The 121,896-nt window shown below is 41.2% G+C and overlaps 4 protein-coding genes, 4 non-coding genes and 1 gene segment (V, D, J or C); 7 read left to right on the top strand and 2 right to left on the bottom strand.

Moving 5' to 3' along the window:
• Nucleotides 1–18,379: 18,379 nt before the first annotated feature.
• Nucleotides 18,380–25,516, bottom strand: LOC133127965 (ribonuclease H1-like). The gene is made up of 8 exons (XM_061241119.1): nt 25,039–25,516; nt 24,825–24,949; nt 23,234–23,422; nt 21,726–21,825; nt 20,770–20,824; nt 20,570–20,654; nt 19,674–19,798; nt 18,380–19,079 (listed from the first exon to the last, which is right to left on the bottom strand). The coding sequence occupies exons 1-8, from the start codon at nt 25,161–25,163 to the stop codon at nt 18,993–18,995; spliced, it is 891 nt and encodes a 296-aa protein (XP_061097103.1). The 5' UTR covers nt 25,164–25,516; the 3' UTR covers nt 18,380–18,992.
• A 131-nt stretch (nt 25,517–25,647) lies between these two features.
• On the top strand, nt 25,648–30,578 carry rps7 (ribosomal protein S7). Its single transcript, XM_061241120.1, has 7 exons — nt 25,648–25,720; nt 26,515–26,598; nt 26,738–26,809; nt 27,323–27,466; nt 28,296–28,360; nt 29,913–30,063; nt 30,467–30,578. The coding sequence occupies exons 2-7, from the start codon at nt 26,524–26,526 to the stop codon at nt 30,542–30,544; spliced, it is 585 nt and encodes a 194-aa protein (XP_061097104.1). The 5' UTR covers nt 25,648–25,720; nt 26,515–26,523; the 3' UTR covers nt 30,545–30,578.
• On the top strand, nt 26,998–27,218 carry LOC133129861 (small nucleolar RNA SNORA73 family). The gene has a single exon (XR_009708862.1). It is a non-coding gene; the product is annotated as a small nucleolar RNA SNORA73 family (small nucleolar RNA).
• Nucleotides 27,689–27,909, top strand: LOC133129863 (small nucleolar RNA SNORA73 family). The gene has a single exon (XR_009708864.1). It is a non-coding gene; the product is annotated as a small nucleolar RNA SNORA73 family (small nucleolar RNA).
• Nucleotides 29,428–29,648, top strand: LOC133129862 (small nucleolar RNA SNORA73 family). The gene has a single exon (XR_009708863.1). It is a non-coding gene; the product is annotated as a small nucleolar RNA SNORA73 family (small nucleolar RNA).
• On the top strand, nt 30,109–30,329 carry LOC133129858 (small nucleolar RNA SNORA73 family). The gene has a single exon (XR_009708861.1). It is a non-coding gene; the product is annotated as a small nucleolar RNA SNORA73 family (small nucleolar RNA).
• Nucleotides 30,579–38,245: 7,667 nt separating the features above from the next.
• On the bottom strand, nt 38,246–43,713 carry LOC133127967 (ribonuclease H1-like). The gene is made up of 6 exons (XM_061241121.1): nt 43,484–43,713; nt 41,146–41,245; nt 40,180–40,234; nt 39,979–40,063; nt 39,145–39,269; nt 38,246–38,544 (listed from the first exon to the last, which is right to left on the bottom strand). Exons 1-6 carry the CDS (start codon nt 43,533–43,535, stop codon nt 38,422–38,424), a joined length of 540 nt encoding a protein of 179 aa, XP_061097105.1. The 5' UTR covers nt 43,536–43,713; the 3' UTR covers nt 38,246–38,421.
• A 12,876-nt stretch (nt 43,714–56,589) lies between these two features.
• LOC133128308 (Ig lambda chain C region-like) lies at nt 56,590–59,322 on the top strand. The segment is given in 3 exon segments: nt 56,590–56,635; nt 56,898–56,959; nt 58,640–59,322. Coding segments are annotated over 3 exon segments (533 nt in total).
• A 2,068-nt stretch (nt 59,323–61,390) lies between these two features.
• On the top strand, nt 61,391–70,015 carry allc (allantoicase). Its single transcript, XM_061243363.1, has 12 exons — nt 61,391–61,498; nt 61,685–61,811; nt 62,392–62,442; nt 62,559–62,646; nt 63,216–63,341; nt 64,116–64,195; nt 65,018–65,150; nt 66,631–66,786; nt 66,961–67,034; nt 67,123–67,231; nt 67,581–67,708; nt 68,833–70,015. Exons 2-12 carry the CDS (start codon nt 61,722–61,724, stop codon nt 69,004–69,006), a joined length of 1,209 nt encoding a protein of 402 aa, XP_061099347.1. The 5' UTR covers nt 61,391–61,498; nt 61,685–61,721; the 3' UTR covers nt 69,007–70,015.
• The last annotated feature ends 51,881 nt before the right edge of the window (nt 70,016–121,896 follow it).

The following is a 121,896-nucleotide window of genomic DNA, read 5'->3' as shown; positions in this document are numbered from 1 at the left end:
TGCTGTACGCTAATGGTCTTGAATCAGCATTACAGTTAATCGTAATTATTACACAAAGTTACATTATTTATTTGCGTGGCAGATGCCGTTATTCACAAAAAGGTACTGAATAACACAACCCTCTGGTCTGCCGCATGCAGTAGGTCTGCGATCTCTACGCGTTCCGTGAGACTGAATCCCTGCACTGAGGGCACCAGAGAGACAGGCCGAGGGACCTTTCCTCATGACAGGTGCAGCGAACCGCACACGCATCAGGGACAATTCCCCCCGTCAAAGAGCTGGTTAGTCCTTAACGCATAAACTAAATTCATAGAACGCAGCCAAGAAGAGGGGATATAATGCTATAGATATGCCAATTTTTTCATCGCATACAGTATCATACAGACCTTTTCCTTTGTAGGAATGAATTGTCTCGCTTCTCTGAATGCCCCAGATTATTCGGCAGACGTACTAACCAGTCCTTGTACATGGTCAAGTTAGTCGTTCTTTTTTCTAATTCCATTTGTTCAATGTTGTGTGTGTGTGTGTGTGTTTATGTGCGTGTGCGTCTGTGTGAGGAGACGGGGGATAGATAGCTCTAGAATGTGCGTGGGTGTTTCTGTGCATATGTCGGTGTCTCTGTGTGTGGAGATGGCGAGGGCGCGGGGAGAGAAAGCTCTGGAATGTGTGCGGGTGTTTCTGTGTGCAGAGACAGGGGGCATACGGGGATAGCGGGTGCATATTAGCATTCTCCTCAGCGCTCAACAGATCTCGCCATACCATAAGCCCATCCCAGCCCCGGCGAACACGTTTCTAATGGGCACAGCACCCCCAACAGGCAGAACCCACTTCAGGTTGAGAAGAAATTCTGGTCAGCAGAACTATCTCTTTAATTAGTCATTTCTAAAAGCTCCTTAATGGCTTTCAGCTGTGTTCCTATTGCTCTGACGTCACTGCTGGCCCAGTGGGGGCGTCTTCCTTAGGATTTTATCCAAGTCTGAAATAGCTTCGGTTCCCTTAGAAGGGACAGCATTTATTGAGGGTATAAATTCTGAGCTGATGGTGAGACAGGTTTTACTGCCCTTCCAAGGTGCTTGGTGTCACTGGCCTTAGCACTGTACTTCACTGCAGATCCATGCACACACAAGCAGGCGCACACACACACATATACATGCACACGTACATGCACACGCATAGGCACACACACACACTAGTACATACACACACACACATGCACACTGAACTCTAAATATCATAGGCTGCAGCTTACTGTATGGTTACAATGGTTTTTGTTTACTTGTTGCCAAAATGATGTTTGTTTCAGGCCGATTTCAGGAAATCGGCATATTTAAAATGTATATTTTTTACTGTACATTTCTTTCATTTGTCTTACATCATCACTAAAGGAAAAATGAGTATTTCATACTGACTCTGATCTTACTGTAGCCAAGTTCTGAAAAATAAATAAATAAATAAAAATCATCTCTAAAATACAGATCATTCTAAGCGGTGGGGAGAAGTGCAATCTAGATTTAATCATCGTTTTCAGATAAAATGCGTGAATTTCCACACGCGTCTTGAAGACGGACCGTCTGTCCCGCGGAGATTCGTCCGTCATTTGTATGAATATTGATTGACCTACATATAGCAGTCAGCCTCCTCTCCATCTTGGGTTCCCATCGATTCGCCTCTGTCCCCTCAGACGCATCGAGACTCCCCAGGCCCTTCTCAGCACTGTGTCTGAGACACTCTCTGTGACCTTGTCTTAATGGGAGATTATATGGCACTGTCTGGGCACACTACAGGTGCATCACAATACTCTCTCCCAGGGAGACTCCAGGACACTCCAAACCCGCTGAGCCAAGCTGGGCTCTGACCGCCGCTGATTTGTTTACCAGCAGACAGCGTTGGCCAGGGTCACTTCACTGCGCTTACCCTTTGACCACGTTGCCTTCTTATGTCACCGAATATTACGCTGTGGCAATTCCGGTTAAGCAGCAACTTGCCCACAGACGTGGCTGAGATGCCTTCTCGGGGGATTGAACCTCTGCCTTTTACGAATTTCCAGGCGGGCACTGCGTCATCGCAAACGTTGAGTCGCCGCTTGGTTTTCGGGCTCCCCTCTCTTCGAAGGCGTAAAAGTCTGGGGCATCTGTTCAGTTAGATGAAAAGTAAGAATGTTAATCATGCTTGACAGCGCTCTCATCGTTCCCAGAGGGGAGGGGAGGGAGGGGGCGAATGCCGGGGAGGGCTGCCGCAGTCGCTCCTGCGGAACGGGGGAAGCGCTCGCACCGTGTCGCGGCTCGGCTCGGAGTGCCAGATGTGTTCTTCATGCATTCGCTACCACCTCTTCCTCCGCCGCGGAAATGACCCCCTGTCTGCCAGTTTGTCCAAATGAGCGGGCGACAGCAGCCCGCCGGTTCCGTCTGATGAATACGATACATTAGCGCTCGAAGCTAAGCGCTTTTGTTTGCTATTATTTACACGCTGCCCTCTCGGACAAGACGGCTTTTGTGACACGCACCTTCTTTTATTAAACCGAATAGCCAAATTGCAGGATGTTTGGGAACAGTGATATGGACACTCACAGTTGAAGATGGGCGGAACGCGTATCGGTAACGGGAATGGGCTCCAGTGCCAGGTGCGAAAAGTGTCGGGAGAAGATTAGATGATGGAATGTTGATGCTGAAAACTTTTAGCCTGCAAACCCCTGCCGTTTAACAATGTTAAAATGTGGCTTGGCAGCCATTAATTCTCAACATTCTTATTTTCCTGCGGCTCCAATCCCTAAAAAATGGTCCACTGGTAAAACAGTGATGACAAAATTAAAGTGGTTAAAAACACGTTTTTTTTGTCAACACCTCTCACTGAAGAATGCCATCTGTGGAGGCAAGACACAGCTTGCAGGCTATCCAAACCAGGATGTGGAATGCAAAATCTTTGCTTGAGAAAGGCCAATGCTATGAACCCTGGTGTACCTTCTTGTAAATGAGCTAGCACAGGAGACATAAGGAGAGGGTAAGCCAGGGGAGGGGGGGCAGAGGAGAGCGGGTGAGAAAGAGAGAGCGAGGGTGGAAGGAAAGAGCAAGAAATAGACAGAGAAACAGAGGCGAGAGAAAATGAGAGGGAGAAGGTTTAAATCGATACCAGGCCACGTTGCCGTGGGCTCCGTTGTCAAGGTGACAGAGGAGCTCCAGGGTCTGTGGGCTGATTGATGGATGTTGGGAACATTCCGGACTGTTCCACGGGAGTCCTCCACAGTGCTGCAGGTGCTGTCACTTTACAGTACAGGGAGGTAACTGAAATAAATATATAAGCACCCAGTTCATTAAAACTGAAAACCAATTGAGATTAACCCTTTATCATCCAAAACCTTTTCAAATAATAGATTTTAAAATACTGGATACTGTATATGGAAATGAGAAGAAAAAAAAACTTACTTTGAAACATTATGCATTCACACTTGCAGTATTAATTTTGTTCTTTTGCAGGCTTTGTTAATGCTGTTTGTATTGCTTAGTCTCAAAAGCTGCTAATAGCAATGCAAACAGTCCTATTTTATAGAAATGTAAACAGCATACATCCATACCCAAAAGCAATGATACAGCTATATGTACATACTGTACATAGAACTTTCCAGATTAACTGCCGCAACTGTATGCTCCTTAACATTGTTATTAGTGAATTTCCACTCTCGTGTAGACAACAGTGTTTTCTCCCCCTAGAGGCCTTACAGATCATTGCATCCAGACACCAGTGTACAAACATTTTCAATGTAATACCAGTCGCGCTCTGTGCCAGATCCCTGGGTAAATTATGGGCAATCTTTATTTTATTTTTTTGCAACTGCTAAATAAGTGAGTGAGCTGCAATCCTTTTCCCTTTATTTTTCTGGTTTCCAACCAAACTCATATATCTGCCTGATTTCAGCTTGTGTGCTATATTTCCCCATTGTAGTGTCCTCACAAATAATGTAATTTCATAAATCTACTGTAGACCACTCATGCAAGTCTGTGGGGATAGAATAATGTGGGGGGATCTACGTCCAGAGGAGGTGTTTCTTTGTTTTACTGAAAATAAAGCCTACATTTTCCTCCACAACAGTAACCAAAGATTTACATAAACAGAATTACCCTAAAATGTTCTTGCAGGTTCAGAATTTTCTTACTGACTGGAATTGTATGCAGGTATCCAAACAACTGTACCGTATCACCGCCCTTTCTGTCTCCCATTTTTTGAATTCTCAATGGTATTCAGAGGCCCTTCTCCTAACAGCTACAGTATTTCCTACACCTATTCAGGAGAGCACAGGCAACCACATATGCTTCACTAAAGAACATTCTGGCAGCTGTTACTTCTGTTCACTTCACAGTACTGCAGCTACATAGTCAACATGTCACTGGCACAGATGGGCCTATAGAGGAGCCACTCTTGGGACTTCCCCCCTCTAGGGAACTACAACATTTTGATCCCTGATCTTAACACTATGCGTTTGTGTTCATGCTGTCACTCTAGATAAGAGTTTCTGTTAAATTCCAACAATGTAATATTTAAGCAATAACTCACGACAGGCAGTGGTATATAGACATTTTATCGCAGCTAAGGGGAGTTATCACAGCAGCCCCCGTAGCTGTGATAAAATGTCTATATACCACATCCTGGAGTGAGTTATTGCTTTTATAAAATGGTTACCAAACATAATCCCCTCCAAAAGTATTGGAACAGGAAGGTCAATTCCATTGTTTTTACTATATACTGAAGACTATTGAGGTCAAAAGATGTACATAAGATGACAGATCTGAATTTTAGCTTTTATTTCCTGGTAATTTTATCTAGATTTGTTAAACAAATTAGAACATATCATCTTTTGTATTAGACCACCAATTGTTTAGGTGAGCAAAAGTATTGGAACATTTGACTGACAGGTGTTTCTTGTTGCCCAGATGTGTCCTGTTAGATTTATTGGTTAAACAATAAATAGTTCTCAATGTCTACTCTTGGTTTTAGCCTTGGGTTTTGCCTGTGAAGACTGCATTTGTGTTACCAAAAGATAAACCAACATGAAGACCAGAGAGCTGTCCTTGGGAGAAAAGCAAGCCATTGTGAAGTTTAGAAAAGATGGGAAATCAATCAGAGCCATTGCACAAGCATTAGGGATAGCTTGTACAACAACTTGGAATGTCCTGAAAAAGAAAGAAACCGCTGGTGTACTGAGCAACAGACATCAAACAGGTCAAACAAGGAAAACAACAGCAGTTGATGACAGAAACATTGTCAGAGCTGTGAAGGAAACCCCCAAAACATCAGTCAGTGACCCAAACAGAGCAGCGGTGAAGGTATCTCAATCAACCGTTCAAAGAAGACTTAGAGAGCAATATAGAGGCTATACCACAAGATGCAAGCCACTCATCAGTAGTAAGAAGGCGAGATTACATGTACAGAGATGAGCCACAAAAGTTCTGGAAAGTTTTATGGACTGATGTGACCAAGATTAACCTCTACCACTAATCTTTATTGATAATGTAAATCATGATGGGAGCAGCACAATGAATTTTGAAGTCTACTAAAACATTCTGTCTGCCAATTTACCAAGCAATGCGTCCAAAGTAATTGAAACTAACTTCATCATGCAGCAGGACAATGTCCCAAAACACACTGCCAACACAACAAAGGACTTCATTAGAGAGAAAAAGTGAACGGTTTTAGACTGGCTGAGTCAATCACCAGAGCTTAACCAAATTGAGCATGCATTTCACCTCCTGAAGAGTGGATTGAAGGGAAAAAACCCTGAATCAACTGAAAGAGGCTGCAGTAAAACCCTGGAAAAGTATCACGAAAGAAGAATGCAACCATTTGGTGATGGCAAAGGGTCAATGGAACTCTTGTCTCATGCTCATCTTTTTATCTCAACCCCAACTGTACATTACATTACATTAATGGCATTTGGCAGACGTTCTTATCCAGAGCAACGTACAACAAAGTGCAAAGTGCATACCCATACATTACATTTACATTTTTGTCATTTGGCTTTCATGCGTTGAACTGTATTCAGTGTATTGCAAAAACAAAGGAACAAACCTTGCTATCCCAATACTTTTGGAGGGGACTGTACATATTATAGACACAATCCAATTAAAACAGTTTTTATTAACAATTTCATTCAAATAATAATTTACAAGAAATTAGTTCCCATATGCTACTAAGTAGTGCCAGGCAGTTGCTATGCAAAACAAACTATAACGTTGTTCTGACAAACTCGCTAGCTAGTAAGCTTGCATGCTACTGTGAGTGAGCTAACAAGAGTTTGTGCTTTGTTGATGTTTATTTGTACATTCCCATTGTGCAAGCACTGAAAAACTGTACAACATTAGTGGGATCACGCTGCATAGGTCTACTCATTTTATTATTTGGAGAAGCACTGCTCTGCTTTCTCCGGTCAACAAGTTTTGGTCACCCTAAAGCTCTCGCACTTCTACCTGCTTACAGACACAAATCTCTCTCCCAAATCAAGACCACATTGGATAGTTTCTGAATCACATGGAAACGGAGGTAGTGTGCAGCTCTGCGTCCCAGCTTGCTTGCAAATTCTGGACAACATTGTTGCAAGATGATTGACGTGAATCGGCTTTAATGGCTTTAATGGCTGCTTCGCTGCGGAGTGATACTTGAAATATAACTGTAAACAAGCATTAGAACTCATAGCAGTGGTATATTGTTATTTTATCACTGCTATTAACCAATCAGATTGTGAGATTCGTATTTGTATTATACAACAGTTAGTTCCGGTCAAGTAATTTAATTGGACCTCATAAACATCCGGAATCAATCCTCTATTAGCTACTGTAAAGCTGCTTTCACATGATCAGCTTCGAAACGCTCAACATGGCGTCAAGCCATTAGATTCCTATGGAGAGAGAGTCGAAGCCTGATTTGGCGGCAACACTAAGTCTGCCATAGCACACAGTTCAAAATAAAGTCAAGTTGAACACCATCAGGGTTCAAACCCTCCTACTATGTTAAGATTGTATGACTTTTAAGTTTGAGGTCTAATTGTAATATAAATGACTAGCCTTTTATCCAGAAATATGAAGAATCTGTGAGAAACATCTAATTTTAGAGCCTAAGGTACAGTAAGTGAAAGCTTGGCTCCTGTATGGGAAAGTGCCACCAGAATCATCCACAAAAGAAATATAAATGGTTGTATATTTTATTACATTTTATACAGTTACAGAGGGTCAAAAGAACCCCACACAACACATGCCAAATTGGTACAGAAGCATAGCAGTATGTTTATTGCATGTTTAGCATTTCATCCCACCAAATTGGAAAATTAGAAAAATCATACTGTGTTAATATGAAATGAGGTTAACTCATTTTTAAAAGATTACACTAAATGGGGTGAAATTGACCCCAAACATAATAGGAGGTTAAACTTTTCTTAGTGTGTCCAGTCACATCACAGCTTTGTATGAAAGCTACACTACCTAACAACACTGACAGAACTGTTTCACTGCTACATGCCTAACTGAGTTATCTTGGTTAGTTTCTTGATGTTTTGGGATAAATTCAATATTACTGGTTTCACAAAGCGAGTACAAAATTTAGACTTTCATAACCGCAGACAACCTACTACTATCATATATTTTTGCGGCCTGTTACAGTTTAACAAACCAACAGCTTCCTGGATGGATGACGACAAGTTTCAACAACTGCCAGCACTCAATTTTTCTCTTGTGTTTTCAACACCTTACTTGGCGTTGAACATAGAGTTTGACGCTGATCATGTGAAGGCAGCTTAACTGCCTTGTGTTGCTGGGCAAATCTAGAAACAAATGCGACGACAGACTAGCCAGCTAACTTTTTGATTATCTTTGGTACTCGGCCTGCAGCTTCGGACCTACGACTGAATCACAGCTGTGACGATATACAGCACAACAGCACTCCCTCTCGTGTGATACTGCTTAAATATCTTGAGCGATGAGCCAGGGACATACCCACCATCTGATAACCTCCCTCCCTGGGTGTTGGAGCTGAAAATCATTTGCTGCCCAGCGGGGCTCCTGGCGGACAGTGACACAGTCGAAACTGGCATGGTCTGGATTCAATAGCAGGCTGTGAGGACAGTTGCACACTCAAATCTATTGTTAATACCAGACGAGCCACCTGTCAGCCTCCAAATGTAACGATTTGAGGAAATCTGGGATGAATTACGAGTTACACTCTCTGATTTATCTCAACAGCCTGAAATTCTGTGACAAGGTTAGTGATTGCGAGCCGACGGACCGCGTGTTTGCGCTTGTTATATCTAAGTTAATTATTATGTAGAGGGTTGTCTTGCAGGCGAAAGCATTAGATATCAGTGAGTCAGCAAATATTGTAGGAAACTTACAGGAGTCTTGGGGGAATGGTATGTACAGAAAGCTGAGAGCACGCTGTTAGGTTCATTTTAATTGTAGGCAGTGACCTTTTGACCCTGCAGCCTTGCGCTTATTTTAAAATCACTTCCAGCCCACAGACAGATGTCACGTTGTACACAGTGTCCGCTGTCAGCTCCCACTGCAGACTGTGATACACACGCAATACAGTGGCATGGAAACAGGCTAAGTTAAGGTGGCTGTTGGCTGTGGCAGAGTGAGAGAGAGAGGGGGTGAGGGAGAGAGCGAGAAATAGAGAGAAAAGAATGCGTCAACATTTCAGTGCTCATCAGTCAGTAGAGGACAGTCATCACCGGTCATCACTGGACAGTATTTCATATTAATGCAAATCTCACGACACTTGTAGTCACATGTTAATCATTTTGTTTTAAATAAAACATGTACAGTGGGTGTACATTTTTTAGTCAACATCATTTTTTGAAGTATGTATGAATTTGAGGCCATAATCAAACCAGGACATTGGATGGTATCTTTAATCCTAAATAAAAAACTCTAATAATGTAAACGTCAGCTTTCAGTCGTATATCTGTGATTCTGTGCGCTGGGTATTCTGAACACCATTGTTCCAGCTCTACAGTGACAAAGTGCATTAAAATTGCTTTTAATGCACACTCTACATAATAGCAACTTTGACACCCATAAATGGAGGCTGAAATAAGTAACCTTGCAGTCTCTCTGGGGGATTGGTGGTGGGATGCGCGGGGAAATATTTTAATGCAACACGTATTGGAAATGTGCCTCGGGACCGGGAAGGTCTGGCGGAAGCCTGACGGCCGTTTCCCGTGGGCGTCATGGGGCACGGTGGGCACCGCTGTGCCCTCGCTCAGACCGAGGGCCGGCTCGCCATGTCAGAGGGGATTTCTGCTGAGTTGTGTAGGAGGAACCTATCACTCGTGCTGCCAGGGTCATGTGAGCAGCCCCACTCCCCCCTCCCACCTCGCCCATCCACTGCAAACACCCTCTGTGGCGCCTGTAATCAGAACCGCTTGGCATGAAAGACGGAGCGGATTTCAGACCCGGGGAAGCTTCGACAAATGTAACAGACACATACATCCATAATGAAACATACATGTACATAAGAAGATAGCAGTATATATGGCTGTATTTACCCTTGCTGGTGTGCTTTCTGGTGAAGCAGTGCTTGGTAAATAATACTTAAATGCCATCCTTCGTTGCATATTTCGTCGCTTATGTTAATGCGACTAGCCACTATGCTCAATATATGTTACTACGAGTGGATTTAAAACACAGGAAATCTTCAGCAAATGTAACAGATACATAAGAAGATAGCAGTGTCTCTACCCTCTCCATGTCTGCCGCCGTTCTAGAGCAGCCGCTCTGAAGTGCACAAACGGAGCCACGCGCTCCTGTAGGGAGTGGCTGCAAGATAGCAGACAGGCTGTCAGGAACACGGAGTTCCCTTCACCTCTCAGCTTCCACACGTTCCGGAAATGTGTGGCTAATTCGGTTTTAGCGCTTTTAATATGAAACAGAGCTGCCGTGTCTATGTGAAACGTTGCTATGTCCTGTATATACTGTATACAGTACTGTATATATACTGTATACAGTACTGTATATATACTGTTTCATTCTTTGTTGCATATTTTATCGCTTAAATGCAAATACACACAATGCACAATAGTGTACTACTACAGTATGGGCACAAGGACTGAAGTCAACATGAAGCCAAAATTTGTGCCGTCTTTCAGTGTATCCGCTTGTTTTCTGTTCCCAAATTCCCTCTGTGATCACCAGTGAACCAGTACTGTACAGTTACCAGTTAAGGTCCAGAGACCTGCTGATTGCTTGTGGACTCAATCAGAGAGCCACTGATTGCTTATGGTTCAGTTGTTGAGCCAATCACTGCGACACTGATTGGTGCAAACATTACGGGGAAGCGACCGCACTCCATCGGTAGAGTTGCGGTCGGAGCATGAGAACACATCGCCGCTAATCCATTGTGACAGCGAGGGTTCCTTTATTTTTATAAAGCGACGTGGAGGCGAGATCCCTTGGGGTTTCTTTCTTGCTGACTGACTCTCCGCAGTATTCAATTTGGAGTTAAGCACACGCTGAGAGACACGATATCATTCCGGGTGATTCCATCCAATTGGAATCTCTGTGGGACCTAATTAACTTGGCAGCAGGCTCTGCTGTCACGGATGGGGCACGGTCCACCTTACGCTTTGTCTGTCTGTCTGTCTGCTGTTGGCCATCTGCGGCCTTACCTGCATTTGGCAAAGCCCTTAGAAAATCTGAAACACATTTGTTCTGGAGTTATAGCTCACATTTCTGGGCACAGATTGTCTTTTCCCTGGCTGAGGACTGTGGTGACGGGCTATGTGGCAGACAGTGCCCATGCAGACTGTCTGCAGGTATGTAATCGACCAGCACAACGATGATGCGAGCACTACTGACTGCAGCCCTGCCTCCACCGGGGAAACCAGAAAATTTACATTTGACTTCTTGGCTGCAGACTGATCCGTCTTAATATTCAAAGTGGTTTGGTTGCTTCTTTCTCTGAACTTTCGATTTTCGGGGTATTAAGTAAAGTTATCTTTTGAAATATGAAGGAGCTTATTGCAGCACTGCCTGCTTTAAATGCATAATGCATCGGCCCTGTTTTGTAATGGTATATTTGCCACTCTCCTTACTGCTCGTGTTTCCTTAAGGAGTGTGTCTCATATTCAGTGGCAGGCTCACAATGGGGATAAATGAACAGCAACCCGGTAAAAGACTGGGGAAAAGAAACCCAGAAAAACACTACCGTAATTGGCCACAGGGGAGAGGCTTCCCTTTACAGTGTATTGTTTTTGTGGAGTTGGCTCCCCCTTCTGGCCGCAACATGCACCAGCACGCTGAGGTTCCTTATTGTCTGCCTGCCTGACTGCCTGTCGGAGCGCAAGGAGCGAGTTAGGACAAATCAAAGGCCTGACGGGCGGTCATCTGGGTTTTAATCAGCGGTTGCGCTCCCGCTTTGGCATTCCAATGAGCGAGGCTCTGCCGTGGTGTACAGTGATGCTGACGTGAGCTCGTAATGACGGTCTTTTCAGGTTGTCGCTCCGAGGCTGAGACCGCCCACTGCGTTCTCAGCGAGACGCGGTACATTGTGTCTCCTCCCGCGAAGGCAGACTGCAGCAGGGACTCCCCGTGCGACGGTGGCGATCTAGACCAGCTCGTTGTCAGGGAAGACAAAGTGTCACACGAGAGCTCTCTGTTCCAATCCCTCCCTGCATTCTGCATTACTTATAAAATCCTGCTTTCTCTATGAAACATGTACATTTAACCAAATATGGAAATATAGAGTTGATTTTAAACACGGACAAGGTACAATCCAGTAGTGTAAGGAGAATTAGGGCCCAATTAGATCTGTGTTTTTTTTTGGTTTTTTATGTGACTTCAATTTTTAGAATCGTTGGGGACCCTGGTACACCCTGGTTCATATGCATTTTATAAAAATAGATGGCTGTAAAATGGAGTTTAAACTACACAAACCAGGGATGAAAATAGTATCCCTGGTTTACAGAGCTGCATCTCTCTTTACTGAAATCCTAAATCAGAACTTTTATTTGTAAATATTCAAAATGTATATGATTATATTTATATTTATATTTTTAAATTGACCACAGTCCCTTCAACATGCTATTGTAGCTATAAGGTGGATGTGGGTATTTTGACAAGCTGATTCCATTTAGCATGCATATGTGGATTATGCAGTTTTTCAAAGTTTGTCCCTTCAAGCTAAACACATCTAAATTAAATACCAACCGTGCGCTGCTTTAAAGTAACTAAAGTAACTAATGTGTTTCAAGTAAAAAAAAAAGCAGAAAAACCTCTTTCCTTCTCGTTTTTAAATGGTGCTTCAAACTCTTCACTCTGGTGATCCCAATGTATAATCTATGGGAAACAATTCCAACTGAAAACAAATTAAACACTATTTTTTAAGAGTACTTGTACAATATCTACACATACAATATGCATTAGGCACACGCATTACACGCGATGGGGAAAGCGGTGTACATACGACATGGATGTTCGTATTTTTACAACACGCTAGGAAACCGGGGGTATTAAAAAGGCGGAATTGTCTGTTCATTGCCAGCAGCCGGTTCAATAAACCCTCCCCCACCAAAGCACACAATCAGTGGAGCAGCGCGGAGCAGAGGAGGTTCCGCCGCTGTAACGATGTCTCATGCTTGGTTGAGAACCCGCTGCCTGATTAAAGGCATCGCGGCTGATAAATGGCAGCGCTGCAGATTCGGTCCAGCCCAGACTGACCTTGTCATTAATACGGATGGGATGCCTGACTGAACCCGGCCGCGGACCAAGAAGCAGCTGTTGGTTTTAATGGGTTCATTTGTTCTTCACCTTGTCCTCTCTCTCTCTCTCTCTCTCTCTCTCTCTCTCTCTCTCTCTCTCTCTCTCTCTCTCTCTCTCTCCTCCCCCTCTCTCTTCCTCCCTCTCCCCCTCTCTCTCATTCTCTCTCATTCCCTCTCTCTTGCTCTCACTCTTTTTCTGTCTCTGTCGCTCTCTCTTCCTCCTCCTCTCTCCCTCTCTCTGTTGCTCTCTCTCTCTTCCTCCCTTCTCTCTCCCTCTGTTGCTCGCTCTTCCTCCTCCTCTCTGTCCCTCTCTCTGTTGCTCTCTCTCTTCCTCCCCCTCTCTCTGTCACTCTCTCTCTTCCTGCCCCTCTCTCTCCCTCTCTCTGTTGCTCTCTCTCTTCCTCCCCCCTCTCTCTCTTTCTCTCTCTCTCTCTGTCTCTCTCACTCTCTGTAACCAGAGCGCTCCAAACTGGAGGGTGGCGCCAGACCTGATTGGCAGGATGCCCACAGTATAAAGTCAAGGGCACGGGGGAGTGGCCACCTCACCAGCCAACCCATTGATTCCCTGCCGATAAGTGGGCGGGGCTCTCATAATTGCACATAAAACAAAAAAAGTAAATGACAGAAATACGGTGCAGTCCCAAAGAAATATGAACACGGCTCTGTACCCCAGGTCATTGGATTTGAAATTTAACAATGAGTACGCGGTTAAAGCGCAGACTGTCAGCTTTAATTTGAGAGTATTTACACCCAAATCGGGTGTTCCGTGTAGAAAATACCTGGCTTATTTTATAAATTCAGTATAAAAAGCATCCACTAAGCAGGTGGTGGGTTGCCTCCAAAACCTAGAGCCTCCAGTATATTTTAAGACAGTGTTGAGCAATAATTAATTCAAATGTGAAGAGGAATCCACTCAGTCAGGACCCTGACCTCTCCCCACAAAGGAATGGTAGTGTATTCCGCTGATCATTTTTCCGTGATTGCTGGAGTACACAACTTGCCCACGTATGCATGCAAGCATACAAAATAATCGACCTTCTTTCTGGAACATGGTGAAACTGCTATATGACAGTTAAATTCCCTATACACTCTCTCTCTCTCTCTCTCTCTCTCTCTCTCTCTCTCTCTCTCTCTCTCTCTCTCTCATCATCATTCCACCCCTGCTCATGGAAGACATTGCCAGTTTTCAGGAATTCTGCTCTGCCAGTGGCGTGCTCTGCACACAGCGTGTCACACGGCGAGATGCTGAGGTCTCGAGCCAATTAGAGCCACACTCACATGTGCTCTGAAAAGAGCATGGTGTGTGTGTGTGCGCGCGCGTGTGTCATATCCTGCCCCGTTTATATGAATTGTACTTTTTTTCCCACAATAATTAATTTTATTTTCTCTTTATGTCAATTTTTTTCAGACAGCACAGCCTACTGAGTTTTCAAGGTTATCTGGGCCTTGAAAACTCAATACATCTATCAGACATTACTCATATTGAACCTTCACGCAACACTATACAGGAGAATATAAAAGCATGCTTTGACTTATACTGCATGTGTTGACTCTTCCATTCATAGCTTTTTGTGGATTTGTGTATGCAGGATTTCGCCTATAACAAATAACAGTGAACGAAAGGGGACTTGTCATTGTTGTTGACACTACAGAAAGTGTCAATCATGCCCCAGGTGGACTCGCCTAGATGAACCCTGGTTCAGGTTTGTTGGAAAAAAGCATCTCACGAAATATGTACAATATGTACATCATGTACAATAGGTCGCTTGTTGAGCTAGTTTGTTTGTAAATTCTGAGTTAGGCCATACCTTAATGTAAACCGGTTGCATTAACTGATTTAGTTCTCACGTATGGTTAAGATACAACTTAAAATGTACACCTCCCTACTAGGTGTGAAGTGAGTCCTAAAACAGCCGTTGACATAGCGCATCGATTGGGAAGATTGGCAAACTTGTTGCAGGAGAAACTCATAAGTATGAATTATGCAACCAAACAAAGACACAACTTTAGTTTTAAACTAACTAGTTACAACAAAACTGCTCTACTGTGGACTGTACACCCTATCGTGCGATCAAACTTACGTTATACTGGTGTGACAGGCCGAAGGTCATTCTCCTAGCTCATGAAATGTGTTTGCACACGTGAATTGTGGAAGGATATGTGGCCTTCATCATGGACAAGATTTATAATAGACAGATATTTGTTTGGCACACAACACTTTTTAACAATGAGTTTAAAAAAACTTTTTTTCCTGGTTCTAGCACGCAGTATTATTTCTTTGAGCAATTGGAGGGGGTTTATCAGAACAACTTCAGTGACTCAAGAGGAAGTGTAAGTGAATAGACTATTCATTCACAAAAACGGGGCTGTGAGTTATGTTGACAATAAGGAAAAAGGCACACAATGCTTCAGCTTCTTTATTCATGCGCTATGAACAGCTCTACATGTTTCATTGAACAAAGGGTTTGCACACCTTTTGCAGATAATAAACTTTCAACAACAAAAAAAATAAAAAATAAAACCTCTAAATTATTTTGGCTTTCATGTCCAGCATAATGGTAAATGGTTGGCATTTATATAGTGCCTTTATCCAAAGTGCTGTACAATTGATGCTTCTCATGCGACCATTCACACGCACAATCACGCACTGACGGCGATTGGCTGCCATGTAAGGCACCGACCAGCTCGTCAGGAGCATTTGGGGGCTAGGTTTCTTGCTCAGGGACACTTGAGCAAGTGTGGGATCGAACCGGCAACCCTCTGACTGCTAGAGGACTCTTATCGCCTGAGCCAATGTCGCCTATAACAAATAACAGTGAACGAAAGGGGACTGGTTTTAGGGACACTGGAGAAACCATTTGATTGTATATATTTAATAACAGGCCGTATATACAAAAATTATGATTTGTATTGATAAAATGATTTCTTCCACAGAGATTTCCATTTTTGTAAAGTAAATCCACACCATTTCAGCAATCACAAGGCAGGGGAAACAACTGCATTGACATCTCAGTTGTCATGCTTTTATTTTGTAAAACATTTTGTTATCACACCATGCAGTCTTGGATGGTACATTAGCGACTAGTCATTGACTTTCACAGCACAACGCCTGTTGGTCATCCCTGTTAAAAAGAATCAGGGTTTTAGAGTTACCAATGCTCTGTTAGATCAATACATGTCTGAATCCCTATTGCTAAAGCAAATTTGTGGGGTTTTTTGGCAATAGCTATGATTATATCAGTGAACCTCAATACAGCAATAATCCATTTACTGTATTTGGGTAGAAAACATTTGTAGCGGTCCCTTCTTCAACATGCACAGTCTCCAATAGCAAATTATGAATTCACTCTCATTTATTTTATGTTAATCATTTTATACAGTGGGCTCCATAATTACTGGCACCCCTGACCGGTAATGCACAAAAAATACTTCATCAGCTTCACACCCCGGTTTCACTTAGTGACTGCTGTGGGTGAGTGTACATTAATTAGAAACCAAACAGATGATCGATGGGGCTGGTATGAAGCTAAGGTGATCAAATATTGGATTTCATATGAAGAGGATGGGGGCATGTGGGTGTTATAAACATAATACTCAGCATTGTTTATACTGTACACAGAAGAATGTTTAATATTAAATCAACTCTTACAGGTACATGTTGGGGTCATATGTACACTGTGTTGAATCTGCGTACTGAGTTGAATCAATACTGGACATTTTACTGTTTATGTGGTCTGGGGAACAAGCCTGTTCCACAAAGCAGGATTACTGAGTTAGCCAGATAACTGCACAAGCTACACCAAACATGAGCCAAAGCCCCATGAGCAGCAGGGTGTGATGCACAGTGTGTTGTGACACATTCCTCCCATAACCATCCTTAATATTCCATCTGAAAAAAAGATAAAATATCTGGGGGGAAAGTCTGGTCAGTCAAATCGAGGCTGTGTTTAGAATATTCACTTATGACTTCAAATGGCTTCTTCAGTAGTATTGCCACCTTGTGCCCCCAAGTTGTATCTCATGGCCAGCTGTACTGAACCTGTCAAAGCAGCATCATCTAAATTATTCCCATTTCTTCATAAATCAGGAAATGAACTCTCAGAAGCGCACAAGTATTTCCTAACCAGCTGGGTCTCAGATCCTCATGTCAAGTGTGGCCTTGGTCTGAGAGCTGGGCAATCAGTGACGGTGAGGGCCGGGAACTGGAGTGCTGTGGCCCACATGTTCTGGGTAAAGCTCACATTGTTCATTTGTGTCCCTGTAGATTATATTACCCACCATTCTCTTGCTGTTTAGGGCTGAGTTCAGAACAGCGAGACAGATGCTACCTGAGGGAAAGGGGAAAAGCCTTTTTGGTTCGGAACAAACTTGGTGTACAAGAGAGCACTTTATCTGAAACACAGTATGTAGAAATACACAGGGGCTATTTCACAGGTCCTGATTAGCCCTGGTCTACCACTGCACAAGAAGCCAATTGGCCACAATGGTGTGATTAAGTCCAACATGAGGTCTAATCAGAGTGTGAAATACCCCCAGGTTGCCTTTTCATTATAACTGCTACCTAAGCACACGGAAGGGTAGCATTTAGAAAGCCTCCTCCCTGATTCTCAGATACATTGTTTATTTATTAGTAGTTGCATTAAATGCTATGCTTATGAACCACAGCGAGGGACAGAACACCACAGCTCCTGTGCATGGAAAGGTGCCAGGGCTTATTGGGATTCTCCTGGTTTTTCAGAGCGGTGAGCAGCAGTGTCATCTACTGTTCGAGAGAGCAAGTTTTTTCTGAAACGAATTTTATTCTGGTTGTTTCTTTTCTCCCGGCATTCACAGGGGCCGACTTTTGACAATGAGTGCCTACAGTTCTGTGTCACTGCGCTGTCTGTCTGTTTTGTACACAGGTGGTGGATCAGGGAGCTATATAGATGACAACAGCATTGGATGTTTACCTGCTTAGTTTGAAACAACCATGTTTTCTTACAGTAATGTTAAACCACCAGACAACAGGAAAGAAAGCAACATAAGGAAAGCTTTACCATCATATACTGTAGTTAAAGCCGCAGATACTTCAAACTCTTTAAGAGTCTTAAACTCTGGATACTACACCCAAATTAAGAAAGGCTTTGAGATTCCATATATTTTATCAACGCCAGCTATGGCAGTAAGTTGGGGAGTTGAAGGCACATCAGCACTAGCTTTTTAGCAAAGTCACACTGTTTTTGTAGTTAGTTGATTAAGTGCTCCTTGTGAAAATGAGCACTATAAATATTAACTGTTGGGGCTATTGCAATATTGCAGTGCCTGTGGTTCTCCAGAAATAAAACTCATCTCTTGCGAGTCTCATTTTTTGAGAAAGAAAAAAGTGTATTGGTTTTTCTGAATGCAGAGAACATGCAATGCCTAAGCAAGAGCATCATTCCCAAATGAAAAATAGAAAGGATTTCACTGATCTTAGCATTTTAGTGATGTACATTGTAGCCCGCTAACAACACCCACTGAAAACCTGATGTTTAGCCAAGGGGGAAAGCAAGCCACTCCGCACAGGCTTTTGTATATGAAACATTTTTGCAAGAATCATTAGAAAAATATTTCAGGGGCATTCGTGAAACCAAAAAGGATTAATGAACACAGCAAAGAATTCACAGATTTCATTTTCCTGGACCTTTAATGAATATTCAATTTTATTTACAGATAAACAAGGCTATACAGCAAAAAAAGGGCTCTTAAATGCTTCACTTTTAAAGTTTTAACTTTTTAACCACGATTAACATTCATAAATCTCAAAAATACATTTTAATTAAAAATACAGACTCTCTTGGACACAGTTCAGATCCATTCTCCCACCATGGACGCATAAAGACCATGTTTTTCGTATGAGGCCAAGGTTAAATCCTGAAAATGACAGGTGACGAGCAAAACCAGCCCAAACCGCAAAATCAGCATTTCAATCCACTCACTGAATGGAGCTGACGGCCAGTCAAATTATTCTACGAAAAATTAAATAACTAAACATCGGATGGGAAAAGGCCTGCAGTGCAAGTCTAACCCTAGCATCCCTCAGTTACAAGCCAGCAATGGCAAACGCAGAAACCTTGAAGCCCCACTTGTTTATAGTTTATAGGTACAATAATCAGAAGTACAGTCAAGAGCATGAGTGTTAGATGCCGCCATGCCTTTCATTTTAATGACTGACAGATAACGGCTTCATTGCAGGGCATCGCGTCAGTGTGGGAATGGAAGCACATCCATTTCCTCTGGACTACTGTAATGGCTTTGACGCTCCCTCTCGCGACAACCGGTCCGCCTCTTCATTCCCTTTATAGCCGGCGTGGCCAGGAATGTGAAGCTGGAGGCAGAGCGAGGCGGGGGGAGGGGGTGGCGGGAGACAGAGAGGCAGACCGGAAGAAAGCAGAGCGATGGTGAATAACATTCTGCAGATTCTCAAAGTTGTACATGCACCGAGTGGCTCTCACAATCTGCAAATTATTCCAGAAGTCAGGGGCCACCAATCTTAGAAAGGGACTTTTGTTCCAACCAAGCAACCATTAGTTGTCGCTTCAACCTCAGACACACACATACAGAATGCCTGACTGACGCCATATTCACTAGTAATGTCCGTGATCAAAGAAAGTGGAATGATTTATGGCAGTTGCACACCAGACTCTACTCATCAACCACTGGAGTCCTTGCGAAGGACCTTGATTAGTAGATGTGTAACTGCCATAAGTTATTCCACTTTCCTTGATCAAGGACATTACTAGTGAGCATGGTGTCAGTATTCTGTATGTCTGTGTATGAGGCTGGAGCTCATTTAGACAGGCTACAACTTAAAAATAGACCAGCAAAGAGGTGTCGTTCCTCAGCACTTAGGGTTTTCTTTTTCCAACCCTCTCAAAGTACTGTTCCATTATTACAGTGTACAAAAACATAGATCACTTACCCATACAACATTCAACTCTTGATTTAATTTATCAAGTTTTTCAAAATCATCTTTGTTGATGATCTCCCCACCGGAAGCCCGCTTCCAGCCGTTAGCTTTCCAGCTCTTCACCCAACTTGTGATGCCTTTAAAATGATGAACATTTCAGACACTGTCCTCAATGGCTAAGCAATATGCACTCAATGACTAGTTTATTAGGCAGACCTGTACACCAGCTTGCTAATGCAAATATTTAAATCAGCCAATCATGTGGCAACAAAAGCATGCAGACATGGTCGAGAGGTTTCTTCAGACCAAATGTCAGAATGGGGAAGAAATGTGATCCAAGTGACCTTGACAGTGGAATGATTGTTAGTGCGAGAAAGAGTGGTTTGAGTATCTCAGAAATTGCTGACCCCCTCGGATTTTCACACACAGCAGTCTCTAGAGATTGCAGAGAATTGTGGGAAAAACAAACAAAATTCAGTGAGCAGCAGTTCTGTGGGCAAAAAACATTTTGCTAATGAGAGGTCAGAGGAGAGAGCCAGACAGGTTGAAGCTGACAGGAAGGTGACAGTGACGCAAATAACCACGCATTAGTGGTATGCAAAAGAGCAAATCTGAACACACAACATGTCAAACTTCTAAGTCGATATGCTACCGCAGCAGAAGACCAATAGGTAAAAAATGTTTTTTAAAGTATAATAAATACCGAATAAACTGCTCACTGACTGTATATTGGTGCCATTGCACGACGGCACATCCAACATATTAATGCTTACATTCACGTGAGAATGGAGACATCCATCACACTGAATAAAATGTAAATTGCGAATGGTTTTCACATTCAGACACGCAACTATGATGGATAAAACGTCCAAGTTCAAATTAAGAATTTGAAAAGGAAAAGCACAAACCATTGATGGTAAACTTGCTATCTGTATAGAGTACAAGCTTCTTAATGTTTTCATCTCTCGCTTGTTCCAGAGCTTTACAGGCAGCCTGTATCAGAAGGACAAAAGAACATAAGCAGGAAGGAGAAACTTATTAACACTCAAATACAAGTAAATGTAGCAAGTCAATGAGTACGTAGGAGCCCAGGGGGAAAAAGGTTCACCATCAATTCTGCCCTCTGGTTGCTTTGTCTTCCATGTAGCCGGTCACAAACGTTCCTGCGTTGATAAACAGAAAAGGTTCACTCAAAGTTTCATAACAAAACAGCTGGTAACACTTTACAATAAGGTTACATGAATTGGCATGAACTAATGGAGTTGTTAATTATCCAACTACTGAAACGTTAAGCTGTTCAGCTTTGTTTATGCATTTGTACATCATGAATACATGCCAACAAATACAGTCGTTCATTTCAATTCATATTGGAATGAGAAAACCATCAACAGATACATTTACTGGTAGTCTAATTTTAGTTACGAAATACATTACTTAAGCTATACATTAACTAATGAAAAGTGAATTTCATGCATTTGTAAATCACTAATTCATGTTAACTACATTCATTGGACCTTATTGTAAAGTGTTACCAAACAGTTTAACAAAACAATATCGGTTTAATGTTACATGTCAGTAGAGTGGCTTTAAGAAGATACTGCGCAATGTGCCCTCATTACTGCAGCAAAGGTCCAATTCAGTGAGTGTCTAGTAATGGACAGGGTTTGAGATCATGAGCTGAAATCTCCTTGTGCATGTGGGGAGGAGACACTACTATGAGGTGACTTTTAATCAGAGGTGAAAGATTCAGGTTCATTAAGTAAAAGTCCTGCCCAGTATTTGGTTTCAACCACCTGGATTAGCCAATTAGCACAATTCTTCAGCCAGGAGGTAAAACTAATTTGTGAAGTCACCTGGCTGAATTAATGGGTGGAAGACACGGATGGCAAGACTTTTACTTTCTGACCCCAGGTCTTTCCAACTCTGTATTTAATTATACATAGCTTCGGAAACTGTAAAAATCTATTTTAGTCCAAGGTACAGAAATGAAGCACTTTTTCCACAAGAATACATAAACACATATCAACCACCCGTGATCAATGACGAGCAGTCGAATGCACGTACATAGGGTGGTCTGGTCCCCAGTAGACTCCAATTCCAGCGCGTGCTCCATGATTCCCGTTATTTGAACAGCAACCGTCAGTGTAGACCACCACTGCATCACCTACAAATTAACCCTGGCACGTTAGACCACAGTGCACATCATATTATAGATACAAACAACAATCACCCCATTTACAGTGCTGTGCAAAAGTTTTAGGCAGGTGTGAAAATGCTGTAAAATAAGAATGCTTTCAAAAACAGAAGTTAATAGTTTATTTTTATCAATTAACAAAATGCATGAACAGAAGAAGTGAATGAACAGTGAAATCAAATCAGAGTTTGGCTGTTCCTCACCCAATTTTAACCCTCCTACACAGCTGTTTCTGTTTCAGTTAATGATTGTGTTTCAACCTGCATATTACATTGGTGATCATTAGCTCCTGTTTGGCATAACTGGTTAATCACACACCTGACTATATTTACAAAATCCCTGACTTTGTGCAAGTGTATCTAGAAGAATTGAAGGCAAAAGGGTGGTCACACCAAATATTGATTTAGATTTTATTCTGTTCACTCACTTTACAGCATTTTCACACCTGCCTACAGGGCGACATGGCTCAGGCAGTGAGAGCAGTCGTCTGGCAGTCGGAGGGTTGTCGGTTCGATCCCCCGCCCGGGCTGTGTCGAAGTGTCTCTGAGCAAGACACCTAACCCCCAAATGATCCTGACGAGCTGGTTGGTGCCTTACATCGCAGCCAATCACCAACATCAATTGTACAGCGCTTTGGATAAAGGCGCTATATAAATGCCAACCATTTACCTGCCTAAAACTTTTGCACAGTACAGTATATCGGTATGTTTTTTTTAACAATCACTGGCAGTAACCTCAAGTTTGTGCTCAATTTTTAAAACCTTAGACACAAGACTCAAAACGGTAAGCACTAGTAACACTGCCTGTTCACCTGTTCAAAACACGCATTGTTCATTGTTCATATCTTTGAAGAAATCTTGCACATGCAAACTCATTGGTTCAAGTAACTAATTCATGGCGAAATACTAGAGGAACAGTTGTTGATGCATTTTGTGAATTAAATAAACTGTTTGTCAACTACGAACTTATGTAATCCTTACATGAATATGTATGCATCATTAAACCTTGGGATACACTTATAATTAGTTAACCATGAAGTGTTTTTTTCATTCCATTATGAATTGTCATCAACTATAGTTAACATGAATTAATTATGTAAAAAACATTAAGAAAACTGTACAGATTAACTTCTCTGTCGTTACGTAGTCAGTTAACAGCTTTGTTAGTTGATGCCAATTCATGTAACATTTTTGTAAAGTGTTTTACCCCACACCCTTGAGCAGAAGCCTGTTGACACTTTGGGCAAGTTCATAATTTGATCACAGCCAGTAATGGCAGAGTGAGACCAAGGCTAAAGCCTGTAATCACGATGAGATGCCTGAACATTCAGAGACCGTAAAGCAGCATTATCAGACTTTATTTCAGGCCATTTACTTACCCATGTAGGTGAACCCATCACTGCTGGGTGGTGTTGAGCAGGCTTTCGACAGCGCTCCCACTGCGCATTTCAATCGCTTTCCATGGTCCACTTCATCTGGATCCACATGGGGCCGCTTACCTCCAATCGGAAATGCGGAAATGGCTTCAGGTGCAATTTTAAGGGCCTCTGGCACACAGCTGCCACCTTCTGGAAAAACCAATCAAATCATATTAACACACAAGCTAGTACTGTACCTGGCCAACTCACTCAAATCTGAGCTACTACAAGTCAAAGGATATGGTGACAGGTATGTTTTTACAGTGCCCTCCATAATGTTTTGGACAAAGACCCATCATTTATTTATTTGCCTCTGTACACCACAATGGGAGATTTGTAAAATAAAAATCACGTGGTTCAATTAGTATTTTGTTGCATATCCTTTGTATGCCATGACTTCCTGATGTCTGTGACCTCTTAACTAGGGCTGGCCGAGAGAGCCATCGCGGTATAACAGGTTTATTTTGTAAGCACAGTAACAACCATCTCCGGCATGCGGTGTTAGATTTCTTTCAATCTTTTTTATTTAATCATACCTGATGCAGTGGCACACCTCCAATTTTCTGAGCCAAAGTTAAATGCTTCCGGGGGAGGGGGGGAGGGAATATCACTTGTATCTTTTCAATGTTGATACGACAGCAACAGGGCCATGCCATTTCCAAGTAGAAGATAAAAACGTGATGACGAGAATAAAGAGTGAAAATATAAGCGATGTGTTTTTCAAAACTAATGGGCAAGTCAACCAACACAGAATAGATACAAGTGATATTTTCTCTCCGGAAGCATTTCACCGAAGTTTGAAGTGTTACCGTATCACGTATGATTAAAGACGAAAAGAAGGAACGAAACCTACCTAATAATTGCTTCTCCTGACAAATTTTCCTGTTGAACTCAACGGGAAAAAAAAGTTTTAGTATCGCTTGTAGGACAACCTGTGACCAGGTGACGTTGATAAGTCACAGACATCAGGAAGTCATGGCATGCTAAGGATATACAATAAAATACAAAAACATGACTCTGTTTATTCACATAACATTGCTGTGACCCAAACATTATGGTGCCCTGAAGTGGGGGGGAACCATGTATAAACACTGCTGTAATTTATATATGGCGAAACCAAAATATGTAAAAATGCCAAAATATATAAAATCTGACAATGTGCACTTTAACCATGTGTGATTTTTTTATTACAAATCTCAAATTGTAGACTACGGAGGCAAATAAATAAATGATGGGTCTTTGTCCCAAACAGTATGGAGGGCACTATATATTACAGTGCTCTTCACAGCAATATTTCAACATGTTAGACTAACCACGTGCAGTAATTATAGAGCTTCTACTGTTTGCTATGTAAACAGTACATTTATCATTTAACATTTACCATTACATTAATTTCACCGATGGTAATTCCTCAGGTCATAATGACTCCAACACCCATGTGTACTGTAATGTGGAAAGGGTCGCCAAACATGTAATGTGTTTGTTAAAGTAATTACCCGGGCTCCCTCCTTTTCATAAAAGTTAACAAATCTTGATTAGTGACTCCAAATACCTGCAGACGAAGCCAATGGTATTGCTGCTGGTTGGCTCTTTACGAAAGCCCAGGCATCTTCCTCTGAGGCAAATTTCTTGAAACTTGCGCAAGGGAACTTTTCAACTTGGCTTTTGCATTCATCCCTGGACCACATCAGAGATTAAAAGGCTAGATTCAATAAACGACTGTTATTTTATCAGCAGTGTGAAAAGAAGTTGAACTCAAAACCTACCAGGTATTGTAAACACCGGGCGTGAGACCTTTCCTCACGGCGTAGAAGAACTTCCCTTTGGCCATCTCTCCGGTACCAATGCAGAAAGCTCTACGTGCTATGCTGTAAAGACTCAATTTTAACATTAGCCCAGAAACAAGGTGTAAGCGGCTATCTGTTTATCCTTCAATTAACAGCAACTTTAGACATTTAAATATCACTATCTCTAGCTAGCTTTCTAATAAATAGTTAATTACAAACACAAGGAGTGGTAGCCTGGTAGCCTGGTAGCCAACAAGCTAACAAACTCTTGCTAACCTCTACAAATTACAAGGATTCAAAGTCCCGCATCGACATTAGCTAAATTAGCATTTTACTCAAGTAAATTATCCATCCAGCTATTCTCACATGTATGCACGTGGTACAGCTGCACAGAAATAACATTGATTGTAGACAGTATTCTTTCGATGCTAGCTAGTTTGCCACCATGGTATTTTAAAGGCACTACCTTGTAATAGAGGTTCCTGGTTTTCGTTTTTAATATCAGAAAGGAAAGATGTGCGCTCTCTGGTGGCTGGAAAGTAATTCGCGCGATTCATATAACTTTTTCCGTGTTTGACATTTCCCATGATCCTTCAGCAGAACGCGCTTTTACCAATCTCTCGCGATATTCCGGCCTCTTCCCAGGCCGACGTTGACTGAGGTTGGTAGTCCGTTTTGATACAGCCATTGGTTTTTCAGAAAAAATGTTGGAAATAGGGATTATATTTAAGATTTTTACTCACATACTCGCGGAAGAGTTGTGGATACATTAGATGTTAATCCTTTAAACGATGGATGGCTGTCGTAACTCTTTCGAATGCATTTGTATGGTTGCGGACATGGGTGATCTATCAAGGATACGGAAAGCCATTATGAGGCCCATGTGTGTACGGGTGCGAACAAGCCAATGTTTGCAGATGTAGTGTGCTCGAGTCATTCTGAATGCAGAAATGTTTTGTTTGAGTAACCTGGAGAATTGTTAGCTACACGTTGTCTACGGCATCTTCAGGATTTCGTGATTGTGGTAAGCTAGCACAAATGGCAGGACCAGCGGCAACCTCACTTAGTAACCTCAAGTAACTGTTAGGTAACGTTAACCAAGCGAACTTAGTTGTCTGGCCACGGCACAAGGAACCTGAAATTTTCTAGACTTGTTTAATTGACATTTGGAGGCACAATGATATCGTGATTTCTATAAAATGGATTGCAGCGACTGAATACGAATGCATTGCTGGTTGTGTGACGAGATATTGCGTGCGTAAGATTTGAAACCAGATTTATCTATTTTGGAGCATTTGTTTTCTTGGCTAAAACTGCAGTCGACACAAGTGCAAGTAACGCAATTTAGCTATGCGAGTCGGCTAAATGACGGCCACTTCCCGAGTTTGCATTTACCTGATTCGGTAAGTCATGACTTTCAACTGATAGTTTATATCTCTTGTTCCCAAAATTCAGACATTGGCCATGTTCAGTACCAGCGCCAAAATCGTGAAGCCCAACGGCGAAAAGCCTGATGAATTCGAATCTGGCATTTCCCAGGTAAGTGAACGTTTTCCCCTGTATTGGATATTCCGCAAGAGTCAAGCAAACCCCTCAATTGCCCTGTTATAACGTTTGTGGTCTCTGGATGGCTCATTTGACATTCCATAGGTGATAGATTGACTTTGTTCTGTTCTAGGCCCTCCTTGAGTTGGAGATGAACTCTGACTTGAAGGCTCAGCTGAGGGAGCTGAATATCACTGCGGCTAAGGTCAGTAACATGAACTGGCCTCTTGAGTAGAGAACATTGCCTCTAAGCTTATTCACACATTTCTGGTGAACATTTGTAAATGTCTACTGTAGTAAACTGTTTGCTGGGATCAATGATTTATTCAAGAGGGTTAATCATGTTCATGCAATGTAAATGTTAAGTTGTCAAACCCCCATCCCCCCACCCCCCCAATGTGGACATCCTGCGAGGTTGCTCTCGCGTGGCTCTGTCCGTGTGGCGTATGGGAGCGCAGCACTTCAGTGCCGTGACGTACAGTCCCGTTCCACGACGTTGGAGAACAAGCCTGTCCCCGGCTCTCGGGCTGGTGTGGGCAGCGTCCTGTATATTCCTACATCTTCCCAGAGCCTTTGGGCCGTTACTGGGGAGGTAAACCATGCAGTGCACATGTTTTTCCTGAAATGTCCCCAGATTCTGAGGCTTTGCGCTCCCCTAGGTGTCTGAGTGATTGGTTATTGTAGTTCTTTTGGTTAAAAGCGGCCTTGTCTTTCTCAGGAAATTGAGGTTGCTGGGAACAGAAAAGCCATCATCATCTTCGTGCCTGTGCCCCAGCTGAAGTCCTTCCAGAAGATCCAGGTCCGGCTCGTCCGTGAGTTGGAGAAGAAATTCAGTGGCAAGCATGTGGTCTTCATTGCACAGGTGAGATCGGGGTGCTTTGCCATCCCATGACCTCCGGCTTGTGTGTTGCCTATCCAGGCTTCTCTTGGTATTTGTGTGCTAGGTGGCAGATTTTTGTTGGATTCACAGTCCTTAGGTTTCTTCAACATAAAGGAGGAAATTTATCAAAGGCTTTAAAGAAACTTGTTCTGGGTTCTTTTCTGTGTGTATAATTGCTGCTACTACTTAAGTAGTTGTTGAAATCCAACGCGGACATCCTGCGAGGTTGCTCTCGCGTGGCTCTGTCCGTGTGGCGTATGGGAGCGCAGCACTTCAGTGCCGTGACGTACAGTCCCGTTCCACGACGTTGGAGAACAAACCTGTCCCCGGCTCTCGGGCTGGTGTGGGCAGCGTCCTGTATATTCCTACATCTTCCCAGAGCCTTCGGGCCGTTACTGGGGAGGTAAACCATGCAGTGCACATTACCCTTTCAACCTGCCATGTTGTTTGCGCTTTACTAAATTGCTGTGGTTAAGTGTCGGTCGTATGACTAAGTTGTGATGGCGAGACCGAACTTGTCCTTGAAAGCACACCGGGGTTCAGAGTTCTTATGGGAAATGATAATTTATTAATGTATTGTATTTATGCGGCAGCGTATGTCATCTCAGTGCTTTGCAGTGAAGGGGAGAATCTCCGCTCATCTTGCCCACCAATGTGTAGCACCCACCTGGGTGATGCATGGCAGGCAATGACTGCCATGTCAGCTGAGGTGGAGGGGGCTTGTAAATTCAGTTAATTTATGGATGATGGGTTGCCAGGCTGTGAAGGGCAAGGTTGGGATTTATCGCAATGTGAACGCCTTTTTCCACAGAGGAGAATTCTGCCCAAACCCACAAGGAAAAGCCGCACAAAGAACAAGCAGAAGCGTCCCAGGAGGTGAGGTTCTGTCAATTCCAAATTGCTCCACCACCCCCCCCCCCCGCATTTCAAATCCTCATGTTATGGAATAGGCAAAAGTGATATACACTACTGTTCAAAAGTGTGGGGTCACCTTGTCTTTTTCTTTTCCTGGTTTAATATTTTACTTTGTGTAATCAAATGTGGTCAAAGCCCAGACTTTGCATTTGAATGGATCTCTATAGGAATTGAGGGGTGGGTCTAGATTCCACTGTACATTATACCAATACAGTATGGAACATTTGTTGGCTAACTGGTTTTAAGTCATCAAGGGTCCAAAATATTAAATGAGCCTCACAACACTCTGCTGCTGTCAGATATACAGTAGATACGACAAGAATATTTTCTCCTGACTTTTTTTTTTCCCCCATTGAGTTCAACACGAACATTTGTCAGGAGTAACAGTTCTTGTAGTATCTACTGCATCTGGCAGCAGCATGGTGGTTTGAGGCTCATTTGATGTCTTGGACCCTTGATGAGTTAAAGCCATTTAGCCAACTAATGTTCCATTCTGTATTAGTGTAATTTACAACTGAATCTAGTCCCACCCCCCAATTTCAATAGAGATCCATTAAAATACAAAGAGTTTTAGTATCACTCGTAGGACAACCTGAAAATAAGATATCCAGACTGATGTTGATGGATCACAGACATCAGGATGTCACGGCATGCAAAGGATATGCAACCAAATAGAAAACATGACTTATTTGACAGTGTTTGTCTCAAACATTGAAATGGGGGACTACATATAAAAAGTTATGTAGATACTGCATGATAAAACCAAAATGTATAAAAATTCCCTTTAATAAAAGATGAGTGCACTTTGACCATGTATTGTTTGATCAGAGAAAGTAAAATTTAAGCAGAAAGGTGATTCCAATCTATTGGACAGTAGTTCAGGTTTGTTTTGGACCACATTGCTAATGGTGTTTGAATCTGGACCTCCCTCGAAATATAATATAGTAGGGTGCGAACACCACATTGTTAGTTTGCGTATGTTTTGCAATTGTAGACATTTTGCATCAATTGAGCATTTTTACTTTGATCCAACGCGGACATCCTGCGAGGTTGCTCTCGCGTGGCTCTGTCCGTGTGGCGTATGGGAGCGCAGCACTTCAGTGCCGTGACGTACAGTCCCGTTCCACGACGTTGGAGAACAAGCCTGTCCCCGGCTTTCGGGCTGGTGTGGGCAGCGTCCTGTATATTCCTACATCTTCCCAGAGCCTTCGGGCCGTTACTGGGGAGGTAAACCATGCAGTGCACATTTGTCCTTTACGACTTAATTGTCTGAATTCTTTGAGTAATGTCATTCAAAAGGGGTTTAAATGGAGTGAAAATGTCTAAAGTGTGTGTTTGGTAGCAGTTGGTTTATGTTGGTCTACATGCAGCAATTGCATCAGTGGGGCGCCAATTAAATGGGTCCAACTGCGCTGTTACTTTATGAATGGGTGTTTTGGACCTCTAGAATGTTGATGTAGGTTTCCAGAGCATATGTCGACGTGAGCTGAAATTGCAATCGTCTCTTCTCCAGTCGCACCCTGACTGCTGTGCACGACGCAATCCTTGAAGACCTGGTCTTCCCCAGCGAAATCGTCGGCAAGAGGATCCGTGTGAAACTGGACAGCAGTAGGCTCATCAAGGTCCACCTCGACAAGGCGCAACAAAACAATGTTGAACACAAAGTGAGTTTCCAACTTTTGCCTGTCTGTTTCTGACCCCCACCCCCCCCAACGTGGACATCCTGCGAGGTTGCTCTCGTGTGGCTCTGTCCGTGTGGCGTATGGGAGCGCAGCACTTCAGTGCCGTGACGTACAGTCCCGTTCCACGACGTTGGAGAACAAGCCTGTCCCCGGCTCTCGGGCTGGTGTGGGCAGCGTCCTGTATATTCCTACATCTTCCCAGAGCCTTCGGGCCGTTACTGGGGAGGTAAACCATGCAGTGCACATATTTTAAGTCTTCATATTTGCTTGTCATCTGCTTACTTGGAAATGTATCGGTTAATTTCACGTTTTGGTATGTGGTAGAAGAAACTTTGAACCTGTTGCCAGAGATAGCCTACTGATTGTCTGGTTGATTGTCTTTTAGGTCGAGACCTTCTCCGGTGTCTACAAGAAGCTAACAGGCAAAGATGTTGTATTTGAATTCCCGGAATTCCAGCTGTAAAGCGCAAATGACAAAATAAATTTGTTTACTGTCATTTTACGTTTAGCATGTTTTTGTTCTGTGAAAATGTAATTTCTTTTTGCCAGGATTGCAAAACACCCAGCCTTGAGTATGCGTTTAGATGTTCCTGATCCACCTGCTGAGAGAAATACTGTTTCAAACATCGAATTTCTGATGTTGGAGTTTCTTGCCTGAGTTGCACTTATTTTGTAGAAACGAGTCAAGTTGAACTAATTTGTAAAGGCTTTTCTAGCAAATCGGTCTCCTTTCAATTTGTGCTTTTCATTTTTCATCAGGCATTCAGACTGACCTGGTCAGTCCAACTCAGAATGACGTCCTTCAGCAGTGCAGGTGTCAGTAATGTGGTAGAACCTTCACATAGTCATTAAATCAGCGGTAAGAAGTGTGGAAGGATGCTACTCCAGAGCATTCAGACACGGCCTTGCTCTCTGGCCTGCAGCTCGCCACTTCATAAGGTTTATCAACATTAACAACATACCATTTCTGCTGTCCATACACAGGTTTATATATTTAATTATGAAACCACCCGTCTTCTATTTGGGGAGTGGCTGTGTTCAAGTTCACCATCTGCTGCTGTCGCATGTTGCTTATTTTCTGCCAGCGTCTGTTACATTTTGTATATTCTCAAAGAGCACATTATGAAATGTCCCATTGTGTGTTAAATGTAATGTGCTGCTGCCCTTTGAACGACCAGGAAAGAAGTTGGCATTTCAGAATAGTTTTAACACTTCAGCACATACTGTATCTGGCTAAGCATGCTGGAAGACCTGCTAAGGATTTAGTAATAGTTGTAAGGTTAATTTTACTCCCAAGTATGTGACCATGTGTGACCTTAGTCAGGCAGTTCAGTAGAAGTGTAATGTGACAGATGGTACCGGAATAATGGGATTCTGAATTTAAACTGGCATCCTGATAATGTTGAAAATATGAAGTTGTAATGTAAGTCATTATAGAACTCTGGTGTCCATGCTGTCAGAACTCCCATCCTGGGGGGCTGGTGTGTTTTCAGGTTTCCAGGGTGTTCTCGACAACGGTGTTACATTTTAGTTCATAATTAAAGAATCTGCATACCTTGGATTCTCAAGGCCATAACTGGCCGCTGTTTAAATTGAAACCGCCAAAAAAATCCACTGACATCCCCAGTAATTTTATTTTGCACCACTGCTGTAGAATGGCTGTTATGGTAGAAGCTTTTTTTTTTGCCACTAGATGGCACCGATTATAGTCCTTTAAATTATTTTCAAGTTAAGTCTCTTCCTATTTTTATGGTGGGCACCGTGTCTACAAAGAGGTAAGATTGTTGGAATTATTGACAGCCTGAAAATGGTACTTGGTGAAATGGGAGAGAAAAGTGGATTACATGCCATTTTAAATGAGCATTAGGAAAGGGCTTTAATGTTTTGTGGTGCACAGTAGCTCTCTAAAAAGTAATTTAATTATGCTCATTGAGCTGCTATACTTATTCTCAACATCTACTGCATCACATGAGCCTCCAAACAGTTATAGTTGTTAAAAGGCCTGGCTGGGCCCTATAGTTGATTCTCATCCGAGGGGCCTCATGCATAAATCGGTCGTGCTGCCAGATTTGACCCTAAATTGTGCCTATGCCGAAATCCACAACCACATCGAGATGCATTAACTTGAAATTATCCTGAAAATGTTTGTACCTTTACACATGCTCCAGACCATCTGTATGGCTCTTCTGATGAGATCTCATAACATTCTCCATCTGTCAACAGCCATGATATCTGAAGAGCATAAACGTGTAACCTAGAAACTGGGCAGTGTAAATGTATCAGTTTGGTTGTTTAACCCTAGAAGGCACGACATGTTGAATACCTCTGGAATGCACGACATTGGGTCAAATAAACCCATATTCATATTTGAGGCATAACCGAGGGTCTCCGTCATTTCATATTCAAGGTATTCATTAATTATCTTGTTTTTGATGATCACAAAATCAAATCACAATATAATTTCAAATCCTCATCAGTGCGTTCACTGAGAATGGGTGTTGTGCTTTGAGGGTGTTTGTTGCTGTAATTCTCTTAACCGTTAGAAGTCCGAAATAACCTATTGTACTTGTAAATTTTGTATTAATATCCCAATTTTGACAACATGGGCCATAAAGGACCCATATTAATTCCCAATGTTACAGTTGTGTTCAAATAAATAGTGCGTTAAAAAAGTGAATAAAGTGCAAATATTTTTTAATAGCTTTTAGTTCAATATTTCAAATGTAGTGGAAACATTACACATTCAATACCAAATCAAAGTATTGGCCAATTTTATGAAGTTTGCGTTATTCTTTTACAGGAAGCAAAGAAAAGGAATATTAATCTAATCTAATCCAAAAAAATGGCAGTGTCGACATTTTTGTCTTTAAACTCTCTTCAAACTGTATAAACTGAAGATATTTTTCAAGATTTAACTTCACTTTAAATTACTAATATTTAGTTGCATAACCATTGTTTTTGATAACTGCTGCGCATCTGCGTTGCCTCGAGTCAGCCAACTTCTGGCACCTAGGAACAGGTATTTTAGCCCAGGATGAACAAACTACATTCCACAGTTCCTGTGAATTTTGGGGTTTTGCTTCAGAAACTGCATGTCACCCCACAAGTTTTCAATGGGTTGAGGTCGGGGATTGAGCTGGCCACTCCATTATCTCAATCCTTTTTGTCTGGAACCAAGATGTTGCTCGCTTCTTGTGTGTTTGCGGTTGTTGTCTTGTTGACACACCCATTTCAGGGGCATTACGTATGTAATCTGTGTTTAACAAAGAGGAATCATTAAGAGCATCATAACGACACCATACAAGACATGGTTCTATTTTATACTTTCCAATACATGGTGCTTTTCGGTACTTTCCACAGCATATACAGTCAGGTCCATAAATATTGGGACATCGACACAATTCTCCTCTTTTTGGCTCTATACACCACCACAATGGATTTGAAATGAAACGAACAAGATATGCTTTAACTCCAGACTTACAGCTTTAATTTGAGGGTATTTACATCCAAATCAGGTGAACGGTGTAGGAATTACAACAGTTTGTATATGTGCCTCCCATTTTTTAAGGGACCAGAAGTAATGGGACAATTGGCTGCTCAACTGTTCCATGGCCAGTTGTGTGTTATTCCCTCATTATCTCATTTACAAGGAGCACATAAAAGGTCTAGAGTTAATTTCAAGTGTGCTATTTGCATTTGGAATCTGTTGCTGTCAACTCTCAATATGAGATCAAAAGAGCTGTCACTATCGGTGAAGCAAGCCATCATTAGGCTGAAAAATCAAAACAAACCCATCAGAGACAGCAAAAACCTTAGGTGTAGCCAAATCAACTGTTTGGAACATTCTTAAAAAGAAAGAACGAAGCTCAGCAATACCAAAAGACCCGGAAGACCACGGAAAACAACTGTGGTGGATGACAGAATTATTATTTCCCTGGTGAAGAAAAACCCCTTCACAACAGTTGGCCAGATCAAGAACACTCTCCAGGAGGTAGGTGTATGTGTGTCAAAGTCAACAATCAAGAGAAGACTTCACCAGAGTGAATACAGAGGGTTCACCACAAGATGTAAACCATTGGTGAGCCTAAAAACCGGAAGACCAGATTAGAGTTTGCCAAACAACATCTAAAAAAGCCTTTACAGTTCTGGAACAACATCCTATGGACAGATGAGACAAAGATCAACTTGTACCAGAATGATGGGAAGAGAAGAGTATGGAGAAGGAAAGGAACTGCTCATGATCCAAAACATACCACCTCATCAGTGAAGCATGGTGGTGGTAGTGTCATGGCGTGGGCATGTATGGCTGCCAATGGAACTGGTTCCCTTGTATTTATTGATGATGTGACTGCTGACAAAAGCAGCAGGATGAATTCTGAAGTGTTTCGGGCAATATTATCTGCTCATATTCAGCCAAATGCTTCAGAACTCATTGGACGGCGCTTCACAGTGCAGATGGACAATGACCTGAAGCATACTGCGAAAGCAACCAAAGAGTTTTTTAAGGCAAAGAAGGGGAATGTTATGCAATGGCCAAGTCAATCACCTGACCTGAATCCGATTGAACATGCATTTCACTTGCTGAAGACAAAACTGAAGGGAAAATGCCCCAAGAACAAGCAGGAACTGAAGACAGTTGCAGCAGAGGCCTGGCAGAGCATCACCAGGGATGAAACCCAGCGTGATAAGCTCAGCTGTAATTAATGCTCTAGGTTCATTTGATTTGATAACAAGTAGCGTACATGTGATATATTGATTATAAGCCACTTACATATTGATACACACAGGAAAAAGGCTCAATAGTTCATTACAAACACCTGGTAGCCAACAAGCTAACAAACTCTTGCTAACCTACAAATTACAAGGATTCAAAGTCCTGCTTCGACATTAGTTAAATTAGTATTTTACTCAAGTAAATTATCCATCCAGCTATTCTCACATGTATGCACGCGGTACAGCTGCACAGAAATAACATCGATTGTATGTAGACAGTATTCTTTCGATGCTAGCTAGTTTGCCACCACGGTATTTATCAGAACAACTTCAGTGACTCAAGAGGAAGTGTAAGTGAATAGACAATTCATTCACAAAAACGGTGCCGTGAGTTATGTTGACAATAGTTGCTAGGTAAGGAAAAAGGCACACAATGCTGCAGCTTCTTCATTCGTGCGCTATGAACTGCTCTACATTCATGTTTCATTGAACAAAGGGTTTTGCACACCTTTTGCAGATAATAAACCTTCAATAACAAAAAAGAACAAAAAAACACATACATTTAATGTAAAATAAAACCTCTAAATTATTTTGGCTTTCATGTACAGCATAATGGTAAATGGTCGGCATTTATATAATTCTTTATATAATTATAAAAACGCCTTTATCCAAAGCGCTGTACAATTGATGCTTCTCTTTCGGCCATTCATACGCACAATCACGCACGAACGGCGATTGGCTGCCATGCAAGGCACTGACCAGCTCAACAGGGGCATTTGGGGGTTAGGTGTCTTGCTCTGGGACACTTGAGCAATTATGGGATCGAACCAGCAACCCACTGACTGCCAATGTCTCCTATAACAAATAACAGTGAACGAAAGGGGACTGGTTTTAGGGACAACCATTTGATTGTATATATTTAATAACAGGCCGTATAAAATTATGATTTGTATTGATAAAATGATTTCTTCCGCAGAGATTTCCATTTTTGTAAAGTAAATCCACACCATTTCAGCAATCACAAAGCCAATTTGTGGGTTTTTTTGGCAATAGCTATGATTATATCAGTGAACCTCAATACAGCAATAATCCATTTACTGTATTTGGGTAGAAAACATTTGTAGCTGTCCCTTATTCAATATGCAGAGTCTCCAATTGCAAATTATGAATTCACTCTCATTTATTTCATGTTAATCATTTTATACAGTGGGCTCCATAATTACTGGCACCCCTGACCGGGGAATGCACAAAAAATACTTCATCAGTTTCACACCCCGGTTTCACTTAGTGACTGCTGTGGGTGAGTGTACATTAATTAGAAACCAAACAGATGATCGATGGGGCTGGTATGAAAGCTAAGGTGATCAAATATTGGATTTCATATGAAGAGGATGGGCACATGTGGGTGTTATAAACATATTACTCAGCATTGTTTATACTGTACACAGAAGAATCTTTAACATTCAATCAACTCTTACAGGTACATGTTGGACTCATATGTACACTGTGTTGAATCTGCGAACTGAGTTGAATCAATACTGTACATTTTACTGTTTATATGGTCTGGGGAACAAGCCTGTTCCACAAAGCAGGATTACTTAGTTAGCCAGATAACTGCACAAGCTACACCAAACATGAGCCAAAGCCCCATGAGCAGCAGGGTGTGATGCACAGTGTGTTGTGACACATTCAACCATCATTAATATTCCATCTGAAAAAAGAGAAAATGTCTTGGGGGGGGGGGGGGGGGGGGGAGGGGGAGTCTGGTCAGTCAAATCAAGGCTGTGTTTAGAATATTCACTTATGACTTAAAATGGCTTCTTCAGTAGTATTGCCACCTTGTGCCCCCAAGTTGTATCTCATGGCCAGCTGTACTGAACCTGTCAAAGCAGCATCATCTAACTTATTCCCATTTCTTCATAAATCAGGAAATGAACTCTCAGAAGCGCACAAGTATTTCCTAACCAGCTGGGTCTCAGATCCTCATGTCAAGTGTGGCCTTGGTCTGAGATGTGGGCAATCAGTGACGGTGAGGGCCGGGAACTGGAGTGCTGTAGCCCACATTTTCTGGGTAAAGCTCACATTGTTAATTTGTGTCCCTGTAGATTATATTACCCACCGTTCTCTTGCTGTTTAGGGCTGAGTTCAGAACAGCGAGACAGATGCTACCTGAGGGTATGGGGACAAGCCTTTTTGGTTCGGAACAAACTTGGTGTACAAGAGAGCACTTTATCTGAAACACAGTATGTAGAAATACACAGGGGCTATTTCACAGGTCCTGATTAGCCCTGGTCTACCACTGCACAAGAAGCCAATTGGCCACAATGGTGTGATTATGGCCGACATGAGGTCTAATCAGAGTGTGAAATACCCCCAGGTTGCCTTTTCATTGTAACTGCTACCTGAGCACACGGAAGGGTAGAATTGAGAAAGCCTCCTCCCCGATTCTCAGATACATTATTTATTTATTATTAGTTGCATTAAATGCTATGCTCATGAATCACAGTGAGGGACAGAACACCACAGCTCCTGTGCATGGAAAGGTGCCAGGGCTCATTGTAATTCTCCTGGTTTTTCAAAGCAGTGAGCAGCAGTGTCATCTACTGTTTGAGTTTTTTCTGAAACAAATTTCATTCCAGTAGTTTCTTTTCTCCCGCCATTCATGCGGGCCGACTTTTGACAATGACTGCCTACAGTTCTGTGTCACTGCGCTGTCTGTCTTGTGATTTTGTGCACAGCAGGTGGATCAGGGGGCTATGACAACAGCATTGGATGTTAACCATGTTTTCTTTTAGTAACATTAAACCACCAGACAACAGGAACGAAAGCAACATAAGGAAGGCTTTTCCACGATATACTGTAGTTAAAGCTGCAGATACTTCAAACTCTTAAACTCTGGATACTACACCCAAATTAAGAACGGCTTTGATTCCATATATTTTTATCAACGCAACCAGCTATGGCAGTGAGTTGGGGAGTTGAAGGCACATCAGCACTAGCTTTTTAGCAAAGTCACACTGTTAGTAGTTAGTTGATGAAGTGCTCCTTATGAAAATGAGCACTATAAATATTAACTGTTGGGGCTATTGCAATATTGCAGTGCCTGTGGGTCTCCAGAAATAAAATCTCTTGCGAGTCTCATTTTTTGGGAAAGAAAAAAGTGTATTGGTTTTTCTGAATGCAGAGAACATGCAACGCTTAAGCATGAGCATCATTCCCAAATTAAAAGTAGAAAGGATTTCACTGATCTTAGCATTTTAGTGATGTACATTGTAGCCCGCTAACGACACCCACTGAAAACCTGATGTTTAGCCAAGGGGGAAAGCAAGCCACTCAGCACAGGCTTTTGTATATGAAACATTTTTGCAAGAATCATAAAAAAAAATGTTCTGGGGCATTCGTGAAACCAAAAAGGATTAATGAACACAGCAAAGAATTCACAGATTCACAATTCACAGTGTCCTGGACCTTTAATGAATATTCAATTTTATTTTGAAATAAACAAGGCCATACAGCAAAAAAAGGGCTTGGCACACGCAGAAACCTTGAAGCCCCACTTGTTTATAGGTACAATAATCAGAAGTACAGTCAAGAGCATGAGCGTTAGATGCTGCCATGCCTTTCATTTTAATGACTGACAGATAACGGCTTCATTTCAGGGCATCGCGTCAGTTGTTTCGACGCTCCCTCTCGCGCCAACCGGTCCGCCTCTTCATTCTCTTTATAGCCTTCGTGGGCAGGAATGTGGATCTGGAGGCAGAGCGAGGCGGGGGGAGGGGAGGGGGTGGCAAGAGACAGAGAGGTAGACCGGAAGAACCGGAACAACATTCTGAAGATTCTCAAAGTTGTACATGCACCGAGTGGCTCTCACAATCTGCAAATTATTCCAGAAGTCAGGGCCCACCAATGTTAGAAAAGGACTTTTGTTCCAACCAAGCAACCATTACATTAAGTTTGAGTTGTCGCTTCAACCACAGACACACATACTGAAACGAACACACTGACGCCATATTCACTAGTAATGTCCGTGATCAAAGAAAGCGGAATGATTTATGGCAGTTGCACACCAGACTCTACTCATCAACCACTGGAGTCCTTGCGAAGGACCTTGATTAGTAGATGTGTAACTGCCATAAGTTATTCCACTTTCCTTGATCAAGGACATTACTAGTGAGCATGGTGTCAGTATTCTGTATGTCTGTGTATGAGGCTGGAGCTCATTTAGACAGGCTACAACTTAAAAATAGACCAGCAAAGAGGTGTCGTTCCTCAGCACTTAGGGTTTTCTTTTTCCAACCCTCTCAAAGTACTGTTCCATTATTACAGTGTACAAAAACATAGATCACTTACCCATACAACATTCAACTCTTGATTTAATTTATCAAGTTTTTCAAAATCATCTTTGTTGATGATCTCCCCACCGGAAGCCCGCTTCCAGCCGTTAGCTTTCCAGCTCTTCACCCAACTTGTGATGCCTTTAAAATGATGAACATTTCAGACACTGTCCTCAATGGCTAAGCAATATGCACTCAATGACTAGTTTATTAGGCAGACCTGTACACCAGTTTGCTATTGCAAATATTTAAATCAGCCAATTATGTGGCAACAAAGGCATGCAGACATGGTCGAGAGGTTCAGCTGTTTCTTCAGACCAAATGTCAGAATGGGAAAGAAATGTGATCCAAGTGACTTTGACAGTGGAATGATTGCTAGTGCAAGACAGAGTGGTTTGAGTATCTCAGAAATTGCCGATCCCCATGGATTTTCACACATAACAGTCTCTCGAGATTGCAGAGAATTGTGCGAAAAACAAAAAAAATTCGGCAAGCAGTAGTTCTGCAGGCAAAAAACATGTTGTTAATGAGTGAGATCAGAGGAGAAGGGCCAGACTTGGCAGTGTCTTTGGACTTCTAAATGGATATGCTACAGCAGCAGAAGACCAATAGGTCTAAAAAAATAAGTCTAATAAATACCCAATAAAATGCTCACTGACTGTATATTGGTGCCATTGCATCTGGGACATGACGGCACATACAGCATATTAATGCTTACATTCACATGAGAATGGAGACATCCATTACACTGAATAAAATTTAAACGCTTTTTATATTCTGACATGCAACTATGATGTATAAAACTTGGAACAAAGTTCAAATTAAGAATTTGAAAAAGAAAAGCACAAACCATCGATGGTAAACTTGCTATCTGTATACAGTACAAGCTTCTTAATGTTTTCATCTCTCGCTTGTTCCAGAGCTTTACAGGCAGCCTGTATCAGAAGGACAAAAGAAGATAAGCAGGAAGGAGAAACTTATTAACACTCAAATACAAGTAAATGTAGCAAGTCGATGAGTACGTAGGAGCCCAGGGGGGAAAAAAGTTCACCATCAATTCTGCCCTCTGGTTGGTTTGTCTTCCATGTAGCCGCTCAGAAACATTCCTTCGTTGATAAACAGAAAAGGTTCACTCAAAGTTTTATAACGAAACAGCTGGTAACACTTTACAATAAGGTTACATGAATCGGTATGAACTAATGTAGTTGTTAATTATCCAACTACTGAAACGTTAAGCTGTTCAGCTTTGTTTATGCATTTGTACATCATGAATACATGCCAACATATACAGTCGTTCATGCCAATTCATATTGGAATGAGAAAAACATCAACAGATACATTTACTGGTAGTCTAATTTTAGTTAAGAAATACATTACTTAAGCTATACATTTACTAATGAAAAGTGAATTTCATGCATAATGCATTTGTAAATCACTAATTCATGTTAACAACTACATTCATTGGACCTTATTGTAAAGTGTTACCAAACAGTTTAACAAAACAATATTGGTTTAATGTTACATGTCAGTAGAGTGGCTTTAAGAAAATAATGATAACAGCAATGTGCCCTCATTACTGCAGCAAATGTCCAATTCAGTGAGTGTCTGGTAATGGAAGGGGTTTGAGATCATGAGCTGAAATCTCCTTGTGCATGTGGGGAGGAGACACTACTATGAGGTGTCATTTAAATCAGAGGTGAAAGATTCAGGTTCATAAGTCCTCCCCAGTATTTGGTTTCAACCACCTGGATTAGCCAATTAGCACAATTCTTCAGCCAGGAGGTAAAACTAATTTGTGAAGTCACCTGGCTGAATTAATGGATGGAAGACACGGATGGCAAGACTTTTACTTTCTGACCCCAGGTCTTTCCAACTCTGTATTTAATAATACATATAGCTTTGTATACTGGAAAAATCTATTTTCGCCCACGGTACAGAAATGAAGCACTTTTCCACAAGCATACGTAAACACATATCAACCACCCGTGATCAATGACGAGCAGTCGAATGCACATACATAGAGTGGGCTGGTCCCCAGTAGACTCCAATTCCAGCGCGTGCTCCAGGTTTCCCATTATTTAAACAGCAACCGTCTGTGTACACCTTCACTGCATCACCTAAAATCAGCCCTTGCACGTTAGACCACAGTGCACAGCATATAAAAGGTACAAACAACAATCACCCTATTTACAGTGCTGTGCAAAAGTTTTAGGCAGGTGTGAAAATATTCTGTAAAATAATAATGCTTTCAAAAACAGAAGTTTTATTTAGAAAAAATGTATTTTTATCAATTAACAAAATGCATGAACAGAAGACGTGAATGGACAGAAGAAAAATAAAAATCAAGTCGAGTTTGGCTGTTCCTCACACAGTTTTAACCCTCCAATACAGCTGTTTCTGTTTCAGTTAATGATTCAACCTACATATTAAATTGGTGATCATTAGCTCCTGTTTGGTACAATTGGTTAATCACACACCTGACTATATCTACAAAATCCCTGACTTTGTGCAAGTATGTCTAGAAGAATTGACATGGGTTTGAAAGCAAAAGGGTAGTCACACCGTTAGATTTTTTTATTCTGTTCACTCACTTTGCACTTTGTTAATTGATAAGCAGAGGTTAACTGGGTCACACTTGACAAGGTTCATGAATTGAGATTAACTAATATAGTAGTTTATCATGAATTACAGTTTTTTTTTAACAATCACTTTCTAACCTCACAAGTTTGTGCTCAATTTTTTAAACCTTATACACAAGACTCAAAATGGTAAGCACTGTTCAAAACATGCATTGTGCATTCATATCTTTGAAGAAATCTTGCACATGCAAACTCATTGGTTCAAGTAACTAATTAATTGTGAAATACTAGAGGAACATTTGTTTAGATCACAAAAAAATCTAGTGCTGGTGCTTTTCCTTTGAGACATGTTGCAGTGGTTTGGTAGTTTATGCATTTTGTTTTACAATGCCCTCCATAATGTTTTGGACAAAGACCCATCATTTATTTATTTGCCTCTGTACGCCACGATTGGAAATTTGTAAAGTAAAAATCACACGTGTTTAAAGTGCTCATTGTCAGATTTTAATATTTTGGTTTCACCATGTAAAAAATACAGTATTGTTACAACATAGTCCACCCATTTCAGGGCACCATAACGTTTGGGACACAGCAATGTTATGCAAGTGAAAGTAGTCATGTTTAGTATTTTGTTGCATATCCTTTGCATGCCATGACTTCCTGATGTCTGTGACCTCTTAACTAGGGCTGGCCGAGAGAGCAGGTTTAACAGGTTTTTTTTTTGTGAGCACAGTGATCTCCGGCTTGCGCTGTTATATTTCTTTCAATCTTTTTTATTTAACCATACCTGATGCAGTAGCACACCTCCAATTTTCTGAGCCAAAGTTAAATGCTTCCGGGGGGGGGGAAATCACTTGTATCTTTTCAATGTTGATACGACAGCAACAGGGCCATTCCATTTCCACATAGTAGATTAAAACGTGATGACGAGGATAAAGAGTGAAAACATAAGCGATGTGTTTTTCAAAACTAATGGGTAAGTTAACCAACATTGAATAGATGCAAGTGATGTTTTCCCTCCGGAAGCATTTCACTGAAGTTTGGAGTGTTACCGTATCACGTATGATTAAAGACGAAAAGAAGGAACGAAACCTACTGCCACCTGCCAGAGATCGTCATCAAGGGTCCATGTTATGAAATGAGCCTCAAACCACCATGCTGCTGCTAGATATGGACAACCTGAAAATAAGATATCCAGACTCCGATTACCTTGATAGGTCACAGACATCAGGAAATTATGGCATACTAAGGATATGCATTAAAATACCAAACATGACTCTGTTCATTCACATAAAATTGCTGTGACCCAAACATTATGGTGCCCTGAAGTGCGGGGGAACCATGTATAAACACTGCTGTAATTTATATATGGCGAAACCAAAATATATAAAATCTGACGGTGTGCTTTAACCATGTGTGATTTGTTTTATTACAAATCTCAAATTGTGAAATACGGAGGCAAATAAATAAATGATGGGTCTTTGTCCCAAACATTATGGAGGACACTACATATTACAGTGCTCTTCACAGCAATATCTCAACATGTTGGACTAACCACATGCAGTAATTATAGAGCTTCTATTGTTTGCTATGAAAACAGTACATTTACCATTACATTAATTTCACCGACGGCAATTCCTCAGGTCATCATGACTCCAACACCCATGTGTACTGTGATGTGGAAAAGGTTGCCAAACATGTAATGTGCTTGTTAAAATGATTACCGGGGCTCCTTCCTTTTCATAAAAGTTAACAAATCTTAGTGACTCCAAATACCTGCAGACGGAACCATATCGGGTGCGGTGTTGAAGAAACTCCATTCGGCCATCTCTCCGGTACCAATGCAGAAAGCTCTACGTGCTATGCTGTAAAGACTCTGTCGTCCAATCTTCAATTTGTAGAAAAATAACTTCACGAGGGAAAAGACACCACGGCAGCAAGCTCTTCAGAAAAATCAGACTATATTGGCACGTGCCAATTCTGCAGAAGCGAACCTCGAATGTCATTTTTACACCTATTGTATGCACTGTTCTTATCTTAACTCCTCCCAAAACATTCAAAAACACTTCCGCTGACTTGGCAGCGCTACCTTCTCGATTCTAACACCTCGGTGGAAAAATCACCATACACCGTACTTTACAATACATGGTGCTTTTCGGTACTTTCCACAGCATATAAATCATTTTTGGTACTTCAGATTACACATGGGTCACTTATGCACTTCTAACACAAACGTATCAGCAGTGAATCATTGAAAATATACAGACATACTAAACATTTGATTAATATTCTCTTCTAAGTGAGTAAATGTACTTATTTAGCCTGGTGCATTCTTTGAATTCTTTGCTCTCATTTCGACAGTTGACACTGGTTTCTTGCGTTTTCATAAGCTCAGCTGTAATTAATGTTCTAGGTTCATTTGATTTGATAACAAGCAGCGTACATGTGATATATTGATTATAAGCCACTTACATATCAATTACAACTCTTCATCTCGTTCCCACGATCTGATACACAGGTTTCAGCCCGTATCTCTGCTTGCCTGAGTGACATCCGGAGCTGGATGGACAACCACCATCTATAGCTCAACCCAGGTAAGACTGTAAATGATATTCATCCCTGCTAATACCTCTCCCTGTTATGTATGGCGCTGAGGACCCAGACGCAGACCACAGGATAATCCAAAATCGTAGTTTTGGAGTCCGTAATTGTAGCCAGGAGATCCAATACAAAGACAAAAACAGAAGGCAAAAGAATGGTCGAAAAAACAGGCAAGAAGGTCAAAAATCCAGAAAATCAAAAGGCGAAAGTACAAAAGGGCGTAGGCAAAAATCATACTCAGTAAACAAAGCAGAATATCAAAAACCAGAAAATCAAAATGGCAAACAAAACAAGAGGGTAAGGCAGGCTCGGAAATCAAAGGCGAAGGGGTGTCTTTCTGGAATCTCAAGAATTAGGCATACGAGGAATTTGGCACTAAAACTGATCAACATTCTGACACTGGTTCAAACAGAGACTGAGGTTTAAATACATGAGGGAAGGTGACAACCTAGGCGGGGCTGGGAAAAAGGTGGGCTAAACAAATAGTCAACAGGTGGAGAAACATAATAGGGTAATAACATAATAACGGGAGGGAGACGAAAACGCGGACAGACAAAACATGTAAAACATACGGCTCCGGATTAGGGAGTAGACATTTGCATAGATTGAAGACGTAGTGATAGTCAGAGACAGGTGCGAACACTTCGCTGAAACTAAGCGAGTAATTAGGGATAGCATAGGGAGGCAGAGTTATAGAATAGTGCAGAAAAACTAAGATTGCGTTAGTGAATTAGTTACGTGAATATTTCTAAACTACCCAATAAAAGTGATTGTTAGTTAGTGTATTAATCGGATTAGTACTGTACAATACCTAGATTAGTAGTAGTTAGTAAGAATAGTGCTTTACAACATTTAACTACCAAGAAAAAGCAGGAAGTAAGAATCGCGAGTTTGGAAGGAATTTTTGAAAACCCGAAACTTCCGTAAACACCTGAATAGTGGGACACGCAGACAGGGGAGTGACTAGGCTGGTAGACATTCAGATGCAGACATAACAGGGGATGACAAATGAGAACTGTAATGGAAAACAATAACCAAGGATGTATGAAAAATGGATAAATAAAAAGAATAAACATAAATACACACAGGACAAATACAGAAACATTACACTCCCCATCTGGATCTCTCCATTTCCCTAGGGGATACCACACTTACGCCATCACCTAGTGCGAGGAACCTCGGCGTGGTGATGGACAGCAGACTGTCCCTCTCCGAGAACATTGCGGCGGTGACCCGGTCATGCAGGTTCTTCCTATACAACATACGGAGAATCCGCCCCTTTCTCACCCCCTACTCGACCCAGCTCCTGGTCCAAGCCATGGTTCTGTCCCGCTTGGACTACTGCAATTCCCTCTTGGCTGGCCTCCCAGCATCCGCCATCAGACCCCTCCAACTTATCCAGAATGCAGCAGCTCGTCTGGTCTTCAACCTTCCCAAATACACAGGTCACCCCCCTGCTTACTTCCCTCCGCTGGCTGCCTGTCATGGCTCGCATCAAATTCAAAACATTGGTGCTAGCCTTCCAAGCAGTTAAGGGGTCTTCCCCAGCTTACCTACAAAAAATCATCAGACCCTACACCCCTACCAGACCTCTTCGTTCAGCCTCCACAGGCCGCTTGGCACCTCCCCCTCTCTGAACTTCCACCTCACGCTCATGACTACTGTCTGTTCTGGGTCCACGGTGGTGGAATGAACTCCCCGTTGAGGTCAGAACTGTAGAATCTCTTCCCACCTTCAAGCGCAAACTGAAGACGCACCTCTTCAAGCAGCACCTCACCTCACCTCCCTACCTCCCTGTGAACCTTAATTGTCTTTCTGTGATTTACTTTTTTGTGTATAGGTATTTTTAGTTTGGCTAGGTAAGCAGTGTTTGGCTAGTTAAGTTTGGTCACTTTTGCTTTGTTGTTTGTTTATTTGTTAATAAATATAAATAAATAAATAAATAAATAAATAAAATAAAAAAAATAGGCCCTGGTCCTTATCGTTGTTGTACAGGTAGCAGTTGAAATTGTACTTCCCTCTAGGGTCTTTCAGCACACTTATCCCTGGTTATGGGTATGCACTTTGTTGTACATCGCTCTGGATAAGAGCGTCTGCCAAATACCATTAATGTAATGTAATGGAACATATTGATACACTTCTGGCATGAATCATTGAGAGTTTTGGAGGAACCAGCACTTCATTAGGGCAGTCTGATTTTGTCTGACTTGCGAAGTAATAAATCATAATAAGGGTAATGAATCATAATAAGGAGGGAGATCTCTTTTTCCGTGAATTTTTCCTACAACTCAATTTTAACATTAGCCCAGAAACAAGGTGTAAGTGTAAGTTCATCTTTCAATTAACAGCAACTTTGGACATTACAATATCACTATCTCTAGCTAGCTTTCTTATAAATAGTTCATTACAAACACAAGGACTTGTAGCCTGGTAGCCAACAAGCTAACAAACTCTTGCTAACCTACAAATTACAAGGATTCAAAGTCCCGCATCAACATTAGTGAAATTAGCATTTTACTCACGTAAATTATCCATCCAGCTATTCTCCCATGTATGCACGTGGTACAGCTGCACAGAAATGACATTGATTGTAGACAGTATTTGAGACGGGTGCGTGGGGGTTGGACCCAGAATGCACGACTCAGAAACAATAGTAATATAAAGACCCCTCAGGGCTTTATTCGGGACGAATCCCAGGAGAGTAGTCAACACAAGCAAAGTCCATACACGTAGATCCAGCCAAACAAATACAAAACAAACAAAAAGCACGGTGCCGAGGGAAGAGGCAATCTCGTAGTCGGTAGGCGTGCAGGGAGGTCCGGTAGCAGGAGAGCTGTCAGCGGGGCAGATGAACAGACGGACGGCAGGCAGAGGCGTAGTCGTGGACGAAGCGGGAGTCGAAACCATGAAACAATCAGCGGGGCAAAAGTACAAAAACGGTAGGCGGGGACGTAGTCAAGAACAAAACGAAGGTCACAAAACAGAAATCAATAATCGATGGTCAGTAAACAGGCGTGGATCGTAACGTGTAATCAAACAGTAAGTAATGCTCAAGAGTTGCGTGAAAAAACAGAGGCAGACAATTTCGCGAAGAACAGTTGCGCGACAAGGCTATAAATGCGGGTGTAGACAGGTGTAGACAATTAGTTAGAGCGTAGCAAGGAAATGGAAAACAGGTGCGATGGATGACAAGTTTAACAAGGTGATTAGTAATCGTTAGTAATAAACCTATCCTGCCCTAGCATTAGTAAATTAGTAAATGACATGCACGAGATACGTAAGGTAACATGAACACATGATTAGTTTGTTAGTTTCTACCCAATCCTGATCTAGCGTTAGTAGTTTTAGTAAATAGACAAATGGAAACAATTAGGGAGTGAATGACAGAAAGAGAGAGAAAAGACGGAACGCAAGGTTTGCGGAAAGACATGTAAAAGTGTATGCATGAACAACGACCAGTTAACGTAACAATAAACATAAATCAAAACATAACACAAAGCGAAACTAAGACGATAACCACTCAACATAACAAGGTAATATAATCGTACGAAACATAACTAGACATGACAAGAAAATAAATCGTACGAAACATAACTAAACAACATGACGAACCTAGACTAACATAATACATGATAAGACACTACGTGACTAAGACAACATGAATAAACATAAAACATGGCGAGACGGACCTGAAACGTGACAGTATTCTTTCGAAGCTAGCTAGTTTGCCACCACAGTATTTTAAAGGCACTACCTTCAAATAAAAGAGGTTCCTGGTTTTCGTTTTTATTATCAGAAAGGAAAGATGTGCGCTCTCTGTTTGTTTTCTTGGCTAAAACTGCAATCGAAACTGAAGTGTAAGTTTAACGCAATTTAGCTATGCAAGTCGGCTAAATAACGGCCACTTCCCGAGTTTGCATTTACCTGATTCGGTAAGTCATGACTTTCAACTGATAGTTTATATCTCTTAATCCCATAATTCAGACATTGGCCATGTTCAGTACCAGCGCCAAAATTGTGAAGCCCAACGGCGAAAAGCCTAATGAATTTGAATCTGGCATTTCCCAGGTAAGTGAATGTTTTCCCCTGTATTGGATAGTCTGCAAGAGTCAAGCAAACCCCTCAATTGCCCTGTTATAACGTTTATGGTCTCTGGATGGCTCATGGATACTGTATTTTGACATTCCATAGGTGATCGATTGACTTTGTTCTGTTCTAGGCCCTCCTTGAGTTGGAGATGAACACTGACTTGAAGGCTCAGCTGAGGGAGCTGAATATCACTGCGGCTAAGGTCAGTAGGGGCAACATGGCTCAGGCAGTAGGAGCAGTCGTCTGGCAGTAGGAGGGTTGCCGGTTCGGTCCCCCGCCCGGGCTGTGTCGAAGTGTCCCTGAGCAAGACACCTAACCCCCAAATGCTCCTGACGAGCTGGTCGGCGCCTTGCATGGCAGCCAATCGCCGTCGGTGTGTGAGTGTGTGTATGAATGGGTGAATGAGAAGCATCAATTGTACAGCGCTTTGGATAAAGGCGCTATATAAATGCCAAACATACCTTGTACTTGCCGGGCAGGCCACTCCTCTCCAGGGCTTTCAGCCATTCTTCTACTTGGTTGAGCATCTCCTTCATACTTACTTTGTCACTCAGGTCGGCTCTGTACCACCTTCCTAAGCTCTTTACCGGCTTCTCCGTGACTGTTGGGATGGTGTCTTCACCGATCTTAAACCGGAAGTGGTCCTGGACCCGGCCCCGCTTCAGGACTAAGCTTCTCGATTTTTATGGTTTGAATCCTAGCTGCTGTGGTGAGCTCTACCAAATCTTCCAAGATCCACCTACCCTCCGGGACTGACCTCGCTGTGATTGTCAAGTCGTCCATAAAGGCCCTAACTGGAACCTGTTGGATGCCACTTGACAGCACAGCTCCCCGTCTAGGCTTCTCCACTGACTTGACCAAGAGGTTCATCGCCGCTGCAAACAGAATCACTGAGATGGTACATCCGGTCACGATTCCGACCTCCAACCTCTGCCAGTTGGTAGTGAAGTCACCAGAGGTGAAGCGCATCTTGAAGTGCCCAAAGTAGTTCCAGAGGAGCAACTGTACCTTCTGGGGGACATGATAGGCTTTGAGTGTGTGGTCGACTAACTTGTGCGGCACTGTGCATTTGTTAGGTCAAGCCACGGGACTGCTAGATCTCCCTGGTTCCTCTTTGCGTCCTCGATGATCTTGGAGATGACGCTGTTGTGTTCGATGCAACTGGGGACTCCTGGTACTCCGCCTTTCTGTGTCAATGTACTTGTTATTGATCAACAACTGGGTCAGCCTCTTCGCCAAGATTCCGAAGAACACCTTCCCCTCCACATTCAACAGCGAGATTGTGCGGAAGTCTTTCAAGCTGGAAGAGTCCTCCTGCTTGGGGATGGAGCACCCCTCGGCAATAAGAAAACTGTCTGGCAGACGGTTCTTCCTCCACACTACCTTAAGTAGCCTCCAAAGATGTCTCCTCAGCCTCTCGCAGTTCTTGTAAACTCTGGGCTCTCCGTCATCAAAGGAGATGGTTGGCTCCTCTGGGCAGCACAGCTTTCCTTCCAGGTCGAGTTCGTCCTCTCGCCTTGGGTCACTGTGGACTTTACGGAGGTGCTCTTCTACCTCCTCCTTCGTGGCCTTTAACACTCTGGATCTTTTGACTCCAAGGAGCCCTGACAGGTACTTGAAGGTGTTTTTGGTGAACTTGACCCTCTCATTTTCCCGCCTCCTTCTATCCCTTCGGTGGCACTCCGCTCGGTCTTTATGCGCTCCCTCACGTTATCTTGCATCTCTTTAAGGGCAGGTTTTTCATCTTCAGGAGCCTGCCGAAAAACCTTCTTCAGTCTTCGCCTTCAGTCGCCTCTGAGTTTTGCAATCTCCCTTGAGCGTCTGTTCTCTCCTTTGGTCTGTCTCTGCTCCATCCCAAAGCGCTCTGCTCCCATGTTCCAGATGATAGTGGACATTGCTTTGAGTATGTGTTTAGAAGTTCCTGATCCACCTGCTGAGAGAAATACTGTTTCAAACATCAAATTTCTGATGTTCGAGTTTCTTGAGTCGCACTTATTTTGTAGAAACGAGTCAAGTTGAACTAACTTGTAAAGGCTTTTCTAGCAAATCGGTCTCCTTTCAATTTGTGCTTTTCATTTTTCATCAGGCATTCAGACTGACCTGGTCAGTCCAACTCAGAATGGCATCCTTCAGCAGTGCAGGTGTCAGTAATGTGGTAGAACCTTCACATAGTCATTAAATCAGCGGTAAGAAGTGTGGAAGGATGCCACTTCAGAGCATTCAGACACGGCCTTGCTCTCTGGCCTGCAGCTCGCCACTTCATAAGGTTTATCAACATTAACAACATACCATTTCTGCTGTCCATACACAGGTTTATATATTTAATTATTAAACCACCTGTCTTCTCTTTGGGGAGTGGCTGTGTTCCAGGAGGCCATGTTCAAGTTCACCATCTGCTGGTGTCACATGTTGCTTATTTTCTGCCCGCGTCAGTTACATTTTGTATATTCTTAAAGAGCACATTATGAGATGTCCCATTGTGTGTTAAATGCAATGTGCCACTGCCCTTTGAACGACCAGGAAAGAAGTTGGCATTTCAGAATAGTTTTAACACTTCAGCACATACTGTATCTGGCTAAGCATGCTGGAAGACCTGCTAAGGATTTAGTAATAGTTGTAAAGTTAATTTTACTCCCAAGTATGTGACAATCTGTGACCTTAAAGTCAGGCAGTGCAGTAGAAGTGTAATGCGACAGATGGTACCGGAATAATGGGATTCTGAATTTAAACTGGCATCCTGATAATGATGAAAATATGAAGTTGTAATGGAAGTCATTATAGAACTCTGGTGTCCATGCTGTCAGAACTCCCATCCTGGAGGGCTGGTGTGTTTTCAGGTTTCCAGAGTGTTCTCGACAACGGTGGTACATTTAGTTCATAATTAAATAATCTGCATACCTTGGATTCTCAAGGCCATAATTGGCCGCTGATTAAATTGAAACCGCCAAAAAATCCACTGACATCCCCAGTAATTTAATTTTGCACCACTGCTGTAGAATGGCTGTTATGGTAAAAGCTTTTTTTGCCACTAGTTGGCACCAATTAGAGTACTTTAAATTTTTTTCAAGTTAACGCATGGTCTCTTCCTATTCATGGCAGGCACCATGTCTACAAAGAGAGGTAAGATTGTTGGAATTATTGACAGCCTGAAAATGGTACTTGGTGAAATGTGTGAGAAAAGTGGATTACATGCCATTTTAAATTAGGCATGAAAGGAAAGGGCATTAGGAAAGGGCTTTAAAGTTTTGTGGTGTACAGTAGCTCTCTAAAAAGTTATTTCATTATGCTCATTGAGCTGCTATATTTATTCTCAATATCACATGAGCCTCCAAACAGTTATAGTTGTTAAAAGGCCTGGCTGGGCCCTATAGTTACAGGGTTCAGCCCTAATGTTGGTTCTCAACAGAGGGGCCTCGTGCATAAATCGGTTGTACTGCCAGATTTGACCATAAATTGTGCCTATGCCGAAATTCACAACCACATCGAGATGCATAAACTTGAAATTACCCTGAAAATGTTTGTACCTTTACACATGCTCCAGACCATCTGTATGGCTGTTCAGATGAGATCTCATAATATTCTCCATCTGTCAACAGCCGTGATATCTGAAGAGCATAAACGTGTAGCCTGCAAACTGGGCAGTGTAAATATCAGTTTGGTTGGGCGACATGGGGGCGACATGACTCAGGCCGTAAGAGCAGTCGTCTGGCAGTAGGAGGGTTGCCAGTTTGATCCCCCGCCCGGGCTGTGTCGAAGTGTCCCTGAGCAAGACACCTAACCCCCAAATGCTCCTGACGAGCTGGTCGGCGCCTGGCATGGCAGCCAATCGCCGTTGGTGTGTGAGTGTGTGTATGAATGGGTGAATGAGAACCATCAATTGTACAGCGCTTTGGATAAAGGCACTATATAAATGCCAACCATTTACCATTTGGTTGTTAAGCCTAGAAGGCACAACATTTTGAATACCTCTGGAATGCACGACATTGGGTCAAATAAACCCATATTCAATTCCTATGGGATTTGAGGCATAGCTGAGGGTCTCTGTCTCATTTAATATTCAAGGTATTCATTAATTATCTTGTTTTTGATGATCACAAAATCAAATCACAATATGATTTCAAATCCTCATCAGTGCGTTCACTGAGAATGGGTGTTGTGGTTTGAGGGTGTTTGTTGCTGGAATTATTCTCTTGACCGTTAGAAGTCCAAAATAATCTATTGTACCTGTAAGTTTTGTATTAATATCCCAAATTTGACAACATGGGTCATAAAGGACCCATATTAATTTCCAATCTTACAGTTGTGTTCAAATAAATAGCAGTGCGTTAAAAAAAGCGAATAAAGTGCAAATATTTTTTAATAGCTTTTCGTTCAATATTTCAAATGTAGTGGAAACATTTCCCATTCAATTCCAAATCAAACCATTAGCAAATTTTATCAAGTTTTTACAGGAAGCAAAGAAAAGGCATATTCATCTGTAAAAAAAAATTTTTTTTCTCTTTAAACTCTCTTCAAACTGTATAAACTGAAGACATTTTTCAAGATTTAACTTCACTTTAAATTACTTAACTAATATTTAGTTGCATAACCATTGTTTTTGATAACTGCTGCGCATCTGCGTTGCCTCGAGTCAACCAACTTCTGTCACCTAGAAACAGGTATTTTAGCCCAGGATGAATTAACTACATTCCACAGTTCCTGTGAATTTTGGGGTTTTGCTTCAGAAACTGCATGTCACCCCACAAGTTTTCAATGTGGATTACCTCAATCCTTTTTGTCTGCAACCAAGATGTTGCTCGCTTTCTCATGTGTTTGCAGTCGTTGTCTTGTTGACACACCCGTTTCAGGGGCATTTCCTCTTCAGCATACGGCAACATAGTATTTTGATGTATTCAAACTGATTCATGATCCCTGGTATACGAACCCAACACCGTAGTATGAAAAACATCCCCATACCATGATTTTTGCGCCATCATGCTTCACTGTCTTCATAATGTACTGTGGCTTTAATTCAGTACCTGGGGGTCATCTGACGTACTGTTGATGACCACTTGACCCGAAAAGAACAATTTTACTCTCATCAGTCCACAGAATGTTACGCCATTTCTCTTCGAGCCAATTGATGTGTTCCAAATTTGAACCAATTCTGCACATGCCATTTTTTCAACAATGGTGCTTTACAGGGGCTTCTTGCTGATAGCTTTGCTTCGATCAAGCGTCTTCTGACTGTAACAGCACTTACAAGTAATTGTAGATCATCTTTGATCTTTCTGGAGCTGATGAATGGCTGATTCTTTGCCATTCTGACTGTTCTTCAATCCGTAGTTTCTTCAAACAGTAGTTTCTTCGATTCTTCAAACAGTAGCTGATCGTTTACTTACATTTGTTTCAGGTTTTTGTTGCCATTTTAAAGCATTTGAAATCATTTTAGCATCCTATAATTTGCTGCACTTCTTTATACGTTTTCCCCTCTCTAATCAACTTTTTAATCAAATGACATTGTTCCTCCGAACAATGTTTGGAACGGACCATTTTACTTAGCAATTCAGAAGGAAATATATTTTATAACAATGTGTGAAACGTTTGCTTCCCTTCCTCCTTAATAAAGGACAATTAATGACACCTGTTTTTTTTCACAGAATGAATGTGTTCTCTAAGTAAACTCCACACTGCTATTATTTTGAACATGCCCCTTTCAATGAATGAGTCAATTACTCAGAACAAGCAGCGTGCATGTCATGACAGTTGGGTCTGTTGTTTTTCTATTACACTACTACATCTGCAAGTAAAGTATTTGCCATGCAGAGATATGACTTCTACTAATAACAGTTGTTCATCAGGTTGCTGATGTTGTACTTCTATGTTCTTAAACACAACTGTATTTTATGTATGGTTGTGTTGCTCTTTTATATATCTCTGAGGTAAATTATTTTCATCATGTAATGACAAAAAAATGTATTGAATATCTTGATTTGATCATTTAAAGTACTCTTCCCCATTTGTTACTAGATGTGAATGTGCATGCCCTTTGCTTGAGCGTGTGTGTGTATTCAAGCAACCACCAAATTGACCTCCCAAGGATATCATTAAGCTACTGTATGCCTATGATTGTACCCTGGCCGCCCACACACCAGAGTCCCTACAAAACACCCTCCCAAATTTGTGCACCCCACTGTACATACACTTCATGTGTTTTGTATTAACATCCAAAATGTGAACAGCTGCACTGCACGGCGAAGAAGGAACCGCTATTCTTTCTGTACCTTTGCGCACGAGAGAGAGAGGTGGGTTTAGTCTTGTAGCAAACAAACTATGTTATATAGCCTAAAGTTATCTCTAATACTTTATTTAATGCTCGTTATAGGTGCATATAATAGAGAAAATAACTTGGTTGCTATGTGATGGCACTCTTAACAAGAACTTGCTTTATAGTTGGGAAATATTGAAATATGAACTCTAAAAACGTATTCACATTCAAAGCTGCGGTACAGCACTGTTGGACGATACACCCTCTCCGTTTTTGGGCAATAGACAGATTTCCTTCCATATGAGGATGACTCCATGCCGTTACACAAAGACAATTGATCATCGAAGTTTTAGGTCTGATTCAAAGGAGGGAGATCCCCGGGGATGAATCAGTCAGTCTGAGAGAGCAGCTGCACAGAGATCAGTGCAGAAAGAAGAACTGAAACCTGCCACCTTCCTGTATACAGGCAGGCTTAAAGCCTGCACCTGCATGTTGGAACCCCCCCCCCCCCCTCCTTTGCCCACCGACTGTCAAAAAAAAAAATCACACCTAACTTATGCAAAAAAATCACACCAGAGGCCCTACAAAACACCCTCTCACCAGCTGTAACTGCACACAGGAGAATGGGACTAACCATCAACACCCTGAAAACAGAGATAATCCGTCAGTGAACAGGATTTCCCCTCTGATATGATAAAATTAAACTTTGATTTGAAATGGTTCTGTCTGTTTTTAGGACAAAACAATTATATATTTTACCAAATGGAAGATGCATTCCTGGTGTTTTATATATGTTTCAAATGGTCCATATGGACTTCATATCATATATTTCACTCATAATCAATGTGCCTATGATTCTCATTTTCACTCTATCTTCAACACAATACACTGTAGCATTAAATAGAGGTTCTTACAATGTATGTGCACACATTCAAATCACCATTACTTGAAAAATACTATAAAAAAATTGTGAAACAATTGCAGAACATGTTTATATGGAAGGCTGTACAAATTATTATATGTAAGAAATTTCTTGGAAAAATGTGGCCATTAACAGGTTAAGATTCATGAGTATCTACCGTAACTATATAAAGAAAGAAGTATAAAGAATTTGAACTGTGTTTAGTATTTACCTGTTTAATGCACAGTGCATTGATGCAGATACTTATTTAATGAAAACTGAATCCTTCCACAAACTGTCCATTGTAAAACAAAATAGCCATCATTGCAATCACTTTTGGCATTATCATTTACTAATAATACCTTGCACAATTTGTACAATTTTATGGGACAGTTTTGCAGACACAGAATTCCTAACCCGAGACTAAATAAAAATTTGAATGGAGATTCTGTATACAAAACTCAATTTAATCTGTCTTTGAAACTGCCACTAGTTACTCCATGCACTGGCAAGGACTTATATTTGTTTGTGTGGTTCTCATCCGCAAATGAGAAAATGGCACTAGTCTATAATGGCAGTCACAATGTATCATACAGATGCATACAAATCATATTTTATTCACGATTAGGACATTTTTTCCCTTTCTAAAAGACTTTGAGGTCCTTAAATGCCTATAGAATGCAAAGTAAACCCAATTGGTTTACTTTGCATGTGGTTGTTTAACAAATCAATATCACTAAAAAGTAAATCTACTCCTTAACCTGAATGAATTATCAATATGTTTCTGATTATGTACATTCTTATGGATTTTCTGTAGGCCTATACACTACGCTAGTCAACCCCAGGTAGTTTCGGAAAGCCCAAAAGTAAAATCAACTTCCTCTGAGTTGAAATGGGGGAAGTTCACTGATATATTTGCATGTGGTGGGGTGGAAACTGGGCTTGGCTGGTTTAAATGAGCAGTAGTGTGGGTCTTATAGCTATACTGCAGAAAGTGACAGCATCTCTGCAATTCTATTCCTACCACCCTGTCCATCAGACACCATGAGCTTCATGGTTCCTCTCACCATCCTGATGCTGGCTCTCTCTGGTAAGCCTATGTTAATGCTGTGATAGCCAAACCTACAGTAGACTCAACCCTAGGTTATGTGTCTGTCAAATAAGGCTAATGCAAATAACAATTTTAAATGTACAGAAATCGTTTTACAGTATTTTGTAAGAGTAACTACACCACTCTGGCAGTGGATGTATATTGTTTCTATGACTGCAGGCAAAATCTACTTTTAATTGTAATTGTTTGGATTAATGGTGACAGTGATAGTGGAAAATATGTGTTCATTTTGATTTCCCAGGTTTGGAAGCTGTTGTGATCCTGACCCAGGAGAAGTCTCTCTCTGTGTCTCTTGGATCAAATGTAAAAATATCCTGCATTTCCACCAAACCAAATTTGGAAATTTCTTGGTATCAAAAGAAGCCTGGAAGCAGTCCTAGATTCCTGATTTTCGGTTCAACTCCAGCAACTGGATTGCCGAGCAGGTTCACATATTCTAGGTCTGACAAAATCTATCTGCACATCAATGGAGTGACTGCTGAGGATGAGGCTATGTACTACTGTGGCTGTGCTGACTGTGGCACAGACCACGGTGATACATTTTACTGAGCCACTCGTACAAAAATCCACTGAAGACTTTCAATGGGAATGAAATGGAATTATGTCATTGACTGCAGCACCATCTGAAACAAGAATGGATTCTTCCAACACATCCATTGGATTCACTCTATTCCAGAGGTTCCTGGGTTGATTTTCATATTTTTTTCCTTTCCACACTTGAGCACGGGAGGATGAGAAGAGCGCTTCGCAATGGGGAGTTTTTGTACTGGCCTGCACCACTGTGAGACTCGACCTTTGGAGGAGGAACTAAGCTGAACATTCTGAGTAAGTGAATATTACTCCCACAAATATAATTTCTGTTATAAATAATAATGGCACTAATATGAACAATATTAGAAGGGATTGGCTATAAATTCACATAAATTACCAGTGTAATGGCACTATTGATAGCAGTAGACTGAAAATACAAAAGTATTAAATTTATCTAATCACATTTCTCATGCAGACACAAAGCACTGAAAATGGTATGGTTTTAGTAAAACAAACTCTAATTGTATTCATTACTGACAAGATTTTAAGCAACATACTGTAGTTATAGGTATCATCAGGAGTTCTCTGCTAGTTCTCTGAGGTTTTTGTCAGGGTGTGTATCACTGTGAGACAATACATTTGGAGGGGGCACAATGTTGAATATTGGTGAGTAAGATATTTAACAGTGAAACAACCCAAATCAAGCAAAACAACCCAATAAATGTAAATGTGTGTTAAATAAAAGTGCAAAGAATGTAAATACTGTAAATTACTAGTTTTATGCCGAGTCAAGTCAAGTAAAATGGATTATTATACTTAGGGCATGCAATCTGGAAATATAACAATAGTATAGTTACTACAATACACATTTTAGTACTGTAGAATTATAAAATTTTGTCTGCCTTATAATTAATTTAAATAACTACATTCTTTTCATGGTCTTTAGTCTTGAGTAGAAGCTAATGCCCAATATTAACAATTCAATGTGATACTGAATTGAAGTACTTCATCTGTGCAATGTATTACAGGACAAATATATGAGTGGAGGCAAAGTCTTAATATTTAAAAGCTAAACTCTATTAATCTTGTTTAATCGATGGGAAAACAATTGTTAAACAATGCACTGAAAACACTACAAAACACTACGATAAAAGTGGGTATAACCGGTCAATAAATTATTAATACGATACTTAACAAAAATCTGTTTCCATGTTACTATTATGTTTTTTTGTTTTTCTTTTTACCACGATTGTAACTGCCATATGATCCCTTCTAGTATTAACGTTATTGTTTGCTTCTTTCTCGAACTCATCACAAACGAATGACTTTGAATGACTTTGCTAGAAGTTTTTTGTTAGATGATTGAAGGCTGTTAAAGTTCCGTTATTTCGTTTTTTCGTTATTCTTTTCCACCGATGTTGTCTCTCTCTCTCACGCTTTTATTGATGACAGCTGCCTGCGGTGTATCATATAGTTGGAATATCACTGATATACAAAGACCACTGTTTCATTGGGCTCTGGTGTGATTATCTTACTCCTGTCAGCTCGAGCTTCGTCTCCCCTACACTGACATTGCTGCCCCCGTCTCGCACGGAGCTGTCTGAGGGCAGAGCCACCCTCGTGTGCCTGGCCCGGGGCTTCTACCCCGACTCCTTGACCGTGTCCTGGACGGAGGACGGCAGCGCTGTAGCGGGAAGTGAGGTCCGGACGAGCGAGGCTCAACGCCAGTCTGACGGGACCTACTCCAGCAGCAGTCTGCTGACGCTGACGGCCGCCCGGTGGGCTCCAGCCACTCCTTCTCCTGTCAGCTGAGCCACCCAGCGCTGACGACCCCACTGAGCCGGGCTCTGACCCAGCCACAGTGTGACAGGCAATAAGCTTCTTATTTTATTAAATAGCTTCTTACCGCGTTTTAACGCGAGCTTTCAGTAGTTTCCATTTAGCATTTCTGATACATCTAGCTTGCTTCTAATATTGGATAACTTTACCCAAGAATATAAGAATGTTTGGTCTCTGTTTGGTGAATGTTGAATAAACCTTGTATCATGCAACTGATGCAAGTTTTAAAACGTGTGCGTTGTGGCGACCCTTTGTGGTGTGTTTGAAAAATTGCAAATAAATCATTAAAAAACAAACTTTTCTTGTATATATTTCTAATTCCTTTTGTACATATATATACATACGTTTATTTTTTAAACGGTTAAACGATTAGACTCAAAGAAGAACGTACACTCATTGAGCACTTTATTAGGTATTTACAAAACTTCGTTTTTAGACTTATTGGTCTTCTGCTGCTGTAGTCTATCCACTTTGAGGTTTGACTAGTTGTCTGTTCAGAGATGCTCTTCTGCATACCACTGTTGTAATATGTGGTTATTTGAGTTACTGTCACCTTCCTGTCAGTTTCGACCAGTCTGGCCCTTCTCCTCTGACTTCTCTCATGAAAAACATGATTTTACCTGCACAACTGCTGCTTACTGGATTTTTTGTTTTTCGCATCATTATCAAGTCAGGAGACTGCATTAATGAAAATCAAAAGAGATCAGCAGTTTCTGAAATACTGAAACCATCCTGTCTGACACCAACAAAGTAACCAACAAAGTAACGTAGATCACATTTCTTCCCCATTTGGTCTGAACAACCGCTGAACCTCTTGACAATGTCTCTTTATGCATTTAGGTGCTGCCACATGATTGGCTGATTAATTATTTGCATTAAGAAGCCAGTGTACAGGTCAACGTAATAAATTGCTCACTGAGTGTTTTGTGACTGAAATAATTCACATGTAATTATGTGTCCAAATAACTTCTCAGAAATGCAATGGTATAAAACAGATGAACCCTGAGATGTTCTTGATTGCTCTCTGTAATGCTTTCACCCGCATTTACTCTTTGCAACACAGACCTTTTTCAGAGTGTTTCTCCTGCCCTCTTGTGGCCATGCTATGCTTTTTGCAATTAATTTTTGCGCAGGATATTTCAAGAGAGCAGGGTAAAATGTGGACATACGATGCCCTCAGAAATACTCTCACCAAAATTAGAGTAAAAGCTAACCCCCCCCCCCACACACACACACACACACACACACACCACACACACACACAGTGCTATGCTAACTGGCCAAGCTTTTAATATTTATATTCAGTCTGTGCCATAAAATATGCCCTGTTAGTAAAAATACATGTTTTTCTTTGTATAGTTGGTATATGTAAAACACATGTTAACTGCATAGACTCTGCCCTCTGTTCTGTGTTTGAATAAGTCAAGGCATCAGAAACCAGTGAAAACAAGCAGCACTGGGTCAACGGTTTGTTCTTCTGTGTTGCTCCAACTAACAGTCTTATCATCCACGGGTTAGCCTTGACTCGAGGTGAAAATACTAGTGTTACATTAATAGTGTTAAATGACACTGAGGCTGTTTCATAGATGTCATGAGGGCATGGGGTAGCCTTTAGCCTAGTGGTTTAGGTACATGACTCGGACCCACAAGCTTACTGGTTCAATCCCTGCTGTAGCCACGATATGATCTGCACAGCTGGGCCCTTGAGCAATGCCCTGTCCAGCTTAGTCCAATCAGATGTAAGTTGCTTTGGGTGACAGCATGAGATAAATAAGATGTAATCATGATCCTATCCTATTTGTGTGTGAAAGTCATGTGATCTGTGAAATGGGCAGTCCATTTCAAGATCTTTTGCGGCTCTTAGTGACAACTTGCTTGTATGGACATTGATTGAAATGACAGAAAATATATAAAATGTATAAAATATATTAAAAAATATTGCTATTCCCCACGTGCCATGAATTTAAGAAGCAGGCAGACTGGGACCACTGCACTCAAGGAAAAAAAGTAGCAGCACAATATAAACCTGTAAACCTTTAAAATTGTAAAGTTACTCTGTTTATAAGTGCAGCACAGGACGCATAATGCTGCATGTTGCATGCCTCAGAGGAAATATGTCGCACAAACCAAAAATAAGATTAAATGTAGTTTTTGCGGAATAATTTGGTAATATAGGCACGTACAACCTGTTGTACAAGCAGCTTTGGAGTTGGGAGCATGGCTGGGTTGCAGTGAAGCGGGCATGCTCACAGATAGAAGCACGACTTGCAGTTATGCAATATCAGGCCCGCCCTGGCTCTGACACCAGAGAGCAGGCAACGTCACCGTGACTGGAAAATGTGACCTCTCAGTCAATGACTGACAGCACGGAGTGAACATTCCTGTTCTGGATCTCAGGATCAGTCTGTTCTTTTGAACAGAGCAGGGAGAAGCCGCACACCTGGGTAGAAGACAGGCCTGAGCGGAGTTCAGGTACCAGACCAGCACTTTGTCTTCATTTCACATCATCGGGAAGACACTTATTACAGTATCCAACCTGTTATTTTGAAGTAACGGAAACGGAAAGTTCACCACAGGGCTGTTATGCAGGGCACGGCCAGCTTGGGAAATAGGTTTTTTTGGATTGTAAAGTAGAGCGCTTTCTCCCTCTGCTTCCAGGGAATCTTCTGTCCGCTGCCGTTTCACCGGAGAGACGATGGCGACACGGCAAACTTTAAAGACGGTCACTAGCGAGCCTGACTTCCTGCAGTTCAATAACCTGGCCTGTGAGACGGCTGGAGGAAAGGTGAACATTACTGAATAATATTACATGACTTAAATGAGGACTGACAGTGCTGAGCTTTATTTGATTCATTCAGTGAACTTCACTAACAAATGTCACTCAAGCAGGTTTTTCTGCACTTAAAAAAAATATGCTTGGTTACACTGCGAAAGATCTGTCTTAAACAAGGGTTTTGGTTTTGTAAAGACACAAAAAATCATATAAGTACAACATATGACCTTGTTTTAAGTTACTTCTTGCTTGGCACGTGAAATTGGCACCCCACTGGCAAATCTTGAAATTAGTTCAATTGCTTCACCTCAACTGTCTCACCTTATATTTTTGCATATAATAAGATTATAAGATTTATGTAAATATAAGACTAACATACTTGTTAAGATTTACTTTTTTGTCCTCGACATAATAGTCTCGAAAATAACCTGAAGTTGAACAAAAATAGCTCTTTAGTCATTTACCTTCATCTGAGCATACTGAAACATTTTCAACAAAATAAACACCCTGCATTGTCATGTAAAATATGCTCACTTTTTCTTAACGAGTTCAGACATTTTACTGTATAATGTGCCTGCTGCTATAATTCTAGGTGATTTTCGCCACAGATGAATGGTTTGCCCCAGCACAAAATCTCTTAAAGGTACAGTATGTGTTTGTTTTTTTTTGCACTATGAACTTTTGATGCCCTGACAATCCAGGTACTGATGGTTTTTAGTTCCACTGTAAATCTAAGCCCAGATGTCACCTGCTTCACAGAGGGAGCCTGCAGAGTTCATTGCTACTGCCTTCACAGAGTATGGCAAATGGATGGATGGATGGGAGACCAGGAGAAAAAGAATTCCAGGTACGCCGTACAACTTCATTCACACCAAGGCCTTATACTGTCCAGGGCAGTCTATCCACATACGGATTTGCTGAAGGTTCAGCCGCAAGGTACATGTACTGCAATCTGACAGAAGCTAGAAAACCTGGACTTGGAGCTGAAGACTCAAAATGTTAAGGCTCCCGGATAGCCAAGCTTTGAAAAAATATGGGGGGAAATTCCGATGAGATTTTCCTTTGGTTGTAAGGTACTGTTTTGACAGGAACAGACCCCTTATAACATACAGTATTTACTGGTCCAGACAAGTTTTAACAAAGTCACTAAAAAGTGAAAATAATTTAATCATAAAGTATTGATATACTGTATTTATATGGTAAATATGGCATGTTCTGAACATATCGTTCTCCTAATTAAATTACCATTAAAGACCACCGCTTAAATTGAAATGGCACTTAAGGGACATACAGGAAATTTGACAAATGAATTGGTTGGGATAATTCACCCAATGCTTCAGGAAACGTCCCAGTACATGTTAGCTAGGTATGTTTGTATTCATATTGAAACAGAATGCCTGTATTGATTCACTTCAGGCCACGACTGGTGCATTGTTCAGCTGGGAGTACCAGGTGTTATACATGGGGTCGACGTGGACACCTCCTTCTTCACGGGAAACTACGCTCCCTCTGTCTCCATTCAGGCAGCGTGCCTCAAAGCAGGTGGCGGGAGTCATTCAAACAGTCTTTCAAACAGCCACAGCCACAACTGCCGTGTATATTAATTTCATTTGTATGTTCTTATCCTCATCCCCCTAATGACACCTGCCATTTACGGTCATAGTTTCTAAGGTAACTTGCTTCATACAGGTTAGGGTTTAGTGTAGAGATCCTGGAGAGCTGCAGGGTTTGCTGGCTTCTGTTGTTACTCACCTTAACTTGTTTCAATTGCTGATTTTAAGGTGAAAACAAAAACACCAGGCGGCTCTCCAGGACAAACAATGCTAGCTGCCATAAGCAGGTATGGATATTTGTCTATGTCAGAGATAAACAAATTGCGATCCTCAAGGGCCAAGATTTGCTGGTTTTTCACTCTCCCTTTACCTGGGAGTCAGGTGTGAAGACAGTCTGGCCAATCAGTAGCTCAGATAAATACCTGGGAGAAAAGAAAACCTGGGCTAGATTTGGATTTGAGGGCCTGATTTGACAGCTCCAGCTATATGTGCTTGAAAAGTATTTTTGAAAAGTGCTGTCTTGCCCTTTATCTCATAACTTTGGAAGCTTACCATGAAGATTTAACTGGTGATCATCCTACATGTAATGATTTAGCAAAGGGGCCGACATTGTGACATAACGTTCATGAGTGATTCTCCTCTGGGAATGCTATTACCCAGAACCAGCCTGTGAGTTATTTCTGACCCTCAATGCATTGCATTTTGCATTGAGATGTGCAGGAGATATTTACTGAAGCAGCTCTGTTCTCCTTTGTGTGAACAGATGAGATCCCTTCCCAAGTGCAAGAAGGAGAACGCATTGGGAAGGCAGCTACCGAATCGGAGTTTGAGACTGTTGCAGAGGTACCTGTGCAATTTCTATGTGAATATGTGCTAATGATCAAACATGTAGTTATGCAATTGATGGTCATAGAACAATTTGTAATAATCTATAAAATCATGAACTACAGGTACAGTATTTTGACAATCCACAATGAATTAGAACTAGTTTGTACACAACAGTTAACTATGACTGACATAACATTGTCTTGTTAGCTTTCTTCACCTGTATTAGTCATTTGGGTTTCACTTTATTTGAAAGGTCCTTCATAAAAGCTATACCACCTTAATAAGCACTACATAGGCAATACATAAGCATTCATGTGTGCTTATCTCAATAACAATGGTGTCAACTAATGCTAACATTGGTGCAGCAAGTGACATTACCATGACATACCAAGTGAACTGAGAGAACAAGATCCTTCTGTTGGATATTGGCTTTAGCGCTTCATGAATGCTTATATAGTGCTTCTGAAGGTACTATGAAGGATTTATATATTTCTTATGCAGGGCTCTTCAAATACTGTGTAAAATTGTGTAATTGTAATCTGTTGTAACGAGCGAACTATCTATAACAGCTGGGAGCTATGCAATGTCTGAAGGTTTTTAGGTTTTATTTTAACAGCCATGGAAACAAGGTGTGTGTGCTCTCTACCTAATCAATGACTTATTTAAGCAACTCATCTGAAGCATACCAAAAAAACAGCTGAACCTGTGGCCCTCCAGTACTGCATTCTGAAACACTGTGTGTGTGTGTGTGTGTGTGTGTGTGTGTGTGTGTGTGCATTAGTGTGTTTGTCCAGAGTTAAACATTTGTGCAGTAATCGCATGTTTTTGGGTTAACAGCTGCACTCAGGGACCTGGGAGGAGTTAGTCCCAGTGACGGAGTTGAAGCCTGGCTACTCTGATTCCTGTCACTGCTATTTTCCTGTCACCTTCCCACACAGGGTCACTCATATTCGCCTTAATATGTACCCAGGTAATAACATCATATCTCTCAATACTGATTGGCAATTCCACATAAAGCGCTGCATAAGTTGTGCAATACTACACATATGTGACCCGCTCTATCGCAATCGCAAGTCGTAAGTAGCGACGGCCAATTTAACATAAATCGATGTGTATGTTTGGCTGTTTTAGACTTTCATTTTGTAGAACAATAACTTGGCTTTCATAACATAACATAACAGAACATAACAGAACAGGCCATTCAGCCCAGCAATGCTTGCCTTTTCCTACCACTGCTTAGTGTGCCTAAAAGCCAAATAGTATCAAGCACTGTACCAAGCCTGGTCTTGAAAACCTCCAGTGTTTAAAGAGATTAAGCATCTTAAGTCTATCCTCATAACTCTTATCCTTTATACATGGAATCAATCTGGTTGCCCTTCTCTGAACCTTTTCCTGCACCTCTATATCTTTCTTATAGTGCGGTCCCCAGAATTGCATGTCTTAAAAATAGCTTTTTAAGCTTTTAAATGCAAGATGTCAAGGTGAAAGTTTGTCTGGAGGCTAGCCAGCTTGTCACCGTTCACCAGTCACAAACAACCACATCAGCTGCGTTCGAGGTTACATGTGCTCATATATTTGCTTTAATGGTCTGTATTTATGAATGTCAAGAGTAAAAATATAGTTTTTTTTATTTAACTTAGAAACTTAGCTTACATTCTCCTTTTTCGAATAGTTTCTAAAACTCAAAATACTCAAAGACTGATTTCATTAGAACAGGTCTCATATTCTTCCTTAACTTAAGTACGAAGTTATGCATCCCACTGCTGCCACCTTTACTCTACGCTCTAACATTTACCCAAGCATCTCCATGTTAACTGTCAGCACTGAGACAGGTACAGTCTTAACACATGACCTTAATGCCTGGCACTAAGACATGTACCTAATTATTACCACCTCAGTCAGTTACTGAGACATACCGTGTGTCCTTCTAACTGGACCCCCATTGAATTTAATGTACAGTTATGTATTTTGCTGGCTATTGCTCACCATTCACATTCATATAAAGTTACGCTTATTTCATTCTTCTGATAATTTATTTCAATGTTTTATGAAAGGATATGACTGAAACTGATACATATTTATTTTTACTTAAAAGATATATTATTAATATTGGAAAAAAGGCAACCAGTGCTTATCATTTTAGAGCAGGGGTTTACCAACCCTGTTCCTGGAGATCTATCTTCCTGAGGGTTTTCACTTCAACTCTAATTTGGCACACCTAATTCTACTAATTAGCAGCGCAATGAGAACTGAAGCTGTTGAATGAGGCACACTTTGTTAGGGTTGGAGTAAAAACCTATAGCACGGTAGATCTCCAGGAACTGGTGACCACTGGTGGAGTTGATGACCCCTGTTTTAGAGTCTTCATCATATCAGCACATTGGTTGCACAATGTGATGTTAAATGTCAATGTAGCCTGAGAGTCTATTGACTAGGACATTTTTCTGCAGATGGAGGTATCGCTCGCCTACGCGTCTACGGTATCGGAGAAAAAGACTGGTCTGCAGCTCCCAGCTTGGACCTGGTGGATCTGGTCGCTCTGGTCAATGGCGGGGTGTGCCAGGGATATAGCGATGCACATTATGGACACCCGCGCAACATGATAGGTACAGTGGCTACCAGTACCAGGTAGATAGTGCTGCAAATGCATGCTACATCCTGCTCAATACTTTTTTCAGGGCTTCATTTTCACATCAGAAAACTCCCTTTTAGCCTTTGATGCATTTAGTTTATTCCCAATGTCTCCACCGCTTATGTATTATTGAGTATTTTCTCTCTAGGTTTGGGGAGGGCGCCCAATATGGGGGACGGGTGGGAGACAGCTAGGCGGCTGGACAGGCCGAAAGTGCTGGAGGTAAAATGACCCACATCCTGTTCTGGCTTTCTAATTCTGCTCCAGCTATGACGGCACACACTGAGTCACTGTATTGATCGGTTCGCAGACAGATGAGAAGGACATACTTCAAGTTCCGGGTAGTGAATGGGCAGTCTTCAGACTGGGCCACTCTGGAGTGATAAGCAGGATTGAGGTAGACACCAACCACTTCAAAGGTAAGATGAAAAATGATTAACTTTGTGATAGTGGATCCCATTTAATGCTGCTGCCAGCTTATCAATCCCTTATTTACATGTTTGAGACCAGACCTGGATCAAATACATAATTGTTTTGGATCAAAACACTTTCTTGTGCTCCATTGAGCCTAGTGCATTTCAGCCAACCCAGAGGGCCAGAAGGTGGGGTTTGCACTTTTTGAGAGTTATTTCATAGGTTCCAATACATCAGAAAAGCTTGGTACAGTGTAGAGGCGTACTTGAATCAAAAAAACTATTTGACCCAGACCTGTTTGAGGCCAAGGTCTTATTGAGGTCTGACAATTACTTATCACTGTGATCCATGCAGGGAATTTTCCAGATTCCTGTAAAATCGAAGCATGTAGTTTGACTCCGGAGGAGGAGGAACAGTACCTAAGCACAAAGTGGGCTGACGTTAAGAGAGGGAAATGGAAGATTCTTCTGCCTCCCCAGAAGGTAAAACGCTCTCCTGTCCTTGGATGTGTGTCACTGAAAATAACTGAATCATTCATCAAAAGCACGGTAGCAGTTTTGAATATATTTGAAATATTTGAATTATTTTTTCAATTGTTTTGTATCGATCGATCCATGTTTAAAACATACGATCTGCCATCCTCCCCAGCTCTCTGACTCAGCTGTCGTACAATGACACAACGGCCTTCCCCGCAGCTCACAAAATATAAATAAATCAATTCAAACTAGCCAACATATTTGTATTGACTTCTGTATGACAGAACTGATATCTGGGACTGACTCTGCAATGTTGATATATTCATGAGAAACATCCGTACATGTCAGAAGATCTATTACATTTGAATGAATATGAAAATGCGATACTAAGAAGCATAAATTGAATGTATGAATTAAATCAGCACTTGGCAGCTGAGCTGATGTTTCATCTGAGATTTTATAGGGCTGCCATTTTGCAGAGGTCTTCACCACATGCTTTTCTTCTGCATGTAATGTAATTATAGGCACGCTACTGTAAAATGAAACTTGTGTTATGCTGGTCATCCGCCAATGTAGAGTAAAGTCAACCACCTCAAGTGAATTAACAGAATGCAATGCAATCCATTACGTTCGCTGGAATGATTGAAATGAGGCCAGGAAGCTTTGCGCCGTGGCAGTATCGTAGCTTGCGCGATTATTGCTGGTTGAAATGAGGCCATGATACGAACCCACTGTATAGAGCTTTAATGAAAAAGATTTGGACTTGATTCTTGAAAAGAAGGTTAATGCTGAAGCTAGAAGTAAAGGTAATATCAAGACTTTGCAGCAATGATAAAAACATGAGACATTGAAGGTTATTGTGGTCAGATATTAGATCTAAAACGATTAGATATGAGATCTAATCACTAATAATAGTAATAATAATGTCAATTCTTTGATGTTTCTGTTGTAGTAAATTTGCCTTATGTTATGCACTATCATTTTTTTCAGTATTAGTCCCCCCCCGCCTCTCCCCCCCACCCCACCGCAAATAAAATTTTAGATTATTCTATAAATTAAGATAGGTACTGTGAAGCTAGGACTAGGTTTCATGGCTACATTCACATAAAAAAGCATTATCTCTTTTTCAGCTCAAGCCCCACCACATACACCTGTTCTCTGAGGAGGCCCTGGAGCTGACTGAAGTGGTCACTCACGTCCGGTTGGTAATCGCCCCTGATGGCGGGGTCAGCAGGCTTCGTCTCTGGGGTCGCCCCAAAGCCGTCCCCTCTTCAGACACCGGGAAATTAACCTCTAAACTGTGACACCGCAGAAGTTTTTTGGCACTCGGAACTGTACTTCCCTCTAGGTTCTTTCATCGCACTCGTCCCTGGTTATGGTTATGTTACCTACCAAAACCTGTTCTCCAGATTTAGTTTTCAAGTACTTGTCAGTCGTTTTCAGACGCACAACGAATTTCAACCACCAATTAGATGTACACGCGAGTGAAAAGTGTTGATCGCTTCGAGAGCGCATCCATGGGTGTCCTTGACCAGAAACACACGGGGGATATCATCTCACAAACATCCTTCATTCCGCCCACAAAGGGACCATCTGTCCTGTGATTAATTACAGCGGCTGATTCTCACTCAAGCTTGTCCGACATCACGCCGCTGGAGAAACTCCGGTTCGCGATAGACCCACGTGGATCAACACACGCTTTTTTACACACGTGTGGTTCGAGGCAGCAAAAATGCAGAGTCGGCTATTTGGTTTGAGGGAAAGGTTAACGCGAGATGTCTGACGTCTGTTTATAACCATGACAAATTGTAGCTTTATGTTTGCCAGTGATTTATCGAGTAGGAAAAGCTGCCCCCCCACCCCCCCAAGTGTCACTTTCCAAGTTAATTGATCATGCCTCATCAACCTGGCTGAAATGTGAAATAATTTAATGGCCAAATGGGCATAATTTTGGTGGTATGTAGGTGGCAATTGACATTCAAAGCAATCATGAATCTGTATATTATGTTTATTAGTTTTTGTCCTATTTTATAGCCAAACCTGCAATTCACAAAATGCCACTTTACAGAAATCCCTTTGTTTTGCAGGCCCCTTAAAACTGAATTGTATCCTTTGCCATAAATATTTAGAGCTACGTATTTCCCTATTCATGTTAGACATGATTATATTCATTATTATTCATGGGTGTCAATTTAATTGAGCTGTGAACTGAAACGTGACATAAAAATGCTCAGAACGGTTTGCATGGGTGCTATTTCTCTTTTGATCCTTTTTATAATTGCTATATTAAAAAATAAAATGATTTCTCACCTATCTCTGTTTACTTATGTGCTATCTGTACTATTGTAGATTACATCACTGAATAGAAATAGATTTTTTTTTATTGCAGCATTGAGCTTGGTTGGGCATTTCTATTCCTGACCAGAAGGAGGAGACAGTGACAACCATTTTGCTCTCTCGGTTTCACACAGTGGCTTGCCGTGCACTCATCTTGGTTTGCTCGACTATGCCTTTGTGTCTGTATTACTGCCTTTCCTGTTGGCACAAGTTTATTTAGATCAGACCTGGGTCAAATACGTAATTGTCACATAAAACGTTGCTGTGCTCGATTGATCTTGTCTGGTGCAATTGAGCCAACCAAGAGGACCAGAAGGCGGTGGGGCTTGCACTTTATCAGAGTATTTCATAGGTTCCAATACACCAGACAAGCTCAGTAAAGTATTTGAATTGTTTAATTGTTTAATTGTTTGTTTAATAAAAACAATTATGTAATTGACCCAGGTCTGATATATATTCACTTGTTAGTTATGATTCAAGAAGCACATGTCAATGATTCAAACACATTTATTTGTGCATTTTAGTTTATAATCACCTTGGTTAATTCACAAAACCTTGCATTTTAACACAAAAAGCGAAACTTGAATTTGTTTGTAAGTTAAGAATACATTTAATCGGGTCCTGTGTTCATCACAGACTTGCCCTTCGTGCAATGTGTCAGTCTTAGCTGCAGCTTTCCAACTTCCATTGTTTATATAGGCTGAGTCCAAGCCTATGTGGTAGTTTCTGTGGGATGAAGTGCCATGACATGTAAATACATCCCCTCTGGATTGAACGTCTTTCACAGAGTCATAACTCCAGTCCATCTCTCTAATTGTATGTGCAGTGCATAGATACTAGTACAGTATACATTTACCTTCCCACCACTGTTATTACATGTTTGCGAACAAGCTCTCCGTATGGAAAATAAGGACACTCAGAACTGTCACATGACCAATTCACATAGCTGGGTACTTACTGAAGTAATCAAAAAGTACCTTTTTAAGAATAAAAATACCATTGCCTCATCGAGGAATTTAACCTAGCTAAAGTTCCATAATTGATCTGTTTCCATCAAAGAGTCGCTTTGCTTATGGAAAGTCCAAAGGGCATAGTCATATATCTTTGATAAATGTTTGCTCTCAAGCCCAGCATGGTGAATTCGCTGAATTATTGTCAAGTGTGTGGTCCTCACCACAGTTTGTTAGCAGGGAGAGATGAACATTGACAGTGTTTGTTTCTTTGTGGGCAAGACTATAAGGCCGAGCCGTAGGAGAAGCTGTTGTGAGGGGTCATTTCTGGCAAACATGGGTCGTCAAGGACAAGACTCTGATCACTGATCCTCAGTCTACGCTGCGACTCCCGGGGCTGAAGATCCAAGCCCTGCTCTTTGTCACCATTTTCTCAGACAAGCCCTTGTTCTCTTCCAGCTGCTTTGACCAAAACTTCACTTTATGTTCTAGCCCTCAACTCACTGGCCACTGGTCTTTGTTTTGGTTGTTTCTCTTTTTCAATAGCGCTCTCCCAAATTGTGTTTGCATTTGTTCTGATTACGATGATTTCTGCTTGGCTTTTGACAGTTCAACTTTTTTGTTGTTGTTTTTTGCTTTTTTGTTTTTATCCCACAGAGCAGTTATATATTGACCTCATGTCTGTGTTCCTAGGGAGAATTTCAAACAGTAACACAGCAACAATTTCCAAACTGCTGCGCAATGTCTGTGGGACTTGCTGAAGTCAAAATAAATGAGAGCCTAAAAGAAGGTCTGTTGTATACAAAGATCCATGAATTTAAAATATGTTGCAACTTAGGCAATAGAATGAGAAATTCATTTGGAGACAAATTCAACACCGCCAAGTGTATAATTATCTCTTGCCAGTCTTGGCTCAGGGTCCGAATGTCTTCTGTCTAAAATGCACCACTGAGGGTTCTTGGAATTCAAATAAATATTAAAAACTTTTATTTTGGCATGAAAGAGTCAAGCTTTACAAACAGTCTGCTTGTCCCAAAGGGCTGCATTAGAGCACGAACAAAACCACAGCCTAAAGTGTAGAGTTGTGGAGGACACAAAGAGATAGATTAGTTAACTTTCCCCAAGCTCGCCTCTTGTTCTTGTCATCAAAAATCACCAGAAAAAGAGAAAATAAATGTCTGGTTTTTCCATCCTCCACCAAAGGAAGAGAAATATCTCACCTCGCTGCCTACAGCAGACAAACCGCTCATGTGAAAACATAGCGGTCTTCAGTGGAGCGGTTCATTTATATGAGCCCTACACCTCCAACTTTCCCCATGTTTTCTTCCCATCTCTGTTTCTCAGTCTTCATATCCCCCTTCTCACTCTCTCCTCTCATATCTCTTCTTCTCTGGCTTTACTCCCAAGCTGTTTTTCATCAACATCCACCTATTTTCCTCCAAAAACCTAAGAACTAACATATTCCCTGGGCTTCCTTTTTTTCCTCCTCTTTCAAGCATGTTTGGATTCTCCCCCGTTTGATGTCGTTTGATAAATAAGACGAATGCTGTTTGGAGTTCAGGGCTGGCCCGTTTCATCAATAAATGATTAGTTTCTGTACTCTCTGGTGATTGATAGGCTGTGTAAGGGGTGCATCGGGGGCCAGATTAATTCAATGCCACGAGAGTCGCTGGGGAGCTGCAAAGCTTAGCAGCTCATGAACAATTGAGGGCAATCTTAAAAAAGAAAGGGAGGAATACCCGTTTTACATTGCAACAACAGCACTAGTACAGGTAGGTCTTTTGCTTAAGGCAATGTTTTCATATTCAGCTCCAGAACAACGAAGGCTAAAACACCATTCAGCCCAAAACTGTGCTGCTTATACAGTAAGGTACAATATCAGTATATTTACATCTACAGTATAGGAGTATGACATCACTGATATTTTTCTGAATTTTATAGTTCTTTGAAACAAGGTAAGTTTTAAATGTAAAAATGACTTAATTTTGGCTCATATGCTGCATAATATAAACAACACAGATAATATGCTTTGTGCAGACATATGGGAAACAATATACCTTTATTTCAATACATTTGTTCTCATGTTTCAATGTTTCTTATGAAGTAATCTAATGTTTTCTGAAAAATCCCTTTGGATCAAAGTTTGGGAAAAGCGTGGGAAAAGCCAAATAACTGTCAATTCAGAAGAGATGGGCAAATGGAAATAGACTTTCACAAGTCTGGCAATGGGTACAAATGAATTCAACAAAGTACCAGGAAATTTAGATGCTAGCACTTGGTCATAGATAGATGGTCCAGCAGGACAATAACTCAAAACACATGAAAACTCACACCTGAATGGTATAGTGAAAGCAATATCCATGTTCTGCAATGGGGTCCATATGTGCTAACCCAAGGATATCTGCATGGAGGAATAGTCAAAAATGTGTGTCCAAGAGTGTTCTCACGAAGTATTTAACCAGGGGTGCCAATAATTGTGAAACCTGATTTCATAATTATATACACTTTTTCTATTTGAAAAATGTAAGACTTTGGTTGATTCAATGGAATCAACCAAAGTCTTACATTTTTCAAATAGATCAGTAATAAAGCACACAACTTTATACATGTTAGGAAATAAAGCTTATGTCAATAACGGTATTATTTTTAGTACATATTTTTCGATGGTGCCAATAATTCTGGAGCCCACTGTATATGGGAATGTTTCTTATTTCATTAATAAGAAAATGTGTTGTACTTGCATTCATTCTGTTAAAGATATGTACTGATTGGTAAATGTGGTTTAAATAATTTCATAACTGAGTTTTAATTATTAGAATGAAAATATAAAGTTTCCGAGCACACTCTATCTCAGAGGCTGTTAAGTTTGGGCAGGAAGATAGAGTGCTAAAAGGAGCACTCATCTTGAATAAGTCTGTGTACTGAAAGAGTTACTGTCGGTGTTTTGTCTTCAGTTGTCAGCAGATTATAGAGCAGGCCCTCTCTCTGGGGCCAAGCAACAGCTCGAGGAACTAGAGGAAAACACAGCCACAGTAATGTGTACTATACTGTATGTCTCTCTTTTAAACAGTATAGTAACACAACACAACACGACGAACAGGCCATTCAGCCCAGCAGCAATTGCCTTTTCCTACCACTAAATTGTACCTACTGCTTAGTTTGACTAAAACTAAATAGTATCTTGGGCGACATGGCTCAGGCCGTAAGAACAGTTGTCTGGCAGTCGGAGGGTTGCTGGTTTGATCCCCCGCCTGGGCTGTGTCGAAGTGTCCCTGAGCAAGACACCTAACCCCCAAATGCTCCTGACGAGCTGGTTGGCGCCTTGCATGCCAGCCAATCGCCGTTGGTGTGTGAGTGTGTGTATGAATGGGTGAATGAGAAGCATCAATTGTACAGCGCTTTGGATAAAGGCTCTATATAAATGCCAACCATTTAGCACCGTATCAAGCCTGGTCTTGAAAATCCCCAGTGTGTGTCTGAATAGTATATTAAATAGTAGGGGCAGACATGATAACTTGTGATACATGCAATTCTATGTGTGTGCAAATGTGTATATGAGGTGAGTGAACCTATTTGAAGATACAACCAAGAATATATGAAGCATAAAATAATTGGTAACACTTTACAATAAGGTTCCATGTATTGGCATGAACTAATGTAGCTGTTAACTAACTACTTCTGAGAAGTTAATCTGTACAGCTCTGTTAATGTATTTGTACATCATTAATTCAAGTTAACAACTGCATTAGTTATTGGCAATACATATTGGAATGAAAAAGTCAGTTAATGTATCTGTTAATGGATACCTAATTAAAAGTTCACCCAATGGTTTGCTAATGTATAAACATCATGTAACAAATATCTTAGTTACTTGTTAACACATGCATTAGCTAATGAAAAGTTCACTTCATGTTTAATTACTGTATTTGTCCATCATTAATTCATGTTAACAATTACAATAGTTAATGGCATTTCATGAACCTTATTATAAAATGTGACCAAATAATTCAGTACAGGCAGGGTCTCTCATGAACTGCAGTACAGTAGGGAACAGAAAACCTTACTTCAATTAGAGAACCAATGGCAATAACTAGAACATTTAGTTTTTTAAGCTGGTAGTTTTAAATGCACGGTATTATGCATTTGTTTCTGTCTATAGTCTATAGATTTTTTTTTAGCATAGACTTGTGTTTATTTAAAAAAAGATTAACTGAGTGAACACACACCAGAATTAGATATGCGTCTATCTTTCAGAGAGACAATCTTTTCATGCATAAAGGCTGAGTTCACCCTGACACATTACGTGCACAGTTGTCCTCCACCTGTTCTTAATCCCTTTAGCCAAAGTTAACTAAATCAGCTGGACACACAGTGAATAGCAGGAGTGTCACAGAGCTCTGCTTAAATCAGGCTTTGACCTCTGGGACTGTCATTCTATGCTGCTCCAATCCTCCCCTTCCTTTTCTGGCGAGTCACCCCACCCTTGTGCCCCTATCTGTGTCTCCCTGTCAAATGGAAAATGTAGCTGTGCCGTCCATTCAATACTATATCTTTCCCAGTCCTCCTCTCCCGTCAATCCCAACTGCAATAAACTCCTCTAACTTGTTGTATCAAATCAATGTTGGGGAGAGAGTTTTTAAACTGTGCTAAAGCAACTAATCTTTTTTTGCTCCACAAATCTTGGGCAATATCAAAAGATTTGCAGGCAGAAGCAAACTTTTCATCTTTTTCCAATAAAACGTCCCGCGTTTAGTCTGAAACATATATACAGTGCACGTTTCAAATCAAAATAACTACACCACTAAAAGAGAATGCCATGGTGTACTTTTCTGCGCATTCAGCTGAAGAATTATCTGATCTGGGACTGAACTTGAGCAGAGAACACGTTGGTACTTACCTGGAGTGCACCTTAACTGTTCTCCTTTTGAAATCACGTGGCGTTTACATTTCACAAGCACACTTTCAGGGCAGAGGGAGGTAAGGAATGCTGGCTGTGCACAAACAAATACAGTTAAAACACTCCAAAAAGTCCAGAGACATCCATTTTTTGCCCAGCTGGACGTGTCCGGTGTTAGACTTACTGGAAAAGTCTTGGCAGATAACAGAATTTGGTCTCTGTGGGCATTCTTCAAAAACATGATAGACAGACTCATCGATTACCTTCAAAGCTGAAGAAATAAACAGAGGAAAAGATACCACAATACATTCAAGTAACTGACAGCCTGTCAGCTGGAGGAGTAATTGTGATTAATCGGTTTTCTTAGAGGGCACGGTGTTCAAAGCCGGAGTGCGGAGGGAGGAAACGCAGGGAGTTGCTGGGGTTCAGCTAAGCTTGTTGAACCCCCGCAGTCTTGTGCAGACAGTGCTGTATTGGTACTTTAGACATGTTGTCACGTATAACTTTTCTCAACTCATACTTTATTTGTTTACCAGAGAACACTTAGCTTCCTTATGCAGGATAATATAATATGTAGACTTAAATTTATACAGTTGTTTACTGAGAAAGGGACATTGCATTTGGTCCAACAGCAGTGTCAACGGAAAGTACAGTTCATTACGCCGCATAGGTGCCAAACCATAAAATGCCCACTTTCAAAGATATACGATAACTTTAATCCATTTGTTGGGAATATATCAAGTTTATTAGTCCAGACATAAGAGTCATCCTTAAAGGGCCATTGAATTCTCGATTGTTTATTTTCCCTATACTTTTACATTAAGGACAAGCCAAGGTTAACTGTATGAGGCTGTATAATTTTCTCTTCATCACACCCGTTTATTTCAATTTAATGATATCGGCTGATCTATCAGTCCGTCAGCTAGGCGTTTCTTCTCAATTAATATTGTTAGATATGCCAATACGACTAGGGGATGCTTGATCAATTGTCTTCTTCTCCTACGGCATTGTGTGATAAAAATCGAAGTCATGGATCCGCCGCATTGATTTCCTTTTTCTTTTCCACTGCAGTTTCTCTTCATTCGTCTCCCGCTGTTTTTTCAGGTGACTCTTCCCCCCGCGTAGATTAGCTGTTCTCACAGCTCTCTGCCCAGTCAAGGTCATCTTTAATCAACCTCAGACGCTGTCACCGGCTCTCCCAACGCTCAGGCCACGAGCCTCCTCCGCCAGAGTCCCCCAGGGCTTTCAGTGCGACTGTATTACGCCGTTAGCTCGCCACTCATCCGACAGCGAGCAGACAGCCATAACTTAAGGCCGGGGCACCACGCACAGGGGCCACACCTCGGCCCTGTGTGCAATTGAAACAGCTTAACTCCGAGACCGCGTGTGCTCATCATTTTAAAGTGGCTGGTTTTAGACATTGTTTATGTGTTACTATACTGTATATTTCACGCTGAATTACTTTGGACCCGTTGACTTATACTCCGGCCCTGCTCCAAGGTACACGTGCATGCAGGTGATTGTAAAATCATATAAACAGTACGTTGAATCATGCGTGGCATGTGCTGGCAGGCGAGTTAGAACAGAACGTTCGGTTTTTCTTCATATCGCATATCTGCGATCTGAGAAAGCACCACTGCAGCGACTGGGGGAAAAAAGTTTCATATCTACCACACTGAAGTGAGCAAGTGTTCTCTCGAACAAAGTCATTTTAAACAAAGTAATCCAAACTCAATGTTCTTCGTTCCATATCCTCCAATGACCCAGCGATTCATTTTGTCCTCTGTAGGGGACATGAGTTGCTGGTCTTAATCCCAGGAACTGTATATTGTTCTGTGTTGAATCCTACACTAGGGGCATTCAATATAATAAATAACATGTTTTTTGTCATTCAGAACACTTGTATTATATATAACAAATTAATTCACATTTTTTTCCTGTCAAATCTCAGGAGAATATATATCTTCTCACTGAAAAAACTCCAGTGGAAACTTTTGTTAAGTTATAGTACTATAAACATCTTGTTGCATGTGTGAAATGGCATGTGGAAGGAATATGTCATATTGTTTGACAATATCAATGTATTTTAAAAATGTAATGAAGCATGTATTTAGGTATTTTCCATTTTGTAAGTAAGGACAAAGCTGAACACATGGAGATGAAGATGAGGTACTGATAATGAACAATTCCAGCATTTACAATACTTTCCATCACTTTTTCCGGGGAATAGGGTGGCAAGGTGAGAGTTACTGTATCTGGGTTACTGTAACTGGTCTTGAGGGTCAGAAGGTCAAGTCTGGGATCCTGTTGTTTTCACTCATCAGGATTTTATTACAAGTGTGTTAAAAAACCTGCCAATTTGTTAAAGTTGATGGTTTGCAATGAATGTATAGAATTGCTATTCAGACAGATTAATTCCATTGTCTCTCTTTGTGTCAGAATGTTTTCTCCTGTTTCAAATCAGACACAGTCATTCAGTGACTCCATGCAATTCTCTCATTCAGTATTTTGAAGTGCTCATTTATTCATCTGACATTTTATGACACATCTTAGAGATTCTTTCTTAGTTATTAGTACAGGCTCTACCAAAAGCAACATTTATGTATTTATTATTATTATTATTATTATTATTATTATTATTATTTTGTGAAATGATGAGTTTTTACCCATTATCCTGCAGTGATTGTAGGCTTATTATAACAGATATGTAGATTATGCCTTTATTTTTATAGCTTAGAATACACAATGTCATGCATTTAAACTTTGTCACTTCCACATAGGAAAACAAATACAAGCACAGTCGCAAAAGCAACCAAGGACCAACCCATTAATTCCTCACCCTTGTTTGCCTCAAAACATCAATCAAACAGTCCTTCCCGTTTTATGAGTGAATGTAGTGGTGCACAAGTAACCTTTGTTCGTTTTAAATTTAGTTATTAATGGAGTCGTGGAGTGAGTCTACAGTTGGTGAGGTCACCCCTACTAATCTACTTTATGGTCCCATATGTGAGAGTGAAGCCTGCATTTAATGTCAACAGGCTTTCCTCATTTGGTTCTGAAATGCATAGCCCTTTGGCAATTCTGTGTGGTGGCCTGAATAAGCTCACTCTGCCCCGACACACATCTAATCACATCTCATCTCATTTTAAATATACAAGCCAAAAAGACTGTTTGTACGTGCCGTAAGCTAGTGGTCATGTTTGCAATATCCTCCTAAGAAGTGACACAAGAAATCAACAAATCGATCAATAAAAAAGTCGATGAAAGTAAAAACGTTTAATTTCCCAATCAATGGCGGAATATATACAAATACTGAATAAACTGGTTTGCTTATTAGCCTTCTCTGTGAAGCTTGTGAAAATGTAAAGTTTATGAATGTATTTAATGTATCTGCATTTTAAGAATGCAGCTTAGATACAGAGAATAGTGCCAGTGTTTGAGTGCTTCTGGAGAACTGAGAAAGTAATAACTTCCCCTAACACAGGGAACACTGTAGATAAAAAGAGTACATTTTCCCAGCGAAACTTGACCTTTAGTTTGTGACCATTTCACACTACAGTATAACCCATACAACCTACTACAGTATATCTCAGAGGAGAAGTGCATGTCTCACTGGTGTCAAATGGCCTATGCATCTGATGACTAGCTGTTCAGTTCTCAGTGATAATCCAAAGAACTCCGGCCTACTTAAGGCTACCCTGCCCCTTATGAACCAATGATGGTTTGGTTTCCTAGGATGTCCATTTTAGGAAACACCATTTAGGAATCCCCCCATGTCCCCCCTCTTGTCACTCATACTATCTCGTCTTCACCCATAAACAAAGCAAAAACTGCGTTAGCTCTTTTGCTAGCTTAATTTAGAAAAGTTAATGTGTTCAGTACAAATTCATTTTTGAGAGGCAAAGGTGTGAATGAACACATTTTATGCGCTTCCCATTTCAAAATATACCAAATTCGTTTAAGGTGCCGAAGAGCCCATGTCTTCACTTTCACTGAAATGTGGGATTTTTAGAATGGACACGTGAACATGAGTTAGATGCTCACTGCTTGAGACCTACTATATGTTATGACTTGTGTATAATGCTCTCAAGTGTAATGACACCTTTATTTAGATCAGGATGATAAATTGAGATTTTTTCAACACAAGTGTTGAAGCTCTTGAGATAAGCTAGCCAGCTGCCTTGTTACTTCTTTGTGTATGCATACTTGTTACATATGTGTATACTTGAGAGCGTTCGGATAGCAGAATTTCCATCTGGTAATGCAGGAACCCAAGGATGTGTTTGTGCCAGCCTTGCACTTATTATTGTATATGCCATGTTCCTCTCACAAGTAAGACAGTAGTTTTATTTTACTTAGCTAGCTACATTAAGGCTAACAGCCTTTTTACTTGTTGTATACATTCCACTGGGATTCAAGTAACCAACACTTTGAACATAGCTTTATGGGAGAACAATATAGGCGCAGATGCAAAAATGCATTTATTTGCTTGTTGATGTTTGGGTCACATTTTACAATAAAGTCCATGAGTTGGCAATAACTAATGTAGTTGTTAACATGAATTAATGATGAACAAATACATTAACAGAGCTGTATAGATTCACTTCTCAGTAGTAGTTAACAACTAATACACTCACCAGTTAGACTTCTTTTTTTGGCTTCTACTACTGTAGCCTATCCACTTAGAGTAATGATGTTGTGTGTTCAGAGATGCTCTTCTGCATACAACTGTTGTAATGTGTGGTTATTTGTGTTACTGTCACCTTCCTGTCAGCTTTTACCAGCCTGGCCATTCTCCTCTGACGTCTCTCATTTAGAAGGCTTTTCCGTCTGCAGAACTGCTGCTCACTGGAACTCTAGAGACTAGTGTGTGTGAAAATGCCATGAGATCAGCAGTTTCTGAGATACTCAAACCACCCTGTCTGCCACCAACAATCATTCCACTGTTAAAGTCACTTAGATCACATTCTTTCCCCCATTCTGATGGTTGATGTGAAAATTAACTGAAGCTCCTTATCCGTATCTACATGGTTCTATGCATTTCACTGCTGGCACACAATTGGCTGATTAGATAATGCATGAATAAGTAGGTGCAATAAAGTAAAATGTTGCTAATAAAGTGCTCGGTAAGTGTTGTTTTAACCATGGATGTATTTGTAACAGGCGCAACAAAAACAAGAAACCATAAGAGACACACAACGGCACCTGGCATGATACGACCATTAAAGCTCTTTTCTTCCTGGACTCGATTGGCCGAGTTTATTATTATCATTTAATCCTTCTTCCTTTACCACTTAAAAAAAGATAATTCCGTTTCCTGTTTGGCTGATCAGAGTGGTGTTTGGCGACTCTCCTTCAAAAGTTCTTGGCAACAGGAAGAACGGCCAGGTGATTTACGGCGGCTGTTGGGGTGCGCTGACGTCTGCGGTAAAGCATTATGATAGATGGGAGACGAAAGGTGTGTTCTGTCATCATGGTATATTGCCCCTCGTGCACAGGTGCTTCACACTCAGCCGGGTGGCCTGTCGTGTCATGGTTAGATTATTCCACGTGCAGATTTTAATGCACTGTATATCAAATGCTGCCAGGAGCGTCGCTTTCCGAATGACGACCTTTACGCCGATTTGAATTTTACTTCCTGTGTAAATCACAGACATGAATGTGACATTGATGAAAAGGACCACTCTTTATCTGTTCTTGCACGCTTTATTTTTCAAAGACGGCACACTCCGGGATTGTCTTTGTTGTGGGCACTAATGTGCAAGTAATACATGCAGTACCTATGTTGGGCCTATGATATTGTTGGGCTCTCCTTTTCTTTTTCATTTGGCAATAAAGTTTTTTGTTTTTTGTGTGGAACACATCAAATAACTTTATGTTGGGAAAAGACAGAGGGTGAAGCACAGATATGCGTATACTAAACTAAACAGCAAAGCATGCCCTCAGTCAATGACGTGAAGCCCTCAGAAATATGCAAAAGAGCTTACTGCTCATTGACTTCAATGTAAAAATGCCAGCTGATTTAACAGCTAATTAGAAAAGCTAATTAGTCCATTTTTTAAATCATACATTTCATTATGTAGCCTGATGAAATGTCTGTCTCCAATCACACAAATGACAGAGGCTTGCTAGCTTGCTAGATAACAGTATAATTATCAACAATACACGATTTCAGCTTAGCAGTATGGTAAGTATAGCCTACATTACCGATCAACTGCCACTTTTTGCACAGATCATTCATATGGAAAGTCGGGTGTTCTATGTCTGAGATCGACTTGTGCTGTTGTATGATGTAGACAAATACTCCATCCATTCCCTTGTCACACAGCTAACTACCTATATAGTGAAATAAGGCATTCAGAGTGAAAGAGTTTAATTTCATTCATAGCCAAATTTCACCAGTCCAGTTATCGGTAGTTTTACCTAAGAAGCTATAATATGCAGTGAATGCAGTAGCCTACTTGTTAGGACAGGTACGTAGCTATAAAGCTCAGCTGAAAATTGTATACTGTTGTTATATTGATACCTAGCTAGCAAGCGTCAGAGATTTCACCTGTTCATATTGTCAATACATGAGTAGCAATTATTTTAGCTTTGCTCTATACTTGGCCAAACTAGCAAACTATAGCTATTAACTGCATTAATACTTTGCTTGTCAGCTGAACCTCACATAGAAATAATATATTTGTCAACATGTTCATATTACTATAGAACTCCGAAACAAGAGATTGCAGACAGGGCTCAATAGGTTTTCTATTGTGAAAATATATTAAAATGAAATATTTTCCCAAAACCGTTGGACTAAAAGCATCATTGTTTCACAAACTACTCACACACTGATATTTATGGTAAAATGTTTTTTTGCCTGACGCATTTCCTTGGTTGTAAAATCAGCTTCGGTTTTTACATTGAAGCATTCATTGGGCAGAAAGCTCTTTTGCACTCTTGCACTCTTGCATACTTCCAGATGCTTCACTGCCTGGTGCGTCCCACCCTCTCCAGTTCTTATAAACACTATGGGGTGAAGCCCTTGTGTGCTGAACCTACTGTACCATTGTGATGTAATGACAGGGAGAACCAATCAGGAGATTAGCCTGTTATGTTAGGTCACACCCCCTTAGACCAGTCTCACATCAGCCCTGATCGGATCTTTAGCTTCATCTGTTTGCAGATGAGCTTTGAACGGCAGGATGAAAAGTGAAAATGGGCTCAGTGCCTTGCTGCAGTTTGCCTCAGGCAAGCGTCAGAAGCCACAGGAACATTCTACACAGCTTATCGAACCATACATCTCAGACAGCAGATATCTGATTTGTTTTAAATTGACGCTTTCTACTTTTGTAAATTCTTTAGCTATTATTTTACAGAAGTTTTTGCACTTTCATATCAGCACAAAGTCAGTCTGAGTTGGATATATTTATTTGGATTTTAGGTTCATGTCACTGTGTGTCATGTCAGTGTGTCATTTTTTCCTTTTCTAACAAAATCACAACCACCCTGTGCACAACATATGGAAGGTACATCTCAAAACCAACATGGGGAAATGTAATAAATCAAATACAATTGTGTGCATCATGATAGCCCTACATTTAATCATAATCCTTTTAGAATGATTATTTCATGAATAATTATCTCATGAATATATCATGGGTTGGGATTATATGATGGTTAATTGCAGTGATTTTAAGGGTGTCAGAGGTCCCAATTGAGCTCTTGTATTATTTGGTTGTTTCTGCCTAATGTGGAAAGGCATATTAACATAACATACTTGTGAAGTACAATTTAAGGAGATTATTTACACAGTTACTGATTACTGATTAGTTACTGATTTACACATGTGTTTGGTATTCATTCCTTTAAAAAAAAGATAGATGATGTAAATTGGACATGTATTTCCAACAGATACAAACACTGTACCGTATTATTAAATCTGACAGTGAAATAAATCAAATTCCATAAACACAAAATGCAATCAACATATTGATGGGGACTCTCCAAAATGGGAGGAGGAAGAGGCAGGTATGTGGAACATTTTGTGTGGAACTTTATTTATTTATTCCTTCATTCATAAAAAAAAAGATCATCAAAGATGAATCTAATTAAGCAATAATTCACAGCAGGCAGTGATATATAGGAATTTTATCACAACAAAGGGGCGTTGTTCGGCCCGACACACAGTGGAAGGTCGTAACCCCCGTAGCTGTGATAAAAGTTCTATATACCACATCCTGGAGTGAGTTATAGCTTTTATAAAATGGTTACCAAACATAATAGTATTGATATTATAGACACAATCCAATTAAAATAGTTTTTCATGAACAGTTTCATTACAGGAATAATTTACAAGGACGTAGTTCCTGCATGCTTGTAAGTAGTGACTGGTGGTTGCTATGCAACGTTAGTAAACTCTAACGTTGTTCTGCCAAACTCGCTAGTTAGCTTGCAAGCTAGCATGAGAGAGAAAACAAGAGTATATGCCTTTTGAATGTTTATTTGTACCATTGTGCAAGCACTGAAAAACTGCCCAACATTAGTGGGATCACATTGCATAGGTCTATTCATTTGTCCTACCCTTTTATAATCTATGTTATAGATTCGGCATGCTAATACAGATTTGGGGGCACTTCTTTCATCTCAGTGGGATTATACGTAGTGTTTACATCGAGACACGGCAGAAAATGCACATATTTATCTCTGGAAAACATATAATAATACAATGTATTGAATGAAATGTGTCCCAAGGATATTTTCCTTTCACTCAGGCCTATAATTGCCAAGGTTTTCTAATGGTCAGCAATCCATTCCTCTTTTGTTTAAGCTGTCAAGAGCTCATTAGCAAATGCAGACTTGCAGTTATTTCAGCTCAATGAAATCGACTTAAAATTGTATTTGTCTGAATGAAAGGCCAGAGGAGCTGACCTAAATCAGTAGGGGCGAGGCAGATGGGGATTTCCAGAGTTCTGTGTCTGTTGGGGAGGAGGGGGGTGGGGAGGTTAAACAGTTCCACACGTTTGAGTCATATGTGAAAACTAAAGTCATGCTTACTCCAAGGTACGTTATTCAACAATGATTCTTTTGTTTAATAATCGCACTGAACTTCCAGACCAAATGTAGCAGGCCATACACGGGAAATCATTTAATTTAGTGTGAACAGAGTTATAATTTATATTCAAAATAACATGCAATTTGTATAGGAGTTTCCAACACCTAAAATGACACATAAGGAGAGTTCTCTTTTGGGAAATTGATTCATCAAGAGAAACCGTCCTTCTGTGTGTCAGCGGGTCGTCCAATCAGAATCGCTCGTTTGCGCTACCTTTCCCTCATCTGTCATAGGCGGGTCAATGACTTTGTGTTCCATAAAGTCAATGCTAAAGTGTCCTCGGTGCCGGCGTATATTTTAAACTGTTCACGTGGAGTTGGCACTTGACTTGGTCACATCCCAAGTGACACATCACTGTTTCTATCCTTGCACAAGGTCTTTTATATAAATTGCTCCACTTCACCACCGCTACTTTACATGGGTAACAGAAATGTAGGATACCTTTCGAATGAGCGCTATAAGTTGCCCCAGACAAGGACGTGCCTACAGCAATAAGTAATGCACTGTTATGCAAAAATGGCTCCGTTCTTGTTCTCAATTCAGTCATAGTGTCGTTCACTATATCTTTCTAGGCGTCCTCTGAATAAAATAACAAATATATATTGCTTTTCTACAAAGTACCTACACCTACACTGTCAGTACAAAGACAGCCTGAAGATGTTCTCCTCCGCCTTTGACCTGCTCACAGTGCCTGAACAGACAGACCACTGCGGAACCCGTTCCTTTGCATGGCCCAGTGAGTGGTGTCAGTACCAGGAAATGACACTCCCCGGCAATAGCGCTTTTTGACAGTTTTATGTGGAAGCCAGCTACCGTCCCAGTGTGGTGCTTGCGTGTCACGTTCGCTAATTTTCAGCCTCATCTTCTCGCTGACAGCCCACTCAGTGGATTTAGAGCGGAGGGGACCGGGATGCAGGTCGTAAATCGACTCAAGACTCGAGGACGGAGCCGATTCACCTCTGGATCGAGCTGCAGTCGGAGGGATTCTTCCAGGATCGGGGAATTATGCTGCAGATCTGCATGGAGGCTATGCTAGGGCTAGGCCTCCGACATGAGTTTCACACAACAGAGGAGTGTAACAGAAAGGGGAGAGGAGGTCAGTCAGGTGAAAAATGAGGGAGGACAAAGATAACTATATGAGCCTTGAAAAACATGAAAATTGCAGTTATTCACAAATTGGAAAGAATAGGGGCAGATGTACAAAGCATAACTCTTGCTTCTCCTTCACTGTACTTAACTGGTATTTAGAAGGTGCTGCACAGTAAAATGTTCAGTGGTAAAACAACTCTTATAGAGTCCATTTGATCCCACTCTCAAAGAGACTTGGAGTTGATTTCACATAGAACATTTTACAGCGATGTTATCCTGAGCGACTTACATGCTGAAAGGCAGGGACTTTCAGTTAAGAAGCTGCCCAAATCACAGACTACATCTCTGACTCATTCTTGGTCAGCTTAGATTAGCATTATTCCTTCACTGCTGAATCAGTATGACTACAGAACTAGTCATAATGAGGAGGGCTTTGAGGAGAACGTCACAGGCTTTTAACAGGACATATGTAGATATATTCAAATGATAAAACTGGGCTCCATATTATGCTAAACGTTATACAAACAGTTATTGTGTACCTCCATGTTCAGTCAGAAAGTATGTAACACTGTCACTGTCCTGTCAGCATTGAGCAGTCTGGCCCTTCTCCTCTGACCTCTCTCATTAACAATATATTTTAGCCCACAGACCTGCTGTTCACTGGATGTTTTTCTCACCATTCTCATTCTCTATTCTAGCAACACTAGAGATTGTTGTGCGTGAAAATCCAAGGAGATCAACAGTTTCTGAGATACTCATACCACCCTGTCTGGAACAAACAATTATTCCACGATCAAAGACGCTTAGATCACATTTTTTCCCCCATTCTGATGGTTGATGTGAACATTAACTGAAGCTCCTGACCCGTATCTACATGATTGTATGCTTTGCACTGCTGTCACACAATTGGCTGATTAGAAAATCGCATGAATAAGCAGGTGTACAGGTGTTCCTAATAAAGTGCTCAGTGAGTGTAGACTAAATATGCATTGTTTTGATCACGGGTTCAGAAACAGCAGCAGCGCAGTAGCCCGTCACCTGCACTGCAAGGCATTGCAGCGGCTGTGACATCATCCAGGTTCTTTTTTTCAATAACTGCCCGGAAGCTTCCACTAAGCAGCCCCGGCAGTCGATAAGACATGAGTCAGAGAACGTCTGTGTCGCCTGGGCTTAAGTGCCGGTGATGCTGGGGAGAGACACGTGGGAAAGGTCCTGGGTGATGTCACCGCCAGTGAGGTCAGGTCAGTGAGCAAATACACTAGTCCCTGAAGTGTCTGCAGAGACTGCACCATGACCAACAACCTTCCCAAAAAACAACTGACAAACATTTACTGCAGACTGGCAAACATTCCCACGCTGCACAAACATCTAGCTTAAGTGTTTTTGTTGTGTAATGGGAATTACAACATCTTTTTCTCTCTCTCAAGTAGAAAATATTTGCGTTTCTGTTTGCATGACAAGTGAAATGTTCTTACCCAATCGGCAAATCTTGAAATGAGTCTCACCTCATTGGCAATCTTTTCCAATGCAGATTCTCTACGCATTATATTATCTGGATTGTAAGTAGCAAGATGTTGGTAAAACCCTGTACAGAATGCCATTATGATAATCCAATCACTTTAAAGACTCTTGCTCTTTCTCCCTCTCTCTCTCTCAGTCCAGCAGGGTCTGATCATGGCTGTCAGACATGATACAATCCAGACACTATTATTTTCCCGTAACACCGTCCCTTGGGTTTATTTCCTCTTTACCAACCTTATATGACAAGGGTGCGAGTGTGACTAGGCTCAACTGACGTGATCGATTTAAAAGGTTTTGGATGAAGACCAGAGGACATACAATAGCTGGCATTAAGTTTGAGAAAGCAGTTTGCGAAAGATTGCGGAGAGTTATAAAATGCTCTTTATTTTCCCCAAGAACTGATTTCATTGCTTTTAAAACAAAGTTGTGTTTTGTTCCCTTACATTATTTTTCTTTCCATTGAGAATGGCCAAGTATTGCATCATGAAATGTCTTTCACCGGCATGGGAAAGCTGCTACATTGTAAGAGCCTCTGCTAAATGAATGTAAGATAATGCAATGTAAATGGTAAATGGTTGGCATTCATATAGCGCCTTTATCCAAAGCGCTGTACAATTGATGCTTCTCATTCACCCATTCATACACACACTCACAGCGATTGGCTGCCATGCAAGGCACCGGCCAGCTCGTCAGGAGCATTTGGGGGTTAGGTGTCCTGCTCAGGGACACTTCGACACAGCCCGGGCGGGGGATCGAACCGGCAAGCCTCCAACTGCCAGATGACTGCTCTTACTGCCTGAGCCATGTCAGCCACAATGTAGTACGAAAGCACAAACTAGCATGTGTGTGCAGCCAGCCCTTACTTCTTTTCACTTTGCAGTCCACTACCTAAGATGGAGGACTATGCTTCTTGTGTAAGCCGCATGTGAACGCTGTCGCTAATGCAGTGATGAAGGATATAACCTGCTAACTGAAACCTGTCGCTGAAGCTGATACTCTTGTGAATAAGACATTACCTCATTGGACTTACTGGCATGGTCGGCAGTGAGCACCGCCATAGTCAGGATCCTGTTCTAGACTTAAATACATTTGTTCAAATTCACAGTATATACATTTAGAAGTTAATAATTGAGAAAAGAGAAAATAAACATATATGTTGTATCACTTACGACAACAATAGCAGTACATAATAAAAACACACAGTTCAGCAATCATTGTCCCTCAGACAAAAGGAACATTTAGGAATTTCTGGCAGCGATGGAATATTTGCACTTTGCTTACTTCTTAATATATCTCTCTTTCTCTTTTTTCTTTTTCTGTCTCTCCATAGTGCTTCATTCCAAGTGGACTAGTTCCCTTGTGCCATGACAGCAGATGTCGCAGGGGACCCTCTGTGATTGGGTGAGGCTGCACTTAGTAAGAACCCATGATTATCCATGTGGGTGGTCAGCCGCCAGGGCTGTGGTGCTTTGGGGATTCCAAATGCAAACAGGTGTCTAAACACACCGAGCCTCTCAGCCCCTGCTCTCCAGTGCCCTGCCGGGCTATAAGTGCATCAGCCCTGACAGGGAAACAGAAGACCTCCTGCTCTGTATTGTCACTGTCTCAATGGAACTTTTCCCTAAAGAGAACAGAGTTTTATCTTCCTTTTTCTGACAGTTTTTTTTAACAAGCAAAATGGATGGACTTAGCCTGCCAACTCTTTTTCCCGATGTTCTTTTACAGAGCTAGAAATATCAGTTACGTAGCTTTGTAACCTGCTCACAGTTATGAGCGCTATTACGATTTTTTGACCAAATATAGTATGCCCCCATGTTGTGCTATGTTTAATAAAGTCGTCGTCAACAGCTTTAAGGCTCACCGTGAAACCATATAGGGCCAGTTTCACAGACGCAGATTAAGTCTAGTCCTAGACTAAATTCGATTTTAATCCTAAAGTCTTAACATTCTGTATACTCCCCTTGTCCAAATAGAATTTCTATTTTTCAAATCTATTTTGCATGAAGAAACAACCTGTCACTCATCACACACTTTGTCATCAGATTTCAAGTTGAAGAAAGATAATTTAGGGGTTTTTCTCTGCTGTTAAACATAGTTGTGGGTCATTTTTGACCCTGAAGCCAACACAAGGGTTAAATGGAGATTTTCCATACAAAACTCAATTTAGTTTTGGGACTAAACCGGGCCATAATTTAGTAAACAGCAGTGACTAATCCATACGTTTTCTAAAGGCATAATTATGACAAAAGGGCCATATTTAATGTTCTGTGATTTTGAGCTCCCACCTTTCTTCTTGTCCTTCTATGTCTTCACAAATTACAGTTTTACCACAAAGGCAATTACCGTGGTTTATTCCTTCCAAATATCACATCGGATTGATTTCCATTTAGCTTAATGGCAAACCATATATTCATGAGGGATGTGTTTAATTTCATGGCTGTGATGAAGTTTTATTACCCCCTTCTTTTACTGCAACATATGTTCCCCCTCTTTTACATACCTCTGTTCGATATTTGAGGTGGTTCGAAAGAAATATATCAGAGCTACGACATTCTCGCCAGGTTTCCGGGGAATTTTCAGCAGTCCTATTGTCTCATTTATTACGTTAGCAGCCACGCACAGGGGATATTTCTCTCTGCGTTTTGAAAAAGCTTGGTTCAAAGGTGTTTTAGGGATACCTAAATTATGAGTGTTGTCCTTATTGCAAAAAAAAGCCATTACTTAGTAAAATTAAATTCTGTGTGGATGTGGCAGTTCATTAAGTCAGCCTCTTCAGCCTCTCTTGCGCATAAATATCTTCAACTCGTTGCACCCCCATCACTATCCGACACCATTTTAGACACCATTTGTGTATTTTGTTCATTTGACTAATGGTGGCCTCTGTACAATATACTGTATATTCAACTCTTTTTTCAATGTGTGAAAAAGCTCTGACTAAGCAAGCTAATATTTTTTCTCACAAAGTAATTTCAGTTCATTTAATCAAACTAATGAAGTTTGTAAGGATAACAAATGGAAACTGTTGTCTCCGCTCATAGAAAAAAGTAAGGGCATTTAAATCATGGTGGCCATCAATAGTTGTATTGATTGGAAGTATTACATCCAAGTACTGTTACATTGGCTCAGGAGGTAAGAGCAGTCGTCTGACAGTTGGAGGGTTGCCAGTTCGACCCCGCCCTGGGAGTGTTGAGGTGTCCCTAAGCAAGACACCTATCCCCCAATTGCTCCTGACGAGCTGGTTGATGCTTTGCATGGCAGCCAATTGCCGTTTGTGTGTGTGAATGAGAAGTGTCAATTGTACAGTACTTTGGATAAAGGTGTCATATAACTGCAAGCATTTACCATTTACTTTCATAAGTAAATGTCATAGGTTATGATATTATGATAAAGTTTTACATAGTTCATGACTAAATTATATAGACCAGTGCTGTTGCGTGTGTGTGCATGTGCGTGTGTGCGCGTGTATGAATATTCTCTCTCAGATATAGCCATAACAAAATCACTAGTCTGAGCAGTCAGACTAGTGTCAGGATAAATCTGTGGTGGCATCCTGGCTTGAGATGTCACTCAGATTGGCTCTGTGCACAGTGGTGCTTCTCATTTTCACCTGAGTGCTTGCATATTTAATTGGCTTCATTTAACAATTAGCAGAGCCAATTAAACACTCACCTGGAGGGCTAAAAAGCCGCATATGCACAAGTTTATTTCTGGAAGAACGGGTGTATTTCATCCCTGCCCCAAAAAAAAGTTATCTTAAAAGTATTCACATTCCTTTCTTAATAAATCTGTTACCTTTGGGAACATGACAAATGCAGTCCAGACAATGTCTAAAGTTTACAGACATGTAGCGAACCTCCGGGTTGTCATAGTAACATTCTGACAGCCAGATGAAAAGAACAAGTTATCTAACCCACTAGCTGCTGAGCTAAGCCAAAGAATCTGTCTTTCTCTATGTCTCTCTGTATGTCTCTAGAATACAAAACAAGGTCAAAGGCACTCTACCTGGCCCCTAGTTGCATCGCTTCCATCACTTTTGGTGTACATGCTATGAACCCATTGCAGATACAATTCAAATCAGAGCAATCTTATTAGTCTTTATCACCTAGTATTATCACTTTCGGAGGAATGCTAAAATTAATCTCCCCAAAAAAGCTACCTCACATTTAGTGCTAAGGCAATTACACTCAGCTTTTTGTTTTTCGCACCATTCTCTGCAAACTTCAGAGACTGTTGTGCATGAAAATCCCAAGGTGATCAGTCGTTTCTGAGATACTCAAGCCACCCTGTCTGGCATCAACAATCATTCCATGGCCAAAGTCACTTGCATTTAGTTGATGCCACATGATTGGCTGATTTGAATGATTGAATATTTGCATTAACAAGTTGGTGTGCAGGTATACCTAATAAGGTGGACACTGTATATATAACATACTGTGTATATAACAGACAGGAATATGAGCTTATGAAGATGGCCAGTACAAAAAACACTTTGAGTAGAAGGAATAGAAACATTTCAAATGTCACGTCATGACAGCAACAGAAACACCATTGGAGAAAGCTCTGGAAAAATGAGAGGTCACAAAAATGGCAGAAATAGACTGTTTACAGAGGCAAAGCGAATCCCATATCTGGCCTCCGCACACACACGACACTGTCCAGGGGCAAGGTCAAGGCTTGGTGCGGTTTTCAGTGAAATGTTATGTCTCATGAAGACCAGGCCTGGATGACCCCCCCCCCCCCCCCCCACCACCACCACCACCAGCTACCCCTCCAGCCTCTGACAGGCTGACTGATGAGCTTTCCGTCCCAAACACCACAGGCAGAGGGCTTCAGCCCTTCTCCTCTCCGTTTCCTGCACGTCTGCTAGTCGGTCGTGGGGCGCGGAGAAACACAAACGCTCCGAGCGGCAGTCTGGGAAGGCGACGGCGGGGACCAAAAAAAGCAGAGAATCCATCTGTGTTTAATCTGCAATTTACATTCTAAACAGCACTCGTTTCACCCAAATTAGACCCCCTTAGTGGCCCAGGAGGTATCCTTAAACGCGCGATATTGTGTCCATACTGCACCCCGACTGCACACCTGGGGTCAGAGTCAATAAATGAATAATTAATGTTTGCATGCGGCAGCCTTTAATTCGCCGCGCGTTATTGAGCAGCTGTACAAGCTGCGACCCCGGCCCCGGTCAGTCAGTCAAAGCCCTCGTCTTACCCCTGACCTTTGACCTTTAGCTTTGAGGCAGCTGCTCAACATCAGGACCCAGGAGGCCGTGTATCAGACGCCCAGGTGGAACTCCACTGGTGACCGGCCTTTAATCGCTGTGAAATTGCACCGATCACTTTTCCTGGGTGGCTTTGTTTTCTCACCTCGGCCAAGAAAGTATTTTGTTTATTCTGTGCTTCTTGAATAAATATTCCGAGTCGTGAAAGCAGAAAACGTTCCATGGTAATATTGCATTAGCAAAGTGAATCACGCCCTGTGAACATTTAATTGATGTTGACTGTATTTAATGCTATAGTGTTTCACCTCTGTAGAAAGTGCATTCCCGAATGCATGTTTTGTACGTTTTCCATTTGCCGTGTCATAATTTAAACATGACAGTAAAAAGTGTTGTCGTTTTGACCTTTATCTCGGAAAATATCACACGCTCCATACTATCCATTTATCATCTGAACTTATATCACCATTGTAATTAAAAATCAGATTTAACAGATCTTTGGGGAACAAAAAAAATACACTCTACAGGAAGGTTTTCACATCTCATTCCAATAGTGTGTGTGTACGACTGTGTGCGTGTGTGTGCGTCATAATCAGCATTCCATATACCATCTCACCCACATGCAATATAATTTGCATTTAACCCATGATAAGTTTCTCTATTACTGGAATGCTGCATCAAAACATGTTTCCTGGAGTGTTGTGGAAATTGGACTGTTTTCTCTTTTGTGGAAAATCACCCACTGGAGGTAGAGATAATGAAGGGTTTTTTGTGAAAGCTATTAGCTTACCTATTGCATATTTATGACGGCTTTACAGAGCATTTAAGTGCCACCTTTCATCAAACAGGCGTGCTCAGAAAGACAACAGTCACCCTCTGGGGGCAGCTCCCCACTTTGGTTCCTTTTTCTGTTATTTGTTCATCTGAGAACAAAATCACATAATTTTATGGTCTCTTCGTTATCGGGTTGCACCGAAATCAGTCTGCACCCTGCCCCCGGTCTTGCGAAGTTCTGAAGAGATGAGATGAGCTATTGGCTTGAATGCGTTATTGATTAAAACATGACCTTTTTCATGTTTTAGTCTGTTGTGAAGAGAGGTAATAGCATTGGCAATGAAATGAGGTAAATGAAAGGTCAGAGGTCATTCGGGCTGTTCAGGCTGTTATTGGTTTTCATCTGTTTTTGCCAAATTTTACAAGTTCCGTAAAAGGCAGAGATGCTTGCAACTGCATATCTTTCCAGAGTTTAGCTGTTTAACAAGAGTCAAAGGACAATTAGTCAATCACCACCGCGCAACCTATTGCCGATTCGACACCTTACCCACCTACCAAAGGGATAATAATTCCAGCAATTACATTTTGTGCCTTTTGAAAGGCTTGTTTATTTACTCCAGGGTGTAGTGAGATGTGTCATAAAGGGGCAGGAGGCAGAGGTCATGGGGCAGTTTGAGAACGAGCGGAAACATTGAGAAAACCGTGTGTTGTTGGTTCCAGAAAGTGACAAATCCATGACATGGAAAAGCTCATATATGAATCATATGAATTAACCCATTATGGTGCCCTATAGAAAACCCATAGAAAGGCCAAGAAGTCACAATGCATTTGTCATATGATCAAATACAACACCGCATCCGTCTGTTAAGGGAGATGTAACGAGCAGGTTGCATCCACCCAAAAGGGGTTAATCAACCAGTTTTGAACTGACAGAGGCAGAACATGCTAATGTACATACAGTATAATGTATCTGGTATAATGCATATTATTTTCATGGCACAGACTACAGTACATCACGGATTGTCAGTGAGTATGTGAACACAGAACGCGTTTTATCAGAGGCCTTGAAGCAAGCCTCAGAAACCACAGTCATCCTCCCCTGGGTATGCAGCTGATGTTGCTGATGGTTGCTGGTGCGCGTCTGACCTGGGTCAAATACATAATTGTTTTGGATTCAAATACTTTGCTACGTTTTACTGAGCTTGTCTGGTGTATTGGAACCTATGATACACTCAAAAATTGTAAGCCCTGCCTTCTTGCCCTCTTGGTTGGCTCAATTGCACCAGGCAAGACCAATTGAGCATAGAATAGTATTTAAATCCAAAACATGGTGCATGGTGACTGCAGCCTTCCCACAGGCACACAGAGATGTTTGAGAGAATTATTATTTTTTAAAACCCTAAACCTTACCAGGACTGATAAAACAGTTTTCACACTGTGCTGTTTTAGAGCACAGAATGACACCAAACCTTCACTGCAATTGAAAACGTGTAGCTTATTGCAAATGTACCACAGATGTAGTCCAGTTACTCAACCACCATGGGCAATCTACTATGACGATCCCCAGGGAACAACTTGAGTTTCTCTCCCATACTACCTCAATTAATACAGATGAGGTGTGACAATTAACATATACTGTGTGTGGAACTCTCTCGCTGCCCTTAGCTATATGTTGAAAGCAGATACGCTCAATCTGTGAACACTGTGAGGAGAACCAGAGGCTGCTGGGACGTTAATGTGGAGTCTGGCCTTACATAGCAATGCATGGTAATCACATGCTGAAGGCACAACTCTCACTGCAAGCTTTATCTAGCAATCAGCTATATATCCACACATGCATTATTACACTCACTGAGAACTTTATTAGGTAGACCTGCTTGTACACAAGCTTGTTAATGCAAATATTTAATCAGCCAATCACGTGGGAACAACTAAATCCATAAAAGCATGTAGACATGGTCAAGAGGTTCAGCTGTTTTTCAGATCAAAGAAATGTGATCTAAGTGACTTTGACCGTGGAATGATTGCTGGTGCCAGACAGGGTGGCTGGAGTATCTCTGGAGCTGCTGATCTCCTGGGATTTTCACTCACAACAGACTCTAGAGAATGGAGCAAAAAACACCATTGGGCAGCAGTTCTGTGGCCAAAAACGCCTTGTTAATGAGAGAGGTCAGAGGAGAAGGGCCAGACTGGTCGAAGCTGACAGGAAGGTGACAGTAATGTAAATAACCACGCATTACAACAGTGGTATGCAGAAAAGCATCTCTGAACACATAACGCATCAAACCTCCCTGAAAACTAAGTGGATAGGCTACAGCAGCAGAAGACTTAATAACTGTAAAAAATAAGTCTAATAAATACATAATAAAGTGCAGCACCAGTTAGCCTCTATGGACCAAGCCCAGGTGGTGCATGTAACACAGTGTGTCACCCACGATCCCCACATCTAATCTGATGATATGATAGGAGCACAGTTCAATCAGTCAGATGAACCCAAATTCTGTATTCAGCCAAAAAAACAAAGAGATGGAAAATATGCCTTTTTATACTTATTTTATATGGATTCACCAGCTGTTGTAGCAAGCTACAGCTTTTCCTGAATCGATTTCAAGTCTATTTGCTCTATTTATGTCTGTGCATTACTTTTGCGGTATGTGGTAGCATACTTTATTTAGGGGAAGGCATTTTTAGTCATCAAGGTGGACAGAGAGAGCATGCCTTGTACTCCTCATTTGGCCTACATACAGTAACTGGTGATTGAGGCCCTAATGTAATTGACTACCAGCTGTTCCTGACATTAATAAAGATGGAACATGTGCAGGAAATTAAACACTCACTTCCCTATTGTAATGAGATCATATCCATCACTTTGTACTCTATGGCCCGTGATCAGATCAAACGCTCAAATTGCAGGTCTGTTGGCCCTCATGGCATACCATTTTATCCTGCTCTTGGAATCGCCCTTTTGAATGAAAAGGGGAAACTGGATTTAAATGAAGCGTCGACATTCGAAAAGGCAGCTGGTGTCAGGAAGTGAGTTTCCGAACCTTCACTTCCAAGAGTTCCAACCTCTGGTCTGACTGCTCTAAAGCGTCCAGGATTGCATTTCCATGCAGATGCAATTGAGGGAATAATTATACAGAGTGAAATGTGAAATTCTTGGAAAACAAACCCCTAAAGGGTTACCTTTTAGAAGAGACCATGATAATTCCTGTAGGGTTCAAGAATAGTAACCATTTATTTTGGGCATGTCATTTTCAAGCTTGTGTCAAGAAAAGGGGCGATACTTAAAGAGGTTAATGAGGAATGGCATATACAGTGCAGTCCGTAAGTATTTGGACAGTGGTACCCTTTGTGTTCTTTCGGCTCTGTACTCCAGCACACTGGAAATGAAACAGTGAATATGAAGTTAAACTGCACCTTTGATTTGTGGGTATTTACATCCATATTGGGTCATCCGTGTAGGAATTACATCCCTCTTCATACCTCCACCGCCCATTTTAGTGGTCCTAAAGTAATTGGACAATTTCTGAGCTGTTTCTGATTAGTCGGGTGTATTCAATCACATCCTACATGCAGGCATAGGAAAGCCTCAATAATCTAATGTAGGCTTTTGATTGCGTTGGGAGTTGTTATTGGCCTTTGTCAAGATGAGGACCTCATATTAATTGTTTCATTTTGAATGTGCTGGAGTACAGAGCCAAACTGACTTGATTGATCAATATGCTGTCGGGGAAGCGAGAATTAATTAAAATGTGTTTAAAACAGCACTCCCTGAATCCAGCAGTTTTAACAATCAACACCCTTGTTTAAATATCCAACACTCTGAATACTGAATGCAAGTGTATTAGCAGTTAAAACATCTCACTTAACCAACATATACATTTTCTAATTATCAGAAGAATCAGTTATCAATTAGCCAAATTCTTTGATAGACAGAGCAACCTGTTGGCTCAACCGTTATCAAAATGTACAACTTACAACCGGGTTAACATACACACACATGGCCGACCCCCCCAGTTCTGTCTCTATGTTTCTTATCTCTAGACCAGGCCTGTTCCCTATGGCCCAATGGTGAATTAGGAATTAGTTCCCTGACAATGCAATATTGGTAACTAAGCAACACAGAGGTTAAACTCTCCAGTGGCATTGACAGACTCCTATACCAAAACTTCTACCAAAATAATGACTACAATGCGCATAATTTAAACAGCTTCGTCTACCTATACAATCAGCATTTGCACTGAACTTAAGCCAAGGCATCCCGAAAGACCAACCAAATGTCCTGGATTTCAGGCATTACCAGTGCTGTATTGCTTTGTCATTGCCTGCAAAAGACAATGCGGAACACGGAAGGTAGTATGTCCTGTGGAGTTCCTCTTCAGAAAATGGGACATCAGGGGTTATGAATTTATGTCCTGAGAATTCAATGTAGATTAGCTTACAAGTTTTTGAGTAGCACTTGTTAAAGTATGTATGTCTTGAATATAATATTCATTGAAACATTTTGGCAGCATGTCCCATTGTGCGTCAGAGGCGTTTGGAGCTCCAGCAAAACCACACGAGGGCAGTGGGGAAGGCAATACTATTATAAAATATAATATGCAAATGCAAGCAAAATAAAAAGCATTTATATGGAAGTTAAGATTGTTTTCAAAAATGGTGAAATGTTTTGTGTTGCTAAGAAGCATTTATAAATCCAATTTATGGGCACCATCTGTTAGATGTGACCTGACGCACCAGGCAAACCATTTTCCAAGAAGTGACTTTTTAAAATAATTTTCCAGAGATCTGTCTATCTCACATTAGACACTGATAAATGTAAGATAGAGCATTGTTTTGTTTTGTTTTATCACACTTTGTGTGTATTGTATTTTCATAGTTAACACACTATTTATTCTTTGCCCAGTAACCATGTTGAAAATAATCACAGATTGGGGGGTTGGGGCTCTTTTGAGGCCTCGGGAAATGCTGGGGAATATTTATTTTGTAAAGATTTTAGAACCACCATAATCTTTTATTTGCACCCTGCAAGTCTGTCAGCTGTTTATCCCTGCTTTTACCATAACCACATTCTCAGAAATAAAGGTACAAAAAGTTCCTTCAAAGGTACAAATGCTTGTCGCTGTACCCTATAGGCATATACATATATTTGCTTGGAAAATGTACTAATTTGTACCCAAAGAGAACATTACTGTACATTTCATTTGTGAAATGCGATCCTTCCCAATCAAAAATGTACCTCCACTGTCACTTTATTTCACGATATCTGCCATAGCAGACAGATTTATTTTGTTTTCCCTTACATCGGCAGTGGACTCCAGTTCTCATCTTGTAACATGTCATCTTTTCCCCCTGCGGCAGGTGTCGTTGCTGACAAAAATAATCTCTTTCTCTGTCCTCGACAAGACCGTTTAGTCCAATGTCTTGTAGCTGTAGCTGCCATTGACTTCACTGTACCACAAAGCTATTTACTGTTCAAGTGCATCACAAGTGTATCCATCTAGATATGCTGCAGGCTGTTTTAACTTGGAATATTCTAGTAGCAATTTGAGGGGCATGCTTTTGGCAACAATCATTCTTTCACAGAACCCAATGAACAAATAAGGTTTCTGACCTTTGACTGGCCTGAATCGCCAGTGGCAGTAATGAGACCATTCTTCTTAATTGGGTGCGTTGATGAATCTGCATGATTTGATAAAGTCAGAAACAGATTACCCTCGGAGGAGGACGGTTTGGGGGGTGTCATTGTGTTTTTTCGACCAGTATGGCCCAGGTGATGACTGATATTTCCCTGGGGAGTTTCAAAACTGATTTCCAATTACCCTCACAGGAGAAATTTGGTAAAATGGGTATTCATGCCCTACGGAAACCTAATCGGCATAGTGGAATATGAGCTGACATCATTACGGTGGCCCCTGCAAGTGAAGGATTCAAATTGTTGTGCTATCTGCTTTTCCAGTCAAATTATAGATCAAAAATCTATTATCTTATGAACCAATTCCATGGCCCTCAGGTGTACTTAGTCTTCCTGACGACAAAAACAATGAAGATAAGGGCGAGGACAATGATGATCCGGGCCTCCTGGTTGTCTGGATGAGATTGTGAATGTGTTTTACATGCTCCTTCCAGGGGTAATTTTCCACCTCTTCATATTCTATGCCTGACTGGTTGGAGATTAGCGTGCCGTGCCAAACTCCTGGTGAGTGGAAGTGGCTGGTCTCCATCTATAAGTCTATAAGCACGGATAATTCTAGAATGAGAAATTCCATGGGGAGGGTATAGGGCAGCTAGCAGCATGGAATGATTACAATAAATACAGTATGTGTTTGTAATAGGATCGAAAGCCGAACTTCAGACTTTCATTAAATAATAAGAACAACTCAGCAAATGGAAAAAGGAATCCTGAATACTGAATATTTGTGCAAGATTGTTTAAAGGTTTGCTCATTTTATTTATTTAAACAAATGAGCTCTGCAAGAACTACTGGAAGACCAAGGAAGAGCAAGGTGTGCTTGACAATCCACAATTACATGACCTCAACCCCATTGAACATTTTTGGGGGAACATGAAGACTGACAAAAGCCAAGCATTCAGTAATATCACAAGATGCTCTTTGGAACATTGTCAAATAATGCTGGGATAACATGAATCATAAGGTTTTTGAGTCCAGGCCAGCTTGAGTGCACATTGCCATTAATGCAAAAGGTGGACATAGCAAATAAATAAAAAAGTATTATTTTTTTATTAATTTAGTAGTTTTTTTCACTGAAAGTTTTATACTGATAATATAATTAGTAATGAAAAGGTTTGTATTAAATTCGAATAAAATGCAAAATAGAACCTTTTCACTAGTGGTCTCAGACTGTTTTTTGGTGAAAAGAATCCCAGTGTACCTCCGCCAGAACTAAGAGCTTTCTCATCATCTTTACAAATTGTCAGCAGTTTTTTAAATCTATGTTCCCTTCTGCCAAAGGGCAGGCTTCATGGGTATGGGTGATGCAATGCACGGTACAACTGAAGATTCCCAAAAATACTGCAATACCGCAACCTTTAAATAGACCTGCTTACTTTTGCCTGCAGAACTGATTGCTATTATGTAAATGTATGTCAAATGAGGTATCACTGAACACATTATGAGAATGTCACATCATTTTTCATAGAATGCATTACAGTAATCTGTCATGTATGGTTACAGCAAGTAAAATGTCCCCATTCTTCCAGTTGATCATTATGGCCAACATTTTTGTATCTGATTCAAAATATGACTCTTGCAACTCTTGCTCTTAACTGTAGATCAAATCTGTGGGTACAGTATCTGCACTATAAAACTTATATGAATCCAACTGCATATGTAACGTATGTTACTGTATGTCAGCTGACAAGTGTTGTACACATCTTACAAGATGTACAAGAGGAAAGTTAAGGGTGGAAATTATTGAGCACGGCAATGGCAGTTTAATTCTTCATAAGCACGGAATGCATAAAGCAGACATTATTCCCAAAAGCAGATGTTCTGAGGTCTACCTTATGGGTGTGCTTTAGTGACAACAGGAGGTTTTTGGAGTCAGCATCTTTCTCATTCTGCTATGGATCCAGCTCTGGAGAAGGGAGGGGAATAGGGGTCAGTTATGATAACAGAAATAACATTTTTATGCTTGGTCAATGGCATCGGCATGCACTATATCCACAGCAAATGACTGTGTGCGTGTGTGTACCAACACTTGGTTTTGAATGTTGTTACAGCACAACCTCTCCCATGTAACATGGGGAACAGAATTGGACCAAAACCTAAAACAAATTATCACTAGACCGAAAAGTCAAAATCAAAATAATAAAAAAAGAAAATACATATTTAAAAAACTGCAAACAAAACATTAGCTAAAACTATAAAATGCAGTGGCCTCAAATCCAGGTCTTAAAAATGCACCTTCAAAAAGGAATCTTCACGAAGTCTCCTCAACACTGCAGAGGCTACCAGTTTTATTCATTTTTGGCCAGGTGAAATCAGCTACACATGGCACAGGTAAGGGGACATAACAATATCATGAACAGAAAGTGAATGTGTTCCCTTGATTATGACCATCATCATATTTCACATACAGTGGGGTCCACAAGTCCACTAGTGAAATTGCTTAGATTTTGCATTCTTTTCTAATTTATTACTAATTATATTATCGGCATAACAATTTGAGTGAAAAGTTTAATCTTTGATTACATAAAACATTTTTTTATATTTGGTATGTCCACCTTTTTCTTTAATGGCAACGTGCACTCAAGCTGGCATGGACCTGATGATTCATTATTTGACAATGTTCCAAAGAACATCTTGTGATATTGCTGAATGCTTGGCTTTTGTCAGTCTTCAAGTGCCCCCGTAAATGTTCAATGGGGTTGAGGTCAGGTGATTGTGGATTGTCCAGCACTCCTTGCTCTTCTCTGGTCTTCAAGTAGTTCTTGCAAAGCTTTGAAGTAACTTTCATTTGTTTGACATTTTTCTCAATCCTAAAACTTTCTGTTCATTTCCAGGATTGCATGAAAAAAAAACCCAGATTTTCAATGTGGTCTCAGACTTTTTGGGCCAACTGTATAGGGCAGCAGAGAGATGATATGAATAGCACTGTTACCCCACAGCAAGAAGGTACTGTGTGAGTGAATGGTGTGTGGGACCTACAACCTGGATTGGCAACCTGGCATAGCCTCCCGCCCCCCTACGATGGATGGATGGATGGATATTAAACATATCGTGTGTATTAATGTGACACTAGATGATATTGTCTTTGATAAACCGCCTGCACTGAACTTTGGTATTTAAGTTTGATAAAACTGGCTGTCCACAAACCACAACCTCGAACTAATTTCCTGTTTCTATCAGAGCTCTGATATTTATTCTGATGTTTAATTTGAGCATGGTGGATGTGTGGGTTCCTGCCCTAAAGGGGAATGTGTGACAGAAGCTGATGGCTAATTAGCTTTCTCAGACAGGTACTGTACTTGGAAGGTCACCCTTGTCAAGTGGACACACTGAGACAGTATACGGTTTTTTTTTTCCGTCTTGAAAAAAAAAGAACACTCAAATAGCCTAGTGTCATCTGCTCACATGAGCACATGACATTTAGAAAAGACTGTTGACTACACACCGAATGTAGCTCACCCATCATTTCTGTTGATGGCACAAAATACACCAGGAAGGTATTTTCTGAATTGTAACAACTGTAACCACCACTTTTGGAAATCACACATGATATGACCCATATGATTGTTATTAGTCTGAGAATAACAGAAATATTAGCCATCACAATTCTCTCTCCTTTTTGGGCAAGAGCATGCAATTTTGGACCAATTATATTTTAACCCGTATCATCCATTCAATGTCCAGCAATACAGGAGAGCATGTTAGTCCTCCAAGAATGTTATTTTTTTCCAACTGAGCTGTATGGTATTGAGCTTTGCACTATAATTAGTGGATGGAGGAAGACTGTATGGACCATCCAGGAAGCCATGCCCTGTTACAGTTTTGGTCATCTAACATCTTTCTTACTTGTTCGTTCAAAAACATAATGCAATGTAGTGATTCTGCAAAACAATTAAAACATCTACTTTGTGAGATTCGGGTTAGTTCCTGTTATATTCCTGTGTTCTGTGTGTTAGTGTATCATTGTTTAGTATTATTTATTCTTGTAATTTATTATTTTTCATATTTCATGTCTGGTTCTGTTTATATTTGTTTGTCTTTGCACTCGTCTTCCCCTGTGATGTCTGAGTCTGAATGTTTTCTAGTCCAGTCACTCCCTTGTCTGCGTGCCCCACTATTCGGGTGTTTACGGTAGTTCCGGGGTTCAGTCTTCCTTCCAATCTTACATTACTTACTTCCTGCTTTCTCTCCATTTCATGTTTGTACATAGCACTAATATACTAATCCCAACTAACATAGAATTTGTACAGTACTAATTATACTAACACACTAATATGTTTGTCAAACTAACATTCACTAGTTTTGGGTATTTGTAATTTAAAGCACTTAACTAACTTACTAATGCATCTCCAGTTTCAATTCTGTTCTGTAACTCCACCTCCCTATTCTATCACTGATTACTTGCTTAGTTTTCAGCGAAGTATTCGCACCTGTCTCTCTGTATCTCTGCATCTCCTGATTCTCTGCAAATTGTCTACTCCCTAGTCTGGAGCCGTTTGTATTACATGTGTGTCTTTGTGATTCCAGTCCGCGTTTTTGGTTTCCCCCTCGTTATTGTCCCATTACCCTTTCATGTGTCTCACCTGATGTTTATTTGTTAGACCGCCCTCACTCCCATGCCCCGCCTAGTTTGTCTCATTCCCCTGTGTATTTATACCTGTCCTTTTCAGTTGCACGCGGCTAGTTCGTCTTGTCCTGTTTCTGTTCCCGAGCCCTTGATTCCTTCCCCAGTTCTAGCCTCCTTGTTTCCTTGCCCCTGCCCTTGTTCCCGAGTCCTTGCCCTTGCCCTTGCCCTTGCCCTTGCCCTTGCCCTTGTTTATCTGGTTTTCCTGTTTTGACCCCTGCCTGCTTCCCTGGACTATTCTTTGTGTTTTGTGGATTTCTGTACCTCTGCCTGTTTGGACTGACCCCCTGGATTTTGACCGTGGCTTGTTTTGTGACTACGCTCTGTCTGTCCCATCACCTGTGAGTAAACTTGCCATTTTCCACACCCCTGTGTCTGCTTCTGGTTCCTCTGTCCTCCCTGCCGTAACAAGTTCCTACACCAAATGCAAATACAAATAAATGGCTTCATTGCATCGCTTGTATTTTGCTGGCTTCGCTAAAAGTCCACCATATTGGGATCAGCTATGCTATATATAGCGGAAAGATACTGGCTCCCAATCCAAAGGTTTGAGAATTAAACACAGAAGGGGTCATCCGCACCAAATGAAGAGCAGTTTGGCAATGAACTTTAAGGAAAATTTGTTCTGTCATAGGGCTGAACTACTTTGCATATAAATTGAATCACCCGGTTAGCTGATGGGACAGGAGTGGAAGCCAAGCTTGAACATGGATGGGGGTCAGCGAGCTGACACTTACCCCACTTTTCAATACATTTTCATATATCTATTACTACAGCGTAGCCCAAAGGCAAACAGTGACAGACCGGGACACTTAAACGGCAGATGCCACAAGAAGAAACAACTAATGTGTGCTGAACTCCCAGATGTACGCACCTAAGGAAAAAATATATGCAGAATAAAAATGTGTCTTTTATATAAAGGGACCACAGCTCAATCCATTTACATTAAATTTCACTACATATTCACTGGGATAACTTGTTTGGTTTATACTGTATGTCATATAAAGAGCAGAGAGAAATAAACTATTAATAGTTAAAAGGTAAAAGCAGTGCTTTAGCAGTCAATTATGCTTATTATACAACACACAAATAAATCTAATAAATATATAAACATGTTGTTCTAATACAAGGTAACATTTTGTTCTGCAAATTTTAGTGGAGTATTTTGATGGAAATTGTAACAAATAAGCTGTGGAGTGTTCTGGGATAAAATCCTGCACAACAGCCTTCCAGAGCTGTCTCTATTTCTTTAGCACAACTTAGTATAAAAATGGTGAGGACTGTCTTGTACAACATATAAATATAAATATGACAAGAATATATGGAACCTCTGGGGTGGCTGACAAGCAGCTTTCTCTTCAGACTGGCTAACCACCCCAGGCATGCAATATATTCTTGTCATATCACCGCATGTTGAGGTTTATATCTTAAACCATGCACACGCAGGCACACCACACACACGCACACACACACACACAAACAACAACAAACAAAAAATAGCACTGACCTATGTGATATAGATATATACTAAATACACTCAGTGGTGCGCCCTTTATTAGGTTTTTATTACACTTAATTTTGTACTTATTCCGCTTCTGCTGCTGTAGCCTATCCACTGAGAGGTTTGATGCTTTGTGTGCTCAGAGATGCTTTTCTGCAAACCACTGTTGTAATGCATGGTTATTTTCATTACAGAACTGCTGCTCACTTGATGTTTTTTTGTTTTTAAGCACCATTCTGCAAACTCAAGGTACTTTTGTGAAAATCCCAGGAGATCACCAGTTTATCACCAGTTATTCAAACCACCCTCTCTGGCACCAACAATCATTCCACGGTCAAAGTCGCTTAGATCACATTTCTTCCCCATTCTGACATTTGGTCTGAAAAACAGCTGAACCTCTTGACCATGTTTGCATGGTTTTATGCATTTATTTGCTGCCACATGATTGATTAATTGGCTGATTAAATATTTGCATTAACCCGCTAGTGTATCTAATAATGTGGTGTATGTGTGTATGTTACCAGGATTATACCAAAATACTTGCATTAGTAGCCAGAGGGCAACATATTCAAAGCATTCTTTTTTTCTTTAGACATTATTCCCAACAGGTAAGCCACAGAGTGTTGAAAATCACAATAACAATGAATACATCTGTGCAGCAAGTGCACATTTTTACAAATGTTAATCATTCATTTTATTTTCTTTGCCTATGTATTTTCTTGCTGTTTTCAAAATATATTTCAGTGCGTTGCTTTCAGTGGAACGCAAAATACATCTTTCTGAGTACCAGATAAGCAATATGGCAAACACAGTGCCTCAGTCCATCTAACACACAGGACAAGGGCCTAGTGTTTATCACTATGTGTCTTGTACCAACTGTGGGACATTACCTGTCACCGTAGGCTCATTAACAAACATGCTGGGACCTGTTTGCACATACACCCAAGGGAACCTGTGATTTAAAGGTTAAAGATGACTTATTCCCTTCCCTTAATGGCCGACAGGACTACTGGAAACCCTGCAACACTTTGACCTTATCACACTGGATGGTTCTGGCAAAGGCCCCACTGTTAATGGAAAAGCTTTCATGTTTTTACCTCTTATTTTAATGAACTGAATAAATTAAATGTCTTGTTCACCGAGTGTGAAAATGGACCCAAGGCTGAATCTATCTGCGGCATGCATATAAAGATCATGAAAATGTTTTCCAGTAAAATGACCTCATTAACTCTTTTGACACTGTTGACCTTTTTTTTTAGCAGGGAATCTAACGGATTCCCGTGACCCCAGCTGGAAAATCCACGTGAGAAGATCAATACTACAGATTCCGGGTTCGCCCTGCTCTCTGCCGAGGTTAATTCCACAATGAACTCGATTTTCCAGGGCAGAAAAATCAAACATTATTTAGTTTGAACAGAGGAGAAGAGAAGCTGAAGAAAGCTAAAGGTGCATAGACAGTAATGGTGATTTTCCACTTCACCTGGGGTGAGGGGAGGCCTAATCTAATGAGGCAGACAAATCCATATGGTTCCTTTTTTTGTCCAAGATAAGTGATGTTATTCAGGACGAGAGGGAACAGTGGAGTGAGCTTCTCGGCTTGATCAATCGGCCGATCGATAAATTAATCAATCAAATTTCATTTGGTATAGTACGCCTGATGGGGAGATTGTCGCAGCTCATTGTTTCTGAGTGCATCACAGAAAGCCGCTCGAGAAATGATCAGAAAACCTTTGTTATTCCCCCCCCCCCTCTGCCAAAACAAACAGGCATTTGTGATGAGTGACAAGCAGAAAGCTCTCTCAATATCATATAATATTCAGGGTCCATACCATTAAATCACATCTGCTCCCATCATCTTAGGTCTTACCAAGTCAAAACAGTTAGGTGCAGTATAATACAAATGCAGTAGAACTGCTATATACTACTTTTTAATATAGTTAACTTTTTCGTTTACATTGATTTACTTAAATTGATGCCAGTGCCTGGAGTTTGAACTCTCTCACATATAACACCGCATGTCAATTTATTCAGTTTAGACCTCGTATGACGATTGGATATTCTTCAGAGTTTAAGAAAAACCGCAGAATTATTTCCCATTAGCTCACGTTCCGTAGTTAGTGAAGAGGTTTTTAATATGACAGTATCGTGGTGGAGAAGAAGAAAAGCGCATTAAATTTGCGGTGGCAGTTACCCTTTAATGAAGACCACATTCCAGGGTAAACATTTAACCGCAGATTCTCTCTCTCTCTCTCTCTCTCTCTCTCTCTCACAGAAAGGCCTCTGGCCAGCCCTCATCCTACGCACAGCCCCCGGTCTGGTTTCAGCTATTAATCCAACTAAAGCTGCATAATGGAGCTCCTCTGCCCCATTGATGAGCACTCAGCCGAGCCGAACGCCGAGCGAGCCTTCGGTTAGGCAACATACAGTGTTTTAACGCATGTCCTCTTTGACCTTTAGCCTGAATGGTTTTAAGTGGTTTAGCTGCCACTGATTGGGGTCTGGGAAGGTTGGGAAGGGGGGGGGGTGTAACTGGGGTGACAGTTTTTGTTTACAGACTGACAAATGGGTGTAATGTCAGGAGATAAGTGGGGTGGGAGCGACACTATGATTGTATTTGCTTTCTCCTGCTGTCCTTCCGACACGTCCCCCACTGCCCCCCCAACACGAATCCACGCGAATCCAACGCGTTCGCTGGGATTTAGGGGCGCGATGGTTTCCCTCCCCGTCATCTCCCTGGACAGCCCAGCGTGGGGTGCCTTCCTCCCTGTCGACTACCTGATGCCTCCCTGTCCTCCTCGTCCCCCTCAAACCTACACGCAGCCGGGGGATGAGGGGAGGTCGCGGCAAATCAACTTTCCCACGAGCTTACTTGGGATTCCAGACAGAGCAATTTGGTTTCCGATATCCAATATGCCTGCATTGACACAAGAGGAGGTGGAGGCGAAAAAAACTAAGAGAAAAAATCCACATTGATCCGAGGGGTTGCAGTAATAGGTACACTATTACTGACGGGCTCACATGGTGATGAAGATGACACATTTGCCGTGGTCGAAATGGATTCTGCTGAATTCTGAGCATGTCTAGTCTTGGTCACGTATCAGGGTTCAAAGGCCACTGCTCTTTCACTATGAGGTGAGAGCGGTCGAGGAGTATATTTAATTTAAGGAGCTAATGCAACGGGCCATTAATTCAGTTGGATTTTCTTAAAACACGACCTTAAGCTTAGGGATTGTTTTAGTGTAAATAGCCACCGGGGGAGTTTTAGAAATGTGTCTCATTGATTTCCAGTCAAATGTATAGACCGGCAAGTAGCAGCCTGCATCAAATGTGACCCTAAACATGTTAAGGGATGTTCAGTGATGTTAGTGGCAGTTACCAAATGTTTGCAAATCAGGACCTCTACATTTCACCATAAGGACCTCAGTAGGAGAGCTATTACACCCTTTTATTGAGTTTTACCATATGTTCCCTAGAAGAGTTTTAGGTTATATGGAAGAAAAGGCATTAGCCAATGGTCTAATTGTTTGCTAATGGGTTGATTAAAGTTTAATTTGCTAAGGTTCTCTCAAGAATGCCTTAACTATCTCTTCATTAATGTATGTCTCTAAAGAAACACTTACTGTACGTGTTACAATTCTCTACAATTAAATTTAGTGCAGAGGGCATGCGAGAAAGCGCTTTAAAAACCCTTTCTCCCTGCAACATCCCTGGTGATCCATACAAGCTCACCCACTCATACTTACTGTAGATATATCGTCTGAGTCTTTTTTTATGAAAACCAAAGCTGACCACAGAAACGGGTTAAAGCTTGTTCTACCTTGATTGACAGCCTTTGAGATGCCAGGTCTCATAATGAAGGCAATTCATCTTTTTAACACAAAGCCCGTCACATTATCTGACATGCTAAATTTCAAGGCTTTCATTTGAACAAAATGGATGTTACTTCATGTATTGTATTGTCTATGCAAAGCCACAGAGAAAGGATTTTGTATATCCTTTTTTCAAGTTGATTTTTAAGATGTATTTGTTATTTGTGTTCCATATTCCTGTGTGACGTAATGATAGGCCTGTGAAGTTAAGCCCAAGTGCTTAGTGTGCTTGTTTCCACAGTATGGGACCAAGACCAGGAGATGGTGGTTTTCATTTAATTGTATTTATCGTTCAGGTTTTTACTTTCTTTTGCCGTTTTTATTTTATAATGTATTGTGTTAGTTTATTTGTTTTGTATCGGTGTTCTTTCTCTCTCTCTCTCCCTCCCTCTCTCTCTTTCTCCATGCGGCAAACAAGGGCGAAAATCCCGGAAGTGCCACATCTCCCTGCCAGGGGGAGTCACACGGCATGCGACAGTCCTCCAGTTTTCAAGGTTTTGTTCACTAACCGGTACTGGAATGTAACCGAATGTAGTGTACATAAATCAAACTGGCACATAATTCCAGACTTCAAGAATACGTGCATGTAGAAAACTCCTAGTCATCATAGGCTAATCACATGGTTGAACCTGCAGTGTCTAGGCCAGGAGTTGTCATCAATGGTCCTGGAGGGCCACACTCTAGCCTTCAAATCATTGACAATTTTCGACTCACAGCACCTGGTTTACTGAGTTAACTGCTTAATCAACTGCTTTAAGTTATCAATTAAGTACTGAATAACGGTGAGAAGATCCAATGCCCTCAAGGACCATGGCTGGGACCCAGTCTACTGTTGTGGTTTTAGCTGCCTTTAACCACCCGGGAAATTATTTGTCTTGGTATTTTTACAATATTCCTAGAAGAAAGAAAGGAAGAAAAATAAAGGGAAAAGAAAATAGAGGAGTGTAGAGAGGCATTGAGGTAGGGGTGGGGGCAGCGGGATTGTGCAATACAATATAATACAATTTCCATGCCTGAGGGTGATGTCAGGTCAAAATTAGCAAGAATAATGCCAATAATAATTGGCCTATAATTTTCTCATCATAAAACAATTATAAAACAATTAGTCATGAGTGGCCTTTTTTCAAATTAACAATCCTGCCATCTCTTTCATATTTAATTGGAGAATTCATAGTAGTATGACTCCACAAATTTGAGCAAAACCTGATGATCTATGTCATTGCAGCATTGCAGTTCCAAAGAGCATCTTGTGATGTTACTGAATGCTTGGCTTTTGTCAGTCTTCAAGTGCCCCCATAAATGTTCAATGTGGTTGAGGTTAGGTTGATGTGGATTGTGCAGCACTCCTTGCCCTACAAGGACTACAAGTAGTTCTTGTGAATGCTTTGAAATAACTATAATTTATTTTAAAAATTTCAGTATCTGTTTATTTTCAGGATTACATGAAACAAACCCCGGCGGCACGGATGGTGCAGTGGGTAGCACTGCTGCCTCACAGCAAGGAGGTCCTGGGTTTGAATCCCTGTCGGCCAGGGCCTCTCTGTGCGGAGTTTGCATGTTCTCCCTGTGTCTGCGTGGGTTTCCTCTGGAGTACTCCGGTTTCTTCCCACAGTCCCAAGACATGCAGGTTAGGCTCATTGGAGAGTCTAAATTGCCCATAGGTATGAGTGTGTGTGTGCCCTGTGATGGACTGGCAACCTGTCCAGGGTGTATTCCTGCCTTTTGCCCAATGTATGCTGGGATAGGCTCCAGCCCCCCTGCGACCCTGTTCAGGATAAGCGGGTTAAGATAATGGATGGATGGATAGATGAAACAAATCCCAGTTTTTTTCAATGTGGTCTCAGACCTTTGGACCCCACTGTACATTCAACAACAATGCCACGCTCAATAGTGCATTGTAGTCTATACCAACAATGATAGGCATTTTTGTGTCTACTTATTGATGACAAGCTATTCTATATGACCTCTTCCCACAACAGAACCATTTTGTACAGATCCATAGCTTGCGAGTATTATACTCATGCACAATAATTCATGGATGTGTGGACCAATCGCTCCTCAAAATATTGATGTTTCATCAAAACAAAGTTGATCTCCAATACTGTCCTGCCTGAACATAGCTTGAACTGCTTTAGATAAATGTCGTGTCCGCATGATATTTTGTAGCACACACTTGAGACAGTTGCCAGTTATTATCAATCCCTTCTCATGCCATGCTTTGACTAATTTATTTGTACTTTCCCGTCAAAAGTATTGAGAGGACTTTCTTCAGTTTCATAGGAAAATATTCAGTATATAGTATATTACTATATGGTATTTTCTCAGACTCTGTACTAGTTTGACGACACCATCCTGTGTCTGGAAATTATAAAACTGCCATGCTAATTTTCTCACTTTCAGTCACACTTTACTTCTGTTAAACATAGTGTTAAGTCTATCTTTTATGCTCTCTGGCATTCCTAAACTGACTAAACTGACTACTTTGATATTTTGGATCCAGTTTACCACTTTAGCCTTTTGCTCAAACACTGTGCTTTCTTGGGCTGAGGTCAATTCTATTAAATTATAGTAAATTAGGAAATTAAGTGAAATATATTTCATGAAATCAAGAAGACCCACTGTGTTCTATGACAATTTTCAAGCCATTAAATTAATTTTAAATTAATTATATTTAATTTGCTGAATTCAGAGAATTGAAATATAATTGATGCACACTGACATTCACTGTGGCTTAACAGTGTGGGTCTTGTCCCTTTGAGAGGTTTCACCTAACTTCAATAATTTCTCTTGCAACCATTCAGCTGTTTCTGTGTCTGGAAACTCTAAAAAGCATGTAGCCATGTGTGGGCCAGAGTGAGCTATGGCCACCTAAATAGTATCCTGCCGCACCCATTTACCTTGGCTGAACCATCGCAGCCAATTTGGAATGCCCACCAGCAGTAGGTAGTTTAGGCCCATCTAGTTCTATATGGGCCAAACTTTGTCAATATTTCTGGCTACACTGCTGACAACTGCAACAGACACGATTGCATCTGGATTCCAAAACTGTCATGTCACGGTCATTGTCAAGTTTTGCATTTCTCCAATTTAACGTGATGAGTATAGTTTTCACAAATTAACTGTTACACTTCACAAGTTTGTGTTTTTGTGTGTACGCAAGCATGTTTCTGCGTCTATTATTCAACCTTTTCCTCTTCCTACTGCAGTTGCACACACACCCATTCACATTACACACAATCACAGACAAAATCTATTTGACACAGGACATTTCGCAACGTGCGCAATGTTTTCCCGTTGACATTCATGACCCTAGGGCCCTATATTTTGCTGGATCTACAGCAGTGTGTGTGGGATGCTGACTACAGTCTTACCTTACAGTTTCCTGAATTCCACCATTCCTACTATTTTCTGGGATGTATTTATGAGAAAAGGTATCAAGCCCTGGCCATTCATCAATTAGCATGGGTAACCCTCGCTGACAACCACAGATTGCACTGTGACTGCATATTTGACTTTTGTTGAAATGGCGGCAAAAATGCTCTTCCAAGAAACAAACTAAATTAATGAAATCTCCTATGGATCTTATGATTAATATCCAAATGTCAGAGAGCAATACTTTGATAGATAAGCCATCATTAAAATGGCCTCTACATGGTTTCCATCATGGCATTGCCATTCGATTTAGTGTCAAGGGGGAGTGCGACATTTTTGGGCCATTGATTAAAGCATAGTCTTCAGATCAGCATGCAATGTTAATGATCAATATCGACCCCCGGTATTGAACACCTGTCAGCTGTGTGGCAGCCCCCAGGTCATGGAGAGAATACAGGAATTCAAACCAACAACAAAACAGAAGGAAAAATCCTCAAGTATGATTTAATCAATTCAAAAGAGTTTAGTTTGGCCTTGTATTAAGACCTACTGGAAGCACTGACCTGAAATGAAATTGTATTATTGTAATTTGTGTTGCACCATGCATTTTTTTGTAAGGAGACGTGCAACCATCTTTTTCTTTTTTCTTACCTTTTTCATAAAGGTCCCATATTTTGGATAATTATATTTCCCTAGCTACAGTATGTGGATTATAAAGCAATTGAAGGTGCATTAAAAGCACTGTGAAAGTATCAAAACACACAGTCGGCAAATAAATCTACATCGTATGAAGAACATTTTTAACCGTGAAGCTGTGACATCACAACGATACGCTCATTTGCTTTTGCATGGCACACCTTTTAACCAGAACAAATCCAAGCACTTCGCACAGACAATGTCCAGTTTGTTGGAGCTAGCCAACCAATCAGAATAGAGGTTCATTAATAACTATGAACTTTAAAGATACAGTTACTAAAACAACATGTTCTTGGTAAAGCTCATGAGAGGCTCTGGGGAATGTAAATGTAAAACTGGATAAAGTTTGGTTTTGGCACTTAAACCCACACAAATATTGCATTTTATATATTTTCATGAATATCAGGACCTAAAATAAAACACTGAACACCTTTAATAGCCATACAATTCTGGATATGTCATTAAAATTATGTTAAACTGAATCTGAGTCTTAGTAAATATGCTTATGTAACTCTTTAGTACGTACTGTAGTATTTATACAATATGTAAATCTAGGGGCTGAAAATCAATCCAAGTATGGTTACATCTGCCAATCAGAAATGATGAAGCTATTGTCGGTTGGGGTTCTTTGAGCCAAAACCTAACCTGCTGCGTGCAATGTAAGTGTAATATATCATGATGCAGGAGGCTGAAATGGCCTTTGGAAGCCAGGAACTGATTCAAATGCCATCTGTTCAAATACTCCTTGTGTATTTTTATGGAAACACCCATTTTCTTTAAAACAAACACCCCCATAGAATTTATTTTTGCAAATCAAGTTTGAAAGAAAAGACAACGGAGGTCTGTATATTCTAAATGATTATATCATCTCCATCTCCTTTGTAATAAATATAAATGTGCTAAATCTCTTTGAGTTTCTCCTCAGTGCTCTTATATCATCACAGTTACGAGTTGGGCAGCATTCTGTAATGTCATGACTGGTAAGTCATCATATTCTTACTTGAGGAAATAGGAATATATTCAACACATATGTTGTGTGGTCATGGCAGTAACATAAATTATTTAAAGTTTCTAAAAAGCCATATAAAAAACTGGGCTAGATCCATTAATTCTGTCTGTCTATAGTCATACATACAGCATATACGTCTGTCTTTCATTGTTCATTTGAAATTCTTGCCTTTTTTTATGCCTTGGAATGGACATTTTGATTATTTTTCTGTGGTTGTTACTGGGCTTTTCGTGATTTGCGATAAATAAATAAATATTAAAGTGTGCACAGTTCTATTGTCTTTCAGCTTTAGGCTAACATAGACTCCAGACAATTAATAGCCTATGCCTACTGAATAAAAAAAATGTGAAACATTATTTCCAACATGCTTTTATTGAACAAATTGCCCATGAACAGTCAATCAATTTAACAGAACATCAATTAAAATGAATACTACTCATCGCAGGTCAAGCAATCTTTTGCAATGTGCATATTTATATCGTGATGACAATAAATATACAATATATCATGCAACCCGAATTCAGTAGTTGTAAATTTCAACATTGTGTTAAAAAAATACTACCGTCCACTTCATTCTATTTGCAGATGTGATCTAAGAATGGCTTATAATAATGAACGCTTAATATCTAATGTGTACCAAATAAGCAAAAGTGTTTAAACCAAATTTCCAATCCTCTTTTCTCTTTCTCTTTTCTCTCCCCCTCTGCCTGCCTCTCTCCCTCCCTCGAATAGGCACTCCTTTTAAAAGAAAAAAAAAAAGAAAAGGAATGGGTTGTTGAAAGGCTTAAATTAGGGGTGCACAATTCAAGCCCGGTTGTTTAGTGAGGCCCTTTTCTATCCTGGGCAGACAGTGTCCCCCCCTCCCTCCCTCCCTGCCTTTGTATGAAGCCTAATAGGCACAGATGTTGCCCCCTTCCCACATAGGACCCACTCCTTCCCTAATCACCCCCTCCATCGCCTGCAGCTTGCACCTGCCTAACAGCTCTCCCCGCTGAATTAGAGCCGCGTCTGACGGCCTTCAAAATGTCAGCCAGTTTTCAAGGCCCTGATCGCTCAGAATTTGGGACAGCAGAGAGAGAGAGAGAGAGAGAGGGTGAGAGAGAGATGGTGAGCTATGAGGGACCAGGGAAAGATTCATATGGAAAAGGATTTCCCTGCGAAGATGAGACTGGAGCCTGACGGGCGTCCGCGCGGCACTTGTGCGGGGGTGGCGCAGTCGGAGGACAGGACGAGCGAGGGGGATTATGGGAAATAAGATTAAGAGCCCCGCCGAAGCCTTTCTTCCGCGTCTCCCGAGGTGCAGTTTGCCCGGAATTAAACATTACGGAGATGTTCTGTGATGGCTGTGAGTTCCATACAGATGTCATTATTGCGCATCAAGCCGCTTCCTCTCCGCGGAAACCCAGATAAGCTCTGACCCCGCCAGCCGTCGAGCCTTGGATGTGCCCTCCGCGAAAACCTCATATTTCAGCGGCCTGAATAATTAATGCGCGTGCCACATGAATGAAACAGCCAGATTCTGAAATACAATCCTGTCACGTAGCCGCATTTAATGCTTTCAGGAGAGGCTCGTGTCATCGAAATCCTGTAATGTGTGCAGAGAAAGCAGTGGCGTGATCTGCGCGCGAACGTTCCCAATTCTGCACGAACGGTGCGGGAGATAGACAGTTAAGTGCTGGGGTGAGAATTGCAGAACAGGCATGATTAGAAAGGTCAGATACTGTAGGCATTATGTTGGCTTCTGATAGCTGTTTTCTGACATACCTTCCCAGTATTAGTGTTTCCTTCTGACTGAGGGGTATGATTTTATACTTTTTATTGATTAATAGTGCTTTTTAATAATAGTTGTGCACCGATTTCTTTCCTGTGAATATATTCGCTATGCTGCGTACACTGTATGTTCTTTGTCGAACAAACTGTCAACTGGCCAAGCACTGTAGGAGCACATAATAAGACTCCTACTTGGCTGGTACCTTACCCAATGCTAAAAGTATCTTGAGAATAATGACAAAATAATGGAAAGATATGTCTTGACCGCAGCCCTCTTTAGGTGATGTATCTGGAGACCGTATCTGATATTGGGCGCCTCCGTAAAGTATTAAAAAGTATTTAGAATTTCTCTGGGTGTAAAGTGAGGAGGTCTGGGGGGAGGGGAGAAGGGGATACTTCATTGCTTTTTAAAAAATCCAGCAGCTGGTAAAAAATGCAGGGGTGAGAATGAAGCCTTATATCAGATGTGCTGGTGTGAGACATATTGCCTCAGAACACACTACAACATCAGCCCTAAAACAGCCTAAATTCCCATCCATATCAAATTACACCAAAATGTCAACGCCTCCAAAAATAATAACTTAAGAGCACTTTATAGGTGTATGGTCAGATTTCACAGCAGAGACTAATGCAAACTACTTCATCTATGCCACTGATATAATTTAACAGGTTTACCAAAAGAGAAGCTAAGCAATGCTACGAGTCTTTAAAATTCAGAGATTATGATACAGTACAGAGGAGAAGGAGGCTAGAATGCTGAATTAGGAAATTGCTAAATAGCAACACATAGAACTTCTCGGTGCTGTAGTTAAGGGTGTGTAACACACCAAAAGGTTGGCCTGAGGGGAAGATACGTGCATAATTTACTGAGAATCATAATTTACTGTCTACATAGAAAATCGCAGATCCCATAACTTTTGTTAAAGTATTCACAGTAAATAAAAAACTAACAAAAAACAAAGCAACTACCTCAGAGTTGAGCAAAAATAAAAGAAAGTGAACACAAAACAACCCACAAGTACCCATGGTGCAATAAGCGCCCCTTTCATTATAGGCTATGAATACATTTCGTTCTCCAGTCCCAAACGCCTACTGTGGAAAGAAGCACACTTATAAAATCATGAACTGAATTGTAATGCTGTCCAGGTGTGTGCCAAATTAATCAGTAGGCACGGTCCTCGCATTGCCTTCTTTCATGCAAACCGAGCCCAGTTGCCACACACCTCCAACATCAGAATGCAGCCAGGGTGCATTCAGCTTGACCGACCCCACCCCCTCGAGAGGAAATCAGCACAAGCGTTTGCAGACCCCGGCCGATGGATTGCCTAGAAGCAGAATAGCTGGAGGGCCAAATACCACTGGGTAGTCCTGCCATTGGTATCCTTCATCTGGTGGAGCCACTGGAGGGGGGCGTGATCCAAATAGAGGACAACGGGTTTCCCCAGGAGGTAGTTCTACAGTGTCAGTACAACCCATTTTAAAGCGAAACTTCCCAATTTAAAGCGATCTGAGGCATCGGTCAGCAGGATAAGATATTAGAGAAGTCAGGAATAATCAAAAGAGGCCTGCCACGTAACCACGCTTTTATTTTCAGAAATGTCGCCTGGCACTGCTCCATCAACTGGACCAGATCTGAGGCTCCATTTCGAGCGAGGTCAGTCAAACCGAGACTAGAAGAATCTGGGATAAACCGACGATAGTAGTTCGCTCACCCCAGGAATGACCTCACTTTCTTTCTGGACTTGGGATGGGCACATGCCAAAATGGCTGCAGTCTTATTGACCAAAGGACTGACACGTCCCCGCCCCAAGAGGAACCCCAGATACCGTGCCTGACTCTGCCCAATTCCTTTCCTCGGTTTGCAGTGAGCCTTTCGCAGAGTCTTAAGGACGGCTCCCAAATGCTGCATATGGCTCTGCCAGTCATTACTGTGGACAATAATGTCATCCAGATAGGCAGCGGCATATGCAGCCTGCGGTCTTAACAGCCTGTCCGTCAGACGCTGGAAGGTTGCTGGAGCCCCATGCAACCCGAACAGGAGCGTGACAAATTGGTGTAAAGTGGTGAAGTAGAGAAAGGCGATATTTCCTTGGACTCTGGAGACAAGGGAATCTGCCAGTAGCCCTTGGTTAAATCCAGTGTTGGAAAAAAAACAAGCAATGCCCAGAAACTCGTCCACCCGAGGCATAGGAAAGGCATCATATTTTGAGACTGCGTTTACCTTTCTCCGGTAATCCACAGAATCGAACAGACCCATCCGGCCTGGGAACAAGCATGATGGAACTTCTCCAATTACTGTAAGTTTCCTCAATTACTCCAATGTCCAGCATCTTACCCAACTCTTCCTGTAGCACTATTTTCTTGAGATCAGGTAATTGACACTGGCTACTTCTAACTACAGTGCCCAGAGGGGTATGTATGTGGTGTATAACGCAACCAAGCTACCTCTGCCTGCTGCTCCAGAGTCAGATAGCAAATTTTCTGGTCCCAGCTCTTCTGACTTGACCTCCAGTGTGGCTAGCATTAGTAGGGTCTACCTCTCTCCACAATTTCAGTAAATTGAGATGGTAGATCTGATGTGCCACCTCATAGTCTACATCCCCTATATGCCGTGTAACCTCAAAAGGTCCTAGCCCCTTGGTGAGTCATTTGGATGCTGATGGCGGAATACTAGGACTTTGTCTCCCGGGTTTAAATGCTCATAATTGCGCTCCCCTGTTGTATTGCCGACTCTGATGTTCTTCAGCCTGGAGCAAATGTTCACATGCAATTTCACCTAGTGAGTGCAACTTTGCTCACAGGTCCAACACGTATTGAATTTAATTTTTACTTTGGCTTGGACCCTCCCAGGTTTCATTAAACAGTTCCAAAATTCCATGGGGCCTTTGCCTGTACCACAAAGGGGGGAAACCCTATGGAGGCTAGAGGAACCTCTCTTATCGCAAAGAACAGGGGGTCAATTTATTCCAATCCCAATTTCTTATATTGGTTGAAACAAACTTACAAATCATTGTCTTCAGTGTCTTATTGAACCGCTCCACCAAACAGCTCTCGTAATACCCACAGCAAAACCTGAGGCAGCTCTTAACATTTCCCGTTGCCATGTCAGCTTCTCCATGCTCCGATGATGTGTGGTAATCCCGCGACGGCGGTCCCAATGAGGCTGTACCGCTGTCAGTTGGAAGGGGGCACAACCAGCAGTGCGGAACATATGGACCTTCCACAACCGCCCTCGTTCCACCACAGGCGGTTCGAGCCACACAAGCGAACGAATACTGGCAGAAAGAGACGACTGCAACTTTTTATTTCAGTTTATTAATGGGAAGGCCGCTCCGGGCTTGTGATGCCGAGCCTGACAGAGACGGCTGAGCACGACTGACACTGCGTGATGACTGGCTCAGAGGTAGCGGCATACCACCTCAGAGACTGCATGAAAGGCAGCTCCACAAAGGTGGCCATGTGCCAGCTACATCGCAGGTATACACCTTTCAGGCAGCTGTCTACGCAGGTTGAGAAAGGTTTCTACAGGGTGAAAGCTGACCCCTACATGATCTCTGACCTGGGCAGAGGGGACTGTGGAAAGGAATAGCATCAACGACAATTTGTTTGCACACCGCATGTATGCGACCGCCCATGAATCATGTTAGAAAGGTAACATCTGGTGCTCAGGAGCTTCATCCCATGGCACAAGAAGAGACATGTGACTGGTCTGTCAGTATTGAGAAAGAGGTCACCATCATAACAAGGACAGAATAGGATGTGTTATTTTCACTGCTATTACTTATTAACCATAGATTATACTTCACGTATTTGTTATTTTCCTTTCACTGAATGGATTATGCTTCAGTGAAATATTTATTTCCCCTTTTTGGACATTTGAAAGGTTATCACCCTGTCATGTACTACTCATTCCATAATTAAAATGAATATTAACTAAATACACCATGAAACATCTCAATGAGGTATGAATAATTCCTCTCATATTCAAGTAACCTTTAGGTAATTTTATGTTCTCATTGGTCCCACAGAGCAAACAAACAGAACTGAAATGCCGGACTGTGCCATGGGGTGGCATGTGGCATTAGCACTTTTCCTCTGGCCTGCAGCTCATTTGCCATATTGCAGAGAATTTATTTTATCTAAAATAATTAAGTTGCATTGACTGCAAAGAATGTCTACAGTCTGTGTGTATAGACAGAGAGAATAAGATAGATTTCTCTTGCTTTTTTGTGTTCCTGGAGTCTGACTTTATCTCTTTGAGCAGGTCAACCTTTGTAGGGTTTCCGTTGTTTTGATTAGATAGCCTTTTGCCTTATTGAGTTTGCCCTTTGCGGTTCCCATGCTGAGCTCACCGCTGAAATATGTTGCTTATCTTCAGCTGAGCGAAGAAGGGAGTTCACTCCTGCAGAGTGATAGATCCCATGCCCCTGCTAATATTCCCACCTGCCTTTCAATGGCTCCCTGTCAGAAATCGACACTGTACCCCAAACCGAGGACTGCTGCAGTCGCATCCCTAGGTAAACAGATGTCACTTTGGTCAAATCAGTCTTTCTGATGGATATTTCAATGCAGGTAAAGGGGCTTGCAGCCCGGCGAAAATGTCCCCCGACATTTTTGCTGTTTAGCACAGCTGTCGCCTGCTGTGTCGGATGTTTTCCCACAATTCAACATATTGAACGTGTTATCGATTTGCGGCTCACAAAGATAACTGATGAAAGTACATGACGGCTCAATCCAGAAGGAGAAAGAAACCGTATTTACCAATAATGTATTAATAAATGGCCAATTTGTTTGGTGCATTATGAAAGGCAGAGCAAGAAAGAGTTTCCAACAGCAATTGCACTGAGGTACCAACATTAAAAAGTTTTGCCATGGAAGTTCACTTAAATTTGCTTTGTTATGAGCCAAGTATGGCTTGTCTTAATAGGTTATTTTGTTATCTCTTTTGTTTTTTGTTTTTTTCTTGCTGATGGAATGTCAGCGTTGTAGCTAACTCCACACTGACAACACTGACCCTTCCTTAATGTAATATTAAGCACTTTGGTAGGGGTTTTTATAAAGAAGGCATTACAAGCATAAAATTGACACAATGACGCACACAGCACGGGTTCAGAGAAATGAAGCAGCACCTGGTAGGACCTGGTAGGAGGACATGTTGGCTCATCAGCACTCTGCCCTATTATAAAGGGTTTTTAAGTGATTGCCACCCACAGAAGCAAGTGGGAAAGGCAAGGACAGAAAAAACACAGGACATTACTATTACTATTACTATTATTTTTTAAATGGATGCTTCTTCAGAAAAAGATACTTGATCTGAAATGGAAAAGGGCTGTTGCTTCAGAACTTCTACACTGAGCACATTTTATCACAACCATTCTGATGGTTGATGTGAGCATTAACTGAAGCTCCTGACCCTTATCTACTTGATTGTATACATTGCACTGCTGCCAAACAATTGGCTGATTAGATAATCGCATTAATCAGTAGGTGTAATAAAGTGAAGAAGTAATCGGTGAGTGTACATCTGTAAAAGTTAAGTTTGTGTGTGTCTGAATGTTTGTGGGTCTCTGGATATGCAAGAAATTGTTGCACAGGTTTATGCCATTCAGAGGTGTTTCTGTTTAATGAAGTTTAAATGAAAGGATGGTAATGGTAACCAAAGTCACAAGTAATGTTCTGGCAGCTTCCAACTGTTTTAATGAATGACAGCTGAGGCATGCTCTGCACACTCTGTACCTGATATATAAATCATCTCTCTCTCTCTCTCTCTCTCTC

The sequence above is a fragment of the Conger conger genome, chromosome 5 (genome assembly GCF_963514075.1).
Source record: "Conger conger chromosome 5, fConCon1.1, whole genome shotgun sequence".
Classification (NCBI taxonomy): Eukaryota; Metazoa; Chordata; class Actinopteri; order Anguilliformes; family Congridae; genus Conger; species Conger conger.
The sequence above is the reverse complement of the archived record's forward strand: the minus strand, read 5'-3'. Positions and strand labels throughout refer to the sequence as shown.

What these genes read in the sequence shown, in the direction of transcription:
- LOC133127965 (XM_061241119.1), bottom strand. Translation starts at nt 25,163, where the DNA reads ATGTTAAAATTGAGTCTTTACAGCATAGCACGTAGAGCTTTCTGCATT. An exon ending in TGGGGACCAGACCACCCTAT is followed by an intron (nt 20,825 to 21,725) that starts GTACGTGCATTC and finishes TTATCAACGCAG; the next exon opens with GAACGTTTGTGACCGGCTAC. An exon ending in TAGCAAGTTTACCATCAATG is followed by an intron (nt 19,799 to 20,569) that starts GTTTGTGCTTTT and finishes ATCATTTTAAAG; the next exon opens with GCATCACAAGTTGGGTGAAG.
- LOC133127967 (XM_061241121.1), bottom strand. Translation starts at nt 43,535, where the DNA reads ATGGCCGAATGGAGTTTCTTCAACACCGCACCCGATATGGTTCCGTCT. An exon ending in TGGGGACCAGCCCACTCTAT is followed by an intron (nt 40,235 to 41,145) that starts GTATGTGCATTC and finishes TTATCAACGAAG; the next exon opens with GAATGTTTCTGAGCGGCTAC. An exon ending in AAGAGTTGAATGTTGTATGG is followed by an intron (nt 38,545 to 39,144) that starts GTAAGTGATCTA and finishes CTCTGCCTCCAG; the next exon opens with ATCCACATTCCTGCCCACGA.
- allc (XM_061243363.1), top strand. Translation starts at nt 61,722, where the DNA reads ATGGCGACACGGCAAACTTTAAAGACGGTCACTAGCGAGCCTGACTTC. An exon ending in TCGCCTTAATATGTACCCAG is followed by an intron (nt 65,151 to 66,630) that starts GTAATAACATCA and finishes ATTTTTCTGCAG; the next exon opens with ATGGAGGTATCGCTCGCCTA. An exon ending in ACACCCGCGCAACATGATAG is followed by an intron (nt 66,787 to 66,960) that starts GTACAGTGGCTA and finishes TTTTCTCTCTAG; the next exon opens with GTTTGGGGAGGGCGCCCAAT.
- rps7 (XM_061241120.1), top strand. Translation starts at nt 26,524, where the DNA reads ATGTTCAGTACCAGCGCCAAAATCGTGAAGCCCAACGGCGAAAAGCCT. An exon ending in TGAATATCACTGCGGCTAAG is followed by an intron (nt 26,810 to 27,322) that starts GTCAGTAACATG and finishes TGTCTTTCTCAG; the next exon opens with GAAATTGAGGTTGCTGGGAA. An exon ending in AAGCAGAAGCGTCCCAGGAG is followed by an intron (nt 28,361 to 29,912) that starts GTGAGGTTCTGT and finishes TCTCTTCTCCAG; the next exon opens with TCGCACCCTGACTGCTGTGC.